General features: G+C 42.6%; 1 protein-coding gene across 1 annotated transcript; it reads left to right on the top strand.

Annotated features, from left to right (window-relative positions):
• Positions 1-47,353: 47,353 nt before the first annotated feature.
• Positions 47,354-138,380, top strand: FRMPD4 (FERM and PDZ domain containing 4). The gene is made up of 15 exons (XM_077145398.1): positions 47,354-47,523; positions 51,371-51,473; positions 93,538-93,583; positions 103,589-103,693; positions 104,676-104,783; positions 108,066-108,197; positions 112,540-112,659; positions 118,371-118,507; positions 121,197-121,323; positions 123,583-123,672; positions 124,262-124,444; positions 126,446-126,584; positions 131,852-132,916; positions 133,292-134,551; positions 136,188-138,380. The coding sequence occupies exons 1-15, from the start codon at positions 47,367-47,369 to the stop codon at positions 137,510-137,512; spliced, it is 5,097 nt and encodes a 1,698-aa protein (XP_077001513.1). The 5' UTR covers positions 47,354-47,366; the 3' UTR covers positions 137,513-138,380.
• Positions 138,381-144,179: the final 5,799 nt, after the last annotated feature.

The raw sequence follows: 144,179 nt of genomic DNA, 5'->3' as shown, positions 1-144,179 counted from the left end.
TGATAAGAGGAGAAAGAAACTCAGAATATTTTTTTCCTACTTATAAGAAAGCCAGGCAAAAGCAATATTGTTCAGGAAAAAAGCAGCAGTAATCACATGGGTTTATTCATATGAGGAAAGCAGTAAACCCACCTCCAAGAGTGAGAAAGGCAAGTTCAGGATGTGACACAATTTTACAGGTGTTATCCTGAATTTTATATGGGCAGCCACATTGAAACAGGAGGAACCAAGTATCAGCCTTTGCAATTTTGAAACTGTCAAAATGCCTACCTGTTACCTAAAATCATCATCCAGCCCAGAAAGCTTATTTGCGCTGCACACCCTGTGCCCTACCAGGTTTAGCAATACTCTAAGTCAGGTGGCAAATATTTCATGGGCTGATTGACCTAAAAACAGATCTTCTGGCAAATCAGTAGTACATTTGAGAAAACAAAAGCATGAGAGGAGGAATGGAAAGAATTGCTTCTAGAAAGGATTAGGTCAACCAGAAAGAGTTAAGGAAACCATGGGAAGTTTGAGAAAATGGCAAAAGATGGTTCCACTCAGGGCATGATTGTATGCTTCCCACGCGCTATGCTGAGATCTCGATACAGCTGGTATTTGAGAAAGAATCCACCTTCCTTAAGTAAACACTGAGTTGCAGAAAATTGTGTAGTGTGAGGAACTGTGATTTTTGCTGGGTTGAGCAATTTTATTTAATTATAAATTTAAGGAAGAGATCATTGAAGTCTTCAAATTAGATTGTGTTCTTTGAAGAATAAAAATGTCTACTCCAGTTTCAGTAGGCCTTCCCTGTTCTCAGTCCCGAAAACCCAAGGTTTCGCACAGAGAAGAAATAAGAGATAGTTTCCCTTTTGCCAATCTTTGCAATTACAAAGAGCATTCAAACAGATGATTTATTGAATTGGGGAAGTAACAGAATCTAGTTAATAATAATACACGATGCTTTTTTCAAAATCCACTCAAGAAAATATTGATTTGACTCTCATGATAAGCAATCAGGCAGTATATACACAGTTGGAAAGTGGTCCCTTTTAACTGTAAAGGTCTGATATGCCATAACTAATGTTTCCCTCATTCAGAACCCACATTCAAATACACCTCTGTTTCTCTTATCTGATGTTCATTTTTCTTCATTGTCAAAACTGCCTACAAGAGTCAAGACCCCAGAGGTGTGCAAAAATTGTCCCTGAATAGCAGGGATTGATGGAGGAGAAATGGAATTGGCAAGGGAGGAGATGCTGAACTCAAAAGGAGCCAAAACAACATGGTCCTTTGATTGCGGTGTCACTGCAAGAGACCCTGAAGCAGTGAAGCTGCTAAGCTGTGCCTAGACTCCTGATCTGTAACAGTCTAAATGTGTGTGGCATTTAAAAAGCAATGACAAAAACATGGTCACCTGATAGAACGCAAAAGATGTGTAATGACCAGACTCTACTGTCATTTGACTTCATAATGATGACTTGATTTTAAGAAAAAACTTCAAAACTTTTAAGTGCATGTTTTCTTTTAAAGTGAAAAAAACCCAACAAAACAATGGTGTACCTTTTGGAAAATATACCTAGCAAAATAGGAAAATAAGGTTAAATGGGGGAGCTAAAAAAATGAAGTTTAATCAGCTACAAATGTTTACTATTTCCAATATTATTACTGTAGCTTTTAAAAATCTAGCTTGACTTGTCTCTGGACAGTAACTGGTGTGTATATATATTTATTTTTTTTTTTTTACCAATTCCCAGCATCTGCAGGTAGAAGTTCTCCCTAGTGTTTGCACCTTCTCTCCTCTTTTTTGACAGCTCTGACACTGATTTTTCAGTCCAGTGGAAATTGTGAACATTACTCATTTATTTTTATTTCTCACAGACAATGAGGAAATCACTAACTCCAAATGTCTAAAAATCTCTTCAGATATTTAGATTTTTTCAATCAGTTCAGGACTGATGAAATGCAATGTATCATTCATGTTAGGAACAAGTTGTGTGTGTGTGTATGTGTGTGTGTCTGTGTGTGTACATATTTTTCCATTAAATCTCACTCATGTCCACCTTGGCTGCATATTCCCCCTTGGTTACAAATCATAATAAATTACAAACTTCAAACATTTTGTATTTCACGGCAGAGGATTTTCTGTCTCTGTCAAATGTACTGTATACTTGAAACACACTTACCTATTTTTTAATTTTCCTGTAGGGTGCTAAATGAACAATCAAGTCACATGATTTTTTTTTTTAACGCAATCATATTGACATATTTATGAACACCTAGTCTACCATACTAGGTTCTAAAAAAGATTTCTAAAAATAACTTTTGCTCTCTAAAAGCTTAAACTCCAGTTATTATAAATATAAACTAGCATTAGAAAGTAGCGTGTGATGCATTCCAAGTACAGAAGGTAGGCAATGTGTTGGAGAGAAGTGATCATTTTAATAGTTAATATGTATCTGTCCCAGGTGCCGTATTAATTCTAGTCTCCCAACAACCCTATGGCATTGTTTTATTTAGTCTGCACTCTTCTGGTTGCAAGTGACAGAAACTCCCACTAACTGGCTTAAGCACAAAGAGGGCTTTTTTGGTTCATATTTGGGAACAGAGCTGGATCCAGAGGCTCCGACAGTGTCACCAGGACTCAGTAACTTCTGCTCTTCTTCATAGCCCTGCTTTCCTCTGGGCTGGCTTCATGCTCAGGCAGCCTCTCTTGGCCACCAAGAATCCCAGGCTTACATTGTGCAAGCTGTGGGCCGGGCAGAAAGAGCACTTCTCTTTCCCTATCGTCCTACCGAGAGTGTAGGTCTCATAGTCACTCAACTGTGTCCTATGCCCATTCCTGCACCATTCCTGGGGCTGGGTGTGGAGGAGGCAGGGCCAGCTCCAGGGCCCAGGCCCTGTGCTCAGAAGGCTCTTGTGCTTGGTTCAATGCTCTGTTGCTACTGTGTTGGAATTCTTAACGATGTTTTAACAAAGCATCCTGAATTTTCATTTTGCACAAATGTAACCAGTTCTGAAAGGTGGTGATCTTTGGCGCCAGGTTGAGAATGGTGATCCTAAAAATTTTTGAGCAACAGAGTGACTGTTTCATAAGTTGCAGAGCATTGCATCACAGCACCATCTGATAAGCCACAGAAAGTAGTACTTGAAAGATTAATTTTGGAGTGATATCCAAGAAAGACTGGAAGTAAGGGTACAACTGGAAGAGCTTGTTAAAATGGCACATTACATTTAAAAAGAAAGAGAGAGAGAGACAAGCCTGTGGCCAGCTCTTTCACTAAAAGCTCTCACAGACTCTATGATAGATGGATGGTAAGCAGCCACCAAGGCAAAGGATGAGTTGACACCCCTAATTGTAGGGGGTATAAGGGAACTGGAGCACTATCTTTCTCTTTGATACACATCAGCCGACACAAGTATGCAGGGTGCCCATACCCTACCTTCATTTCTCAGTTGTTACCTATGACCAGTTAGGTCTCTTTAACTAAGCAAAACAAATTTGTGTAAGGGTTTCTACTTTCATTAGAATTTTTTTTTTGTATGCTGTATGGCAGGGGTCACATTTCATTCTTTTTCCATGTGAATATCCCATAATTGCCATACCTTTTGTTGACTTTTTTTTTGTTTCATTGGTTTTTTGTTTGTTTATCTGCTTGTTTGTTTGTTTTTTAGGGAAGTGCATGGGCCAGTAATCAAACCCAGGTCTCCAGCATGGCAGCAAGAATTCCATCACTGAACTACCCTCACACCCCCTTTTCCTTCGAATTTAATAGGCATGATTTATGCTTCAAAACTTACCTCCCATTTAGAGAAGCTGGTGTTCATGAGAGGGTGGAGACCAGAAGGTGGTGGTCACCCCAGAGAGGCTTGAAAAAATGATCATCTTCCTATAGCCTAGGAATACTGTTTCCTTAAGGTTCTGTCTTCTTATGAGAATTTCCTCTTTCTGTTTTACAGAGAAGGGTGGGCCCCAGCTCACATGGTATAGCCAACCTTGTTTGAATATGCTCCATCGTGACGCCTAATACATTTACCCACATTGCTAGCTTTTAGTGCTGGCCATAGACAAACATCATTTCTGACCTCATTTTCCTCATTTGAAAAATTATGAAAATATGTGCAATCTAACTACCTCAGAGACTTCTTTCTGAAGATCTCTGAGGAGTGAAGTGTGAAGTAATTTTAGCTCCTTGGGAGGAAAAAACTGTGCAAAAGAAGTACGAAGTGTTATGATTAGTTCTTTCATTCCTTTTCAAATGGTGTTAGTTGAAAGAGGACACAAAATGGAACATAGGAAATTGACTTGAAAGCACACATAAATACATGCTTTGTGGACTGCCCTTGCATGCTGAGACCCAGAGTGAAACACTACTGAAAGCACAGATTTGGTAAAATCTGTTATGAGGTTTGGCTGTGCAGAAGCCAACAGCAGCCCAGGTTTCCTCGGAGCAGTGGTTCTCAATATTGGGTCCAAAACCTTGAAGGGGCTGAGGCAAGTGCCTACTTGCAAGCTAGCACCCACACAGACAGCAGACCTCTGAATCAGAAACAGATTACTTGCTCACCAAACAGCTTTTCCCCATGCCCCAGTTGCCCGTGCAGGCAATGCAGTCAAAGCCAGGGGTATCTACCTGTGCCACACAAGAGGAGATTGTGCCACAGGAGAGGAACTCCAAAACTATGAAACCTGGAGCTCTATAGAAGCTGCTAGCACATCTGTTCATCCTCCTTCTGGAAAGACAGAGGGTAACCCTTGCTCTGAAGTGTGAACAGATGCTCTCTGGGAAGAGGAGGTAAAGATCTCTACTTCACCACTCGGAAATGAAAGCACAGGGTTCCAGGGAAAGAGAAGACTTGAAATTACTCCCAAGGCCTCCATCTTCTGAGTTATGTGTTCCAGTTCCCAAAGCTGCCAGAACGCAATATACCAGAAATGGGTTGGCTTTTACAATGGGGATTTATTAACTTATATTTTACAGTTGTAAGGCAGTGAAAATGTCCCAATTAAAGCATCAGCAGAATGATACCGGACTCTGAAGACAGATTGCTGGCATCCGGGACACCTCTGTCACCCAGGAAGGCACACAGTGATGTCTGCTGGGCCTTCTCTCCCGGGTTTTATTGCTTCCAGCTTCTGGCTTTGTGGCTTCCTCTCAGCGCCTCTGGGGCTTCTCTCTGAGCTCTCTAGTCCTTTTCTGTCTTTTATCCTCTCATAAAGGACTCCAGTTCAAGGATTAGGACCCATCTTGAATGGGGCGGGTCACATCTTGATTGAAAAAACCTGACCAAAAGGTCCCACCTACCGCAGTTCTGTACCCACAGGAATGGATTAAGAGAACGTGGCCTTTTCTGGAGTACAAAACAGCTTCAAACCACCACACTATTCAGTTACGTTTTAACCCAGAACCAGGGCTGTTTTCTCAAAAAGCCCTGACCGTGTGAAAACGTGAAAATATTTATAAAGCATTATTTCTTGACATGCAACCTTAGTTGCCCAATGGAGATGCGAGGAACTTGGCTTTCTCTTAGATATTGATGTAATTGGCCTGGAATGATCTTCCAAGCAATTCTCACCCAGTTGAGCTCCAATAATTGGGTTGCAAACCACTGCTGTAAACTACATGTTTAAGTAATGTGAGACATGGGTTTGGGAACTGAGTTGGCGAACACGGCATCTTCAAGTGAATTGTCGGGTGGCACACATGTTGTCTGAGCATCATACTTGGTCTACATGGGCTTTATGTTGCAGATTGGAATAGGTGTGTTGTTTATAGCTGAGATTAATTTGATGATGGTTTCCTAAATCTGAATTTTTCAGAGTTCTAATTTATCGTGAAATAATGACAAATAATGGAACATGGGCTGGTAGAATTCATTCCATCTTGCAAAAAGGAGTTCTTCAGCTGTGTGTTATTGCATGAAGAAACTCTGGTTCTAAGGACTGATGCTACCTAAGTACACATTTCCCCCCAGATGACTCTAGTCTCAGAACCTGCAGTTTCACAACTTAATATTTAATTCCACTAAGCAGGTACTTACAGAATATAATAAGTGAGCTTTATCCTCAAGAAGTCATTATAATTGAAATCAGTAAGTGGGATCAATTTTCACGTTAAGGCACATGATACCTGCTAAAGTTTCTGCTAAATTGAAGGAGTTTTACCATTCTCCAATAAAAGGAACAAGTGCTCCTTGAAGAAATGGATGACTCTGGGGTTGGAACAGGAAAAATACAAGATGAGATCGAAACATCTTGTAATACCAAAAAGTAAAGAAGTTCTCAAAACCAAAAAAGTGGAAAAGATGGGGGCATGTCAAAGGGACACAAGCACAAACCTGAGAAAGCTCCTCCCCAGGGCCAAACTTGGGAAATTTGAGCAGCAAGGTAATAACGGAGCCCAATGGAGAAAATAAATATGCCTACGTCCATACTGATATTAATGATTTAATAAGTAAATAAGTGGGAGAAAAGAGATAAATCTTTCTTACAGAAGAATTCCAAACAATTATTTAGGTGGTCTTCCTGTCCAGGTGAAGCTTCATCTTCCCCACCCCTCCCACCCCAGTCCCGAGTGTAGGCTGCTCTTCGTGACCTGTTTCCCAAGAGTATGGTCTAGACAGGGGGAGAAACTTTACCCTGGAGAAACCTGACAAATACTACCTTGACCAGGGGACCAAAGTCAACGTCACCGGTGATAGGTCATGGCCCTACCATGTCCCATTGACATGAGGTGATGAGAAAGGCACTTCACCTCTATGGTATTCTTTCCAAATCCCTATAACCTCACGTAGTCATGAAGAAAACATCAGACAAATCCAATTTGGGGGCTACTCTATTAAATACCTGCCCAGTACTTCTCAAAACTGTCAAGGTCATGAAAAACTGTCACAGACCAGAGGAGACTAAGGAGATATGACAACTAAATGTAGTGTGGCACCCTAGAATAAAACCTGGGCAGAAAAAGGACATTAATGGACAAAATGGTGAAATCCAAATGGAATCTGGGGTTTGGTTAATATACCAATGTTGGTTTCCTAGCTGTGATAAATATGTCATGGTGGTATAAGACCTTACTTAGTAACAGGGGAAATTGGCGGAGGGGTAAATGGAAACTGCCTGTGCTATCTGTGCCATTAATTCTGAAACAAAATTTTCTTCATCATGGGGTCTTCATCATGACTCCAGAGGTGTGGGGCACTGAGTAGTTGAAGGCAATGAGGATTGTTGTATGAATTGCGGGAAGCTCAAACAGTTCCAAATGTAAAGGGTACCAAAAGAGCAAAAACTCCTGAACCCCTAAAAGTTTGGGACTGAAAGCTGTGTCTCCTATTCAAGGAGGAGCCCTTGAGAAATGGAGGAAATGGAACAGGCGAAAACAGAGAAGGAATTGAGAAAAAATGTAACAAGCTTTGGGGTCCTCCACAAGACTGCTCAGCTTTGAGACTTCACTCATCCTCTACCAACCCCTACCTCCTGGCAAACCCTAGCGAAGACTCGAACAATTTTTAAATTCTTGACATACTGTTTTCTGTATATTATTTTTAATCTCACCACCACAAGTGCCTTCTGAAACAGTCGATGTTAATATACTTAAATTTTTCTTACAAAAATATATTATTTCATAATATTGCAAGCAACACAATTTCATAATATAAATATATGGATTTTCCATTGTGTGATTATTTCCATAAAGCCAGCAGAAGTGAAGTGATGGAAGAAGAAACATTTTCCCCATGGAATAGAAAGGAAAAAAAGGAGCACTATAATAAACCATCTTAGATTTTTAAAGTTGGAGGAGATTAAAATGACTAAGAAAGTTTCACCCTTCTCTTGAGTAAGGGAAGAGAGTTCTTTTCCGCAGCAAATTGTATTAATGACTGCCCTTTGTTCTTTGGATGTAGGCACTATGACTCTTTGGGAAACCTTTCTGTTTGAGGAATATTTGAGGATCATTTAGAAAGTACTGAAAAAGATTGGTTTTCCCAAGATCACACACCAAACTAGCCCTCACAACTCAATTCTTAATAGAGAGAAAACCACCGTTATTTTCTCACTTGCAAAATAAAAGTACTTTAATCTTGGGTATAATAACTAAAATAGAAGTTAATGTTGATTTCCTCTATTCCATTTAAATATATTTTTCCACAAAGATGGTGAGCCATTGCACATTTTCCTCTTTGGACTGTTTTGAGAGGGATTTTCCGCCACTTAATTCTTCTCCCTCAGCTTATTATGCTGAAGTGCTGGTGATTTTCAGTGTTTAAGTGTGTATAGTGAAGAACTGTATTCCAGCTGTTCTGGGGTCCCGAGGAAGGTGAGCCTCTGCTTCTCAGGCTTCCAGGGCAATGGATTTGTGCAAGTCATGACCCAGGGGCCCCAGCCCGCCCCCACCCCATACCGCTGGCTGTCCTAGGGCCATTTGGATTTCAGAAAAGATTTTAATTTGAAGCAAAACTATCTGTGTCCCTTTATCATGGTTTGGCTGCATAGAATTGTTTCTTTTCTAAGAAAAAAATCCTAGCTCTTACTGACATTCATTCATTCATTCCTTAAACGCTCAGGGGCTACTCTGTGCAGGTGGCAGGATTAAAAAAAAATAAACCAATGGTGTCTGCTCTGAAGAGGCTCCTGTCTCCTGGAGACTGCCAATGTACAAGAAGGTAGTGGCCGTACAAGGTGCTCAGTGCTGACCTGGAGAAATGAGCAGAGGTGAAGTTTGAGTCACCGAGTGGCATTCGCATGGCAGTCAAGAGTTGGCTTTCTGGAGCTTAACCAAGGGCTTTAGGGGAAGAGGGGACAGCATGGAGGTCCAGGGCCCTGAGATGCCAGTGGTGGGCCAGGGGCCCCGGCCCGCAGCGAGGGGTGTGGGAGATGAAGGTGAGGAGGACGGTTTGGGGCAGCTGAGGAGCCTCTGATGCTACAGCGTGAATTCCTAGGCCATCTGAATTGTGCATCAACCGAGGTTTTAGCCAGGAACGTTACGTGGGCAGGCTCGGTTTATAATAATGTCTACGTTCTTGTGAGTGTTTCAAGAATAACCCAATTATGTATATTTAATCATTATCAATATTTCTAGAAATGCTGATTGTCTAAAAAAATCTTCTAGTAACAGCAGCCACAAAATGGGGAGACTTTGGTGCTGCCTGCCCAGAGGCAGCTAGGGCTCAGGTTTCAGGGCTTTAGAAAAACTCGCCTGGATTCTGCGCATACACACACACACACACACACACACACACACACAGAGAGACACAGACACAGACACACACATATGCCACGTTTTGTTTTATCAAGAAAATATATTAGCAGGTGGAAAAATCTTAAGATAACCACATCAATGTATAACAAGAGGAATGACAGATCTAGAAAGGTGCTCTGTGCAAGCGGTAATCCCTTTTAACTTTGAGTTCTATACTTGGAATAGCTTTCCCACAGCCCCTGGTGCTTTATAACCCTTCAGCGGGCAATAACTATTGCTATTAACAACGAGGATTTCACAAGTTAAATAGATTAAGGTTCCAATACCATAAATAAATTTAAGAGGCCCACTGGGAAAATATTTGCAGTACATGTGACTGACAAAGGTTAAATTCCTTGCTTTACTCAGTTGATAAATCTTGACACATATCAACACATTTAGAGCACACAGGGATACTCCCCCCCCTCCCTCTCTCTCTCATTCTTTTTAAAGGCTCCAAGCTTTACATTATATGATTTTTCACAATAGATGATAACTAGATACGAACTGTATAAATCATTAAAACACTCTTTCAAGGATACACTAGATTAGGGAAGTGGGGCCAGTTCCTTAGTATTCATTGTATAGTTTGATGTACTGTTGAAATTTTCACCTAAGGCATGCTTTCCACCTATCATTTAAAAACCTGGTCTAGGTTTGAAATTAGCACAGAAAAACCTGCAATTACTTGATTCCTATGCTGTGGCTCAAACTGTTCAAGATAGTTTGTCTACAAGGAAGATAGAGCCTTCGGAGATACAGGGTGTGCCAAATCATGTCTGATTTTCAGATATCTAATAGTGACCGAACAGTGAAATTTCAGAATATTTCAAGTGAAAATTTAAACTATGAAACTGAGGTAAAGAGAACAAGTTATAATAATGTACTGCTGTAATTAATATTAAAATGCTTTTAAACTGGATGTCGAGAGACCCAGAGTTTAAAATTTTCTCTTGATTCTCAGGCTTTAAAATAGTTTCTTCTCTGGGCTCAGTATATCAGTCAGTAAAATGGGAGTGTTTTATTCACCTCCATCAATGGAAGGGGAATATTTTTATCCACCATTCCAAGTCTGTAATACATTTAGCTGGAAATTTGTGGGGCAGGAGGGAGCACTCCTAATGTTTTCTTTGCTATTAGTAGTAGTTATTCAGAGTTCGCGAATGCAGAGCAACATTTAATCCAGGTGTTTATTTCTCCTGGTCTAGTGACGACATAGGAATTTAGTTTACAAGCAAATGTGGTATCAGTGGAAAGAACAGAGGACTAGTGAGTGTGCTTAAAACAGAGAAATTTCAGGAATGACTTCAGATAGTTCACCCTGGAGGAAAATGCCTTTGATTCAGGAATTAACAGGTGTATGTATCTATAGCAGTACCTACTACTGCATTAGACACAAAAGTAGGCAATTAAAAATAGCTGTTAAAAGACAATCTTCCCAAAAAGGTGAAATCATGACTCTCCTACAGATAACAAGTGAGCACGTGTTAGAGCTTATTTACTTCATTAGTGAGGAAACTGGTAAAAGTTAGAACCAGCCCAAAGAATGGACACATTTATAGATCAGGAACATTGAAAGGAATGTGCAAATGCGGGCAAAACCAGCTTGCTCCAGGCCAGGGAAGGGAAGGCCACTGCGCCTCTAGGGGAGGATTTGCACGTGTATGCACAAGAGGCACTTGGCACCGCCCTCGGTTATCCCCGATGTACAGAGTTGTACAACAGCTCCCAAACAGGCAGCATCAGATGAGCCCTGAGGGCATGCTCTAGGCAAGGCAGAGCAGTTTTTGACATCCCTACCTAGTTTTGATTGATCCAGACGTGTTGGGGAACGTCCCTCCCACGTGGCATCCACGACCTCTTCTAGAAAATGCGGTGCTTTTTCCAGCCAAAAACCCAGAAAAAAACCATCAACATGGCAGCGACATTCACACTCAAGCCAGTGGCACAGATGACCGGCCTGTCCTCTCGGAGCCCCGGGTCCGGCCATCACCACAGGACTTGGTTTCTGGCCTTGAGTGGGCTGAGCAGCTGAGGCCCCTTCCGTGAACACTGCGGATGGCGAGGGAGATGTTTTCTGAACTCCACCCGGGCGCCAAGCACCTCTTGGCATCTCACAGCCCCGGGCTCACCTCCCAGTGATCTAGTTGAGAAGACAAAGACCTAGCCTATTCAAGCACCGTGCCTGACACTTCCCACTAGAACCACCCGAAGCCCAGTGGGGTGCCAACAAGCCTGAGCCCCAGACCCTGCTCTTGCCCTGGTAGGAAGCTTGTCATTAATTTACATGAGTTTACACTAACTGAATCCTCATCACAACCGTGGGACGTAGGTATTTTATCCTCCAGTTTAAAGGTGAGAAACAGAAGTGCAGAACTTCACACACCGGTCCATCCAGGGTTGTTGATTTCAAAGCCAAAGTCCTGCTTTTCCTGCCCAATCAACCTCCCAGCCCAGCCCTGGACACTTCCCAAATAAATAGCCCAGTGCTCTCAAAGCAGCCTGCAAGCAGCGCTTCTCAGTCATTGCACCCTCAGTGCTCGGGCCCCTTCCCTTCCTCCCACCTCTGGCTTGCAGCCCCTCCACCTTGCCAGGCCTCCCGCTGCAATGGCCTGCAGGGCCCATTAGACCCTTTTGCTGTCACCCAGCTATTAGTCCGCAGCTCTCCTCTTCTTGTCGCTGGAGCCCCGTCCCGCCCCAAGTCGCTCTTCCTTGCCTCCCTTCACTGGGAGGTACGGAGGTTGCAGCGCCTCTGCTCTAGAGAGAAGCAAATTCAGTCTGAGAGATCCCTGGGGGAGAGAAGGGGCTCTCCATTACCTCCAGGGTTTGCATTTAAAAGGATTCCTCCTGCTGAGTAGAAGAAAACATCTCCCCCTTCCCCATTCCCTCTCCTAATTGAAACCCAGTGATTTTGTAACTCTGCAGTCTTCCTACCCGCTCCCAGCTGCCTGAGGTGAATATCTGAAGGTTAGTTCTTTTTAAAAAGAGCCCTTGTGTGGAACCCAAAATGGACCGAGTAAATTTTAAATTGTACTTCCTTTACCCTTGCTTGAGTGTTTTTCTTGTACTCTTAATTCACATTCATGTTCTGTATAACTTTTAAAAATTGGACAACTGGACAGTAGTTTGTAGTTCTCAAAGTTTTCTCATTTGTGACCAGTAAATTTCCCAACAGTTGCCAGAAGCTGCAGCCACTTGCCCAAGGCCAGGCTAGAATTTTCGCATCTCCTTGTAAATCCGCAGTCCTTTCTTGTGCACCAGCAGCACCGAGGGACCACCCTGGAAAGAGAGAACTCAGCTCTCTCTGAGCCTTAACATATTGAGCAGGCATATTTTTTTTTCCAGCACCCCCGAACAAAACACAGAAGTTCCATTATCTCAGTAAAATTTTTTTTAATATTCTATTAAATGTCTAAGTAATCTGCATCAAATCTGAACTTTGGAGGTCAAGATTCTCTATACAGTCCTTACGTCAGATCTTGATTTATTGATTTACTGAGCTATTGGGCTCTCTTCTCCCACAATGAATAATTCCTCTTCAGCCAGGCATGCCTGTGAAATAATTACGTGAAAGCTATGCAAATGAGCGCAAGAAAAACCTTAGTTACTTGCATATAAAACATATTTATGTCTTTCGCAGATGACTGTTGCTATAGCAGGTTTTTTTAAAAAAATATTAAACGTTTGGCACTTTAAACAAAGTGTGGACAGCGTGTAACTTTTGTAACTGTCCATTTGCCTGCCCTGCACGGGACAGCGGCTTTCACGGGAACTCAGCAAGGCGGGGCGGGCTCCCTCCCCTCCTTCCCTGCCGGTTACCCCTCCTTTGTACAAGCCATGTCAGGCTTTCCATCTTGATTAACTGTGTGCTAGTAATTGGAGATTACAGCTCAGAACAGTAATTCTGTCTCATAATTGTAGATGATAAATTTTAATTCGACGCTGTAATTGGCAATAATCAGGCCATGTTCTGGCTTTTCTGGGGTTAAAGGCCTGCAGCCTCCTCTTCCTTACCCTTCCAGGGAAGCATCTCTTCTTGACTTAGCGCCATCTGAGAGACTATGTCTGTGGCTGCGTGATATGACAAATATTCCAAGACTCAGAGGACTTACAAAGGGATTTCCTAATTACTAGTGTTGATGTGACTGAAAATCTCCAAGTTCTGAAGTTAGGGTCTGTTAATCATCCGGTCATGGAAGCTTTCATTTGCTTCAAGAAAGGTGACTTTTGTTTGGACAGCAGGGAACACTGGCACAAAATAACAGTGATTTTGTTTCTATTTCTTTTAAACAAAGAGAAGTATTTCTAAATTAAAGAAAACAGCAAGAAAAAAATGAAAAAGTTTGGTTGAGTTTTCACTTAACATATAAAAATTCTGAAGGGGCTTTCTTTAAAAGACAGAATTTGCCACATGTGTTCCACAGAACACTCCCACCCGAGAACAGGGTCCCTGTTCCTCAACGCCATGCGTCATGTGCTCCTTTGGGAGAGTTACAGTAGTTCTAGACTTTTAAAGGTACAACCACAAAAACCTGTCTCTTTTACTTTTAAGTTTAGATTAACCCATTTTTCCCCAGCTAACTCTCAGACTTGTTTTCAAGTGACATATGCTAAGCTGTGCTCATAATTCAACTCCACCTGTTTTTAAATCCAGCATGTATACTGTATAAATTTATTCAAGTAATCATGTTAGGGTCTGAGAATTTCCTTAAAAGACATGATTGAAGGAGAGGTAAAGTACCTGTTTCAGAAAGCACATTAAATGCTGCCTTCAGAAAAAGAGCCGCCAACATTCTGAGATGAACTCGAAGGGCAACGTAATTCTTTCTAGCAGTTTCTCACCATTTGGGGCCAGGCGATTGTTTGCTGGGGGTGAGGAGGGCTGCCCAGTGCGTTGCCGGATGTTTAGCAGCATCCTTAGCCTTTTCCCAGTAGATGCCAGTAGCAACCCAGCCTCCAGCTGTGACAACTAAAAATGTTTCCAGATATTGCCAAATATGCAAGGGTGGGAGGTGCGGGGGATATAAAATTGCCCCTATTTGGAACCTAACCATGGGTGGCTTATAATTCATTTTCTACAAGAAAATACTAAATATTGTTCAAAAATTGAATCACTTCCAGCAGTATCTAATGTTCAGTTTGGAAGAAAATAAAACATTTAAAGCTAGTTGCTTAATATAATTGGAAGGCAAGTCCAGGAAAATTTTGCAGGGAATGTTGTTCAAGTGCTTTGGCTTTTTACCTTTAAAGCATAATAATGCTCCACCAGCTTGACTTATTGAAAAGGACTTAAAAAGGAAATTTGCCCTTTCTTCCTAGTTCACTGGTTAATTGCTGGGAAAAACACTTTCAGTTTGTAAATTCTCAGAACAAAATGTAGGGTCAAAAACTAGACCAGACCTATGTAGAAGGAATCTTAGAGAAAGGGGACTTATAAGTAGGTATACCAGCCAGCCAGAGATTGCCGAGAGGCTGGGGCCTCCAAATTGCCTCTTACAGTTCTAACAACTAAATTTATATGCAGTGGTAATATGGAATAGTAGAATAAAACCTTTACTTTTTTAAGATAGTATTTCTCTGAGTTCAGCCCCAGCACATATTCTCTGGAGTCTATACATTTATTAGCAATACTAAAATGTCATTTGCCCCTTTCCCTTTCATTCTGTCACAAGCATACGGTGGCATTTTCTAGATCTCACAAGAGATGGAATGGAGACGCAGATGAGAGAATCCATATATGTTACAGTGTAATGGGTTTCTTACCGGTATCCTAATGAATTAATAGATAGTCTCTAAATGTCCCAGTTTTAATTCCAACAGGTAAATGACAATAGATATAATCCACATAAATTAAAGCTCTTTGAGGACCTCATTAATTCTTAAGCTTGTAAAGAATTTCTGAGACCAAGAGTTTGAGAAGTGCCGTGCTAGAGAATGGGAATATTTTTGGGTGGGTCCATGTGGAAAGGGGCGTATCAGATAAAACCTGACAGAGTGTTTAGCACCAAGGACCACTTTAAATATACACTGAGAGATAGATATAAGTCTCAGAGCTAGGATTCATTAATATCTTCAACCCAATAAATGCGACATTAAAAATTAGGCATCTTTTCTTGACACCCTTTTATCTCCTGGGGGCTCAGTAAATGGGAATATCCATGAAGAAAAGTCTCCCTTCCTGACAGGTTTTGTATCAGCCTTCACCTTCTATTAACTCCAGCTTTCATGAGAGGCACTGCAGGTCTGTCAGCTTTGTCTGACTGTCCTCCCCCATGAGTTCCACCATTTCCTGCTGGAAATGACAGATTGAGGAGGTCCCTCAAGTGATGCCACTGAGAGAACCTAGCTGATGTACGTGATGGCGTGCTGAAAAGAATGGAAGGGCTGCAGGAGGCGGGGAACGGTCTCAGCAGGGGGAAGGGGACAGGATGGCTGCTCAGAGGGAGCTTCCTGGCGGCCCTGCCCTGACCCCATGATCGCCTGCCACCCCAGGTAGCTCACCAAGCCGAGGGCTGTTGCAGAGGACCCAAAAAGAAATCAAGATCTTCTTCGTGTGGAGTACTCATCCTTTCACAGCCCCTTCTGCCTGGAGTAAGGAAAGGACACTCACTGGGAGGCCGGTTGAGGAACAGTGCCTGGCAGAGGTTTTCCAGTGACCTGGGATGCCTGGATCCGGGCCAGCGGCCGCTTTCTGCCTCTGAGTCTCGGCAAAGGGCAGAGACATCTACTGACCTCTAACCCTTGGGGGAAAGACTCGCATGGCCTTCACCCTTAGAGTCCCAGGGAAGTGAAAGCCTCCTGCTTCGTGGGTGCTCAGCAAATGTTTATGGGATTTGGGGGAGGGAGAACATTTGAGTTTCAACCCACAGCTGTTTGTTCATTGTGTTAGGGCGATCTGGGTTTCTAAAATAAATCACCACCAAACAGTCTTCTCTCCTAGGGAGGGCTACACGCTAGTGGAAGAGAGAAGACCCTTATGCAGACAACTCTTAATCTGAGGCAAAATGAGTGCCAGGGGGAAGTTGCAACAAAGAGAGGGGGGCGTGGGGAGTGAGGCTTAGAAAAGCTTTGGGGAAGAGGCTGTGGTTTGGAGCTGGGTGTTGGTAAACTGAAGGATTTTTTCAGGTCACAATGGCGGAAGAGGTATTCCCCAAGAAGAAGGCAGTGGGGACAGATAAAGAGATGAGAGGGTATGGGGAGCTCAAAGCTGTCAGAGTTGGCCAAAGCGGAAGTGCTGGGCTGGGTGAAGAAGAGTGGGTTGTTAGTTGTTTAAACCCAGTGCAAGATAGGAAAGCCGGTGGGCTAGGAGGGGGCACCAGGAGCAGGGCCCACGGGCTGAGGAGGGATGGAGGGAAGAAGCCCAAGGATGCAGGGCTGGGGAGCTGGGAGACCCCAAAGAAATGTGCCTGGAGATCACTTAGACCACCTGAAGGCAGCTGGCAAGCTGTGAGCAAAGGCAAGTGTTCCAGGGCGGATGAAAAGAAGGTTCCAGATCCACCCGCCCCTGGAGGCTGCATATGACACTCACATGCACACATGCTGGGATAGTACTGGGCCAGAGCGTTGTGTCTGGGAGCTGTCAACTCTGGCTGCAGCAGAGCGATGAGTAGGCGTGCCCTCCCATTGGAGTTGCTGGGGACAGGAATTGGCATCGGCACCTTCCCAGGATGCTCCTTAGTGGTGGGTTGTGTGTGGATTTCCATCCGTTGTTTGCAGTGGGTGATTTATGTGAACTAAGTTGTGACATAGCTTTTTGGAGTGACCGTGAGATTGAACTGACAGATTCACACAAAACCCCAAAAGGATATAAAGATAGAGCTAGATATAAAATCTATCTAATGTCTTTCATCTGTCTAATGGTATAATTGTAAATATATGTCTGTATCTAATTTGTATTCTGATAGGTATGTGTGTGTTTGTCTATCTGTTTCTCAACCATTTTTTTCCATTATCCCCCTGCCTAGGAGCCTTTTAGACATTTTATTCCTAATTTTCCTGCCATGAAATTTTAATACCATAAATATACTGTATACCTGTTTATGTGCAATGTGTATACCTGTGCTTTTTTTGGGGGGAGGGAGTGCATGGTCTGGGAATCAAACCCGGGTCTCACACATGGAAGGTGGGCTTTCTAACCAGTGAACTACCTGTGCACCCTATACCTGTGCTTTATACATTAAAAATGTACAGTTTTTTTTGCCCCCGAGAACCAATTTTCACACCCTTGGGAGTGATATCACCTCTGTTGAAAATCCATGAGTATCTGTATATGTATGGATATGCATATATATATATACACACATACACATATGCCTGTGTAACCTTATTGCACCAAAGTATTAGGATGCCAAATCAGATGTTATTTATTCACTTATAGTAGAAAATGTAACTTTCCAGATGAATTAATATTTCTGTTTCCTAACCAGGTACTGAAGTGGTAGACAGAAAAACAAAAAATCTGCTTAAAGAGCATTCAGTTAAAAGAAAACAAATTGGATAGTCATGGGGAGTATTTCTTCCAAGGAATAAAAATGTCTGATGAACTATCCCCACCCCAACACATAAAACTTTCCTTTAGTAAAAGAATATATCTCATTCGATAAAAGCTAAAATATTGCTGTCTTTCTGACAATGCTGAATAAAGTCTCAACATTTCTGATTTTTCAGTTCTGCTTTTTCTAGACACCTTTCAGATCACCCTTCCGATTTTAGGATAATGCAGCATTTGTCTCAGATATATTACAATGCAATTCGAGTAGTTTATTATAACCCTCAAGAACCGTCTTAGTTTTCTTAATTGGATTCGACTTCAGAATCTAGTCTCATCGGGGACACATTTCAAGGCCATCTACTAAGGAGAGTTATCTCAGCAGATCCATTATGTGTTGTTTTAAGTCTTCAGCTTCAGGGGTGACCTCTTTCTAACCTTGTCTCCAAGTCCTTCTGGTCCCTCAGTGGAGCCCACATGCAGTGGGTGTCAGTGGTGGACTGGATTGGGCATGTTGTGTTGAGCCTAGCGGCTCATGTTGAGCTCCAGATTTCCGTTGTTATATAATAATGCTTTTGACACTTTTTTAAGAATCCATGGATTTTATAGACAAAAATCAGTTTTTGATCCTTCAGGAGCTGATTATTGAGTTAGTGCCCTCTCTAAACATTTATTAGATGAGAGAAGTTGAATCCAGTTTCCTTCATGAATGTTTCATTACAGTACAAAGATATTCCCAATAAACAAAGGGAAAGAAAACTCAAAACGCTTTCTTGTTACAGCTTCAGAAAAAGATTAGATTGAAAGAACAGAAGATGTTGAAACTAGGAGATAAATGTCTTTGGAAAATAAAACTTCATTTCCCTGGAAGGAAAGCTATTGGAATAGGTTAAAAAGTTCAAATTAAAGATTTGTTTAAAAAGCAAAATGGGTTTCCATTTCCAGTTAGCTGAAAACCTCTTTTTTCTTGAATATAAGACCTATAAATTCAGTATAAAATTTAAAAATAGGTAAATTAAAAAAAAAGCACCCGTTGCAAGGCACAAGTTAATTGACTGCTAACCTAAAAACTCAATATCTTTCAGAGTAACATAACAGAACCCAGAGTCTCCATGACATATCATTCACAATATCCAGGATATAATCCAAAGTCACTTGACATATGAAGAAGCAGGAAAATGTGAACCATTCTCAAGAGAAAACACAATTGAGATCAACATGGATACCAATGACACAGATGAGCATAACCATGCTCGATGACATAAAAGAAAATATGACTAATAAACAAAAAGGCTATCTCAGCAGAGAACTAGAAACTATTAAAAATGGGAGTTCAAGAACTGAAAATGCAATGTCTAAAGAATAAGTACAGCATGATTAACACTCATGTGAAAATATACTTGTGCATCTGGTAAATTGGCAAGAATCCTTGCTTTAAGTATCACCCAAAATCATTAGTGATCTTGTTAGTAATTTTAAGCAAATGAATTCCACCAAAGTAGTATGTAAAGGTTTAAGAAAGGATAAAATGATCACATGCAATCTTTTTTAATTATTAACTTGTTTGTTAAATCTTTTTTTTTCCATAGAAATTTACAATCATAAATTGAGTCTCCCCCACATCCAAGTTATTACAATTTCTAATCGGGATAAAAATTGGTATGCTATAACTGTATCTATGAATTATCTTTTCCTACAATGGATTATTTTCTTATCTTCTGTTAATATGGAAACCAGGACTTAATGTTTTTAGTCAATAACCACATGGCATTGAAGAGGACAATAGTAATTCTCTTCTGCCTTTAGAGATGAGACACTTGAAAGAATTTTGGTGATTGACTTCAGATACCTGGACCTCGTTTTCTTGGGAGGAGAATATTTTTTTCCAGTTTTGGTTGCCTGCAGAGGCTAATTCACCCAACTCATCTTTTTGTGCTGGGTCATATCCTAGATCCATGAGTCAGCCCATGGATTGGCTCCCCTTGGGTCAGATGTCCACTCCTGTCCAATTAGATATGGATGGCCCAGAGCTGGGCAAGGGCTCACACGATGTGAAGAATGTAGGAAGAGTGGTTTATCTTAGAAAGAGCTATGGGTGGGGCAGACATCAAGACTAAATCCTTATCCTCGCCCAAATGTAAACTAAATTCCTATTTCCTATAAGGCAGTGATCTAGCAAATAATTGTGGGCTTACTTGCAAGGTTGGGATCTGAGTACAGAACCCAAAATGAAAAGGAGAGGTGATAACAGATGCTCTTCTTAAATCTGAGTTTGTCAACTAAGTGGACATAGAGAGTATTCTTCTGGCATTTATTTGTTTATTCCAGAATTTTTTACTGAATACCATGTGCTAGGGACTGCAACAAATGCCACAGCTATGGCAAATAGATCTGCAGCCTCTGCCCTCAAGCATCTCAAAGTCTCAAGGCGGGACAATGACAATTGAACAAACAGGCCAATATAATGTGATACATATTTCATAGGAAGTAACCTAGGATATAATAGGAGCCCAAGAGGAAGGTGGTGGCCTAATTTGGCCTAGGGGGCTACAGGTATCGAAGAAGGCTTCTTAATGAAGGTGATGCCTGAACTGAGAGCTGAAAGAAAAGGACAAGTTTTCCAAGAGGATAAGGGAAAGGAAAGGGATTCAGGAGTGATAGAGGGAGGCATGAAAATGGGTGCTTGCTGGCACTGGAGGTCTTGGGCAGGCAAGAGCATGCCCAGAGCCAAACATGGTGCTTGCACACAGTGAGTACTTAGTGAATATTTGAGTAAATGAAGCTCCTTGCCAGGCCCTGCGTGCCCTGCCTGCTGCCAACCTCTCTGATCTCATCTCCCAGTACCCTCCCAACCAGCCCACTGTCTGCTTGGGATTTTGAATGTCCTGTGGCCTAAGGCCTTTGCATTCACAGTTCCCTCTGCCTGGAATGCCCTGCCCTCCTCAAATAGACACATGGCTCTCTCCTTCTCCTCTTTCTGCTCCTCCTCCTGCTCCTTCTTCAGATGCCATCGTCTCAGGGAAGGCTTTCCTGCCCTCGCCTCCCACCCTGCCTCGCAACACTTCTGTATCCATTTCCTGTGTTCTTCTTTGCCATACCACTTTTTTGCCATGACCTTATGTATATTTATGTGCAGTTCCATTGTCAGTCTCACTAGAATGTAAGCTCTCAGGAGTGAGGGGACATGTGTAGGCATGTTCTCTGCTGCCTTCCCAGTGCCTAGAACAATGCCTGGCACATAGCAGGTTATCAAAAATATTTGTTCAATATAATACTGCATGAATGGGTGAATGAATGAAATTATATCTCATTGTGCAATAATGATCATCATAAATGAATTGCCATACCTTCACTGTATGCCTCTCATTCACACCCAGAAACATTAAAGTCTATCCCTATAGAGAGTATTGATTTCTCTCTGCTTATGATCGTTGAAAGGAAAAAGAAAAAAAAACAAACTTTTTCTGTTGCTGTCTTTGAGTCAGGAAGGACAAGTGTTTGAATTAGATCAGTCGTCCTGAACAGTTCATAATAACTGCCTGATGAAAATAGTTTCCCACTTGTTTTCAGTCCATCCATGCCACCAGCTGATTCATGTTTCCGGGGCTCAAAAATGTTCATGACCTCCTTTATTAAACTAAGAATGCACCCCCCATCCTAGGGTTGCAGACACCAAGATACGGCCCTTGTGTCAGTATGGATCCTCAGAGACAAAAGCTGAGATGAGGATTTTGGGTGAGAGTGATTTACTGGGAAGTGTCCCAGGAAAGCTCCTTGTGGGAGTGGGCAACCAGGACAGGGAGGAGAAGGAGACCAAACTAGGATGCAAGAAGGTCCCACGGAGGGGAACTTCTGCTCAGCCCTGCAGGGGAGCTCCAAGGACAGTCTCCCTGTGGCCATACCTCAGAAGTGTCCCCTTCTCCGGGGACAAAGAACTGGAGCCATTCTGCCCAGTTGCACAGCCACAAGCTCTTCTCCCATTCTGTAAATGTGTTTCTGGTTCTGTGTACACAGGCAATCAGGTGCTGGCAGCCCAGTGTTGGCAGCCAGCCAAGAGACACAAGAAAGGGGTGCTGACTGTCAGGAGGGATGGCACCCCAAAAGGCAGTATGTACAGAAATGGTAAAGGGATTCTAGGAACACTTGAAGATGCTTGGAGCACTAACAGTATCTGCTACCTTTTTAGCCTATTTTACCACCCTCTGGTTAACAGGGTCTCTGCTCACTCTTCCTCTGCATTTGCCTGCACTTGGCCTGCTTTGCCCCTCTCCACTATCTCTACACACCCTTTAAGACTGATTTCCTATACTCCCTCTTTTTTTTTCATCATCACAATCAACCTGTTTTTCTTTTTTATGAAAAATAGCATATATACAAAAAAGCAATAAATTTCAAAGCACAACAATTAGTCGTAGAACAGATTTCAGAGTTTGGCATGGGTTACAATTCCACAATTATAGGTTTTTACTTCTAGCTGCTCTAAGATACTGGAGACTAAAAGAAATCCTATACTTCCCTCCAAAGCCAGATATTAAAGAGCTAAAAACCCTTGTGGAAGCTGTGCCCAGTCACACAGGACTGCCACTAACCAAGAAACTCAACTTTTGGCCTCAGCCACTCCTAAAGCTTGTTCTTTGCACTCATCAAACATGTGAAATGTGGATCCAGTGCCAAGGTAATCGTACCCTGTGGTTCTTCCAAAAAAAAGTGACAGCTTTAGCAGCCATTGTTATCATCTTGGCCTTTCCAAGCATGCTGCAATTTATTGCAGAGTTTAACACTCATCAGTGTTGGTCTTCATTGCAAGCTTTGATCTGGAGCAGTGGCCTAATCTTTTTTAATTTAACTATTGAAGTTATGAAGCAGACCATGCACAAGCAAGCTTCAGCTGTCACTCGTGCGCTCATTGATACACAGAAATATGGGGACTAAAGCTAATTCTGCAGCAAGGAGTCACCTGCTCAGAATCACAAACCCAATTTATCACACCAAAAACCTGCCTGAAACATTATCGCAGAGCCTTCCCCTGGCAGCTGGGATCAGCTGTACCTTCCACTCTTAGCTACCCTTCCTCCCCCTTCCTCTCCCCTGCCTTGGACAAGAACACAGGAATCATGATTCAGCCAATTAAACACTTGTACTTTGCTAGGGCGCGCTCATTTCTTTACGATTATCGTTACTCTAAGGCAGTGCCCCACTGGAGCACAGGAGTGAGGGAGGGGGGTTTGGAGAGAAAAATTAGCCCCTCAAAGGAAATATTTTAATGCATTTTTAAAAACCACTCTGGCCTGGTCTGTCAAATTCTCGTGGTTTTAATTTGATTTCACTGGTAGCTATCAGACCGTAATTAAGAGACTCGTTAACTGAAATGAGGAAGGAATCTTCTGGAAGTGCAAAATGCTGGGATCTCCTCCCTTTGGGTATAAAGTAAGAATCTGGAAGTACCACATAACCCCCCTCCCCTCCCCTCCCCTCCCCGGACTGTTAATGAGCAGGCATGGTTATGTCCCCTACACAAATCAGTAGGCGATCGTAAAGGTGACACCACTGACAAGGAGCTGGAGACCGGGATGCATAAAATATTTTGGAGCATTTTTCAACAATATCGTAAATTCAAGCTTAACAGCTGAAATCCTGAGTCATCCCAACAATATTTTACCTTTCTATATGATTCATCTCCCACCTAAAAATAATCCAGATAATTCTGCATAATACAGACAAGGCAATACATTCCCAATTCAGTCTACTCATTTTGTAAAGAAACCCTCCTCCCTGGAACTGATGTCAATTTGCCTAAAATATTCCATTGTTTACAAGTATGTTTCAAATGCCTGATAATTAAAAATATTCTTTCTGTAGGTTTCAACTGTTTTTTAATGTAAAATGTATTTTTTAAAAAGGTGAATCATATCACACTCTTAAAACATCCTGGCACCAGTTTTCTTGTGAATTTCCCCAGTGACCTTAGGGAAGCAGTATCTTCAGCTTTTAATGAATAAATGCCCTTCCAAGTCAATATTATCCAGATATTTGGTTGAAAACACATTGGAATAATTTGAATTATTTTCTGAGTGTTGTCAGACTGTTTTCATAATATAGACATAGGCATTTAAGTTCACTGATGTTTGATATGTTTGAATCTTATAATCTTTGAGAAAGAAATCCAACCAGTTTGTTTTAAATTAAGCTAATGGCTAACATGATTTTTTTCCTTTAGGCCAAAGCCAGGTGTTTCATTTAGAGCTTATATTGTCTAAAGATAATATTCATGAAAGTGGCAAAACAGTTATCTTCGCCCAGAGGATCAAGCCACTTCATTCTGTGGCTTCTTAATAAATTCTGAGAATTCAAGGAAAAAGCTGTGGGGAGAAAAATCCAGGCTCACAGGTGGGAACAAGCTCAGATTTTAATTTATTTGAAATTGAATACAGAAAGGGTTACAACCTGTTTATCAACAATAGTCACACACAAATGTTTGTACTTGCAGAATTTTTTTCATGTAGCCTAGGTAAGATACAATATATTAGCAATTATATTATTATTATCTAGAACCCCCCAAAATTTGATACCTGCTGAGGACACGCGCTTAAATTCTGTTCTCCCAACATCCATTTTTGTATACTTTTAACATATTAAACAATTCCTGAGACAGGCCAATGAAAAGTGAATTGTGGCCTTCCCAAGCTTAATTTGCTTCTTAATTATGCATGTTTTTTATAATGCCCATAAAATAATAGTTATAGGCATAACATTTCAAAAGCAGTGCTTTTCAGAAAACGAGAGCTAAATTTATTTCCAGATATTTCTACCGAGCCTCTTCTTTTTTCTTTCCCTTACCCTCCATTCCCATTTCATTGTGATTAACAGAGCAAAGCCCTATAGCAAAAATTCATCAGCTGAGCCCTTCCACCTACCAAATCCGCAGTTTCAGGCCTCAACTTGAGACATAATGAAAGTCAGCTTTGCAAAATTTTCAGATGAAACTATTTATAATTAAGGGCTGCCATGTGGTTATGCTCCAGTGTGTAGAGTAAGCTTTGTGTGAACTGAAACCACAAAGATTTAGTTCTCTGCTTCAACTTTCATCTGGGGTTTGTTGGGGGGTGGGGGGGGGGAGAGGTGATGCAGGGAGGATTCTAACAAGATTTCCAACAGAGTTTAAATCCCCCAAGGGATTTCTTTTTTTTAAATTTCAAGAGAGAAGATGATTTCCGTAATTGAAGAATAACTGGAGATTTTAAATGATTGCCTCTTCAAAGCTAATAGACATTGATCACAAAATTTAAAAGTGCTAATTATCAACATTAAATTCTGAGTTTGGTCTTTAAAATATTTTACAAAGCTTTTGTGATCTTTTCAAATACATAGACAAAGAGGCTTGTTATTCATCATGCAACTAAGAAGCCTGAAACGAGTCTTGGCAAAAGTTTCTAACCTTGAGCTAGAGCCTTGATTTACGACTTTTCTATTTCTCCCAATAAGAAAAAGTCAAGTTGGCTATACCAAGTGGAAAACTAAAACAGTGGTTCTAAAATGTATTAAACTGACTCACAGTGCCTCTGGGATAATTTGAAAACCCCATGTAATATTGTTAAATTAAACTTTAAATAACAGAATAGTTAAGTTTGGCTAAATTATATCTGTGTTTACCAAGTATTCTTTGCACAAACACTGTGGCAGAGACTAAAAATACAGAGATGAATATTATCTGACTTTCAAGAAGTTCAGAACCTAGTAGTATTCCTTTTAAAACTGCCAAGGGGTTGCATTTACTGATGGTTCAGGATAAATCCTGGAGTAAAGTTTAAATTTAAGTAAATTTTATTTAGTGACCTTTCCTGTCCTCAACATTGTAAAAAGACCACCACTGTTTAAGCTTAGTGGAACATTTGTGCTCTTGACATGACTTTGAGAACCAAGAGAGAAGATTCCTCCTAGAACTACATAAAGAAGGAATTTTGAGTATTAATCATTAATGTCTCCATAATGATGATTCAAAAAAGCATGCCCTATTTATTGTTTTTGTGAATGTGGCGATTTCCCATGTATATCTAGAGCTGGGTGTCAGTAAACTAAGGCCCCTGGGCCAAATCTGGCCCACTGCCTGTTTTCGTAAATAAAATTTGATTGAAACACAGCCATGTGCATTGCTTATGCATTGTCTATGACTGCTTTTGTGCTACCATGGCAGAGTTAAGTAGCTGTGACTGAAACTATGCTCTCAAAGTCTAAAGCATTTAGTATCTGGCCCTTTGCAGAAAATATTTGCCAACCCCTGATCTAAATGGCATGCTTAAGTTGGTATTTCTACATTGATCAATTTTAGAGCTTATCTACTGATTGCTTACTCTGCTAGATAAGGGTTAGGTCAGTTACACCTTTCCCCACCTCCTCACACCCCTCTCTTCCCGGTGTAGTTATATAAGTACCAGGTACCTTTGTGAATTTAAAAAGCAGATTACACCTTTCTTTTTTTTCTTCTACCATAAATAGCATATTCTGACACTAGTAAACCTACTTAGTAAAATGAAAATATAATTCAGGCGCCCTTCCCACTTACTTCTCCTTACCCTTTCCTTTCCAAACTTCATCTTCTATATTTTGACTTTAATATTACAAAGGTTGATGACATTTACAATTGTTCTGTAACCATTGTCTTTTGTGACTTCTATGTAGGTTGATTCTAAATATTAAAACTCACTGAAAGCTTTTCATTTGCATTACTAAGAAAATATCATTCACAGTATTGCTAATTATTGCTGATTATATTGCCACCGCTGAAGATGCTAGTTTTGGTTTTGGTTTAGTTTGGTTTTAGTTTTCCAGCAGTCTCTATTTTTCAGTTTTAGTCCTTGCATTTCCTGTCTTAAATGCCTTGGCTTTCTTAAGGGTAGAGTCAACTATCTGGAACCACCTTCTTTCCCAGACTCCCTCGTTCCCAGTTTCCATTCTCTATCCTGGTCTGGATGGACCCCCAGCCTCCTATAAGACTGTCATCCCAAGGCTTTGCTTCCTTCTCTTGTGTTGGATCCACTGTTTCCTTGATCCCGGGCCTTTCTCTTTCTTGGTTCTATTGGAGCACATCCTCAGATACCTTGCTCAGAAAAGATGTGTGGAAAGTAAACTTTCTCAAAAGTTGCAGGTCTGGAAATGTCTTTGCTCTGCCCTCTCATTTGCCATAGAATTCTGGGTTGAAGATTATTTTTCCACAGAAGTTTTAAGGCAAGTTGCGTTGCCTTCAGTCTTCCACTCCTGCACTCAGAGGATGATCTGCTTCTCATTCCTTTCTCCTTAACAAGTCTTTTTTTCTCCCTAACTTTTAAGATAATTTCTTAATATTTGGTATATTGACATTTCCTTGCCATGTATTTAGGTGTGATGGCTTTTTCATTGTCAGGCAAAGGATCTCAGGCCAAATTCTCCAGTCATTCAGCTCAGGGACCACTTCAGATTCGTTTATTTGATAGTTCTTTTCTCTCTATTGTTTTCTCTTTCCTCTTTTGAAGTCCCTATCAATTGTAGATTGGATCTTCCGAATTGATTATCTATAATTATTTTTCTTTTCTTCTATTATTCTAACACTTTTTCTTTGTATTCAGCTTTCTGGAAGAGTTCTTCGATTTATCCTTTGAGTTTTCTATTTAATTGAATATGAAAGTAAATATTTAATTTCTAAGAGCTCTTTCTCATTCTCCTGTTTCTTTCCTTTTTTTCACCCTTGTGAAATGCTGCAGTGAACATACTTGAGCACATAACTCTACCCATTTATCCCAGAGAAGCTTGCTAAGACCTGTAATCTATGCATTGAAACTTTGAAAATTTACACTGCCCTCAGAAACAGGTTGCACCAACTTATCTTCTACTTCTACGGAACAAAATGATAAATCCATATTTTTACTCTGCATTTATTAATGGAATGGGTATCTTTCAGACCTTTATTAGCCATTTGTATTGAGTTTTCTTTTTTAATTGTATGAGCTCTTTATATGTTGGATACATTATACATCTATTCTGTATGTTGTGAATATTTTCTTCCCATGTATTATTGGTCTCATAACTTTGTGTATGCTTTTGCTACTTTAAATTCTTTTTTTTTTCACATGGGCAGGCACCAGGAATCGAACCCAGGTCTCAGGTATGGCAGGCAAGAACTCTTCCTGCTGAGCCACTGTGGCCCACCCTCACTTGGAATTACTATGTAGTCAAACCTGTTTTCTGTTCCTTTATAACTCTTGGATTTCACGTTTTTCTTAGAAACACCCTTCCTATCCCAAGACTCTAAATTTCTTCTAGTGCTTTCAGAGTTTAAACGTTTTATATCAAATACATGTAGGAAATTGTGCATATGATATTTTTATACTTATCAACCATCCAAATAGATATTCAATTAACCCCATAGAAAATGTTTTATTCTTTTTCTGGGATTTAAACAGCTTTCATGCTTTGAATCTGGACCATTTTGCTCCATTGTGCTGTCAGTTTCTTGCAGAAAATGAATTATTCCATACCATGCTGAGTCAATGAGGATTCCTTTCGCTAGTACTTATGTCGAAAAGTCCAGTTATTTGGTGCTGTTCCCTCTGTGCTCTCATTTCTATCAATTGGTAATAAAAAGAATAGCCACATATAGGTTTGTTGTGAAAATAAATGTGGCAATACATCAAAATATTCTCAACAAAAAGTTCTCAAAAAGTACAAAAAGTTCTCAACACTGCTTGGCAAACTCAGTGAATATTAGCTTCTCCTGTTGTGTCAGTGGTTCTTCTTCAGTCGCTAGCAGAGTACCTGCACTTACAACATGCAAACTAAAGGGGAGATGAAATGAACCTCAAATATTGACAAGAATGAAAATCACTTGTGGGGAAGAGAGAACATAAAGTTTCAATGCCTTTTGTAAAAGTGGAGAGGAATTGAACCAAAATGTCTCAGTTTTATCCTGGGTCTTCGATTTGTTTCCCCCATGGCTTGTGCAATCCAGTAAATAAGTGTGATGCTAATAAAGCTAAAAGTAGTTTTCAGCCCTTAAATTGAATTAAATGAATACTATTGTGGCAAGTTAATTAGACAGCCATAAAATTGCTAAATATATGTCATTGAAAATGCCAATGTTCCATATTTTGTTAAACATCAATTATTATCATAAGAAATCTGCATCTAATAAAATGACACATGTTAATTATTCTGGAAAATAATTAAGCTCTTAAAATATTTCACTATGCTATTAAGCATGCCTGGTCTCTGAATGTTTAAGCATTTTTGAGCTTATCCAAATTAATCTAACAATATACAATGAAGTAAAATGTTCCCTGAAGTCCTCTTAGTAAAACAAAAGGCAAATGCAATTGCAATGGTAAAAGATCCATAAAATAAAGTTGGCTTTGACTCCAGGTGTTCAGGTTGGAATGTTCCCTGGTTCAAGTCTGTGTTGGAGTAACCATATCAAAATGAAGTAAAACAAGGAAGTACTAGTTCCTGTGGTCCTGAATGCTGGCATGTCAGGACTCTACACTGCAACATGAGAAAGGGTTTTGAAATACATGCCTCTAGTCTGCAGGCTTCAAGTCCTTGGCCATCATCCTGATTCAGACCGTCAGATTGCTTATGATAAGGAACAGCTAATGCCTCCCATAAACATGTCTCCCTTTGGGAACTGAGATTCTTGAGAAAGTCGCCAGAGAATTCAGGAGATAGAAGAAAGGCCAGTACCCCAGTCAGCTGTGCAATGAGGGTAGCTACAAACTACAAGATAAGATGGAGGTTGACTATTTGATGTCTTGAGCTCTTTCCCTGGATGTCTCCTGCTGAGACAAGTGCTTTTCAAAGAGTGGTCCTCGACCCCTGCTCCACAGTCACCTGGGATGCGTATTAAACAATGCAGAGTCCTGGGTAATCCTGGATTAACTAAGAGGAAAATTTAAGGGTGATCTAAATTATCAGCTAATCTGAGACTGTGAAACAAAATTTTTTTAAGCAATAGCATCAAAGTCGATATAGGGAAAATATCAGAACCTTGTTGCTCTTTTTTTTTATTTTTAACTTTCTTTATTGTATAATATAACATATATACAAAGCAAAGAAATAAAAAAGCAATAGTTTTCAAAGCACTCTTCAACAAGTGGTTACAGGACAGATCCCAGAGTTTGTCATGGGCTACCTTACAGTCCTCTCATACTTTTCCTTCTACCTGCTCCAGAATATAGGAGGCTAGAGGGCTTAAATACTTTTTTATTGTCACGATTGACTTTTTTTCCTTCTTTTTTTGTGAAAAATAACAAATATACAAAAAAGCTATAAATTTCAAAGCACAGCACCACAATTAGTTGTCAGAGTCTGACATGGGTTACAATTTCACAATTGTAGATTTTTACTTCTAGCTGCTCTAAAATACTGGAGACTGAAAGAGATAGCACTTTAATGATTCAGCATTCATACTCATTTGTTAAATCCTTTCTTCTCTGTATAACTTTACCATCACCTTTGATCTTTCCATCCCTCTCTTTAGGGGTGTTTGGGCTATGGCAATTCTAAATTTTTTATATTGGATGGGTCTGTCACTAATATGGGGTAGGAAGATGGAAGATGTTCTGGAGAGGCTGGGCTAGGTTTCAAGACTTATCTGGACCCATCTGGAGGTTGTAGGTTTCTGGAAAGTTACTCTAGTGCCTGGAACCCTTGTGGAATCTTTTATATTGCCCTAGGTGTTCTTTAGGATTGGCTGGAATGGTCCTGGTTGGGGATTAGCAGGTTATGATAGGTAGCAAGGTCTAACTGAAGCTTGCATAAGAGCAACCACCAGAGTAGCCTCTTGACTCTATTTGAACTCTTTCTGTGCACTTTTGTAAATTACTTCAAGTTTAATGTTTTTATTTTTAATTGGAGACAGGTGGTGGGAGATGCATACTCTTTCATGTTTATGGGCTTTACAGTCCTATTAAATCAGAATCTTGCAGTGTGGACTGGGCATTTGCTTTTTAGTAAGCTCTGCAAGGGATTCTTGTGCACACTGAAATCTTAGAAGTTCTGCTGGCCTTGATGGTTAGCTATGATGGTAGGGAGACTTGAGAACTTCAAACTCCTTAAAGGCAGGGATTTTTTTCTTTTCTACCCCCTTATACCCAATACTTTTCACAGTTCCTAGTATATAATCGGTACTCAGTGAATATTTTTTGATGGGTACTTTGGAACCCTGACTGTTTAAGACATACTGGAATGTGGGAAGGCCCTCAAAAATCTGTAAGTTTAAAAAAGCATCACCTTGGAAAAAGACTTCAATAATTTTCTTTGTGTCTGGTCTTCCTTGCCCATAAAGTCTCACATAGCACTCATTTTAAGAATTTGGTTTGCAGAAAAAATACTTTAGGGAGTTTATTAAAATTCTAACTCCTGAGGTACCCCATCCAGAGTGTCTGATTCGGCAGGCCTTGGGTGTGATGAGATCTTTATATATTGTGTGTGTTATATTTTTGTGTATTTGGTATGCTGCAAATATTTAATAACTTTGCTATGCCATTTTAAATTACTATATAACTGAAACTGTTTGTCTTTTCCTTTATAGATTTTGATTTCATGGTATATTTAGGAATGCCATTTTTAACTCTAAATGTATTCATTGTTATTTAATAAAAGGAATAAATAAGAAATACCACAGGTAATTGTAATGCATATAGTCTGACACATGGAGAATCACTGCCCTCTAGCCCATCTTTGCTTTCTTTATTTCTTCCTCCTTTCTTCCTTCAATTGTTTATTCATGTATTATACAAAGGCAAATAATTATTCAAGGCAAGTAAGACAGACTCTGTCCTTAGGAAACTAGTTCACTAGCTGTGCTGGTTTGAAACTATTATGTGCCCCGGAAAAGCCATGTTGTTTTTCCTAATCCAATCTTGTGGAGACAGACCTATTGTTTAGTGTGGGATCTCTTGATTCGGTGGTTTCCATGGAGATGTGTCTCCGCCCATTCAAGGTGGGGCTGCTTACTGGAGCCCTTTAAGAGGAAACCATTTTGGTAAAACCTTTAGAATCACCAGAACCAACAGAACTCACACAGCCAGAGACCTCTGGAGATGCAGAAGGAAAACTCCCCTGGGAAGCTTTATAAAATGAGAAGAGAAAGCCAGCAAATGTTGCCATGTGCCTTTCCAGGTGACAAGAGGTGTTCTGGACCCATCAGCCTTTCTTGAGTCAAGGTATCTTTCTCTGAATGCCTTAGTTTGGACATTTTTGTGGCCTTGGAACTGTAAACTTGTAACTTAATAAATCCCCTTTATAAAAGCCAACCAATTTCTGGTATATTGCATTCTGGCAGCATTAGCAAACTAAAACACTAGCCATGCCATAGACATCATTGCTCAAAATGCTTGTCACCAAAATCCTAAATAAAATATTTCTGAATCAACTCAACTATCATATTAGGAAAATAATACATCATAACCAAGTAGGGTGTGTACAGGAATGCAAGGATGGTTTAATATTAGGAATTCCATTAATATAATTTACCAAATAATGGCACACTTTCCAAGTTCAGGGAAGTTAACATTGACACAGTACTTTTATCTAATATATAGTCCATATTACAACTCAGTCAATTTATCCAGTACTGTTTCTTTTATAACATTTTTACCACTTTTTAGTACCGAATCCAGGACAGAATTACATTTTGCATTTAGTTATCACATTACTTCAGTCTCTGTTTTGGTTTGCTAAAACTGCCAGAATGCAATATACCGGAAATTGGTTGGCTTTTACAATGGGGATTTATTAACTTAAAATATACAATTCTTAGGCTGTGAAAATGACCAACTCAAGGCATCAACAGGAGGATGATACATGGGCTCTGAAGAAAGGCTAGCATTCAGGACACCACTGCTACATGGGAAGGCACATGGTCAGCGTCTGCTGGGCCTTAGCACCTGGATTTCATTGATGTCAGCTTCTGGCTTCAGTGGCTTCCTCTTTGTTCTGTGTGGGTCCTCTCTTAGCTTTTCTGGAGCTTTTCTCTGAGCGTCTTTTAATTTCATCTCTTAGATTTCTATACGTGTTTTATCCTCTCATAAAGGACTCCAGCAAGAGGATCAAGACCCACCCTGAATGAGGTGGGTCACATCTCAATTGAAATAACCTAATCAAAAGGTCCCACGCACAATAGATCGGTACCCACAGGACCAGATAAAAGAACATGGCCTTTTCTGGTTTCTGGGTTACAAAACAACTTCAAACTACCTTTAATCTGAAAAAGTTGGTCTTTCTTTGTCTTCCATGACATTGATACTTTCAAAAATTGCAGAACAGTTATTTGATAGAATGGTCCTCAATTTGGTTGATCAGCTATTTCCTCATGATCAGATTCAGGTTATCATATCTGGGGAGAATCCTGCTTACAGAAGAGATGTTGTGCCTTCCCAGTGCATTACTTCAGGAGGCATGTGATTTCTGTTTTCCCCTTCTTGATGTAGTTAGTTTTGATCACTTGGTTAAGGTGATGTCCGGTTTTGCCACTCCATAGTTACTATTTTCCCTTTTATAATTAACACATAATTTATGAGGCTATAATTTAAGACTATGTAACTGTCCTACTTATTATTTTTATTCTGGAAAAAAAAACACAGGCTTTAAAGAAAATGAGGCCTTAATCATTTAAACATTAGTGTTTAATCCTGCTTTGTTCCTAAAACTTGGGATCAGCTGCTTGGAATGAATGGAAATAAAGAGGCCTGGGAAGGAGAAAAGCAGAAATAGGAGAAAGTAGCAAAACTGGAGAACACTGAGAAGAAAACATAAATCCCATGAAAACAGAAGCCTAGTCTAAATGTTCACTCCTATAACCCCAGCACCTAGTAAGTACAGTGTCCGCACACATAAGGCACCCAATTGAAAAAAAAAGAAAATTGTTGAATGAGAGAGATGATACTGGACACCTCTGAGCCTGGGAGGAGAGACTTCAGGAGACAGATGGAGTATATATACATACCTAGCTTGTTTCAAAATCTACCCTTAGTTGGGTTGAGATCTGTGGAAGTATCAAACAACATTCATTTTGCTTTGATACTCTGGCCCTCTTTACTTGGAATAGCAAGACTTGTCTGGGCTACTCGAGAAAACTGTGTTCAACTGCAAGGAACCTACCTTGTCTGTGGCCATTTGCGGCTGCTCTGAAAACCTGGACACTCGGTGCTTTCCTTTTCCTTCCTCAACTATAGCACTCAAGACCCTCCATCTTCTATCTTTGCCCCTTGTAAATGCAAAGCCAATGTGACCAAGTCTGGTTGTGTTTAGGAGGCTTGCCTGCACCCCAGATGGGCTCTGGAGTTCATCTTATTGCCATAAGGCCATTTGTCTGGAGCAGCACCCCTGGGTACTGGGTAGGTTCTTGAAGCTGTGCTACCCCTAACCCCAGCAGTTTAACTTGACTATTTCCTAGCTTCCCTTACTACTGTGCCTTCATATTGTTTATCATAACCTAAAGTAGCATGTATTTTTTGTATTGTGATATCTCTCTCTATCTCTCTCTCACACACACATATACACACAAATGAAGTGTCATTAAATAATACTTACCTTCATTACCTGTTCCCTGCTATGTACTTTGATATTTCTGGTTTCCGGTTTTTTCCATTCCATTAAAAAAATTTACCAATTATAATCCATTCAGTTTATTTCAAGACCCCTGTGGCTTGCTACCCAAAGTTTGGAAAATCCTGATCATTCTACTCTCTCTGACCATTCTCCTCTTCCTACTAAAATCCAAGGACTTCTCTGTTTAAATGGGAGCTGAACAACTAAATCCACTGATTTCCTCCAAACTCACTTTCCTCTCTACCCGCAAGGTTGATGCTATTCACCAGCACCTCTAGCTTCTAGTGGGAGCACACCCTTGAAACCATAGTACTGCACACCAAGTATCACGGGAGACGTGATTTGAAGACTCCTGCTTCTAGGTCCTGCCCAAATGCTTAGAAGTCAGAATTGAGAGCAGAGTTTGGGCTTACACCTAGGAGTGATTGATTGGCTTTAGTACATACTGCCAAATAATTTTCTAATGCAGTTGTTCCAATTCATTCTCCAGGAACAGATTTTGATAGTGATATTTCAAGTATGCTATAGCTACCCCTAAAATTTAATTCACATTAAATTTAACTCATGCACATCAGTATCACATGGTTTATATTGATTCTTGCCAAAGAGAGTATATAAATCCGAGCATTTATTGCGTGGGTGGCTGTCTATATTACCTGTCTTATTTTTAATCACCAGTAACTTTCAATTAAAGATCAAATATTCCTTAGGAGTAATGCATATCTGGGGTTGATGGTTTGAGGTGAGGTGGAAACTACCAGCTCTGCTCGGCATCTCAATCAAGCCAAGGATGTGACTTGATTATTATTGCCTCTGACACATTAGAGTGTCATTAACACAAAAGTCATCTCTTAAACACATTGAACTGAACTCAATTAACGTAATTGATAACCACCCTAGCTGTAGGGATTTTGCAGCTTTAGGAAAACTGACAAACATCTTGCCCTTTTATATCCCACAATTAGATTCACAAGGCACAGTCAATAAGCATTTTGCAGATGCTAAATTCATCGTACTTAGCGATGACAAAAATCTCTCTGGGTGGATGACTGTTGATAAAAGATTAATTGTTGAAATGTTTTCAGTAGTGGTATTGACAAATAGAACTAACTGCTTAAAGATAAATTTGGTCATGAATTAATGGAACCTATTTCAAACGTTAATTTCACAAGCCCTAATAGATCCTTGATTTATTGCATCTAATTTTCTAAGGCTGAAAGCTTGACTGGAAGAATGTATCAGTCTTGGTTCTGTGTAAACCCTAAGATCCTTTGAACTATAACCCTCAAAATGAATAGTACTATGATTCATAAATGAAATTAATATCAACTTTTGTGCATTGAATTTAGTATTTAAGAATTTTATTAACTTTATTTTCTAAGATATTCCACTTTTTTCTCCTATAATGCAAAGAGAAAATTTCAGGATGTTAATTTCCGCCAATTCAGTCTTGGATCCTAATGAAGTGGGACAGTTTTGGAGTACTTGAGCGCTCCACCGAGGAGGTGCTCTTGCTTCCCTAAAGGGTATGGGGTTGATGTGGGCAGCCTTCTGACATGGCTTAGAGTATTCCTCTCTAACCCCATTTCTCCTGGCCTCTGCTCTCCTCCCATTGCCCAACTAGTGACATTTAGAGTTGTTTTTTTATGCTTCCATGACTTTGCTTGCTGTATCCTTGGAATTGGCATGCCCTTCCTTATCCACGCGGCAGTTACCTGTCCACTTCTCCAGACTCACATCAAGGGCACCTACTCTGCGAAGTCTCCCCTCGTTCCCCTTTCCTGCTCCTTAGGGTTGTACTGAGCACCCCGTGGGCTGCCCCCCCCCTTTTGGAAAGGGGACTTCCTTCCATCACCCGCCTCTAGCAGGGAAGATGTCACTGCAGTCACAGAACCAAGTTAATTTAATCAATCGTAGTTAAGCCAATACTCAGTAAAACTTTATTGAGGAAAGGAATGAAGGCATGAATAAAGCAGTAACCTGGAAACTGTTCTCTCAAGGCCTTCGTGTATCTGTTCCCTCTGCCTGAGAGATTGTTCCCACGGATAGCCTCTCTGCTCAGTCCCTCACTTTTTTACACCCTTGCTGAGAGGTAAACTCCTCCAAGGGCCCGCGACTCTCATTTTTTTTAAAACGGTCTGCCCCCTCCTTTATCCTTTACTCTCTGTATTTTTCTTTATAGAATTATCAACATCTGAGAATATGTGATCTGGTTTATTTGTTTTGGTTTGCTCTTTTGGCATCAGTCTTTCCACCACAAGAAGGGTCAGCAACCATTCTTCTGTAAAGGACCAGAGAGTAAATATTTTCAGTTTTGCAGGCTACAAGGTTTCTGTCTCAATGATCCAGCACTACTGGTGTAGCATGACAGCAGCCATAGTGAGTGAGTGCACCAATGGCCTGCGACAGTGTTCATTTAAAACTTTAGCTACAAACTCGGGCGCTGGGCTGGATTTGGCCTACAGGCTGGAATTTGCTGACCTCTGTACTAGAATATAAGCTTCCCAAGGGCATAGGCTTTGTCAGGCTTATTTACAGCCATACCCCAGGCACATAGAAAGCCTCTGTTAAATAGTTGAATGAATGTTGGAGAAATTGGTTTACCATAAATTATAAAAGAAATCCATTTTACTCAAGTATGAAGAGTCAATTTCTGGTTTACCATACCAATTTAAAAGAAAATGGTGGGCACAATCTTCAAATGAGCACGCCCACTCTTCTGAAACATGAAGGTGTTAGCCAAGGTCCCAACTAGCTCTTAAATTCTTGTAAATTTTACTGTATTTCTATTAAGTTTTATTTGTGGGTAATGTTGACCAAAGACAGAGGTTTAATGAGAAAACCTTGACAGAGAGACAAACAGAGAATGCCTCAGTTGAGATAAAAAGAGACGTAATTTCATTTGAATTAAGCAAACGGTAATGGGTTCCACAGTGGGCAGTGTATGAACCCAAAGTCTTTATCATATTTAAAGCTCCATAGATGGAAATTTCATTTTGTCCAGAATAAATGCATATTTAAGTGGTATTTGGGTGTTGGTTTTTGTTTGTTTTTTTTTGAGAACTGTTGGTATATATATACAAGTGGGCTGGTATGTTATAAAGATACTTTAGTTAAATAATTGATTTCATTGTTTCTCCTAATGCAGGCGTATTTATTGCCCTTGATAAAGAATCAGAAAAGAGGCTAGAATGACAACACTCATGGAAAGCCAGGATGAGGAGATACCCCCCCCCCCCCCCCCACCGCATCAGTGCTGTCCCAAGGGCAGGGTTTGCTTCATAGGAGTTACTGGACTACTCCATGGAAGAGAGAAACCTGGTACATGATGGTCCCGGGAGGAAACAGATGTGAACACATATAAGGAAACCAAGTCACACTGAGGCACCCTGGGACTAGCAGTGGCTGGGAGCTGTTAAAACCCTTAGACCTTATGGTGCAAGGAGGGGGGTCAGTGTGGAGCCAGTGAGCCTTGGAACCATGGAGGAGGGAGAGGAGGGCCCACAGAAGCAGAAATCAAAGTGGAGAGAGTCCACATCCAGAACTGCATGAAAGCCACGAGGCGACAGGAGGGGTAAATACCGTGATCTCTCTCTCCTCCCACCCTCATTCTTTCCTCCCTGTACCTCCCATTGGTCCAAGCCAACTGGAAGCCAGAGGACAAGGGGTCCACGAGATGCTATACATGACGGTCAAGCTCTCAGGGCCCAGAACAGGCAGAAAAGAAGCTGAGCATGCATCTGGAGGTCGCTGGGGCCGGCGGGGGGCAGGGGGTGTTCTACTCACATGTACCAGGTTTTAACAGGGAAACACAAGCAGATAAATAAAACCCAAAACAAAAAAGACATAAAATGGGGCAGAAATATAGTTTCAAATATAAGGAAACTGAATCTCTAGGTATGAGCTAGGAAGAATTATTGAAATGTGTAAAAGATTAAGAGATCACAAGTTCTTAATTAAAATAGAACAACTTGGCTCCAATCTTTGATTACCACTTAATCACTTTTGAAATCTCTTGGGTAAAGATTATAAAATTATGAGGTTACAAAATGTGGCTAATCAACTCCCTAATAATATCTCCTTTATAAAAATCAATTCATGTTTTCGAATACAAACTTAGACCAGGTTTTCTGTAACACACAGGCCTATAGTTTGTATTTACAAATACAATGGTGTTGTTTTCACTTTCCAACTATAACAAATTTTCAAGGAATGCGTGTAGTCAGAGGAGGGGGCCTATACTAGCCTCTCAGGTTGGGGACTGCAATAGCCTCTGTGCCTTCAACTATATAAACACACGCACTCACACACACACACACACACACACACACAATCCTGGCCTAAGATACAGTCTAATTTGATGGAGACAAATTCTTAGACCTGGAATGATTATTTTAACATGTTCGAGAAAGACTTGGCTCATTGTTATCAAGCCTTTGTTGAAAAATGTATTTTCTTGAAGGTCCAAAACAAGGGTAATCAATCAGGCAGAAAAAGCCTGCCCCCCCCCCCCCCGCGCTGTAAACAGTGGTGTAGACTGTATCCCTGAAAGGTTTGCCGTGGTTGGATTTCCCACTCCCAAAGGCCTCAGTCTATGAGAGCCCAAAGCAATAGCACATGTAAGGACCATCAATCTGTCCGTCCTTTACTCGCTCACATTTGGGGCCACTCCATTTCCTGTCACTTGCTGGGGCAGCATTAGACAAGCAGAATGGAAATGCACCATTACTCATTAGACTCAAAAATCATTTTTAGGTTTCCAAAAATGCCACTGAATCTTTCTGGGCATGAAAGCATGATTTCCCAAGAATCGTGGAGAGCTTAGAAACATTAATGATTCTGTCCATCATGTTTGAGTATGTGAAACACCTTTGGGCTTACACCATAACTCAAGACCCCTCTGGATCATACAGGACAAAAATTTCCACATTTTTTGCTTCTGTAGTCCTATTAGTAGAATAGTTGTCCACATGCACCCCCTCAGATGTTTTCATTTATTCAATATTCATATATTTACTACTGTAAAGAATATATTATGGAGAGTATAAAGCATATATGAAAGATGCTAAAGTAGAGGAAAGTGAAATATACATTTTAATAATTGCTAAACACTTTACCATCCTGCTGCATTACAATTACTTAATATTTTAAATGACAGCAAAGTAACTGAAGATGCTTCATTATTTTTTACCATTATGGTTCACCACTTAATTGGATGAAAATTTGAAGGTCCAATTGCAATACAGTATATTGACTTTAATGCTTTTTGTCATTGTCACTGTAAAAAGGAACCAAAGCAACATGCATAGAGACAACTGGGCAAAGTGTGCCACCAGCCCTGGAATATGATTCAATCAGCAACTCAGGCCTTTGTGGTGTTTGATCCACATGACCTGTTCCGGAGATACGCTGGTCCAAGCCCACGTGGCCCCCTGAAGTTCACTGGCTCTGCCACTTTGAGGGGCTTAGGGATCGTTGTTGCGCTTACAGGTCTTGGTGCCTAGCTAGACATACCCCACTAAGCTGTTTCTGCCACCTCCCAGGGGTCTTCTCTTTTTTCTCCCACAGCCAATTTGTTCAGGCCTTCGGGAAACAAAAGTCAAGAAAGAGGGTTATCTCTAGCTAACTTTCGCTTTGGGATCTGGTAAACACATTTCCCCTAAGACAAGGGAGTACAAAAGACCTGCCTACCATATTAGACATGGGAGAGGAAAAGCTTCAATTAGAACAAAGCAAACCATATTTCTAATACACTGTTTTTGGCCACACACATCATCATAATTTTGACTTTCTGGAAACCCATCATGGTGTTTAATCTACCTCATGATCTCTCTCATTTGTATCCTATCAACTTTTACAATCTATATTGTTTTCCCTTTTTCCTTCTAACTTAAATTAGTGTTCTAGAGAGCTCTGGTTTGCCAGGCTCAGCCCTGTTGGTCAGAGCTTTTCATTCAGAGCAGGGCTCATGAATTGATGACCCTTGGATTGGGAGCCACTACTCAAGTCCAATCAGGAATGTGGGAAAGTCATAAAGAAGAGACCATGGGCTTCTTGTGGCTGCCTTCTTACCCGGGATAATGGTGAGAAGGTTCCCCTGGAAGGGGCCGTGGGTGTGACTACCACTGGTATTTGTCCAGTGGACTGTATTTGGGGGAAAAGGGTGGTGAATAGAATCCTTTTGAAATGTGAATTGCAGTGTTTTAAAATAATATTGAAAGGGTGGTGCAATGGTGGGTCAGTGGCAGAATTCTTACCTGCCATGCTGGAGACCCAGGTTCGATTCCTGGAGCCTACCCATGCCAATATATATATATTTCTATATATATATAGAGAGAAAGCACTCATTACAGAATATATCAGTGAGGTTTTGCTGCATAACAAACATCTCTAAAATTCAGTGTCTTAAAATAATCATTATATATTAACTCTCATTCATCTGGCTGATCTAGGCTGGGGGCCAGGCAACTCTGCTCTACTTGGCTCCTTACTAAAGCACAGGTTCAGGTCTGTGCTGCATGGGTTGAGTCTGGAGGCCAGGTCAAAGTTGGCAGCAGCTACCTTAGTATTTTCATGGTGATGGCAGGGAAGCAGGAGTACACACCCAGCTACACAAGTTCTTTGCACTTGCCACATCTGGGCTCAGTCCTGTGACATGCTTCAGGCTGTGAGATGTTTGCATAGTCAAGGTGTGGCTAAGTATGCACTGAAAAGTAGCACGGCATCTAGTGGTGAATCATATCCTGGGGAGCCAATGAAGAACACAGTTCTACCACAGAGACCATTGCTACCAAGAGGAGAATAGAGTATGTCCATGCTTGATGCTTTCGTGTAACCACAGCAGGCCACCCCTGAAAGGTAACACAAACAATGACCTTCTCAAGCAGAACTCGGGCACCCATGTTCATCTATATTCATTTTCAATCCAATGTTAACTCCCAGAGACCCCGCCTGCCACCATCCTCCCACCATCCTCCCAGATTCTTTAAACCTCTATGCTAAAGGCAATGGCTTCTCTATTTGGTTCTTCCTTCCAGAACCTTTCCATTCAGCACCTATTCCAAGAAGGACCTTGCTGGCTGTAATGAGTGCATCAAAACCTGGAGTGATTTAGGTTTTCTTCTATGGGACTTTCTATCAGGCAGACTAATTCTTTGTGACTGATTGGATGTATCAGTCTTTTATTTCTACTGAGGAAGAAATATTACAAGCATTCAAGGAAAGCCCTTCGTGCTCGTTATGGAGAGTTTGGCAGTAGGATGGCCATCATTCCTTTTGAAATGAAATCTGTCAGAAACAGGAAAATTGCTCATTGAATCTTGATAGGCACATTTTCTCTCTCAATGACTTTTCTTTGTTACCAGGTCATAGACTATGTCCCATCTGTGTGTTGGTTGGAAAAGGTTTGTGTAACTCATCAGTTGTTTTCCTCTAGTCTTAGCATCAGAATTCGCTGAAGTGTGTTCAGCATGAAAAAAGATGTTGCTTTTTCAGCTCATTATAAAGGGACTCAAGCATCTTCATCAAAAACTATTGCAAGGGCTGGGGCAAAAAGTGCTGGCCTAAATACAGAGAGGAAAATGATGTTTCACAGGGAACATCTTCGTGTGGATCCATGCTTGCTGGAAAAGAGACAACATTTGATAATTTTTAAATAATTTATTCTGAAAACCAGCATGTTGAGCAAGGAAATGATATGCTATAGGAAGGTCAGCCTCAACGTGAAAGCAAAACAAAAAGAATTTTTAAAATCATAACAGAAAAACACTGCAACAAGCAGTGACGGCGAAATATTCGTGTGGTTGCATGCTTTCCAAACTTAGTAGGGAGACAATGATGAAGTGATACAGGCCAACTTGAGACTCTCTGTTGGCACAAGAGTTGGCCACACCAGAGGTGAAAGCGGCCCGCTCCCCTGTCTCACCCCGCAGAACATTCTTTGGTGCTTTTCATCTCCCCAACCCCGGGCCTGTGTTGACTGCAGGTAGCTGCCTAGGCCACCCAGTGGTTTGTGCAGGGCCCAGGGGTTTCCCACAGCCCAGGCTCGCTCCCCTGCCCTCGTTACTCACCCGCCCCTTAGTGGCTTGGAGACTCAGCAGTGGAAAACCTAGCAGCGATTCAGTCGCTTAGAGAAACTAGAGTTTCTTTTTCCTTCTTTTATTCTCTCATATTCTGGTCCAGCGTTGCCTTGTGTATAGCAATTTGTATTTGTGTTTACTGTGTCGTTGCCTCCGATATGATTTTTCAGATTGAAGGCCTGAGAAGCTGATCTAAAATTTGTGATTCATTTCGCTGAGTGAGCTGAGCCTCGGGTGTTTGGACTGGTATTGATTTGCTTTTCATACTTTAAGATGGAATGAGTTCATCATGTCTGATACTTATTCCTTTCCATTCATTTAACCCCAGACAATAAAAATAATAGCTAATGCTTTTTGAATGCTTACTTTGTGCCAGACGTTTCGCTAAGTGCTTTGCTTTACTGTGTTCACTCATTCAATTGGCACCATCATGTTTGCAGGTTGTTACTAGGATTGTTGCCACTTGCCAGAGGAGGCAACTGAGGCACACAGAGCGCTGCAGTGATGTGTGCAGGTCCCACTGCTAGGAAGTGGTGGGGTCAGGACTCAAATCCAGGCAGTTTGGCTCCACAGTTTCACTCCAGGCGGCAGCGGCGGTTCTCACGTTCACCCTGAGATTGTAGCAACTCGCCCTGAGTGGTTACTTGTGCAAACCAGGAAGGGTGACCTCCTTGAGTGGAAGAGAGTGTCTCATGCCACGGGGATCCATCGGGACACAGGACTTGCATCATGATGGGTCCATCCTCACCCGGAACATGGGGCGGATGCAGGAAGCAGGACCCAGAGCAGGCATATATATTCCAAACATATTTGAATTTTCATTTCTTGCCATCTCTAGCACTCCCACCTTGGTCCAAGCCATTGTGATTTAAAAAAAAGTTTTTAATTGTATTACGGTAACATATATATAACATAAGATGTCCCATTTTAACCACTTTTTAGCATCCAATTCAGCCATGTTCATTACTTCCACAGTGCTATGCTACTAGTGCCCCGTGATCTTTTGCCAGGCTTGATGCAGCACTCCTGCCTCACTCTGACTGCTTCCACCGGGGGCCTCTCCAGTCTGTTCTCCACTCTAAACCTACCGGTGTTTTCCTATTTCACTCATAGCAAAAGCCAAAGTCCTTCCAAGGGCCTGCATGGTCTGCACTCCCCTCTCCCATCACCTCTTTCCCACTGCCCTCACTGCCTCCAGCCACTCACACTGGCTCCACGCAGTTCCCGAGGCAGGCGCTCACCAGGCACACGGTGCCTCAGGACCTTTGCACGCATTTGGCATGCCCAACACCCTGACTGCTCCTCCCCAGACAGTTCTCCAAGCCTGGACATAACATGGAGCTCCCCTCACCTAGCAGCTCCCTCTCCCGGACCTTTCCTGCTTTTGTTTTCCCCTTAGTGGTCTTCATGGCCAGACATACTACATATTTTATGAATTTATTAGTTTATTCTCTGTCTCCCAATACTGGAGAGAACATTTTACTTTTTGTCTGCTTTCTTCACCACCCCAGTACTGAGGGCCCATTATCCCCAGTACTGGGCGCCCAGTGGGCAGGTGTTTTAGTTTGCTAAAGCTGCTGGAATGCAATACACCAGAAATGGGTTGGCTTTTATAAAGGGGATTTATTTAGTTAGAAATTTACAGTTCTAACTAAATAAATCCGAGGAAAGGCGGCTAGCTTTCATCTGGGTTCCTCTGTCACATGGGGAGGCACACACAATGTCTGTCTGGCCTTCTCTCCTGACTTCTGGGTTCAAACAGCTTTCCCTGGGGCGTCTCCTCTCTGCATCAACAAATATCTGGGTCTATATCAGCCCTGAACACTGAGCTGAGCTGTGTTGAGCTGCTTTGCTCTCTTCTGAGTTCTCCTTTTAAGCCTCCATCTGATCAAATTAAAACGTCACTCATTGCAGAATGCACTCCTTTTAGCTGACCACAGATGTAATCAGCCGTAGAGGAAATTCACATGCTGATGATTTAAGTCCACAGCAACAGAACAACTGGACATCATCACCTGGCCAAGTTGACACCTGAACCTATCAGATCAGTCAATAAATATTTGTTGACTAAATGATTGCATTATGGAGTGGTTTGGAGAATTAAATGTGCTAATATATGGAAAGCATTTAGAACAATACTTAGCACAGAATTAGGGTTTAATAAATGTCAGCTCTTAATAATAACATGCTATTGAATAGATGGATGATTGAATAAATTAGATACTATTACATTATCATCAGGTAATGGAAAGAAGATAGTCAAGCCAAAGATATTTTAAATATTTAAACTTAAATTTGTAGTACATGCTAGAAGATATAATTGGGGATGTCATTTGTGCTGTTTTCTCCTATTATCTAGAAGGCATACTACAACCCACCCTTGCTTGGGCAGGTGCATGGTCCCCAAACATTTTCACATTTTAGAATCACCTGGGAAGCTATTAAAAAAACAAAACAAAACTGTGACACCTGGCCCCCACTCCCAGTTACTCTGATTTAATTGGTCTGGATGAAAACTGGGTGTTAGGTTTTTGGTTTTTTTTAATGCTCCCGTGGTGATTGTGATGTGCAATAAAATTTGGGAACCACTGCTGTAAGCTTTTCGCAGAACTGGCTACAACAAGGGGAAAGCCTTCCCCTGTCCCTCTCTGGGCTTGGAATTCAGAGCGAGGCCAACCAGCATTCAAATCTCTGCTCTCCAGGCTATGGGTGTATTAGCAAGTCCATTTGCTTCCACCAGCCTAGCCTTGCTCGTTTATATCTGCAGTGTGAGCTGTGGATGCTGAGAACCCAGAGCTCAAGGCCAAGCTCCAACAATGGGGATACTCCTTCCTACCTTTCTTTCTTTCTCCCTCTCTCTCTCCCTTCCTTCTTTCCTTCCTTCCTCCCCTCCCTTTCTTCCTCCCCACCCAGGGCCCTGCCTGAGACTTGTGCCCTGAAGACAGGGGCCCATCCCACGTTGGCTTTGCTGGTTTCATCAGGGTTTTGAACTCTGTCCTACCGATGGCCTGGCCTCTCCATGGGACCGCCTGCCCACCTGAGGTCTGCCCCCCCACCCTCATCTCCAAGCATGCACCCCACTTGGTGGCTGGGTCTAACCTCTGGATCCAGACAGACACTTTCAATGTCACATAGAGCAACCCCTCCTCTTCTTCCCTGTAACGTTGCTGTTCTGAGTGTGGATATTTCTAGAATAGTGGTGGTACAGTGGATAGCCCACTACCAGCGCCCTGGACTCAGAGGGTCCCCACCCTGGGTTGAATGCTCTGCTGTCACCATCTTGAAATTCTTGGTCATTTTTGAACAGGGAAACCCACATTTTCATTTTGTACTGTGTGGGCAGACGATGTAGCTGGTCGTATTGACTAGACTCAGAATCAGAAGACCCAGGTGTGACTTGCACCTGGCTCACACCTTAGGAGGGTATGCCCTGGAGCCAGTTAAATTTGCTCTCAGCATTTGCAAAGAGGGGATGGGGGACAGGCTACATGTCAGTCCTCTGTGCACCTCTTTTCACCTAGCCTTCCAGATCCCAAGGAGCTAAATCAAAAAGACATTTCCTTTCTGCTTAAAGGGAGTTTAAACTTTGCTTTTCCTACTGAGTGATATATGCCTAAAGAACAGATCCTAGAGGAGTCTCATTGATGAGACTTGCCTCTTATTAATTACTCAGAAGGACTACAGGACTTCTCCTCCCCTGTTTTTCTTGATTACATTTGAACAATATGTTGTCCAGATGGCATACAGAGTAGCATCGTCCAATGTCCTTAAAAATGATCTTCTTTTACTTATTGAAGAAGATTAGAGAGAGAGCAAATTGAATTAGGCCCATGTCGTTGAAATAATCTTGGCTTATGTTGCTTTAAGGAGATTTCTAGCCTTCAAGCTAATAACTCTTCCCCAGAAGATAGCTGCTGGGATAAGATGCCTGGGTAAGGACTTCATTAAGAGTCACAGGAGTTGATTTTAAGCCCTTCTCTCTGGCACACCAGCCACGGGTCCTGAGTGACAGTCAACTGTTCTTTGATCTCAGCTTCCTTATTAGGAAAGTTTAAGTAATAACACCTGCTCTGCTCCCTCATTCTCAAGGTGGTTTTGTGGATCCCATGAAATATCTGTGGAAGCGTGTTGAGAATTTTTGACTACTGTCCAAATTACAAGTTTGGACTATCGGTGAGACTTCTGAAGTTGAGCTGTTAACCAAAAATTCATGTAAATCATTTGAAAAGCATTTCGTAAAATAAATGCCAAGAACCAGATTCTAAACTCCATGGGAAAAGGGTATGCATTTGATATAGGATAGCCTTTCACCACCAAAATGATCCATGACGCTCAAATTGCATTGGAGCCTGGAACCACAGATGTCACCTAGGAAACGTCCATGTCACTTTGAGACTCTTCCTCAACATATCAGTTATAATTTGATGGTTTTCCTCAGAGAAATATCTTTTTCTCTATTAATTCAGTTAGTTATTAGGCATCTACTATGGGCCAGGCACTGCTGTAAGCACTTGGAGTAAATCAGCAAATAAGAGAAATTCCTTGCTCTCATGAGTCTTACATTCTAGAGTGGAGAGAAAAACAATAAAAATAAGATTACAAAATAATTATATTCTGCAGCATGTTAGCAGGTGATCAGTGCTATTGAAGAAAAATAAAAAGAAGGAAAAGGTGCACAGGGATTGTGACTTAAAAAGAAAACTCTTTTAAGAAGATTATATTTGAGCAAAGATATAAGAGAGATGAGGGTAAGCCACACAGATATCTGCAGGACAAGCATTCCAGAGAGGGGGAACAGCTGGTGCCAAGGCTCAAAGCAGGCATGGGCCTAGAGTTTTCAAGGCACAACAGGGAGGCCACAAAGATGTTTCCCCATATCTTCTCCACTCTCTACCAAACAGAGCACAGAAGGCTCAGAAACTAGACAATTTGCGATTGTCGGGCTAATGTACAATACATGCATTGATGCCTCTTCTCTTGTGTGTGTGTTTTTTCTGCAGTCACATGACACAGGCAATCCCCTTTGATGACCCTCGGTTAGAGAGCTACCAAATCATCCCTCCAGCTCCCCGGAAGGTGGAAATGCGGAGGGACCCCGTGCTGGGGTTTGGTTTTGTGGCAGGGAGCGAAAAGCCAGTGGTCGTTCGCTCAGTAACACCAGGTAAGTACCCAACCCCACTCCTTGGTCTTCTAGAGCCATCTGCCCCAAAGATGACATAAGCAAAAGCTTGAAATGTGTTTATGCAGTTGGAATTGTTTCTTGGGCTTTGGTTATGGCCATGAGAAGTTTCCCCCTGCGAGGTAGCCGCTACCCCTTCAGCCTGAGCCCCAGGATGAGCGCATGGGGCAGCAGGTCTGCAGTCTGGAGCTAAGTGCAGCCTGACCCACAGTTTGAAGCAGAACTACCCAGCTGAGCTTGGCCAAGTCCAATCAGTCTGTCGTATTAAAGACCTGTGAGCATGAGAAGAAACGACTGTTGGGCAACCACTAAGTTTGTCAGTTTGCTGTGCAGCAAATGCAGACTGATGCACACAGGGCCAAATCTCTTAAATTCTGTAATCTGGTCAGAGAAGCAACGTACTTTGCCTTGGTCATCCTCATGACGAACAGGTATACACGTCCCACTATCATCTCACTCTAACGCAGTAGAGTTAATGCAGGTACCTGAAGTGGGCTGCCTTTGCCTTTCCCGAAACAATGCTTTTGCATTTATTTATTGTATGATTTATGTACTTGTTTTACTGTGCTTGTATTGGATTTATTTTCAGACAAAAGGAAATTTTCTTCCATGCTGATTATCTTTTGCAAATCAGTAAGAGTTCAGTAGTAAAGTACTGTAGTTAAGAGCAAATTCTTCCTCTGTGCCTTATTAGATATTTTTTAGCTTTCCTGTTATTTAAATGCCCTGCATTTCATTTTAATGTAACTTCCCTACATCATCTGAATAATGGGGATCACGGTAGTGTCTACCTTACAGGGCCATGGTGAGAACGAAATAAATTAGAAGAGTGCTCAGTACATAGTTAACACACTACAAATGTTTATCATCATCATCTTTTAACTCTAAAATATTTGGCCAGTTGAATCTATCAATTAAGGAAAATACAATCAACCATTCTAGACTTGTGCTTAGAAGAGTAAATTTCCTTTACACTCCTACCATTGTCTTACCACACACTCCTTCCTTTGCCTGCTAGAGCTCTTTATTTTATTAGATATAGATAACAGTTTAATACTCCATGTGGGATTATCAAGCCTAACATTATTGAGAGTTTTATTCTTAAACTGGTTTTGTTGCTTTTTGTGATAACGAAATAATACATGTGTTTTGTAAAAAAAAAAAATACAATGTAGACAGTATAAAGGAGAAAATTTTTTTAAAATCACCTGATTTCCTACTATCAAGAGAAAACCATGTGTAATAACTATAATTCAGTGTGTATACATACACACACAAATACACTCACATATTATATATATATATATATATATACACACACACACATATATACATATTGTCTGTATAAATATAAACATAATTTTTCCCAAATGGGATCATATTAGGCATGCTGCTTTGTAATACCGGTGTATTTTTAGATCCCTGCTTATGAGATTCCGCAAAGTATATATCCTCCCAGGAGCTGACTAGAGACTCTAGCCATGTTTTTCATTTTCTTGCATTGCCTCCCTGTTCCTTCAGCCTCTTCCCTTCCTTGGCCTTGGCCCTCTCTGAAGGTTCAAAGACACTAATACCTACTGTTAGACAATTTTGAGAAGAGTAGAAAAAGTGAAAACAGAGGTCAAAGAGAAATGTTTCCAGTCAAATTTATGAGTGAAAATGTTGGTCAAAGAAACTGTGTCTATCATAAAAGCAACTCTACCAAAGTCCCAAGTGATTTTGGTGGTGTGACCTGATTTTCTATACTAGACAACCAAGCCTTCAGAGCAAAGGGCATGAGACAATTCTCTGAAGCATGCCCCTGTTTCATATCTTGGAAAGAACTATGTGTTGCTTCCTCCAGATTTCTTGATTTAAGTTGTTTGATTAAGTAAGAATCTTTCCACTGGATTGAAAAGCATTGGTCAAATGTAAGACAGTGTCCCATTAATTTTAGAGTAGTTTTCTTATGGGAATAATAATGATCCATCAACCAAACAGTTGATTTGAAAACTATTCTGTGTTTGGGCAACATTTGATTGCTAAGCATTTGTTTGAGTGAATTTGAGTGACTGCATGCCCATAATCCAATAGTTATGATAAGTTTCCCTAGGGATTTTCCAAATCCCTGATGTGTGCAAACACTGAATTTTAGTTCCCACATCTGTGAAATGAATATTTTCTATCACTGATATGGGGCCATGTTAAAGTTTTCCCCACTCCCCTACTTCCCAAAAGGAAAACAAGTTTTTTGACAGCTTGAGGGACACATACGCCAAGTTTCTGAGTGGGTGGGAAGCAACTGAATTACTTTCAGTTCCATGTTCAGGGCATGAAGTGTTCATTTTGACTACTAAATAAAGGAACAGCAAAAATATTTGAAAGATAACATTTTAGCAGGACGTGTCATTCGGTGATAGACCTCTGGGAACAGATAGATCTTATATAGATAGAAATGTTAGGGTTATCCAGATGACCAAAGTTCCATTTAAATGCAGATGTGTGGCTCACACAGATGTGGCTTTAAGCATATGTGTCAAGAGACCTGGTGGCAACAAGTCTTTCAGTTATGGGAGCAGGGTTAAAAGAGGTGTTGGCCATTCTGAACTTGGAAGATCCAAGCTGAGATCCAGTCCTACTCCTTCAAGCCAATCTCAGCTTGCGTTAGCCTCAGTTTTCTCACTATATGGAAAGGATTATAGTGTACAGTTGGGTTTAGTAGGCAAAGCATTTAGCTCATTGCTTGGTGCATAACAAATACCCAGCAAATATTAGTTCCCTACCTTCTCCTTGGAAAAACAACTGAGAAAGAGAGAAAAGCAGTCAGGCTCCTACAGCTGGATCTTGGTTTTCTGTTGAATATGGATAATTTCACAGAGCATCAGTATCAGACAAGGCCACCCTGCAAACTACGATGGAGCAAGACAAAAACAAGACCGCTCCATGTTCACACCAGAGCATAGTCTCAAACAGCAAAATAATCAAACACCTCCCTCTCCCTGCTATTATAAGAGGCTGCTGCTGCTGTACCAATCACAGTTTTAGCCCTGCTTCCTTCTCCTGCCTTTTAGGCAAGAATTATTAAGATTAAGATGCCCATCATAGAATTGTCCCTGTTTCCTGATGGCATCTAAACCAGAGCAAAGCCATTTCATTGACCCCTTGCCCAAAACACCTAACACAAGCACAAATCCTCGAATAAATCCTTTCTAACATTCTCTTACTAAGATGCGCTACATTTCCCCATGTTGTGCGCCCCCCTCCCCATAATGAGTAGATAAATTTAACTTTCTTTAAACACAGGTGTGCCCAGATGAATGCAGGTTTGGCTGCAGGGCAGCAACATACCTGATGGGCTACCTATTGGGGGGTACCTTCCTCTAGGGGCCTCCCTACTCAAAGTATGGTCAGATAGCAGTAGTAGCATCTCCTAAGAGCGAGGGCTTGTCAGAGATGCATTATTTCAGCCCCCACCCCCACCCCCACCCCAATCTACTAAATCAGAATCCGCATTGTAACAAGATCCCTGGGTGATATGCATGCATATTAAACTGTGAGAAGCACTGCTCAACCGTGCCTAGGAAATTCTAGAAAAATGTGGATGCCCATTGGCCACTCCCAGAGATTCTGATTTCATTGGCCTGGGTGCATTCTGGCCACAGGTATGGTTAAAAAAAAAAAACCTCCCCAGTTGTTTGTCAGTTGCAGGCAGGGTTGGAAGGACTAGGTAGAGAGATCTAGTTTTGTATTTGCTGATGGCACCTTCTCATGGTGGAGCATGATCCCGAGAGGAGGCTGGCAGGGTTAACAATGGTCTTCTCACATGTGCTTCCCTCTCATTTGTCTCCAGGTGGCCCCTCGGAAGGAAAGCTGATCCCGGGAGATCAGATTGTAATGATTAACGATGAGCCAGTGAGCGCTGCGCCCAGGGAGCGGGTCATCGACCTGGTCAGGTGGGTGACTGACTGCCTCACCTGTGCACAGCCCTGAGCCCTCGGCGAACCTAGGTTGGGCTTTCTGTGGGCCAGTTTAGGGCCGAAACGCAAACTCGCACATTCACATCATCGGAGATGCCCAGGGCTGTAAAGACCTCCTCCGTAAACGTAAAAGGCCTGATTGTTCAATCCGTGTTCACATATGTTTCAGCCTGATATTTTATGGCTCCTATTTCCAATGCTAGGTCCAAAGATTGAGTTTTGAATTTGTCCCTCCAGCATTACTGATATGTTGATTTTCTGCAATCAGGGAGGTCAAAAGGCAATACCTGAATTCAACTTAAGTGATGAGTTGCTTTACATACATTGTTCCATGGATATACAAACACAACCACACGGTTCCGTCATATTTGACTGAGTGACTCATTACAGAATTTTGAGCTCAATCGAGACAACTGAGGCAGAAGGGTAATTAAGTCAAAGCTAGGACAGTTAAAAAAATGTGCTTGGTTTATCGGTTTAGTTTTATTGTGGACATAAGTGGTTTGTTATGTGATATTCTTATTGGTGACTGGTGCACCAGAAAATGCATTTTATACGATGGTAAAGTATTGAACTAGAATCCCCTTAGAAGCCCACTGCAGTTGTGCGTCCACAGTGAATTTAGGGCAGAAGTCATCTTTGGAAATTCTCCTAATGAAACTGTGCATATGGTATGAACGGGCCTACTCATGCCACAGGGGTGGGGAAGGCTAATGGCTGGGTGACATGTGTCTTTCATGAACTGATCTTTTCAAGCATGATGGATATGGAAGCTAAAGCAATCAGAACGCTGTAAACTGAAAAGGCAATCTTCTAACATTTAGGCTCTCTCATAGCAAAATGACTTTGGGAAAGGCCATAAGTGGACTACTTCTGGTGTCTTCAGGAGAAAATTTCTTTCCCAAGCCTACTTTAGCTTCGGCACCACAGAGAGGCACCCGATGGTCACACCTCCTTGGAAGTACTAGGAGAAGGGTAGGAAACAGAGAAATCAAGATAGGGGAGGCTCATTTTTCAGGTGACCAACCATTCCTATTCGCCTGGAACATTTCCCGTTTTAGCAGTGAAGAGCCTATGTCCTGGGGAAACCCACCTGTCCCAGGTAAACCAGCACAACTGGCTACCCTACTTCAGCCTGGGCCTAATACAGTTGATCCTTCGCAGCTGGCTGGGAAAGTCTGTGCCTGTCCTTCTGGGGCTTCCAGATCTCCAAAGATTGTCCCCATAAATGAGGGGGCACCCAGCCTTCTGTCCTATTCACACTGAAGCTGGAACAAGACCTAGGGATGCCTTGAATCTTCCTGTGGACCAGGAAGGCAAGAATCGGGAGAAACTCGTATTTTAGAGCCCTAACGAGGGAGCTGCAGGATTCCTTGGGAACCCCTTCTCTCTTGAGAAGCATCTGGTGTGAGGAGGGCCATACTTCATCCAGGTAGGCCCTGGCCTGGGATCGCGTTGCATCCTGGACTGCTGCGTTTGCACCTGATAGCAGAAGTCAGATGGGCATTTGGTTTGTCCCAGGCACATGCCTCTGTGGTCAGTCCTATTGATTTCTGTGCCTGAAGGGTGTGCAGAAGAAATAAAATATCTGTATTTGAGTTTGCCGTCACTGAATTGCCTGCTGTGGGAGAGAGACAGAGAAAAAGCTATCTAAAAGTGTGATCATTTCCTGGCATTTCTTCCAGGGGTATATAGAAAAGTTTTCCCCTCCCCCAGGAAAGATTATTTTCTTTCTGATTTAATGCATCATGGAAGAAAATGGCATCTGCGTGAATAAAGCACTCTGTAGAGGGCTTTATCTGTAGTGGAGGTCAATGAATATTTGTTGAATAAATGAATGTGTTAGAAGAGGAGCTGGCCAATGACAGCCCACAGTCTGAATACAGCCCACCACCTGTTTGGGTATGGTCCATGAGCTAAGAATTTTTTTACCATTTTTGAAAGGTTGAAAAAAAATAAAAGAAGACTATTTTGTGGCATGTGAAAAATGATCTGAAATTCAAATCTCGGTGTCCATCAACTTTTGGCACATAGCCACAGTGAGTTGAGACTATGTGGCCCACAAAGCATAAAATATTTACTCTCTGGCCCTTTACAGACAAAGTTTGGCAATCCCTGTTTTGGGTAACATTAAAGTAACAAATTACGTTTTCCTTGGTTAAGTCAAATCTAGACTAAACCTCCAAATATTATACACAAAGCATTTCTCTTAAAATGGGGTAACCACATGCTTGCTAAAGGGAGTGGGGTGTACTCAAATGGGTGGACATGGAAAACACGCGTGCTTTCTGCCTCTTCCTTGGTCATGCCCTGAAAGTTCTGTTTGAGATGATACGCTGTTCCTCTGTTAAGGCCTGTGTTATGGTACTGTCTGTGCTCACACACTGTTGTGATATTAAATAACATCTTCATAAGCAAAGGGAGGGGGAATAAGTGCAGGGCAGCTAGTAAGGGAAGCCCCCAGCCTAGGGCTCATGTCCCCAGCTGCTTGCAACCAGCACAGCCTTGACTTCACTTCTTTCTCTTCTTTCCTTCTTCCTGATGGCAAATAAAGTCACTGGGTAGACTGAAAGAAAACAACCCGACCTGAACTGGATAGAGAGAATGAGATAAACCTGGTGAAACTGAGGCTTACACTCTTCTAAACTAGGAAACACAAAACCAAAAGAATGAAATTAAGAGCTTCCTATCCCATATAAGTCTTTAATTGGTAGGTGTCTGAAATAGATGTATCAGATGAGTAATCTTTGGGTTTCTTCCTTTACTAGTTCTTCAACTTTGAGTTTTGAGTCTTTTTTTTCCTACTGCTTGTTTTAGATATCCAAAGTAAACAGTAGAAGATATGTACATATATATGTGTGTGTATATGTATATATATATATATCACATATATATGTGTATAGATACATTATCAATCATGAAACCATAAAACAAAGAATCCACAAGGCACAGGGGAGTCCATGTTGATCAAGACATAGTCTTCATTTTCAAGCAACTTGAAATTCCCTTTTCTCTACGTTATCACACATGTTGAACTACAACATCTCTTTGCTAGTGAAACCAAATCCAGGATGGAAATCCGAGAGCCATTTCCTCTCCCTCATTTTCCCCACCTAACCATCTATCCATCAAACCATCCATTCCTCTGTTCATCCATCCACATGCTTATTGAGCAGCCTCAACTTACTGCAAGATATTAATGTGAAATGGATCTGTTTTTTTCCTATCATTGCCTTCAAACATGAACTGTTCCATCTTTCCCATCCATTAACATCACCTCAGGCAGAACCCATAGACACCTTCCCTTATTAAAGCCCAGTTTAGAGTTCCAACCTTAGATCCAATTTAAATTCCATCTTCTTCTCTCCGTAAAATGCAATTCAGGCTCAGCTTGAGGGATGTGGAGTGGGGGTAGGATTTAAGTGTGCTAAACCCCCTTCTCCACTTCCTTTGCGAACATCATGAAATGTTTCAGGCACATAAACTCCCTTTCTTTTCTCAAGGCCCAGCCCCTCTGGGATGGAGGTTGGGAGGGGGAATAAGAGGGAAAACGGAGGTCTTCTTGCTTCACTGCCCACCGTGAGAGCCCTCTCTTAATGATTGTGGCTGCTTCTCTGACTTCCACTGACTGGCAACTCCTTCTGTATGGCCAGTACCTACATGCTGGCTCTCCTGTGAAGCGCATATGTGAAAGTTTTGGTGGTGGAAGTGGGGTGTATTAGTTTTCTAGGGGTGCCATAACAAACTACCACAAGCTGAGTGGCTTATAGCAACAGGAATTTATTCTCTCAAGGAGGTCAGAAGTCCAAAAACTAGGCATTGGTAGGGTTGGTTCCTTCTGCAGGCTCTGAGGGACAATCCGTTCTATGTCTCTCTCCCAGTGTCTGGTGGTTTCTGGCAGTCCTTGGCATTCCTTGGCTTGTGGAAGCATCACACTTCAGTCATACCACTGTCTTTACACAGCGTCCTCCTCTCTGTACTTCTGTGTCATCTCCTCTTCTTATAAGGATACCAGTCACTGCATTTAGGGCTCACCTTAATCCAGCATGATATCTTGTTTTAACTAATTATATTTTCCAAATAAATCCACCTTCTGAGGTTCCGGGTGGATGAGAATTTGGGGGGACACTATTCAACCCAGAACAGGGAGCACTCTGAGGAGCCTCCCTCCTTGCTACTGTATAGTACCATACGTGAGAGGTCTGGTTCCAGCCCTTTCACCCTTTTACTGCTAGTTTTCCTGACCAGAACCCTTGGATAAGGCACCAGCAAGAGCAGCTACTCAACAATGTGTCTACTGGACCTCCTCACAGATGGGAGGAAGTAAGTTCTCATGAGATCATAGCCCTTCTCCAAGGTTCCATCTCCCACCTTTTCCAGTGTTCTTAGATAAGAAGGGTAGCAGAGGACGGAGGATGTGGTGGCAGCATTGTGCCTCCTCTTAGAAAGCCTGGGGGATCCCACCTCTCTGCTGCTCACTTTAGAAGGTGGTCTGAGCACCCACATTGCAAGTGTCTCACTGATATATGACACTGGCACAATTTACATCAGGGACAAGTAGCTTTATGTTGTAGAATCAAGTAACCTAGAGGCTAAGTTCCATGGAGACAAGCCATTGTCTCTGTGGTTCCCCGTCATGGCCCCATGACTAGCACATTGCCTGGCTCATAGCAGGTACCAGATAAAAATTTGTTGAGAAAGTGGATTCTGAGGAGCACTCTTTGAAAACTGCAGATCTAGATGATATTCCTGTAAGTCCTCCTTCTGCTCTTCAGTTCCTCAAGTTTGAAGGTAAGCTAATGAATCAGTGCCTCCAAAAACATCTAGTGTATTCACTTATCTAACATGTTTTAGATACCCACTATAAGCAGGACACAAAGCTAGGCCCTGGATTCGCAGGGATCAGTGAGATGAAGCCCAGCCTCCAAGGAGCCTACAGTCAGCAGTCCTATGAGTAGTGACATCTATTCTAGTTGGACAACCTGAAGACAGACAAGCCTCCTACATTGAAACACCTGGGGGAACTGTCACATCTGTAGGGATTTTACTAGCAATAAAAACACAGAGGCTCCAGATGCTATTGAGATGGTAAACACATGAACCTAAGACTTGTTCCCTTTTCATCTCTGGGCTATAAATTTATCTCTGTAAAAGCAACAGGGTGCTTTATTTCAACCAGGTACACCTAAGTGCAATGGCACCGTGCAGTTCACAGAGATGAAATGCAGCTGGTTGTGGAGTTCCTTTCATAACAGATACCTGCACTCTCATTAAACCAGGATTCCCAATGTATTTCTCACTAATGAAAAAATTCATGCATTAGAAAATTTTCCCATGCCTCCCAATCAGTTTTGTCATCTGTTTGCCATAATGTATACTAACCTAAAATTTTAACTCTTGTAAAATAATGTCTTTTTTATTGGGCTTCTCAGCCAATATGTGTTTTCATGTCTATATCTTACACAAGATAAGTTCCTTTCCTGTTTAATAAAATATCCCATTTTCTTAGCCACTAAGGAAATCCAGAAACACACTCATCATTTTAATAACACTGTAAAATTCTCTCTTTAAAAATTGGCATCTATTTACTTGCCTAAGTTGTTTAGGCTTATTATTTTTTCTTTATCCCCCTTGCACATTTGCTCATGGATCATTTTTTGTTTCCCAATACATTTGTGTTTCCTTGTGGATTATTTCTCTTAGCATTTGGTTGCTTTATTATAGACACATTAGTTTTTTTCTTGAGAAAATGAAAGAGTTTCATGGAGACCAATTTACTACTAAAGTAACCACATTTGGGTTTTTCATGTATTCTCAAAAAGAGCTATAATTGCGGCACTGAAATTAGGTGTATTCTGTTTATTTCATGGCGTTCAAAGTTGTTAACTTGAACTCATCCTTTACAGTGGTCAGAGAGCAAAATCTTTGAAGAATTCGTGCCCTTTGCAAATGAACACATTTTCCTTCCCTAGGAATATTGAAGGGATAATTTCCCTTGGCTTTTCACAATTAGACAGCTTAGCATAAAACAGTTTCCAAAAGCTTATTTAAAAAAAAAATAACAAGCCCCTATGACATAAGTGCCCACAGAAACACGAGGAATCAATCATGTGCCCTTTCCACGAGAATAACCACACCAGTTAAATTCATTTGCCTTCACAAACAGTTATTGTGCTTTTACTATGTGGCGAATACTGTATCAGGTGCTAGGGATGTATAGATAAGGGAGAAGTGATGCCTGCCCTCCAGGAGGAGGTGTCCACTCATTGGCTCTGTTTTTGAGAGCGAGGCTGGGAGGGTGGATGTCTGGTAGCAGTGTCTGGCGCTGATGGTGGGAATGGGATGGAATCTGGGGATGGCAGGAGAGCATAGCCATCGACTCAAATCCCAGAAGCCTGATGGACACTCACTTTACCCCCTGCAGATACAGAAAGATCCATTAGCCAGACCACCAATAAATACCACACACTTTCCCCTGTACCCCGACACATCCCATACATACACGGTTTGGCCTGTAATACCAGAATGCTCCGTGACCCCCGAAGCCAATCCCAGTTAAGAACCCTGGCAGCGACTAAAAATGCCGGCTCCTCTCCTATCCAGTCCTTCCCACCAAAAGGGGGCGCTGAAGAGCAAGTACACGAGCAGCTCCGTGGGCCCCTTTCCATCACAGCAGAGCCAGTGGGCCCACCAGGGTCAGAGGACAGAAGCCTTCCTCCCCCTCGCATCTCCTACGGCGGGTCAGCGCTCTGGCCATCCCTCTGCCTGTCCCTCTGCCTTCCCTCATGCCTAGGGTGAATTATCCCTTCTGGTCCATTCGGCCGTGGGCATCTCTACAGAGGGTCACCCACATGTCTCAGACATATCACCCCTTCGACTAATATCCTGGGACTAGAGGGCATTTCAGGGGAGCAGTGGGGATCTCCCCATAAGAAAGAAGAATAGACGTTAAATTAGTAATCATGATTTTAATCGACACAAGATAAACTGCTAATAATAATACTACATTCCTTTACCTGAACAACTAACACATAAAAACCAACCCCAGGTCATGTGCAACTTTCATTTTAAACCTCAGGTTATTATTCTAAAAGCAAGAAGAATATTCAAAAGAGGGGCTCCCCTCTGCCTGTCATACCTCCTTCCAAATCGAAGACATGGGCCAAGTCGCCCCCACCGCTGTGGCTCATGCCATGTGCTGACCACAGGACCCGCCCCCGCAATCACAGCCAAAGCTTTGCATGTAACTTCAAAGGCGGGCTTTTTAAAGCACCTCAGCAAGCAAGGAAGAAAAGCATGGATGGCGTGCCCACTGATAAGGATGACAGGAATTAATGTGTATGGAGTCCCGTGTGTACACTAAGCTTTGGGCTGAACACTTTCGTGTCTTGGTATTAAGACCCGCGAATACGTCCATGGCACCTACTGTGAGTTAGTCCTAACCCGTTCAGTCCTCTCAACAGTGAGTGGGTACAGTGGCTACTCCCAACTTACAGATGGGGAAACTGACACACAGAGACGCTAAAGGACATGCCTAAGGTCCCACAGCCCCTGAGCAGTGGAGCCAACCCAGTCTGCCACTTGAGTGCATACTCTTAATGCTCCTGTGCCCTGCTTATGCCAGTACACAGTGGAAACTGAGGCTTACAGAGGCACAGACACCTGCTCATGGTCAGGAACAAGGAGGGAGGTGTGCGGTGGGAGGAGGAGAAAGCCAGTACAAGTTCCCAGGAGCTGGGCCAAGCCTGACTATCTGGCATCTCGAGTCCTCCTTTACTTGGAGGCTTTGGCAAATGGCAGAGCTATATTTGGAGGCCAGAACCTGGGTCTTAACTCCTACGCCCCACAGACACACTCCACTTTTGGACTATACCCAAATGTTCTGTCTCCTGTCCCAAGTCTGCCAAGCGGTTGCCTTGATTTTAATAGGGCCATCTCAGGCGCACCTGCTTGTCGTGGTCAGGAAGAGACCGGCAAGCTCCTTAAGAGCAAAATGGACCATTTAGAAGGGACCCATTCTAAAACATAGATCTCAGCACATCTGTCTTTTGAGCAGTCGCCCCTAATCAGGATTATAATGGAGAGTCAAATCAGATCATATTCCCCAGGCACTGTGTCTGCAGGAGAATACATTAAGAAGGTCACCTTCCTGTCTAATTTCAGCCAGGTTTAGGGGTGTCACATTGCTGCTTAGTAAAATAACAAAGCAGAGAACATCTACTGAGCATCTGGCCTATAAAATATGCATGGGATGGATGATATAATAAGGTCTTATTATAGGAAGAGCAGCAAGCAATTTTAGTGAAAACACAAAAAGAACAGCCCCCTGGTATGCTGACAGTACAAACTGTGGTCTTACCTAATATACACTTAACAGTGTACAAGGTTTCTGACAATTGCAAATTACAGAGTCCGGGGAGAAAGAGGTCAGTGTATTCTAGAAAATGGAAAGGGTGGGAAAACATTCTAATCAGGCCAAAGTAGGAAATGGGATTTGAGTCCACAGTTCATAAAGGTTATAATGACATGTATATGAAGAAAATTAATAGGAAAAATGGCTTCGCCCAGATTATTTTAACGTCCCTTAGATTTTGTTAATAACCATCTCCCACTCATTAAATCTCTCCATTACTGTAGATACTTTCATGCAACTCATGTATGGAAAATGAATGTTGAGAACTGAAGAACCAGAAACAGTTTTAAACTAGGGCATGTTTTCCATGATCTCATGTAGTTGACTCTGCCGAATGTCTTAACATCTTGTACTGAGAAAAAAATGGAAGGAGAAAATCATCAGCCCTCTGCCATGTCCTGTTAATCCTTTGAACCTACAGATTTATAAATGATTACCTGCCCTTTTTATATGTAGCTGAAAAGAAAATAATAATCTTGGTGAGGCTGTACATTTTCCCTGCGGCCTAGATCTTCCTTTACACAGGGCTTCAGAGGCAGTGATCTGGAGCTATCAGCGTCCTCATTCTTTGATGACCTTTCTAGCCTTCTAGAGCCCTACTTCAGGATGTAGAGCTAAGAGGAGAAAGAACAAAGGGAAAGCAGAGACTGGATAAAATACCTGCACCTGGGGCAGGAGTAGGGGAGAAACCTAGTGTGGAGAGGAAGGCTGGTCCCAGAGAAGGCATCTGGGCAGTCCAGGTGCAGCGTCGGAAGGGCTGCCGTGTCTTGGGCCTGCTTCCAGCCATGGTTACGATTTGGGTGGAAACTGAGGCTGGGCCTGCAGAGAGATGCTCCATGTGGAAAAGTGAACTTCAACTCACCTTTCGTCCCAGTAATTGCTCAAAGTGGTATTGGGGTAGCTTCTGGAACTTTGCCCAGGATGAGCAGAAAGGTGTGGAGCCGTGTCTTCGGGACAGAGGGGGATGGAGGAGGGGCAGAGGGTTTAAACCATGCCCTCCCCACAGAGGTTCCTAAGGCGAACCTGGAAATGTCCTTGGCTGCCAGAAGGAGCGCAGGTTCAGAGCATGGCCAGATGCTTGCCTAAACAGGAAGTATAAGCCCCATGCCCAAAGATGCTGAGTAGGAGGGTCTCGGGGGTTCGAAGGCTGGGATTCCTTTTTTTTTTTTTTTAACTTTTTTATTGTATAATATAACATATATACAAAGCAAAGAAAGAAAAAAGCAATAGTTTTCAAAGTACTCTTCGACAAGTAGTTTCAGGACAGATCCCAGAGTTTGTCATGGGCTACCATACCATCCTCTCAGGTTTTCCCTTCTAGCTGCTTCAGAATATAGGAGGCTAGAAGGAATAATTTTTTTTTTAATCATCACAATCAACTTTCTTTTTTCTTTTTTGTGAAAAATAATATACATACAGAAAAGCAATACATTTCAAAGCACAGCACCACAATTAGTTGTAAAACAGATTTCAGAGTTTGGTATGGGTTACAATTCCACAATTTTAGGTTTTTGTTCTAGCTGCTCTATAGGGTAGGGAGATGGAACTAGGTGATGTTCTGGAGAGGCTGGCCCCTCTAAGTTTCAGGACTTATCTGGTGCAGAGACCCATCTTTAGGTTGTAGGTTTCTGGAAAGTTAGTGCATGGAACTTTTATAGAATCTTATATATTGCCCTAGATGTTCTTTAGGATTGGCAGGAATGGTCTTGGTTGGGGTTTGGCAAGTTATGATAAGTAGCAAGGTCTAACTGAAGTTTGCATAAGAGTGACCTCCAGAGTAGCCTCTCAGCTCTATTTGAGCTCTCTTAGCCACTGAAACTTTATTAGTTGCACTTCTTTTCCCCCTTTTGGTCAGGATAGTATTGTTGATCTCATGGTGCCAGGGCTGGACTCCTCCCTGGGAGTGATCTGGGATTACTTTTACACACACCATAGTGGGGGGCTGTAGGAGGCAGGAACCTCAGGCCACACTCTGATGTGCAGGAAGGGTATCTCTATTTATCTACAGTAATTCAAATTTTATTTCCAAGTCCCACTCCAGCACTTGGACAATGGAGGGCCTCCTATTTCCCCCAGTGTGGCCCCTTATACCTAGGGGGTGTTCTTTCATGGGGAGGAGACATGGGGAGCGGTGGACAGTGTCTGCTCTTTGGGCACACCAGCCACCTCACCAGGACTGTGGAGATGCCCTTGTGCCCAGCTGATCTGTTGGCGAGCAGCGGCTTAGGTGGGTGGTCACTGCCTCCCCCCTTGCCCTCCATGGCCAACCCTTCCTCCACTGCTTCCCTGACATCTCAGATGCACTTGCCACTGCTGAGTCACATGGGACAGAGGATCACCTCTGAGACTCATTCCCTCTGAGGCCTTGTCAGCTTTGCAGGGTTGTGACTGGGAAAGGAAGGCATGGGTCGCCATGCTCTTTAATTCCTCAAGGCTAGCTGGCATTTGTGCTCCTCCCTGGAGGATCAGCTTCTGAAGGTGGGAAGGGGCCTGCCTGCCTTCCACAGGCACCCCCAAGTATGCGCCCTTCTGCTTGCCCTGTCTCCCCCATTCTTAGACTAGCACCCATTCTGGAGAGGAGTAAGCTTTACTCTGATTTATTGGATAACCTTCCTAGCTGATAGCTTTACCCTTCCTTTCCTGGAACCCGGATCTTCATCTGCTTTCTTCTGTGACAACCCTTCCCTGGGATGATAAGTGCTCTGTGGTCTGGCTGACCAAATGGAGCTGATTGCATCAGGGAACTTAAGTTAATATTTCAAAATATCCTGTCATTCAATTTAAAGACATGTGGCACTGGAATCAGACAAATCTGAATTCACATCCCACCTCTGCAGTTCACTAGCTGGGTATGACCTTGGGCAAGGAACTTTATATGATCCTCAGTCTCTTCACCAATAAAATGAAGTCCTACTTCATATAGCTATAAGAAGCAGATGAGCCACAATGAGGAAAGCTGTTAGCACAGTAAGAACACATAATTAGCTCTTAAGAGACTTGAGTTCTTATCTTCATCAAGGCTATTGGCAGCAGCATTTCTGGAGCCAAATGATCGTGAGAAGATTTCTTAAGTCTTCTCATCTATAAATATGGTGAAGAATTCTCACTTCTCAGTCTTGATCTAAGACTCAAGTGAGGCTCAAATGTGAGAGGCCTCTGTGATTTGGTGTCAGGCAGGTCCTGTGCTGGATGTTGTGAGAACCTCTGGGAAATGGAGCACGAGCCTGGACACCCAGTCCAAATCAGAGACAGGAACCCAGGGCAGAACTCTAGTCTTTTATGGCAAATATAACTTGAGGCACAGTGAGGAAGCTTTGAAACTCAGGGTTTGCCAAGGCACCCCAGATGCACCTTTGAGGTGCTGGAACCTGGAGAATGTTGGCAGTGAACTTGACATGAGGTCCACCGAGGTATACAGCAGTGTGATGAGGCAACATGGAACCTGAGTGATTTCAGTGTTCTGTCATCTGGGAAAAGGAGCATGGAAAGGTTCCGGGGCTGTTGGCGTTAGTTCTGCTGGAGTTGAGATTAGATTAGGAATGACCTAAATCAGGGGCCAGCAAGCTTTTTCTGTAAAAGACCAGAGAGTAAATATTTTGGGGAGTCACATGGTCTCTGTTGTGATGACTCAGCTCTGCTGTTGTAGAACCAAAGCAGTCATAGATAATATGTAAACAAATGGGCATGACTGCATTCCAGTAAAACTTTATTTACAGAAATGGGGTAGCGTAGATGTGGCTTGCAGTCCATAATTTGTTGGTCCCTGATCTAAATGAATAAAACTTGAAAAGACCTGATCTGGGGATAGGAGGATATAGAGGCAGAGAAATCAAACAGAGGATGCCAGACTTTTTGCTAGCAATCATAATAAAGATAAAGCAAACATTATGAACTCTCTGGGCACCTGAAATCCTCTTTGGAAATTGGAGAGAGGGAGAATAAATAATAATCAAGAAAAAAATAAATAAGCATCACAGACTTCTGTGGCACTTTCCCTGATCCTCCCTAATCCACCCCACAAAATTAATCCTTCCTAGTCTTTACCCTTGACATGCACATATACTTTTATTACAATCTATACTATGCAGTATCATCATTATTTGTGTACTTGTCTTTGTCACAAGTCTCTGTTTCCTAATGGCAAGGGCCAGTGTTACAATAACACCAGCTGCTATAGCAAACCCAAAACTCTACAATGGCACAATAGGAATTATTTGCCAAGCACCTTCAGTCCATAGTGGATGCTCCTGATTGGTGAACAACTCTCCTGCTAGTGATAATTCAGGAACCCACCCCAGGCCTTCTCTCTTGCGTGGCTTTGCCGTCATCAGCACACAGCTTCAGGTTTGCCCCTGTCAGACTGGCAGAAAGGGAAGAGTGTGGAAGGGCATGTGGAGGGTTTGCAGGTCAGACCCAGAAAGGGTGCACCACTCTTCCACTCCCCTTCCTTGGTCGAGAAGCCAGCCATGTGGATGACTGTGCCTGCAGGGGAAGCCAAGTGTGGCTGCCTGCCCAGGTGATGGAGGGAGCAAGTTGTTTAGGTGGGAGCCTGTCTTGTCACAGATCATGTTTTATTCCTTATGTAAAACCTTGCATGAAATAGGAAAGAATGCTTGTAGAAAGAACCCTAAAAGTAAATTTAATACTACCCACCATTCAAAAGATGGCATATGATTCATTGTTTTATTCTTACAGTCAACCAGACATGAGTTGTTATTGTGCAGTGCTTCTGCACGTGCGCGGACTTTTAGCCTTGACATGCCATAGGTGCCAAACATCTTCCATCACTCCCTCACTGCCACTCACTGTATTATTTCCATTTGCCTCACTTTTACTGGTTTCATTGTTCAACCTCTTTGAGTCTCCTTCAGCTCCATTCATGGGTTTGAAATGAAGCATCTGGTAAGTGGTTTGAATTGCCACTCTGAAATGAACCTGCCCCCATGCTGTCTTAATCCAGTGTCAGATCATAGTCCCAGCCTGACCAGAGCCCCATTTATGCCCACACTTAAGTAACCTTCAATTTTCATAACCTCATCGTCAGTAAATAAATGACAACCTATCTTCCCTTTTGGAAAATGCAACGTTTACTGCCCAGTGCTATGGGGATTTAAAAGGTGATATTTATGCCTTATGTGCACCGTTTATCTATGAACTTGCAAATACATCTGCTTCTCCTCCTCCTTTCCTAACTGAATCAGTGTCCATATTATGCAGTCTCCCTGAGTTCCCTTCTTGTCATTAAGATACAGAGAGTTTGTAGAGTAAAAGGGACCTGCATCTGGGAAAGAGAAGACGGCGTTCTATACCAGCTCTGTCCCAATCCACTCTGTCAACCCAAGGCAGTAACAGCTTCAGAGTCTTCAGCTCCCAAAATGTGTAGGGGGCGCCTATAGGCAATTTGGGAGAGACAGTTCTTCACTGTGCTGGTCTTTTCTTGAAGAGAAGGACATCTAGCATCCCTGATTCCATCCACTAATTCCTGATGGTGTCCTCTAGCCATTGGAACATGCCAAATTCCCCTGCCCCTGAGGGAACCCCTGGAGATGACTGTTATAGAACCATTCCAGCTTAAATGTACAATGATTAGTAGTGGAAACATCTCACGTTTTTCCTAGCAGACAGTAATTTTCAAATTCCTGAAGATTAATGTTTCCCCAGTGGCTGGGAATTTCCCAAGATGGCAGAATAACCATGAGAAGGTTGAGAAGAGAGGAGGGAGGCAATGAGGCAAGTCCTGTCCTCACTCCCAAGTTATAGAGTAAGGAGTAGGGAGATAACATTTGTCAAGACCTGCCATCTCCCTGCTGGGAATCTAGATGGCGTGGGAGCGGAGACCACCATGTTGGACAACTACATGGTGAGACAGTGGGTTTTAGCTATAAATGGGAATCTGTAAAAATGTATTGACTTAAAGTCAGTAGGATAAGGCAGAAAAGGATTCTCTGAACAAGAGGCAAAGAGGGATTTTGTACTCTCTCGCCTTCCCTTTACTAGGCTGTTTGTTCATGCGGCCAGTAGCTGCTGGAAGAAGTACTTGAACCAAATATTTTTCAAAAAAATAAAAGGAAAAGGGAAATAGCCACCATTTATTAAGCCATTCTGTGGGTCACGTACACTGAACCTCTGCACATCTCTGCAAGTGGGTGTTACTGGACTTGTTCATATTAAGGAAACAAGATTGGACAAGTGTTGACTGTGAAGGACTCTATACTGTTCTAGTGAGTTCTGTAATTTGCTCCAGGTCAGCCAAGCAGCAGTAGATGAAGCCAGGAGATCAACCCAATCTGTCTATGCTCTTTCTGTCACCCTGTGCCTCTGTGGGCGAGAGGAAATGAATAGAGGGATAACAAGGTGAATTATTTGCAAAGAAGCTAGTCATCTCCTTTCTCAAACCCAACTCAAGGAAAGAGAGGCCCTAGCTGTATTGCTGAAGGTCTGAAATGGCTTGCAGCAGCACCCATCTAGTGACCATTGGACAAGACCACTGTCTGGCGTGGATTAGCCACCAGTTCCTGAGTGGTGGGAGCTGAGTAAGAGCCCCAGGATGCTTGCAAGACTTAGGGGAGGGGGAACAGCTCCTGAGACATAACAGAATATATTTCCCACCAGCTAGGGGCTCGGAGTAGAGAAAAAGAAAGAAATGGGATATTCCTTAAAAGCAGTATTATGGAGTGAAACTTGTGTACATGCTACATAGTTTTGTTGTTGTTTGCTTAATGTTAAACCAAATGCAGAAATGAAGTAAGTGGGGACTTTCTTTGGTGCCCTCTGTCCATCTTGCTTCCACACCGAAACATGATCTCTTGCCTATCAAATCAGTCTTCATCCAGATAAGGCTTTGTATTTATTTTAACCCCTTTGCTTATCAGCATTCTGTATATTTTAAATCAGTCTTTCATAAGTGTACCAGATTACATCCCATCACATAATAGACATAAAAAAACAGTTAATAAGCCATCTAATAACTTAAAATACACTCCTTTCTTCTACGTGGTACATAAATTTAGACAGAAAGGCATAAAAAACGTTGTGGATTTTTTCATTTAGATAGAAGCAGCCATAATATATTATTATTCCAAATAAGATTTCAATTGTATTTCAACATCTTTGCTTATTTTTATTCTGAGTATCTCAAATGTAAACAACCAAGATGAAATTTGTTACTGATTCTAGGTCGAGTAATAAAAGACTCAGAAGACAAAAGACTTGTTATTCTTCCCTCGGGTAAGAACTTAATTCTGTTCAACATCCTTTTTCCCCTTTTAGCTCCTTGCTGCTATTCCATTTCTATATTTATGCACAAAACAGTCTTCAGCTCTGTATCTAATAAAAGGAATTGCTTTGTGGACTTGAGCCTTGGATTTTTACAAGCATAACAACCGAATTTTCATCACACACTCTGAAACTCTACCCTGGGGTGTTTTCATTTATATTTAATGTTAAATCAAGGTTATTAGAGATGGAACAGACTGTTCTTCACTGAACCTAATCAACAGTATCAGCCCCCTTCAAATTCCAGAAATAATATTTGGAATGTTCTTTCCGATATAGCACTTCAGGATATCCGGGTAATTCGGAAACTCGGAGCGTTGTCACTTCAAAACTGAATAACAAAACACAGTAACAAAGAAAACCTCTCTTGGGATTTATAATAAAACATCCCAGATTTGAAGAGTGCTCCTAAGAGGGTGAGGATGTTTTTAAAAAAATACATTTCTTGCCCCTCTAACTTCCTGCATGTATTATGTTTCTTAAGCACAGTGAGGCACCGGTTTCCATTATTTGACGAAGTAATAAAATACATAGGAGACCCTTAAAACTAGCCTTCTCCTGCAGTTTGATTTATTTTCTCCACGAAGTGCCTCTCCTTGGGCTCTCACATGCACAATATGTTTTAAAAGTAGCATAGCTGTGATTAGTAAGAGCATTTCAGGCAGAAGTGAAAGAAACCCAATTCAAACCGGCTTGAGCAAAACAGGGAATTTGCTGCCTGGCGGAACTCAAAAGTGGGTGGATGGATCCGGCTTCAAGCACAAGAGGAATGTGGTGTTGAGACCTGAGGGTGTTAGGAATCCTTCACCATGCGTCTCTGGGCTCGGCACACTTTCCTGTGCTGGCTTCTTCCCTCAGGAGAGCTCCCCCCAAGTGGTGTCAAGATCTAACAAGAGCTCCAGACTTGGGGGCTGCCAACTCAGCAACCGGATAAAGTGCATCCTTTCCCAGGATATCCAACCCAGCTTCCCAGGCAAGACTCTCCTTGGCCCAGTGTTGTGACTGTGTACCCCTAAACAAAGCATGCAGCTCTGAGGATAGGCTATGCTGGGGAGCCGGGTCTGGGTCATCCACCTGCCCCTGGAAAAAGGGGATGGGGTCAGCCCCATGCGGATTTCACCTAAGAATGGGGGAGGCTGGTTCTGCAAAGGAAATTGGATGACCCTTACTAAAAGAATGGACTGACTGTCAAGCAAAGGCCACAACCGCCCACTATGACTGGTCATTCACGGTGGCTGGTTGTTTTGGAAACATTTTATCATGGAAAATTTTGAATACAATCATACGTGGAGAGAACTGTATAGTAGACACCTGTTCCCTTCACCCAGCTCCAGCAGTCATCAGTTCTTGACCAATCTTGTTTCATCCATCCCCCCAGGAACTTCCCTACTCTTTGATGATATTAAAGCAAACCCCAGGATTCAGATCGTTTCATTTTTAATAACTCAGTATGTTACTCTAAAGGACAGCATTCTTTAAAACAATAAAAATGAAATCACAATTCCATTACCACACCTTTAAAAAGTAAGGTACATATGTTATGATTTATGACATACCTTTTAAGATTCTTTTAATCTATAGATTTTCCTTTCATCTCTTTTCCCTTTTCTTAAAAAAATAAGATATTTGTTGAAAATAAAGAAACATGATTTGTCACGTGAAGAGTCGCAAAGCCTGGATTTTGCTGAGTTGCATCTCTGGGTGACATTTCCCGTGACCTCTGTCCCCTGTGTCTCCCGTGAGACAGATCCGCTCCTTCCTGGACGACGCCATGTACTTGGAGCCTCTGACGGCTCATGGTACCTGGCTGTCTCTCCTTCTCTGATGAAAGCAGCTATTGGTAATTTTTGCCTGGATCTATGAATTCATTAGCACTGCAAAATGGGGATGTTCTGATTCCATCATCTCTTCATTTGTTCACTGAACAACTCTCTAAGGGGAGGCCATTTGTCACTGTGAGGCATGGTTTGCATGAAAGTCAAGACTAATACCTGATTCTGTCCCTTCTGTGCTCATCAGGTTTCAAAATACTAAGCTGGTTCCCTGGAATTCCCAAAGGAGGAAAAAACAGTCTTTTGGTTTCTGGTGTTTTGGGTGTGTGTGTGTGTGTGTGTGTGTGTGTGTGTGTGTGTGTGTGTGTGTGTGTGTGTGTGTGTGTGTGTGTGTGTGTGTGTGTGTGTGTGTGTGTGTGTGTGTGTGTGTGTGTGTGTGTGTGTGTGTGTGTGTGTGTGTGTGTGTGTGTGTGTGTGTGTGTGTGCGTGCGTGTGTGCGCGTGTGTGCGCGTGTGTGCGCGTGTGTGTGTATCATTGTTAACTGATGGATTTAAATATATTTTATAGATTTCAACCCATTGCAGTTATATTTCTTATTGAAGCTGCAATTCGCAGGTGGGAGCCATTGAAGTGGGCTGTTGAGTTCTTTCAACAGAACTCGGCTCCTCTTTATTAGCTTCCTGGCTCTCTGGTATGACAAGATGCTCAAGGTTCAGCTTGTACATTTGTTGTTCCAAGGAACCATGACTCCTTTTAGCGGGAGAAGGAATTTAGTAATCTGAGTGCTGGGGTGCTCATCGATAAGGACAGAACTGAGGAATAGGTGCACATTTTTTAAAAGATAAAATACATCATGAGCTCATACTGATATGTCTGGTTCAAATTCAGGACAAAAGCTTTTTATGTAGCCATATCTATCTCCTTTCTCTCTAACTGTAAATTCCAGTTCTCAGTGACACCATCATAATTTCTCAACTTTATCCCACACTACACACACAACAGTCTCAGAATAACCACACTATCACAAATAACAGGATTACTGAACAGTTTAAGATATTTTTGTTGCAGTTCTATTTGTCTTTCTGGTATATCTTACCAGGATATTCAAATTACTGTGTTTTAAAATCACTTGGCATAGTTCCTCTCTGTCCCTTAGCCAGCCAATTGGATTCACAGGTACAATTATTTCATTTTACTTACAGTTGTTAGGAATGAATTATTTAATTTTGTTGGAAAATGAAGTATAACCAGAACCATGCCACCATCTGGATACACAGCCTTGTTATTTCATTTTCATGCAGCTTTTAGGGATTGCTTCTTATTTAACTGTGTTTTATAACTATGTATATTTATCCAATTCCCGAGTCAGAGCTACAAAACATAGATTCCAAGAAGTATAAATTCCGTCCCTGTCCTTTCCACCCTATTTCTTCCCTTTCTCTATATGTCACACTTATTTTTTATTTTTTTTATAGTTTATTCTTCCATTGTTTAATATTTACATACTCTAATTCCCCTCCATTCTTAGAAACAGGAATATACTTGACACACTTGCATGCATTTTTCTTTGCTCACTTAACTATACACACACACGAGCTTATGCATACGTGTATAACATTCTTTTATTAAGAAGATGTATGTTTTTTTCTAGTGGTTGTCTTCAGACCCATGTCTTTATAAAACAGCCTAGCCCCTCCCACACACCCACCCTTTTTTCTGGCTACTGTCTATTGGTTTCCTACTCCGGACAATCTTGAAATTAGCTAAGTAACCTTTCCTTCACTCTGTTTGCTCTGTCCCTGAATATCTGACTTAAACTATTATCTTTCTACTCCTAATTAGTATTCATACCCATAAAGCAAGTAGCTAGCTAACGCTGTTCTTCCTAAACGTTTCCCTTTCTCCCCCTAGCTTTGGGTAGGTGTACTGCAGCCACATTGCCAGAACAGAAAGCCAGTACAGATGATACCTGTCTCCCTTGTAACATCACTGAGTCATAATTACATAATATGTGCTTGAGCATTACCATTCTGCTTTGGTGGCTCTCTCTCTGCTTACTCTGGATGCCTGCTCTTGTCCTCTGCAGCTTGTCCTCTTATAGATTCCTAGGACGGGACTCTCCCATGTCTTCTGGGAACCTATAGGCAATTTGGGTTTCTTTCTGGTCTCCCTGTCATCAGAAACCCCTTTACCTTCTCTCCATTTCCTCACACACAGGTGCTTTGGGGAGTCTGTCTGTACCACCTCCTATTTTGGCATTCCTGGGAATATCTCATCACCCAGTCATGCTGGGGATGTTGTCACCAGCTTTACTATCCTATTTGCATTCTCTCTTCGTGTGAGAGAACTCAAGGAGATTCAAAAACCATCTTGCCAACTTCCCATAATCCTCTGACGCCTGCAGATTCTATAAAAAAGTTTTGAATCTGAAAAATTACATGTCTCTATGGTCATGTCACACTTTAATTTGAGTAATTATCTAGCAGTCTTAAATAAACAAATGGCGATTCACAGAAGCTTAGGCAAAATCTTGCTGTTTTAAAAATCAAGAATAAACAATCATCCATTTTGGAAAAACAAAGCTGTTATGACAAAAACAAAACATTTTCTTTTTTTCCTTGGATGTGAAGAGTGAACCACTTTTTGTGATGCTCTTGCCACTTGCTATATATATATATATGTGACTTAGATGTCAAGAAGTTTACACTGTGGAGGTCAGTCATAGCCTAGATAAAAACGGACTTCCTGCAAAGTAATGTATTGGTTTATAAATGGACTGGGCCCAGAGAGGCTTTGAGGCCCCAAGCCTGAGCAAGAACCACACGGGAAATATCTGATCCCTTGGAGACACTGCCTCTGCCAGTACTGTTTTCCTGCTATATATTCTTTCATAATGAATATATGTAAGGGTACAGTTACTGTTCACAAAATAATAGACTGGCAGAGAAGGTCTTCATTTTATATATCAGGGTGAAGAAGCTCAAAGAGGTGAGGTGTTTTGCCTGAGTTACCCACCCAATAAACAGCAAAGCCTAAAGTAAACGCAAGTCTTCTGGTGCCCAGTGGAACAATGGATTAGGGACCATTGTTCTAAATGACGCAGGAACCCATACCGCACCATTTTCAGCACAAGAAGGAATTCAGATAGTTACGACTGAAGAAGAAAGCTTAGGCTTTTCATTTGTTTAAAGTATAGTGAGCTGGGAAGGGGGAAGGTGATGGTAGCTGAAAGGCTTATAGAGTCTAAACATTGTAATTCAATGGGTTTGAAATTTTTTTTCTTCCAAGTTTTATAAGTTTTAATTCAGAGTCACCAGGGTTGTATCTACCCACCTACAGATTGAAAAAAAAAAACATAGAATCAAGGCTATTTTCAGCATCTGTCAAGCGGTAATTACCTCTTTGCTCAGAGAAATCTTTATGTAAGACTAATGCAGATTGGCATTTCTTCAGTTTAAAAGAACATTTCTAATCATCCTTTTAAAAGGTTGGTCCTTACTAATGATGGCTATTGGGATGTGTTTTAATAGAGGGAAAATATCCCCAGTATGGTCATAACATAGGAGATTTTACTGATAAATCTGACCTGTTTCTTATTTACTTGAAGGCTGTAAATACTTCCTTGAGTTTTCTTTCTAGTTCAAAAATTGTCAAATAGCATTTCTTTTAAGCTTTCTGAGTAATTGTTGACATAGTTACCTACAATTCTATCCATACTTCCCACAAAAATTTTACTAAAATTATCACCGTTAAAAGATGGGATTAAAAGGAAAATTTATGGAGAAAATGCCTATTTTTTAGGAAGTTATCCAATCAATTAAGACTGTATCTACTCAGATGAGAACTAAACACAAGGAAAATGTCCCTGAGTCCCAGATGCTCCCATGGGGTGCTTGAATTCCTTCATTATCACATTACCCTCTAAGGCAAGTATCATTACTGATGTTTTAGAGATGAGAAAACTAAGGCTCAAAGAGATGAAATGTATTCATTCGGTAAGTATTTATTAGGCAGCCACTGTGTGTTAGGCAGGGTGGTAGGTGCTGCTTATGGAACGGACAACAAAACGGACCTGGTCCCAGCCCACATTGAGTGTATGGTCTAGCGAGGGCAATGCACAGTAAGATGCGAAAGCAGCAAATACGTGGATAATTACAAGTTATGGTAAGTGCCATGAAGGAAAAGAACAGGATTCTATAAAGGATAAGGATGGCCTAGGAGTAGGAGAATGAGGGAAATCTTGAATTGAGGAGCTGTGCCCTGGAGGATGAGAAGAGCCAACCAGGCAGAGTGAAAGGAAGGAAATTGCTTAGAGGGTTTGGAAAAGTGAAACGAACAGTGATGTTGATCCTTGGCCAGCAAAGGGGAAAGGGGTATAAAAAAGTCTTGAGAAACAGGCAAGGTCTGGGTCGTGGAGGGTCTTCTAGACCAGGGGCTACAAATTATGGCCAATGGGCCAAATCCAGACCACTGCCTGTTTCTGTAAACAGAGTTTGATTGGAACCCAGCCGCACCCATTCACTTGCATATTGTTTGCTACAACAGCAGAGTTGAGAGTTGAGTCATAGTGACAGAGCCCACATGGCCCACAAAGCCTAAACTCTTTACTAACGTGTCCTTTACTGAAAAAGTGTGCCAACCCATGGTCTAGACCATGGATAGAAGTCTGGATTTTATTCTCGCCAAGCCCTTCACACTTTCCAAGAAACCAAGTGGCCTCCCCTAGGAATCATCACATGGGTCGAACTCTCAACTGAAATAGTGTCAAAGACACCAAACTACGAACAATCAAATCTTTCGCTGATGATAGTTGGAGCACTTGTGTAATTAGGCCACCAAAAAAAATTTTGGTGAAAGTGATCTGTTTTAGTCAAGTATGCCTTTAATTGTGTAGCCTTTTTTACATTTGACAACGTTTATATATAACTTATAGTATGCATGAACATAAGCTAATCTTGAGCTCCATCATTTAAAAAAAACACTTCAGACCATTGCTTAAAATCTTTAAAATGTAAGTTAAATATATGTATCCCCACAGACTGTCCAGGGAACATCTTTGGGAACCTGCAGTATAGGGCCCACAGTTATTGTGGGGCTTTTAATGGATATCATTTCTTTAATCTCTGGCAGCTGGGGACCATCTCACCAACATCTCTCAAGTCCCAATTTGAAATCAAGAGATTCAACAACTGTTCCTAGCCATAGGCTGGGCTGGGAGAGGCTCCAAGGGCCCCAAGTCATGACAAAATCACATGCATCTGGTTCACCTTCCTGCCTGGGTAGCTGCAAGGGCAGAAAGGGGCTTCTCCTGGCAGCCCCGCTACTCTACCCAGGCTGAATGAATCTTGTGGCATCCTCCCCCCCCTGCCCCCGCTCCCCCCAAGCTTCCTTAAGTAGCAGGCGCACCCAAGTTGGAATTTGGTACAACTCCGAAGCTGAAGGATGACCCAGCTAGCCACATTTCTAACCCAAGCTCAAGAGACCACTGACGTGGAATCATTTCCTGGAGATCCATGTCCCCTTCTTTAAGCGGACAGCAGCCATGTACATGGAGAAACTGCCCATGAAAGACGGCAAAGCATGTAAAGAGTGAGTTTTTAACTATGGGAATTGACTATTTCACCTGTTTGATTCCTCTAAAAGTTTTCCCATGTTCATGCTTCCAGACATATCGAGAGGATACATTATGTGAGGTTCAAATGAGCCATTATGTTCTCATGTGCACAAAGAAAATGCGTTTTTAAGGAGCTCCTAATTTTTGTTTGTATAATCATGTCTCATGGTATTTTTATCGTGGCTACCATTTATCAGATATGAAAACTCAACCTTTACAATATTATACAAATAATTTTCACAAAGTAATAGTCTCTTCCCTATTTTTTCTTACTTGCTGATCCCTTACCACTCTTCCCCCACATATTATGACCCATTCAGACCTTGTTATATTTTGTTTCATGCTGCTATTCCATGCTTGTGCACTGGGTGATGTTAAAACCTCCCTCTCTCTAAGTCAGTTATTATATTTGCCTCTTCTTATCCACTCACCTCCCTTCCTTTTTTTATCCAGTTGAATATTGCACCCCTTTGGAGATTAATGAAACTCAAGTCAAGAAAAAATACTTAGTAGAAGAGATAAAAATATGCTCATATTTTAAACGATCGATGTACGTAATTTGCTTTTCCCTTTTTAAAATCCACTCGAGTTCTGGACATGAGGGAGGCTTCCTTTTGGTGGCGGGAGTGAAAAATATAGGACCATTAAAAATAGAAATCACAGATCTCCACTCTCTGTTATTCATATCCTTGAAAGTTGAAAGAAATAAAAGGCAGTGGCTCTACTAAAACGCCAATCTGTTATTATTTTAGGGAATATAGGGAAATAGTCTCAGCTCTGCTCCCGGGTTCTGGAGGAAGGCAGCTATTCCACGCCTTCTACTGATTTTCCTTGTTTTTCCTTTGTTTGCAACCCCAATGGGTTAGTTCCTTTTGTAAAGTAATCTTTGTCTGGTTTTTCACATAGTAATTGGATAGCTTTTGCGAGTGGAACATTTTCTTTTTTTCATACAGTCAGCATCCAATGTAGACTATAAACAAAGCAGAAAGGTCTCGGAATTCAGTCATGAGGTCATTGTGGCCCAAGTTCATTTTCAAAGCAGTATTTCCCAGCAGACAGGGAAACAAGATTTCTCTCCGCCTCACTATAGATAAATTATAGCCACTGATTAATTTATAAATAATGTTCCTAGTTTGAGGCTAAATTCAAACATGGAAGGCATACTTCAGAAATTTACTCTAAATCCCACAGCCTCTGTTCCTTAATGAAAATATTATTGTGGTTGACTGAAAATCAGTTAACTTTCAGAGAGGATTCGGGTCTTGCTAGGTTTTCTGAGATTTGCAGTTTCATTTCACAATATCTGTGTTTATTCTTCTAAAACCTGGTTTTTACCTCCTGGAAGATGTTACATTCTTTCCTGTAGCTATTTACAAACAGCTGCTACATGTGCCATCCTTGAGTTGTAGTTTCTTCAAGGACGTCATCTTTATGCTTTGCTAACATTAAAAATAATATTTCTCCATTTATATTTGTCTCTTCTCCCATAACATGCATGTAAAAAGTACCAACTGGAATAAGAGTTTAGGGACTGCGCCACTGCTTCTTGTTTAATATTCAAGTACACATTCAATCCCAGCAGAGCTCTGCATAATTCCAGGTCTGTTATATGCAGACTGGGAGGTGGTGACTTTGATTATTAATCCCTAAGAATATTTGGGACCCCTGACTTCTGACACAAGAACAAATTCTACAGAGGCTCCATTTGGCTTTCTCTGTCTGTGCCTCTCACCTTTTCAGTCTTGGATACTACTTGAAATGTGACGCCTCTGGATACTGGTCCCCTCTGATGCCTGTGTCTTTGTGACACGTGCCCCTTGCCTGTCCTTGACTTACACTTTTCCTACCACCATCCTATATTAGTTTGAGCTTCCCCGGAAGCCAACTCGAGGACAAGAATTTAACTGTATATAGTTGATTGGGGGTGGGGGAGTGATCTCAGGAGATACCCGTCAGAGAGTGGGGAAATGGGACAGGGAAGGGAAGACAACCAATAAAGAGAGAGTCACCAAGCCAGTTTCCACTGTGGGCAACTGGGACTTCATGCTGCTGGGGAACTCTGGGATCCGTGTAAAGCACATGCCTCCAAGTTACTCAACAGCAGGGTGAGGGAGCTGGGGTATTTATACAGTTGTTGACTGAGCGCTGCTTCCGCGGGTAATACCCTAGCACTCCCGGGTGATAGTGTATGGCTGGGGTGGAGTTTGGCAGCCAGAGAGACCCTCAGACAGGAGGAAGGGGGCAGGGCACTCATAATGCTCCTATACCTGCTTTCTAACCCTCTGCCCTGTACCCTTTGAAACCCTCACTTCATTATATATATAACTACCTTACCATTTAATCTCTTAACCCAGCATCTTTACCATCTTCCAAGACCTAGTCCTTCTCTTGCAACTATCTTGAAAGGAGGCGTCATCCTTCTGCCACACTGCTTAGACTGAGCAGGATGAAGCAGCTCTAGTTGCCCACAGTGGTAACGGAGTTGATAGAACTCACCCTTTACTGGTTGTCTAGGTGATGTGGCAGAGATGTGGCAAGAGTCAGTGTTGGTATTCTCATGGCTTCTCATTATTAATCTACAGACCATTATTCTTTCACCCTACCCAAAATTTGCTCCCCTTTTGCTATTTGTACTCTTCCTACAATACCACCTCTGACTCCAAATGGCATGCCATTCTCTGCATGTGCTGAAGACTTTGGTACCTTGCAGGCATCCTGCCACACTCTGGATGGATATCAGCATTCACATAGCCACACAGTTGGACTTCCCTTCTCAGTTTGTTTTCTTTATTCCATCCACCTCCTCAACCATTCTCCTCATACCACCATTGTACCTATACATGCTTCTACAGGGAAGCTTTATTGCAATTATCTGTTTGCCTGCCTAGACTATGGGCTTCTTGAGGACAGAGAACCTATTATACTCTTCATATCCCTAGGCTAGCATGCTCCCAGGTACCCAAATGTTTATTATGAGAAAAAGTGGGCGGGCCGCGGTGGCTCAGCGGGCAAGAGTGCTTGCCTGCCATGCCGGAGGACCCCGGTTCGATTCCCGGCCCCAGCCCATGTAAAAAACAAACAAACAAACAAAATATAATAAAACAAGAAAATGTTTAAAGATGTTTCCCTTCCTTCCATCCTTCCTTCCTTCTCTCTGTCTTTCCTTCCCTTCCTCCCTCTCTCTTAAAAAAAAAAAAAAAAAAAAAAAAAAAAAGTGAATGGATGAATGAGGTCCAAATTAGGCTGGTTTTGAAAACCTTTATTTTTATGTCTGGCTTCTTTCTGAAAAAGTAACGGGTTTCTTTTAAGTTCTAAAAGTGGCGACGGGCACTCTAGAGTTTTCCTTGCTGTGTGACACCCACTAAAAACACAAATCCTACAGTTATGTGACTTCACTTGGTCTCCTATATAGAAGAGTCATTTCTGCAGAATTGTCCCCACTGACAACATCCCCTTGCCACAACTCCATTACAGAAGAGTGGTTCTCACCTGGACTATTTGCATCAACAGGTTCTTTCTCAACTCCCCCACACCTCCTGTCCAGCCTTCTTCCTATCAAGAGCCATCCACCCATCTTGTGACCTAGTTATTCTTAGAAGTATACTAATGCCTAAAGGCCTCATACATTTCTGCCCATCGTCCTGTTTTCACCTTTACCACTCCTGGAAACCACTTTCCTTGGCAAGCTCTTGCCCATCCATTGAGAGCCATCTCAAGCACTGCCTTCTGTGTACTTCCTATCTTGCATGACTTGAAGTTACTCTTCTCCCATTCTGTGTTTCTGAGACCTCAGTGGTAGCTCTGCTTCACCACCAAGTCAAATCCTACTCTCCTGGGTAAAGCAGGCAAATTACTTAGCCTCTCTGAGCCTCAGTTTAATCAGCTGCCAAATGAAGAAAGGGATAGCTACCTGTCAGTGTCATTGTGGAGAAGAAAAGAAACAACATTAAGTGACCATGCTTTGGAACCCATAAAGACTACAGCATGTACCTTTACTGGCGGCTCTAATGAGTCAAGCAAGAAAGGCAAACCCTTGGCATGTGGACACTTTGAGTACTGGTAATGATTTTACTGAGGACAAAGGGAGAGAACATTGGTCCACAAGGCCTGAGCTAGACTCCCAGCTCCTCCTCCAGTGGGCTGTGTGGCCTTGGGCAAGACACTTCCTCTCTTGGAGAAAGCCTCAGTTGTCTGATGTGTAACGTGGCAGTGATGAAGCCTACCTGGTAGAGTTATTGTAAAGGGTGGAGATGACGAGGGTCAGGCAGCTGGACCCAGGCCTGCAGCACTCAGCGGTGAATAATGCATGGGTGCTGACCCAGAGCAGCTGACGAGCTGCTGCGACACAAAGGGCTGCCGACCTTTCCTTCTCAGGTCTCCCACGGATCAGTCTTGATTGGGGAGCATACCCCAGACAGGGGACAGCATTCTGTGACTTGACAAAGCGTGAGGCCCAGTGACTGTCAGACCTGTGAGTCGGAACTCCATCCCGGAGGACTGCGCGGCCAACCCTGCCTAGTGTCGAGAGCCAGCTCTCGAAAGCTGCTTTGCAAGCCGGCACGCCCCAGGGTTCTGGAAGTCACACGCGGCGGAGAGCGTCACAGCAGCTGCCGCAGGAGTCATTGTCAGGACCTCGGGCCCCGACAGAAGCTCCGAGGACTGCGCAGGACTGGGGTGGGGGCACTGGGGAGAGCAGTTCTCCACGCAGCAGGGAAATGAGCCAACTCAATGACTGGGCCAGGCCTCCTCTGTGTCTTCTGGAATGCCCTCCCTCAGGGCTCCAGAGACAGGAGTTAGTAATAATTACAATAAGAGTTTAATAACGACAACAGCAGGGGCCACTGTTCATTAAGACTTAGGTTTCAGGGCACCGTGCACTTCATTTTACATACATTATTCTACTTCATCCTAGATGAGGCTCCAGGGCTGAGCCCTATGCCCAGCTCTGCAGCAGGGGCCCTCTTGTACCTTTTCTCAGATGCTACTCACACAGGGGTGGATATGGTTAGGTAAACGAGGGGGAGGTTATTTGTTTTTGTTTTTGTTTTGGCACCCTGGCAGCTCACACAAAGTATTATAATTGCTGGAGTCCTAGTATCTTCGCCTCTACACGGGAATAGTAATACGTAATTTGGAGGAGTCTGTAAGATATATTGGGTGTGGAGTGGTTTGCATCATGCCTGGCATATGGCAGCTATGAAATAAATGATCTGTTACACCGATTGCTCCTCTAGGAATATTTGCAGCTGGTCCCACATAGATCTGACACATTCCTCGTTCCTGTCCACATCAAAACCTTGTACAGTGTCGCCTTCTGATAGAATTGGCCCAAGCTGTGGGACCCCAAGTAGCCAAGAAACTTGTTTCTCTCTTGCCCCAATTTATTCTCTCATTTCCTTGAAAAGAAGAGATTTCCTCCCACCTGCCCCTGCAGAGCTGCCCGTGGTGGCTGAAGGGTTACCATGGACATGGGTAGGTCTGGAGGCAGAAGGGATATTCTGGGAAGACTTCAAAAATTCCTGGACCCTGTTCTGAAGCAAGGGGGAGCACAGGCGGTTATTAGTTGAAGCAAAGGCAGTAGGTGGTTTTAGGTGAATGACATTCAGCTTGATCTGATGTGGGGGCCTCACCAGCAGGAAGGGGTGAGCTGCTTCGGGTCTGTAAGAGAAACCCATGCAGTTTGAAGTCTGGTCCAGTTTCTGCATTTTGTGAATGAGAGCAAAGAAGGATGGAGGGGGTAGGGGGTTGCTCCAGCCCACCCCCATGCAGGAAGGGCGTCCTCCACCCTGGCACCCCAGTCTTAGATGATACCTTAGAATGTCAGCCCCGGAGAGACAGGAATTATCTTCTGTTCCATTCACCGGGGTATTCATGGAACCTTGAATAGTCTTTGACACAAAGTAGGGGCTCATGAAATATTTGTCAAATGAACTCTGGTGGCCTTTAAAGTTGAGGTGTAGGTAAGGGTGAAGCAGAGCTACCCCTGAGGTCTTAGAAACACAGAATGGGAAAAGAGTACCTTCAAGTCATGCAAGATAGGGAGAGAAATGGTGGAGAACTACACAGAAGGCAGTGCTTGAGTTGGATCTCAATGGATGGGCAAGAGCTTGCCAAGGAAAGATTTGCTGGGGTGGGGGTAGGGGGTCCCTGGGAGATGGTGATTATGAATCTTACTTGAATCTGGGAGGCAGTTGGAAATCAGCCTAGGAGTTGGAGAAGGAAAGTGGCATGGTCTAAACCATAACTCAGTAAAATGATTGAAACTGCTTCCCAAAAGACCATAGAGAAAGGAGGCAGGAGGCACTCCACTTCTTACCCAGAAGTTATTTTCCCCAAATTTAGTTATTGGATGAATTCATTTTAAAAACAATTCACGTATCCGTTGTCATGAAAGCTGTAAGCTTCTCAGCTCAGCTCACCTGACAAGGTCGAACTTATCTAGGAAGTCCAAGATATGAATTTAACTTCTCTCACTATAAGCTGTGACAAGCAGACTGGCAGCCTAGACTTTGCAATGCACAGTTTAAAACAACAGTTGCACGTAGGGGTCTCCGCGTGCAAGCACCCTCAGAGCAGGTAATGCCTGGCCTTGGGGGGAAGCATTCTAGCTGCCCAGGTAGCTCCTTCTCTGTGTGTGATAAAAACACACAACACAATGATGGCAGGGAAGGCAGCAGCCAGGTTAATAAGATGGAGAGGTTGCTCTTAGCACAGTGGACATTTGAGCTCATTATTTCTTGGACAAGACCCAGAAGGGAACGGCAGTCACGCCTCCCCTCTGCATGGCTGGGCGGTGAGACAAACTTGACTGAAGCAAATGCGATGGCCATGAAGAACTTTAAATGAACTGTTCTATCGCTTGCTTCCTTGAATTATATTCTCTCCCTTTCCTCCCTCAATCCCTGCTCTCATCCACCCACTAGGATCTTTTATTTATTTTTGGCAGTCTGCAAGGAGAAAAAATAATGAAAAGGAAAAAAGAACTGGAATTTACATAATACCTTCCTTCCAAGATACTAAAAGCAGTTCACCCATCTATAATTTGTCCTCATAACAATCCTCTGAACAGGCTATTATCATCATTATTATTATTATTATTATTTCCATTTTGCAGTCACATGGCTTGCTGCTGGGACTTTTTGCTACCACCGCCTCATTTCTTGACAATTTCAGCCCCTCAGTGTATGTCTAAAAAAGGCTTCAACTGCCCCCCTCCCATTTGTGATCTACTACTTATTCCACTACTGTCCCTGGCTCTCTGTTTAATTTTATATTTAAAAATATATTAAAATCCTGTATTGTGAGAATACTGCAGGACTGGTGAACAGAAGGTGAAGCAGGCACTGAGGGAGCGCACAATCAAACATAAATATCTCCTGAACTAAAAGAGAAATGGAAAGCAACTGTCACAGAAAATTGACTTGAATTGCATAAGAGTGTAATTTTTTTTTTAAGAATAGACTCAGAATATGAACTATTCTTTCCAACAGCTTCAACTTTGCAGCTGACACTACCTGTCTCTTTCTAATCTCTTCCAGGCTCCAAATTTGTATTGGCTTCAAAGATTTTAACATCTCAAAAATGTTTCCAGCTCACTGAATTCCTCTAGTCATCGCACATATCCCATGACAGCTGTGCCTCCCATGGGAATGACCCTAAAATGTCATGAGCCCCTTGCAGACGGTCTCTTTTACTCACCCCAACAATTCAGTTCCTTCCTTGGGCCACTACCTAACTTATTTTTAACCCAGACACAGATTTCATTCAGTAGACCAGATGTTGACTCTTCCATCCCCCGCACCCCCACCCTTCTCTTACATTTACTGTCATTGCAAATTCTCACTCTTCTCTCAATATAATAGCTGCCCTCCTAACAGAAAGGGACTGGCTCAGTCAGCTGTGCTTCATGACAAATAAGTACGAGAACTCAGTGGCCTACAACAATACTTCTTTCTCAAGAGTCTGCAGAATGGCTGCGTTGGCTCTGCTGATCCCTCCTGGGCTTGCCTGGAAGCTGCAGATTAGGTTCAGGTTCCCTCCAAAGGCCTCTCATCCTGCACGGCGATTCAGCATGCAAGTCCTCTAAAAGGTTAGCTCAGAACCGGCGCACTTTCACTTCCTCAGCTGTCCCAATGCAAGTCACTGGCTAAAAGTCTAGCATCAAGCAAGTAGATTCCACCCTCAGTGGGAAGTTGCGCAATTACCTAAAAGTACGTGGATACAAAGTAGGATATAGAATCAGAAGTATCCTACATGCTACAAATGTGGGTTGTGGCATTAGAGGGCTCCTGCTCCACTACTTTCTGGCCATGCGACTTACTAAAAATGCTTCAACCTTTCTGAGCCTCAGATTCCTTTCAGTAATGTGGGGTTAATAGTACTGCCCATCTCATAGGATGCTGTGAGAATCGCTGAAATGCGATTGAAAAGACAGGAGCAAACAATATTATTGTCATTCTTAAAATTTAAAGAACAATAAAGCAATCAAATCCAGTAAAACTTTTTTTAATCTTTGTTTTTCATTGAGGAAAAGAAGGTTAGATTAGAAGAGGATGCTGGAAACCTTCATGGATAGTCAGAAGGGGATTTAGTATTACAGCCTAATGCCTATTGGAATTTGAAGAACCAGTAGCAATCATTTCTTGTCCATTGGTTTTCCTACCTGCTTTTAGCAGGAGAACGCTTTCATCAACAGAAAGCTAACCTAACATCCCAATGCATAAAGCAATGGAGAGGTTCTGATTGAAAAGACAAAGGGGTAGACAGGGCTCTGCCCACTGGCAGGAAGGTTTCATGGAGCACAGTTTGAAAACCATCAATTGAGCCCCATTCCTCCCCTCTTCCAGATGGAGAAACTGAAGCACAGTTGTGATATTTTTCCAATATTATGCTGTTCATTGGTGCCAGAGCAGAGAAGAGAGTAGAACCTTGCTTCCTGACTCTTCAGCCTTGCCATGCTGACTTCTAAGAACTTTCTGTGGCTTTCTTGGTTAATGAAGACCTCTCCGGTCTAATTTCACCTACCATCTCATTTCTCAGTTTTTCTTTGATTGACATGTATCACTGATAGTACTCACATTTATCACCTGTGTTATGCCCGTTTGAGGCACACATCTGTTACTGGCAAGGGAAGGGCAATGTCCATCCCCAATAGAACAAGGGTGGAATGGGGCAGGCGGTGTGGGAGGTACAAGAGTAGATCTGTATGAGAGTTTATAAATATGTATACGCACATGTGCGTGTGCATCCACATTCTCACATTTCGTTAACTGGTCTGTCAGCTACAGAAGATAAAAGAAAATGTTCTCATTAAACATAAGATAGGAGGTATGGGATAGGAGTTCTGGTTCATATTCTGCTTCTGCCGGTTCCTGACTGTGTGAGCCCAGGCTGTTAAAATGATCTCCCTGAACCTCAGTTCCTTCTTTCCAAAATGGAGGTGATGGGACCATTTTTACTGGCATGTTGATAGCTGGCATGCACCAAGCATTGTGAACACGTTAGCTATTAGCCTGGTTCTTATTTTGTGGTTGTCACCGTGGCTCAAAGTTTTCCCCAATTTTGACCGCACTCGGACACAAGAGAACACATTTGGGGAAATATTGAAACCGTAGTACTCGCAATCTGTAGAAATCATATAATTTTAGAAAAATGCAGTATTTCTTAAATTTAGGGGGAAACTATTAAGATATTTTTCAAGAGAATGGGCAACTGCAGGGATTGTGCAATGTAGTTTCTCATCCCTGAACCCCAGTCTTATCTCTTGTGTGCAATCCAGCAATCTGAGCCAGCTGGCAAAACTGCCCCTCTGTAGAATAAGATAGAGACCATGCTAGCATGTGGAGGAGAGTTGTCTTGGTGTTTCTTGGGAAAATAGCTCTAAATGAGCATTTACAGCAGCATTGTCCAACAGATCACTCTGTGATGATGGGATGTGGTAGCCTCCAGCTGCATGTGGTTTTGTGCACTTGCGAATGCAAGTGAAGGCCTGGATTTTAGTTTTATTTTATTCTATAACTTTAAATTTAACTAGCCATGGGTCTAGTGTCGTCTTTGGATATTGTGAGCCAACTAGTATGCTGTTTGAAATCTTCATCTTTAACTCAGCAAGAACATACCCCTGAAGATACAGACAGGTAAAAGGAGAATGGAAAGAAAGCTTTCCCACTGGAAGCATGCTGGAGTAGCCGGAAATGAATCAGATGATGTGAAGTACCCTCACCTCTCCCAAACACTTAATGATGAGCACAAATGAGTCCCAGCTGCCCAGAAGAACTTCACGGCTCCCAATAATTTTGATACCATTTGTGCTATTTCGTTGTAGCGAATCTAATGTGATATGCACACCTTCTCAGCATCCCTCACCTAGATGACAAAGCTTTAACTACTTCTTAAGTAACTTTAAGACATTCTTGTACAGCCACTCCTCTGTAAGACACAAATTGATCCCTTATTCCACATGATGTATTTCAGTCATAATAGCACATATCTCCATGTGCACTCAAGAGCATGTGTTCAGATGACAGCATGTACTGATGGGCTGCAACTTGTTCCAGTAGCTGGAAGAAGAGAAGCAGCTCAGTCAGACACTAAGAAGAGTAAAAGAAGGAGGGAAAGGAAAGCTTTTAGAGTTCATAGAAATGAAGAGACACACATGGCACAGGATTGGAAGGCAATGACATAGCCATACAAAACAACATCTTTGGCAGAACATGTGCATATCCTACAGCCTAGCAGTCCCACTCCTAGACAGGTACCAACTGGAAATGCATACATATCTCCAGCAAAAGACATACACAGTATAGACGTGCATACGTAGACTCATCAAAAGACTTATATAAGAATATTAATGGTGGCACTGTTTATTAACAGCACCAAACTGGAAACTACCCAAATGCCCATCGAGAGTAGATATTGGATATTCTTACCAATGCCTGAGAATAAATTATCTACACCTGCACATGATTTCCATGAATCTCACAAACAATGCTGAGAACAAAAAATAGAGTTCAAACTATGATTCCATTTACATAATGTTCCAAATAAAATCAAACTATCCTATGGTGTTAGAAATCAGAATAAAAGATAAAGTGGCTATCTCTGGGGGTTAGATCTGGAAGGGAGCAGGGGGTAGGGGGCTTCTGGGATTCCTTATCTGGAATCTGCTTATACTACTGCTACATTGCAAGTTATCCTACAACTTAGTGGCTGAAAGCAACAAAAACTTATCATCTCACAGTTTCTGTGGGTCAGGAATCTGGGTGTGACTTAGCTGGGTGCCTCTGGCTCAAAGTCTCTCAAAGTTGTAGCCAGGTGTCGGCTGGGACTGCACACTCAGCTGAAGGCCTGACGAGGGGAAACCTTTTTCCAAGCTCCCTCATGTGATTCTCTACAGGATTCAGTTTCTCACAGGCTGTTGGGCCAAGGGCCTCAGTTACCACTGGCTGGGGACCTCCCTTGGTTCCTTGCTATAAGAACCTCTTCAGTGGGCAGGTTACAATATGTCATTTGGCTTCCCTCAGGGAAAGCAAGCAAGTGTATAAGAGAGAGAGAGCTCAAAAGATGGAAGCCAAGATCTTTTTAAAACCTAACAGTGGAAGTGATATCTTATCACTTCTGCCATATTCTATTCATTAGAAGCAAGTCTTGAATTCACATTCAAGGAGAGGGGATTTCACCAGGAGGTAGGGATCACTGGGAGATGCAATGGTTAAGTTCATGTGTTCACTTGTCTAGGTTATAGTGTCCAGTTGTTTGGTCAAACAAGCTCTGGCCTAATTGTTGCTGCAGGGGTATTTCATAGATGGATTTGTATGTATAGTCAGTTGATCACATCTATGGCTGATTGCATCTACAATCAACAAAGGAGCTTGCCCTCGGCAATGAAGGGAGTCTTCTCAGCCAATCAGTTGGAACTGAAGATTTCAGAGGTCCAAAAGAAGAATTTCTATCTGTGCTTCAGCCAGCCAACTTCCCAGGGGAATTCAACATCACCTTCCATCAGAGTTTCCAACTTGCAGCTTGCCTTACAGAATCCAGACTTGCCAATCCCCTTGGTCACCTAAGCCAAGTCCTATAATAGATCTCAATATGTACATATTTTTCTGGAGAACCCAACTGATACAGGAGCCATCTTAGAGGCTGCCTCCCACACATGTGCTGTTGATAAACTACAGCAAGTTATACAATTATTTGTGTACCTTCAAGTATATCCAATGTACTTAAATCAAAAGTTTGGTTGGTTAATTAATTAACAGGACATCTGGATCTCACAAAATAAACTCTCTTAGTTTCCAAGTTCGGATTGCCTAGCCTAAATTTGCCTGCAAAGGTTAAAAAATACAATGAAATGACGGGTTTTAAATGATAGAATTTTATCACAATGTTAATTTTGGTAATCATTTTATCAATTATTACTTAACTGTAATAGCATAAAATTCTTTAGAAAGTCACAGCCTAAGTCTTAAATACAGTCAGTTAAACATGTGAATTAGATTTTGCAGCCAAAGAATTCGGTTTTGCCCAAGGTGTGTATTCAGGTCACCGATGCATTTAATCCTAAACTTAAAATCACAATGTAGGGGCGGGCCGCGGTGGCTCAGCGGGCAAAGTGCTTGCCTGCTATGCCGGAGGACCTCGGTTCGATTCCCGGCCCCAGCCCATGTAACAAAAACGGAGAAACAGAATACAATAAAAACAAGAAAATGTTTAAAAATGTTTCCCTTTCTTCCTTCCTTCCTTCCTTCTCTCTGTCTTTCCTTTAAAAAAAAAAAAAAAAATCACAATGTACTTTAACCCTTTGTCTGTAGAATCCAAGTATATATCTTATATTTTGCGGTGCCAATTATGTCTTCCAAATGGTTTTTTGTAGTGAAATTTTTCAATCTTACACCCTGACTGGGTCTTCTTCTCTCCCTTGAGTTTATTAGTTCTTTCCCTCTCCACCCCATTCTCTGAAAAGTCACTGTGCTAACCCCAGTCCCAACAGTTAGAGAGTATCAACATATATTTGTAAGACAGAATTGGTTTTGAGGGCAGGTCACAGTTACAGTGTTCTGAGAAGCCACTAGCTTGGATGCTCTCCCTTCCTCAATGAGGGAGACGTGGTCATTTTCAAAACCATATGACCTCTTTGAATGCTGCTTTTATTTAAAAAAAAAAAAAAGTCATTTTCAAATTCTTTATGAGAAGATTGTTTTCCAGGTCTCTATTGCTACCTAACAAATCACCCCATTTATCCCTTCTCATGGTTCTGTGGGTTGGCTGGGCAAGATGGTCCTCTCTGGGGCCTCCTGAGTGGCAGCTCTCGCTAACTGAAGGTTTGAGGGGGTGGGACATCCAAGATGCTTCTTCACTCAGCTGTTGTTGCCTGGACTGAGACAGCTGACCCAGCTGGGGCTGGCCAGGCATCTCTCCCTCTCGCCAAACTGCATCTCCACAGGGCAAGTTGGGGCTTACTCACAGCATGGTGGCCACAGGGTTGTGGACTTCTTACATGGCAGCTGGCTCCCCTTGGAGTGAGCCTTCCCAGACACCAGTAGAGGTTGCAAGCTTCTAGGATTCCCTTATCTGAGGCCCAGAATTCAGGCACTGTCCCTTCTGCCACATTCTATTTGTCAAAAGTGAGGCCTGGGACTAGCCCAGAATCAAGGGGAGGAGACTCTCCAGAGGTCTGAGTACCAGGAGGTGTGTCACCGGAGCCTTCAGACCACAGATGGGAAAAGACAAGCAGTACAATCATCCAGCTTCCCAGGGATGGACGCTACCATGTTACATACTACTTTCATAAGCATCTTTCCCCAAATTCTCATTTTCCCTCTGGCTGCCAAACTGGTGGTCTTTGTGTTCAGCAGTACTAACCCTCACTTAAGGGAGGAAATAGTAGTGGGAGAGCCCTCGGCGGTAGATTTGGTAGAAGCCAAGTTGAGGCTGCTGGTCAGATGGCCTCTCTGGCCTGTCTCTTCTGTGTCTCTGATGGCCCCAGCGACTTTGGGGGCTTCATTATGCTCATTTTCTTCCCCAGCATCCCATGAACATAACCGAGAAATAAGCAATCCCATTCCTCAAGTTCGTAGGTATCAGGTTAACAGCAAGGGTCAGCGGCATTGGGCAGTGCTAGCACTTCACATAATCCATGACAGATCACACTTAGCCAGAATATGTTGAACTTTTCTGAATGGCTGGTAATTTGCTCACCGTTTCCATTCTCTCCAGCTAATGGCTTCAGTAGCTGTTAGGAATTGCCACAGCAGATCATTATAACCTCCGTGCAGAGTACTGGAAAGGACAACTAGATGAAGCATTAAACCCCATTCCAAGCATGGTCGGGTGGCCATTTTTCCAAAAACGAAGGGCAACACTGCTGCCTCCAGCTTTATTGGCAATTGGCTAGGCAGTGACGTTACGGCTGGTCATTAGATCAGAAGTATCTCAGTGTTCTTTTCACATCTCCAGGTTGAGGTAGGAAGAGAAAATAGAAGACATCCCAGTGGCTTCAGAAAATACCCCAGGACTGAGGAAAGGCCCTTTGGAGCAGAGTCATTGGGAAAATGCTGTTAATCGGTTCTTATTTCTGTTAGGAGAGACTGTCTCCAGCAGAGTTGAAAGGCTGAGCTGGACGAGCTTGCAGAAAGGAATATTTTCTAATCTCTTTAAAGAATTCTGACGTTCAAGAAGGAGGAAGAATCTTATATGCGCAGTTATCAGACTTAGAAGTTAGAGTTCAAATGCCCTTTCACCATGCCTTACCACCTTCCTTTCCTAATAAAAAAATTGCACAGCTATCCTTTGGGTAGTGTTACAATGTCATTTTACAGTTTACAAAATCCTTTCACATATAGCCCTAAATTATCTCTTTATTTGCTTTTTAAAAACCTAACCTTTCAGCTGTCCTAGATCAATTACTTATTGCTACTTTTGAAGTTTAAACTATTATAGTTAGATTGTTTGGGCTTTATTTTCTTAAAAACAAGACTCTTGAATTTCAACATCAAATATCTTCCCATGTATTTTAGTTATTTTTTTTCCCAATCTCTCCAAGGAAATGTCAGTGGCCCTTCATTACTCTGTTAAATTTATATCAGTCTTTGAGTTGCTCAAGAGATCTATTTAGTTGGTCTAGAAGGGAAATATGCAATGGTACATGCCAATACGATTGCATATTACAATAATAAAATGGTGTAAATATAAAATGGTAAAGGCAATTAAAGAATGGTTCCAAACGTTGCTGCTCTAAGAAACAGGGAACACCAAGCAGCTTCAGGTTCATTGTGGAAAGGGGTTTTGACACACTCCACCAAGCTCTACCTCACTAGAATCTGGGCTTCTTCCTCACACGGCTTTGCTTCTGCAACACAGTCACACCCCATGCCATTATAAAATGGGATGTGATGCCAAGGCATGACCTGTGACCACTGGTGTCGGGCAATGCAAATGCAGGTCAAGGGACCTTCCATCAAGAAAGGATAAGAAAAGACATTTCTTAGAGACCAGAAGAGAGGAGAATGAAGGATAGATTTGACACAAGTGATTTAGGGTAAGATTAGACTGCATTTTTTTCCTGCAGCTCAACACTGTGGCTCAGGGATTAGAATGATGTTTTGAACAAACTCAGCTCATCAATGAAATAGAGATTGCCACAGCAATTTGAAGTTATTCTTCAGAAGCAGAAAATTGACTTGGATTTATTATAAAATTATACTCCTCTAAATGTGCTTCTAACTGGATTTTTTTCAAGTCTCTAAGTGTTATAGGCCTTCAAGAAAAGAAAATAAAAGTTACCTGATTATTTGATTGTATAATCATTCTTTTGCAGCTGTTTCAAAGGGGCTCAGATCTTTTTTTTTTTTTTAATTCCCACCTAGAACTGAATTAGGAATTCTACGGGAAACAAAACATTACAGAGTCAATTCTTCTTGTCTGGCAGGTTGTAATTAGATAATTATAGATGAGAGAAAACAGAAGAAAAGCGTGTTCCCAGTCCTAATGATAAATAACATATTGGAATATTTTATTTCAATTCAGATAACTTCATTTATTTATTAAATTGTAAAATTAAAGTCAACCTAGGTAATGTTTTGGCAATTTACAGAGTATTAGTATAGTCATAAAAATGTTAAATGTCATAAATACAATAGAGACATTTTGAAAAATGGTTCCTATTTTCAAACAAGTTATGCTGAGCAATTCTTGATAGGAAAAAGAACAGGAAAAAATCCTGAAGTTCTTGATAGGAAAAAAATGCTGTGATCAGGTAAATCTGTGGGTGGAAACTGCTTTTGAGATACTTATGGATTGTGAAGTTACAGAGCTCTCTTTGCTAGTATGGCAAGCAGAATCTCAAATGGCACCCAGTGATCTCTGTCTGTGCCTCCGCCTCCTGGCATTCAGAGCTTTGTGCCATCCCCTCTCCTTTAGTATGGGTGGGACCTATGACTTGCTTCTAACCAATGGAATATGGCAAAAATGAGGGGCACCACTTCCACAATTATGTTACATAAAATTGTACCCTCCATCTCACCAGCAGACTCTCTCTTTTACTGGCTTTAAGGAAAAAACTTGCCATGCTGGGGAGGCCCCTAAGGCAAGGAACTAGGGTAGCCTGCAGCCAGTAGCCATCAAGGAACCGAGTCCTGCCGAAAACCATGGAAGTGAGCTTGGAAATACATCCTTCCCACCCGAGCTTTCAGATGAAACCCCTGCCCTGGACAACACTTTGCTCAAAGCGTCATGAAAGAACTTGAAGCAGAGGACCCAGCTAAGCCATGCCCATATTTCTGACCTAAAGAAACTATGAGATAATAAACATGTGTTGTTTTAAGCCACTAAGTTTGTGGTAATTTGTAACACAACAATAGATAACTGATAAAGTTAGTATCTGTGGGAGACAAAATAATGCCACCGCCCCACCACCACCACCAAGATCCTAATTCCCTTGAACTGTGACATAGCAAAAGAGACTTTGCAGGTGTGAGGAATTGAAGGATCTTGAGTCAGGGAGATTATCCCAGATTCCACAGCTTTTCCCAGTATAATCACAAGGGTCCTTATAAGTGAAAAAGGGAGACAGGAGTGTTGGGAAGAGATGTGATCCCACACTGCTGGCTTCAGAGATGGAGAAAGGAAAGCAGGCAGATACTACAAGCTGGAAAGGCAAGGAACCAGGTCTCCCCCTATAGCCTTGAGAATGAACACAGCCTTGCTGGCACCTTGATTTTAGCCCAGAGAAAACTATTTCAGACTTCTGACCTCCAAAACTGTAAGACAATAAATGTATGTTGCTATAAGCCACTAAGTTTGTGGTAATTTGTTACAGCAGCAGTAGGAAGTGAATATACCATCGAGGCATATTTTCCCAGAATTTAAGATGAAGAGCAAGAGTCCTCACCCAGGAGCTTGTCTGTTCCACCTCCCCAGGCTCACCCAGCCTCGGCCCAAGACGTGGACACTCAACACCCACCCCTCTGCAGGGAGCATCTTCATCGATGTTTCCTTAGAGGCTAGCAGCAAAATTCCTCTGCCAGGGGGGTAGTGCTGGGACATAGTGTTTGCAACACCAAAGCTGACCTGGTGGAAGCAGATGGCTCCCCAGAACAGTGACGTGTGTCTACACACTCACCAGCAATGCGTGATCCTTCATCTTATGCACGGAAATCTCATTTGATGACCCTGGTGCTGTATTACTCCATCTAAACAAGATACTGGCTGTCGACTCCAGCTATTGGGGATTCTCTGCCAACCCTTGGGAACTGAAAACTCATGAGAGCAGATGGGCCACTGTCAGCTGTGTGCTGCCCCCACCCCCACCCCCTCACCATCATCCTCAGCACCCTGGCTTTTCCATGAGTTGCAATTCTAGTTCTCCTTCCTCTGCTCCATTGACTCCTCTCTTCTCCCACTCCACTTGCTACCGTGTGGCCCACACTTGCTGCTGTGGCAAGTCAGGCCAACATGGTCCAACACAACCAGAAGTGAGTGGGCCAAGCCACAGAGGAGTTAGTGCTAGAAATACAACTTTCAGTGGCTTCCTCCAGGTAACAGCCTGTGTCCCCTTACTCATTTGGGCCATAAATCACAAACACAGGTAATTAATGACAACCAAGAGTAGGAAAAGTCAGCTCCTCCTTAACAAAGTGGCAACTGACCTTTCTCCGATACCTGATACAAGAGGAGCAAAAGAAGGAAGGAAGGAAGAAAAATGGCTATAAACCATTACATGATTTTTCCTTCCCCCAAGAGTCTGAGTTATTTGAAAGGTTTGGGCTATTTGGAGGAAATGAAATAAACCGTTACATTACGATGTTCTGCTTTTAGCTACAAAGTACTCCCTATCGCAAAAGTATTTCCCAACTGGTGCCTGCCTGAAATATTTATCAGGTGGGGTCTTAGCTACCTTACCCCGTTTATTTAGTAAACCACATGGTACCCAAGGTGATATTTGCTGGGGTGCTGCTTTGACTTAAGAAACCCACAGTTATATTTTTCCTTCATGACTCTGATCCTGAAAGAGAGAATCATGTTCAACAAATTGACAGAATTACTAAAAATCTCTCCTCCTTACTGAAAAATACAGAAAAATTTTTAAACCACAAAGAAAAGTAGGCTACAGGAGAATCAATTTTGAAAGCAGTGAAAGTGTAAAGAGACGGACTGAGCTGATGCTTCTAAAACCGTTCCATCCCTCAGCAGAGTTTTATTTTAGGGCCCTGCTGTTAGCCCAGATAATACTGCCCGTCGTAAGCCTCAGAGGAAGCTCTCAATCGGGCTGTTTGTTACTCTTGGGAAACACTTGATTTTTGTTTCCTCTGTTGTCTGAGAGCCCACTTCTGAGCTTTTCCATCCACTCTGCCCTGGGAGCCCAAGGAACTTTCACCAACACATCACATGCTCCGTATCAAAAGAAAACAGTGGCTGCTAGAATTCAGGCTCTGTGCATTTCATAAATATGTTTGTTTTTCTGTCTTACAGAAGCTGCAAAGAATCGATACTCCTCACTGTCATTCAGCCTTACCCCGTAAGTGTTCTGTGAGTAAAAGGGCCGCGGCATGGTCTCGGGCTCCTAGCCCCTCTCCCCCACCTTCTGTACCTGCTCCAGGGAAAAAACCGTGGTGACGAGCAACATCAGGGCAAAACAGCACATCCTCATAATACGGCTTTAGAAATCTTGATTATTTGTACTTTCATTGGAGGAAAAAAGAACAGAATGCACTTTCTGAATATCCTGAAAGACAATAAGCTGTTGGGTCCTATGCTGCTCTCACATCTTGGATTTGACACAAAACTCAAGACGTTCCTGTGGCTTCCAGTTTAAGAATCACGAGTGTAGTGGGAATATCTGATTGCAGGAGATTGAAGCATAATTGTTTCTCGTGTCCCCAACCAAATCATTTGGTAGAGAGCCGACCATCCCATGGAGGCCTGTTTTTAAGGTGGTCATTAGAGGAAATATGGTCATGAGAATATGATTTCAGCAGCTGTGGTCGGGATGGTGCAGAGTGATTAAAATCGTATTGCGCTGAATCTTCCAGTTCCCATGATATATTTTTAACTTTATGGAGGTATCATTTGCATACCATAAAATTCACTCATTTCAAGTGTGCAATTCAGTTACCTTTATCACATTTCCCAAGGGGCACAGCCACCACCATGATCCAGTTTTAGAACATGGCCATCACCCAGGGAGACTCCTGGTGTCCAGTTACGGTTAATCCCCTGTTCCCACCCTCACTCCCAGGCAGCCCCCGGTGAACTTTCCGTTTCTATGGATGTGCCTTTGTGCGTGAAGTTCAGACGCTTCAGTTGAACTAAAATATACTGAGGCAAATTCTCCTTTGGATTTTTCCCCAAACATTCACGGTCAGTCCCTTAGCTGGCCTTCGAACCAGCGTAGCAGATTCCCACCTGCTTCAGCTTCTCCTTTCCCTCCCACAGAGTTGGGGTATTTCTCCATTTATCAAAGGACTTCAACATTTGTCAGTCGTCATCTTCTGACCAATCTTGTCATCCCTCTTTGTCATATTTTCCTCCTAGGCTCTGTAGGCTAGGTATTTCAGGCTGAAACATATAGATATATTTAGGATTCTGATAATACCACAAATCGAACTAAGCAAGACAACAAACACATCACACCATCCAGGATACAACTTTGTATAGTAAAAGCTCAGTTTTCTGTTGACTGTGACTTTTAGTCCCAGCTCTTTGACACAACTATACACACATGTGAATTTGACAACTGAGGAGGCAGCGGGATGTAATGGAACCAAGATTTGAGCTCTCATGCTCATAGCCAGACTGACTCTTGTACCTGTTCTGAACCCCCCCGTTTTCCTCACCAGAATGAGGAGGGGGTCAGGTGGCACTCCTCCAAGGGTCTTCCCACTTGACCTTTCCCTGATTCTGCAGTTCCTTCAGTGTGCTTCCATATAAATTACAGCTGGGTGGCTTTTCGATTATTTCAAGTAACCAAACTGTCATTCACACTTGCTACAGATCTTCAAATCTATGCACGCTGCATTTGTTTGCAGTGGGCAGATGTATTTTGGTGAAGCCAGTGCAAATGCTGATGAGAAGCAAGTGATTGAGCAACTATCAATTCCTATTGGAACTTCAAGTTGACACTGTCTTTCCTGAATTCTCTCTCCCTACCTCATAGCCTATTAGAAATGCAAGCTCAGGACCATTTTACTTCAAACCAGGCTATTTTTTGTAAAATAATGTTTCACCCTGTGCCATAAACTTAAAGGGGAGAGGAGTTATGCATTTAAGTTCAGTGTTGCGTCTTGTGGCTCTGCTTGCTCTTTCTGGCCATTTGAGTCTATGTGACTTGTTTGTTATTCATATGAATACCCATTACTGTCCGTGAATCACGGACTTCCCTTTTAACAGAAAACCTGGAGTTTTCCAAATCCAAGTGGTCCTTGCTGTGATCCTATATTGAAAGTTGGCCTTTGGCCCCAAGATTTAGGAGCAAGTGCTGCAGGTACTTATTGTCACCGCTCTGCCCCTCTGAGTCACTCTCTCCTCCTGGTGTATTGCCAATGAAGTCTCATCTTTGACTTTCCTCTGGCCAGCTCTCCTTTCTGGAATGTCTCCCTACTATACACCCTCTGCTCCTACCACCTCCTCGGCCTAGGCTAATCCTGCTCACACTTCTATCTCAGCACAAGTTCTAAATGCTCCCTCAAGATTTCTCATCCTGGGAGCTAGTGACATCTTGGGCCAGGTCACTCTCCATGGAGGAGGCTGTCCTGTGCCCTGTAGGATGGTGAGCAGTGTCCCTGGTCTCTACAAGCTCCATGCCAACAGGTGTGACAACCAAAAATGGCTCCAGGTATGTCCTCTGGGGGCAAAATTGCCCTGATTGAGAACCACCGTCCCACCTGAAGTCTTCCCTTCCCGTTCCAACCCAAAGTGGCTTTTCCTTCCTCTGAACTGTAGCAGTTAAAAGAAAGGAGTTGCAACTTCAAAGTTATATAAATAGATACATTTAGCTGGTTTGCATTACAGACAGATAAAGTAATACCCCATTTAATACCCTAAATCATTTCTGGACCTGATGTTGAGTTTCATTTATTTGCTAAACATCCTCTCAGAAAGCAGGCTTGATGCGGAAACAGATGACCTAGCAGACTGAAAGTCCATAAAGTCTACTTTTATTACCAACAATAAAATTAGCATTTTCATTTCTTTTGCAACTTGCTGGTCAGCATTTTTTATGTTGCATTTCTTCTGCATAATAAGGGCCAGTAAAGACAGAGACCTGATATTTACCCTCTCCTGCCACACTCCACATGTGCCAGGGCACCCAGCCACAGAAATCAATCCCCAAAGAGGCCCAGGCCAGGGGGGCCTGGGAAGAGAGGCTTGGGAATCCCTGAAATCCTTTATAAGAAGTAATTCTTACAGGTTGCTACCTAATTTGTCTTTAAGTATTATGGAGGGACCCTTGCATTTTTTACTTTTTTTCTTAGCAAAAAAAAAAAAAAAATGTGAAAAAGACAAAAAGAAGCTAGAGAAGCAGAAAAATATCCATTGGCAAATCTTTCTTCCAGAGACAACAAGTGTAAATATTTTGTCCTATTTCCTTCCCATCTTTTTTCCTATCCCTTTGTCAGCAATTGAGCTCATATTGTACATACAATTTTATTCTGCTTGTTTCACTTAATATATCAGATGCATTGTCCCACGTCATCAGTAATTCTTTATAAGCAACATTTAAATGACTACAAAACTTTATCTTGAACCAAGCTTTATTTAGCCAATCCCCTATGATTAGGCCCTTTACACTGTTTTTAATGTTTTTCTATTATAAGTAAGTCTGCAAAGAATATCTTTGGGTATAAATCTTTATCCATATTTAGTAGTATTTGTCCATGATGGAATTTTATAAGGGAATTTCCAAGTTACTTGTGGATTTTTTTTGTTTTGTTCTGATACACCATCTTCCTTCCTTATACTACTTTCATCTTTTAATTACAGGTATTTTCCTGGGCAGCTCCTTCCTTCTTTTCTTTGACTCTGCCTCCCATAGTTCCCAAGCTGAGAATTTCCAGAACTTCCCAGTCCAATCTTAACTAGGCTAGAAAGTATTTAGAGTCTCTATAGCCTCCCCACACAGCCCCCCACCCCACCCCCTCACCTGGGTCTGCCTGGGCTGACTCTCTCTCTCAGTTCCCGCGTCCCTGGGCTCCCAAACTTCATATACCCTCAGGTTTCTTCTAAGCCAAAGAGCAGAAAGCCCTACTACTTGCCTGCCTCCCACTTGCTGGCCACCCTCCGCTGTGTTCCCCATGCCTGCGGGAGGCTACATACCTCTTCGCACACACCCAGATAGCAAATGTATCGGAGCCCCCACCATGCTGTCTTGGCTTGTACCATGCCAAGCACAGCAGCCCAGCTTCCAAGTGAGCGCGCCTGTGGGATTTCTCTGGCCATAGGAGCCTGCTCATGGGGAGGCCAGAAGTGACAAGGAATTAATTAACAAGCCCCAGGAGCAGCCATGCCATCGGTGATTGACAGGAGGGGATAGCTAAATACCCCAGCTCCTTCACTCCGTGGACAGCATGTCTCTAAGGCATGTGGTCTGCCTGGTTCTCGTTGGCGAGCCTTTCCCTCAGAGACAACCACTGAAAACATTTTGTCCTATTTTCTTCCAGCCTCTTTTTTATCTATGCCTTGTCAGTGGTTGAGGTCATATAGTATGTGCAATTTTATTCTGCTTGTTTCTCTTAAAACAATAGCACAAGCTTTCTCCCATATATCATCAAGAATTCTTTATAAGCATCATTTAATTGGCTGCAAAGCATTACATTGAACCAAGATTTATTTAACCCACCCCCAGTGGTCACTAGTAGGTTTAAGCTCCAGTTGCCTGTGGTGGTGATTTACTTAAAAGGAATGCTTAATTAGCTTACTTCCCTTCTTTGTCTCCCTTCTCCCATCACCTACCATTGTCCCCAGGAGTCTCAGCCCCTGCTTTTGGGGGACTCCAAACTAATTCACTATAGACTCAAACTCACTCTCTTCTGTACCTGACCCGCCTGGCTGCGCCGCAGTGGTCGGTGCTCCTCCGAATCTGTATTGCTGCCCCCCCACCCTACCTTTCCTGTCCTCAGGGTCCCGCAGATCTCAGACCACCCCAGCAGGTTCCCCAAGGGACCTTCTTTATCTCCAGTCTCCCACCCTCCAAGCACATCTTCTCATGCCCTACAGAGTGATCTTTCTAAAAGGCAAATCAGTCCAAGCCAACTTGCTGCTAGCAATTCTAGGAAATCATTAAAATTTCGTGGCTGAGCCTGCCACGTGCCTAGTCTCATCTCACGCGTGGCCTGTGCATCCCAGCCAATGGCTGTACTTGCTCTTCCCCGAACACACAAGTTCTTAGGTTATTTCACGTCTTCTTGTTTTTGCATGTGCTGTTCCACACTGTCTATCTAGTCAACTAGGGCTGGCCTTTGAAGTCTCACCCAGACTTACCTGGCCTAGCTACATGTTATTGTGCAACAGACATGCATAGCAGGCTTGAAGAGCAGATGTGGCCAGTGTTCACCCTTTGGATCCCTTTGGATCCCGATCTCTTTACCATTCCCATGCACGTGGGGTCCTGGGAGGCTCTCCCACCCCCCAGCCAGCACCTCGGTCCCTTTGTGGGCAGGCTGCCCTTGGGCTGCTGGCACCTGCTCTGATGGCCCAAGGAGAGCCTAATGTCCCTGGGGATATACAACCTTCCTGGGGATGGCCCTTATTCAGTGACCAATGTGAAAGGGGTATAGGCACTCCAGCTCTCTTATCCCTGAACAGGACGATTCTGATGCGTGGTCTAAACCAGGGCTCAACAAATTACAGCCCATGGGCTAAATCCAATCTGCTACCTAGTTTTATAAATAAAGCTCGTTGCAATACAGCCATGTTCATTCATTTGCAGATTGTCTGTGACTACTTTCACGCTCCAAAGGCAGAGCGGAGTAGCTGTGCCAGACACCGTATGGCCTGTAAAGCCAAAGATATTTACTGTCAGACCCTTTACAGACAAAGCTTGCCAACCCTAGACCAATGCTATCTGTAGTGCTTTCCTCCATGGGAATGTACTCGATTTTTGTACCTTTACTTGGCCTATTTCCCAACTCTTTCCCAGTTTTCCCTGGGCACACTTCCTAAGAAATCTGTTTCACCCTAATCCTTGCTTCAAGCTCTTTGCCTCAAGCTCTTTGTCTAGGGAACCCAAAACTAAGGCGACTCGGTAAATAAAATGTGAATGAAAAACCCCATCCCATCTGCCTTTTGTTGCCTTAAGGAACCACCATGCCTACCCTTGCATGCTGACCAGTGGCTTGGGTATCTAACCAAATATTTACTCCATGCCTATCATCTAAGTAGCACTGTAGAGCTGCAGGGATTGCAACTTTGAGACCTCACACTTCAGTTTCAGAAAATAACCTTATTTATGTAGGGCTTTTTTCAAAATATGTTCTTGTGACTTCTAAGAGCATCCGAAAGCATCAGGAGCATGCCACACATCTATCATGGCCACCTTAGCAACAGGGAGTTTGGAAAGAGGAGCAGGGGTTGATTAGTGTCCTTTAATTTAAAATTAATTAACAGCAGGAGAATCTAATTATTCTAAATGGTAATTACTTGTCATTTCCACCACGGGATATGAAGCGCTTATGATCAGCACCTCCAGGTTTGGAGGTTGCTCAGAATTAAGTTGCCAGGTTTTATGGGTGCTGCGCATTCTATGTTTTTGCAAAGAGAAATCCAAGTTAAAACTGCGGCAATGCCTGGTTGACACGATGCCATGTACCACCGGTGACTGCAGCCAACGAAAGAAGCCATTACTTTGTTGATCCTCATGAAGTAGGCTGCAGACTTGGAGAGTTTAGGTTTTCATGATCAAAAAGTAATTTAAAAAAATGTCAATGATATGAAACACAGTCACTAACCCAGAAATAAATAAGAAAAATGTACCTGTTGGGAATTTGTAGTTAGAACTTTATCCCAGGTCTACAGACTTTGCATTGTGTGTAAAATAATATTGACCTAACAGCCTTGGTTATTTGGTTTCCTTTCTGGTCTTCCTGGTCAATAAATATGGGGATAGGTCTACATGAGGTGGCATGCTATACCAACAGAGAGAAAAAAGGGGTGTCCCCAGCTTCTCAAGTTCTGCTATCTGGGATCATTTAGTTTGGGGGTAAATAACTCTATGGACTTCCATGACTCCCGAGAACATGGCTATGTTCTAAGATTATACAGTCAATGCTATGCATCCCTAAACTAAGTTCTATTAAAAATACTTTGCTGTCAAGGCAAGGAATTATGCAAAACATTTGCAGTAAAATGTTGAATTTAAAAATTGGGATGCAGAGAGAATTCAGCCTCAGTACTTGGCACACTGACGGGTGAAATCCATCATTCTCCAACAGTGCTGGGGAAGCGGGTGTTACCGAGTTAGGGTGTCGTGTCTAATTTGTCACTGCTGTACTTAGGGCCGTTTTGCGGGCGTTAAACTCATTGTGCCAAAATAAGTATTGCCAGCTTAAAATCATTAAGGGAAAATAATGTTTCCCTGTCAGGTAAAAAATGGCCTCTCAAAAGCAAATGAATTCCTGAGTTAAACTTACGGGGTTTGCCATTGAAGGTTTCTCTCAGCATTCACTAAACCTTTTAATCACCTGACAGCCTCTGTCCCTCCCAGGAGTGCCACATAGCTGCCTTGTAGAAATGAAAACCTGAGCACTGTGACGATGTGGCTTTCTTCCTGAAGTGAAGCCAGAACTCAGGATGGGACTAGCCAGGGGGACCCTCAGGCTCCACGGGCCACCAGGCCCGACCTGTTTCTAGTACCTTCTCTGCTGCCCTAACCAATCTATTAAAATGCCTCTGTGAGGAAGCAGGTGTCCATGAGCAGGAGGTTATAAGTACCCCCATTGTAACCATATCCCACTAATAATGGAGCGCCACACAGTGGGGTTCAGCATACTGAACTTCTGAGGAGAACAAAGTAGCCTCGTTTGACAAGGCAATACCACTTTCTTAAATTCTTCCCTGGTAATATCTTTAGGTCATGTTATATGCCCCTTGACTAGTTACTAGATAGTATAGGGTGGTCAGAGAAGAATTTGGATTGGAAAGTTCAGGAGGTGTGGAAGTACGACTGAGTAAGCAGTTTTCTTCTCTCTGTCACAGGAATAAGACAAACAGCAGTCAGGGTTAGGGGCACTGTGTTTCTGGGAAGGTGGGGCTGCCTCGTGAAAGCAGGAATGGTATGCAGTGCCTCACGCCTCTGGGCTCTGAAAGCTCCCAGGTTGCCTACTGGGGTGTGGCAGGGGAAACCCTGGACTTGGAATCAAACGGCCTGGGCTTCCACCAGGAATCCAGCATTCTGGCTGGGGAGCTTCGGGGAAACCAGTTTTTTCTAAAAAACAGGAAATGAACTCGCCCCTGTATGATTTACTGGTTAATCATGGCTAAACTTGGCCCATGGTTATAAAAACCCCCATGAGGACACCTCGGCTCATCGCATGGGCTCTGTGGTAGATAAAAGGCACGTGGAGCATGTGCACAGCTCTTCGTTGAGGAGTAACAGTTCAGGGTTTTGTTTGGTTTGGTTTTTAAGAAGGCAGCTGTTCTCTCAAATTGTCTCACATGAATGGAAGGTGTGATGGTCTCGAGGCCAACCGCTCACCCACCCCATCCTTGGAGATGTTGCTCTTAGAAAAGGGTGGGGTGGGGTGCAGGAGAACTTCCAGGAATAACAGGATTCGTCTCGTACTAAGGCAAAAATTCCACCCAGGGACCCGCCACACACACCCACCCACCCACCCACCTACTCACCCACCATGGCTTTTTTTAATTATGGTCAAATACATATAAGATAAAATTTGCCATTTTAACCATTTTAAAGAAAACAGCGCCTTCACGATGTTGAGCACCCATCACCAGCAGCTCTTTCATTACCCCCAAAGGCAGCCCTGTGCCCACTGTCCCCTCAGCACCCGACCCCCGGCAACCACGAATGAATTTACCTATTCTGGCTATTTTATATAAATTGAGCCATATAATTGAATGTGATTTTTCATGTCTGGCTTCTTTTACTCACCATGTCTCCAAGGTTCATCCACATTGCAGCCCGAATCAGCACTCCATTCCTTTCTATGGCTGAATAATATTCCATTGTATGGCTGTGCCACGTTTTGCTTATCTGTTCTATCACGTTGTTTTTCCTTTGGTCTCAAATCTACTTATATCTGTCAGATGTGGGACTTTTTATTGTTTTTTATTTTAGTTGAAATCCAAACTACAGGTCACACTGATTGGCTTTTGTGCCTTGAGATTAACACAATACACAGTTGGTTGAGCCTCTGTGTGGATTCTAGTGTCAATTCCTAGAATTCTTTAAGCCACAGCCTTAGTGTCTTAGGACTTTATAGTATGATAAACATTAGGTTGAACCATATTCAGTTGCCAATATTTGACCATTTTAATCTATAAAATGGCAATCGTATGATTCAAACTAAAGATTTACTTTATATATTAGGTTCAATAGAGAATGGTGTTCTTTTTTAAAAAAATAATTCAGTGGTGCCTGAAATATAGTACACATCTGCTAGATGACTTCTCCCTTAGGCTTCATTATAATTCCACTCCAAGGATGAGTCTCAGATGGAGTGGCTTTACCAAGCTCAAGGGGTGTCCCTGGATCCCAGCACCCATCTAAGCAGGTTCTCCCATTGCACGTCCAATATCCGAGGAAGAAGACCCGAGTCACTCAGCCCCTCTTCCCAATAAAAGAAGGGAAAGGATCGTGAAGTTACAAAGAGCCTATAATTTGAGGCAGAATATGAAGTCACCTCTTAATTGTAAGTCAAGGTCTCCTCTCTGCCCTGCCCAGTAAGATCACAGGTTACCCACAAGAGGCTGAAGCTAAGGTTGCAGTAACACACAGCATGGGTGCTCCAGAGAGAGAGAGAGAGAGAGAAAGGAGTGTGTGTGCATGCATATGTGTACTTCCCTGCTCACATGCCTAAATGCCCTTAATATGATAATAGTAGAATTATTGATCATTGTGTAACTATCAGTGGCTCTTCTTCACCTTATTGAAATAGATAGTTAATAAATCAACTCGCCATAAACCCAACATCAGCTCATTATAAACCAGCATTAGGTTTGACCAGCATCTCCCCTTCCTCATTACGTACAAAACCGTGTACTAAAAGCAGGGCTTCTGTACTTTCAAAGTGATCATTTAAAAAGATCCTTAGAAACTTGCTCAGTAAGAACATCGAACATGCAGTTTGCAGTCCTGGTCTGATGACTAAATCAAACTTATTAGTTTATGGGCATGACAGGGTTTTGATGGTAGCCATAATTTGCATTTCATCCTTGAATTAGGCATGCACCGAACATTTAGCTCTTTAGCAAAAATATTGCATATCTTTGAAGATTAAAAATGGAGAACAACTGTTAAGGTTTGCATTATGTTACAAGTAATCAGATAAATGTTTTCTTCTCCTTCCAGTCTCCCAAATCAGCATTTATTAGTGCTGCGAAAAAGGCAAGATTAAAGTCCAATCCAGTCAAAGTGCGCTTCTCCGAGGAGGTCATCATCAACGGCCAAGTGTCGGTGAGCCACCTATGTCTGCTGCATGATTCACAGAGTTTCCAAGGCAGGGCTGTGCCCGCAGCAAAGCTAGTGGCCCCACTGGAATGAGAATCCAGAATTGGTTGTTGACTATCACAGGGTTGTTGGATTTCAAATCTCAGGATCATAAAGAGAAATCATCAAGTCTTGCCCGAATCTTCTCTAACATAATCAGAATATGCAGTAGTCCAGTTTTTGCTTAAATGCTTCTCATATCAGAAACCTCACTATTTTGGAAAGCAGTTCACTCGATTTGGGATCACTCACCTTGCCTGATATGAATATGCCTCCTCAAAACTTCCACCTGTTTCTTCCTGTTCTGCCAGCTAAGCATTATTCCTTAGACCAGCCCTTTATGTCTTTTGAGAAAGGTATTTTGTTTCCCCTAAGTTTCTTCTTATCCAAAACAAAGGGCTCTCGTCTTTCAACTAATCAAAATGGCAAAGAACAAATGATGGAACGGTTTTGTATCTGCAGCCAGAACTAAAAAATAAATAAATAAATACTGCCCAGATCTCCATCAATAGGTCACGATAAAGATCATGATTTCTCAGGCATGTAATTGATCTTCCAAATGAGTAATGCAAGCAGCAGTAGGATGCTTCATTTGCCACTTGGGTCAAAATATAGCTCAGTGTTTGTAGTTTGTAGAACACGTCACCCAGGGCCCTGATACTTTCTGGTCCTTTGAAATGCCAGATGTTGTCTTTGTTGTTGCTTTTTAAATAAACTCACAAGGATAAAATCTCACCCTTGCTGTGCCCATTATGGCACACATAATGGGCACAGCCCAGAGGCTGATCCTGGGTCTGAATTTGAAGATACCTAATGCCAAAAGGATACCTTGGTTGGCCTTAGAGATTTCGTTTTCTATGTCCTGAGTAGAATACTAGCCCGGTGCTGCTCCTGTAAAGCACAGAATTCTAATTTCACTGACTTATCACCCGTTTTTTTTGTTAAATAGGAGACTGTTAAGGACAATTCACTTCTTTTTATGCCAAACGTTTTGAAAGTCTATCTGGAAAATGGGCAGACCAAATCATTCCGCTTTGACTGCAGCACCTCCATAAAGGTAAGACGGCTTCTCAGCCCTGGGAGCCAACACTGCCAGGGGTGCTCTGAGAGCCCCATGGTTGTACCTGGGTGGCAGGAGCTTCTTCCAGAATTCTCCTGGGTTTTTTTCCTGAGATATTACTGGTTGCTCCCACATGAGGTAGTGTGTGAATGCTTGAAAACAAACCCAAACCAAAAGCTTGAGCTATGGAGGGTATGCTCTCTCTCTCTTGCTCTCTCTCTCTTTCTCTCGCTCTCTCTCTTTATTGGTGTTGAGAAACAATATAATATGCTATCAGTGAAGAAACACCCAGGCCACTCATTTTAATGTGACTGTGGATTAATTAAAATAGCATGACTCCCAGGAAGGCTTGGCACCCTGCCCAAAGCCAGCATGAATCCTCAGCAAAGTCAGCTGCCAAGATTAAGATGTTAGCTGTTAATTGACTATCTGCCCCTCTGGTGTCCAGCCACAACAAGGGGTAGAGTCGTGTAAAGATAACACTTTTAGTTGCCATAGCCAATTGCATAGAAACAATGCATAAAAAGGCAGAAATGAAGCATGCATCTTAGGGGAAAGTGTAAAAATGAAGAGTCACAAAGCACTCCTAAGAGTTCAGAGCCACAGGTGAGTTTTATATAATGAGTATTATGGCAAAGCATATCGGTTTCTTTTTCCCCCCTATGCTTCCTCCCCAGGGGGAAAAAAATAAAGTGCACAGTCTCTTTTTTGTTGGACAAAAGTGTGTTCAGAAATGGATTGTTCCCTGGTGCTCCATCAGCCTAAAAATAGAGTTTCTTCAAGTGGCACAATAAAAAAAGATTTTTATGAGGGGGCAAAAGTAACTAGTGATGATCTGTAAAATAATCTATCAAGAGAATATTGACTCTGCACTAAAAATGTCTATGAATGGGCAACCTCCTATTCTCAGTTTTTTTTTTTTTAATTAATCGGCATAGATCCTTATGCATGGAACCATTTCTGCAAAGGCCCATTCACTGCGTATTCCTGTTGTCATGATACCAGCAAGCAGCTTGTTTCGAACTGCTTTTAACATGTAGTGATTTAGCAGGTAATAGAGCAGACTATATAAGTGAATTGATGATTGAACAGCTAAATCATCCTTAAACCATTCCGGATAAAATAGTAACTTCCCTTGCACAAGGCTACTCATTTTAAATGGTCATGACCGAAAAAGACCTTTTCTTTTTTTTCTACTCAATATCAATTTATGGTGAGATGTGGATCAATTATTGATTAACTAACCCAGGTGTCGGCAAACTTTTTCTGTAAATGGCCAGATAGTAAATATTTTAGGCAATGAGGGCCATTCAGTCTCTGTCCTTTTATCACAAAAACAGCCACAGGCTAATGCAACAACTAATGGGCATGGCCAGATTTGGCCCACGGGCCATAGTTTGCTGATCCCTGAACTAACCTATAGAGATAGGTGAATACAGCCCCCTGGGCACCTGGTTCTTTGTTACCCACTCATCCGGAAAGCTCATTATTGAACTTCCTACCCAGTTGAAGATGTAGGTGAGAACTTGGATGCATTTCTTAACAGATACAAATCTAAATTTAAAAGCAAGCCCTGTCACAAATTCCTCCGGACTCTACTATAGCGACCCATGCTAGACTCAGTTTGACTTCTCCAAGGATTATGAATGGCAGTGAGGAGCCGAGGAGCAATGCAAAGAGTTCAAATCAAGTTAAAGTTGTCTCTTCTTATATCCTAATGGCCTTACTATCACAACAGACACAGGCCAGTAGGTGGAAAATAGAAAGATTATTGTTAGGAGTGGCATGTGGTACCGTTGAATAAAAATTGCCCAAATTCTTGCGACAGCATCACAACAAGGGAAAACTATTGCTAATAATTTTCCAGGGTCCTCCCTATTGGTTCAGGGAAATGTTTAGGGCCTTGAGCAAAAATTATGAAGCAAAGAATCTTTTTTATGAAATTCTACACAGTCAAGGAATATCTTTTGTGATTTTTCTGGGGGAGGGGCGGGGATCTTTGTTTTACTGGGGCCTGGAGATATTGGGAAAGGTCCACAGAGAAGAAGCAAAACATTAGAGAAATTGGCAAAAGAAAACCCTATGGCAGAGATTCTCCACCTCCGTACCATTGACATTTGGGGCAGATAATTCTTTGCTGCAGGGGCTGTCCTGTGCATTGTGGGAGGCTTTACAGAATCTGTGGCTTCCACCCACTAGGTACTAGATGCCAGTAGCAATGCCCTTCCCCCACCCACACACACACCCACTGGACAAAATTGCTCCCGGTAGAGAAATTATCTTGAAAAAGTTTAAGGGGCCATTTACTAATTTTAAGTGCATGAAAAAAAAGAGGAAAGATTGAAGAGATTGGTTTTTCTTGGCAATAAATGTGTGTGGCTACGTGTGTATATATGGCACAGCTTTCTCAGTGATAAATGTTGCATCCTGCTGAGAACGCTTGCTCCTTCCACCTTCCCCAGAGATTTAAAATAAAGGCTAATATGCCTTGTTATGGTGCCCTAACTCTGTTCCAAACTGAGTCAATAGTAACACCATTCTGAGACAGGTATTATTATTCTCTCCAGCTTACAGATAGGGAAACTGAGATACAGGGAGATTAAATAACTTGCCCAAAGCAGCACAGCTAAGCAGCAGCAGAGCCAAGGTTAGAAACCAGGCTGTTTCCAGAGCCCACGTTCCTAACCACTATCCTACTTCTATGACAGAAGGGTAGAGCAGGGGTCCGCAAACTGTCTGTTTAGGGCCAGGTAGTAAATGTCATGGGTTTGTGGGTCATTCAATCCGTGTGGCTCCCTTGCTGCAGCACCAAAGTAGCTGGAGGCAACATGTAAATGGAGGGGCGCGTCTATAAAACAGGAAGACTGGCTGCAGGCTGGATTTGACCCCTGGCTGCAGTCTGCCAACTCTCAGAGTTGGCAAAAGTGCCATCCCATTTAGAGGAAAAGGGGATTGAACTGACTCTACTCCACAGTATATTGACAACCTTTCTCATTTGGCACTCACCTGATAGGTAAGCCCTTCCTCCAGCCATTTACCTTGTTGCTTCTCTGTTCTGAACTGCATTAAGATCTTGGGTAGTGAGGGAGGCCATGAATTCAGGACAAGAGAAGGACAATCTCCTTTCTCTACATTTCTGGAGCAGCAAGCTTCAGAATCAACCAAAGGTATAAGATTAAAAATCCGAAGCCCACATATGTGATGCTTTTCGGTGGCAATAGATGAAACACAAGGACTGCCTCAATTTTGATCACACCTTGTCGATGTTTCCTCTGCCAGGATGTCATCTTAACCCTTCAAGAGAAGCTCTCCATCAAGGGCATCGAGCACTTCTCCCTCATGCTTGAGCAGAGGACGGAAGGGGCAGCTACCAAGCTGTTCCTGCTTCATGAACAAGAGACTCTGACTCAGGTCTGTGAAATCTCACCCTCGAGTGGCGATGCTGGGGAGAGCCACGGGCACCCGATGCCGAGTTCTTCCTTCCTAGAGCCCTTAAAGTGACCTAACTGCATCCCTGGGTACCCCCCCGTCCCCCAAAGGCAGCACTGGCATTGGAAACAGATTTGATTTTACAAGGTGATGTTTCACTTTTTATCGACTATTCACAGGCTGCAAGTTGGTCTCCCAATTAGATTTGTCATTCAGAGATTCAGCAGCTCCTCCTTGAGAAATGGGCTCTGGAGAATTCTGTTTTGTTATTGTAATGACTTGTTCACCCATTTTGATCATCCAGCTCTTGAAAGTGCTAAAAAAAAATGGCTCCTGAGATTACTTAAATGAAGCTGAAATCAGACTTAGTTGTTTTAAATTCCAGCTCCATACTTCAGACGATTTTCAGAAGCCTGAAACCCTGCCCCAGTCCTGCCCACTGTAAATACGGGATCCACCAGTGTGTCCCAGTTCCTGGTTGCCAAGATGCCACCCCCATCTGTTTTCTTGGGAGACAGCAGACTGTTTAGCGGCAGAACTCATCGTGGCACCCTGACTTTTCTTGTGGTTCCACAGAGTCTTTGTTGGCTGTTTAAGGGATTTGGATCAATTCTTCGTAAATAGGAGAGTTCAGTGATGAGGGAACTTCAGGGAGGCGGGCAGGAGGGGACACCAGGGTGTGTAGCCAAGAGTCGGGACACTACCATAGGCATGAAGTAGCATGAGGTGTCATCACACTAAGGTGATTCCTGGCTGTCCCATAATTAAAGCTGGTGTCTCACACATTGGGTCCCACAGATATGCCCCACTCTCTCAATGAGGCCCAACTCAGTGTTAATGAACCAGTTAGAAAGTTGCCATTTGGGCTGATTTATACTCCTCCACCTAAACCCGACCTATTATTTCTATCAGGTCTAAATCAATATACATTAGATAGATGATAGATTTTTAAAGCAGTTAATGGGTGCTTATTCATTTAATCTGTGCCAAAACATGATTGGAAAGAGGCGGTATATTTTATACTTCATTACAGGGAAATAACCCCTGATATTCAGAAACCCAAATCTGAAAGGTCAGTGCCTGAGTTTGCATCACCCTAGAAGTGGGCCCTGAGACAAGGACTTGAATCCAAGTGGTTTATTTGGGAGGAGATCTCAGGAAAGGCCAGCAGGAGAGCAGGGAAAGGAAATGGGGAAAATTGGGAAACCAATAAAGAATGTATACTCAGACCAGTTAGCACTGTTGGCAACTGGAGCGCAGTCCAACTGGGGAATTCTGGGAAGCGATGCAGCACCTGCCTCAGTGTTCTCCCAGCCGTGGGGTGAGGCGGCCGGGACCTCTGTCCACCAACGCGCTGTCCCGAGGGCGGGTCCTGCCTGGCGATTCCACTTTGCCGGGTGCTGGCGGACGGTCGCAGGGGCCTGCAGGAACGAGCCTTCCACCTGTAGCAGTCAGTGCCCAGGGCACATGGGCACAGCACCAACAGCCAATCACTGGGAGGCTATGGAAACCCCAGCCAACACTGGGTGTAAGAGAATTTCCCAATCTTCTCTAAACTTCCATCTACGATATGGCCTTTATATGAAAGCTTCAAGCTGGTTTAATTGGGCAAAAATTCTTTAAAATTCTCTTCTGGTGCTGTGTAACCATGACTTCTTGTTCCAGCTGGATTCCCAATTTTAAAAAACGTTAGCCAGAAACAAACCATCAAAAACTCTAACAGGGATTCACCCCCTTACCCTTCTAGGAGAAGCTTTTCTAGAATCAGGACTAAAATCAAATTGCTAAAAAGTAAGTATTATCTCTAGAAAAGTAAAGTGATTTAAAAGTCCTGTAGCAAGCCAGCCCTAGGCCGTTCAAAGAAATGCATCAGAAAACCATGTCCAGTAAAATATAGGGATGATGGATGGGGGAGAAAGTATAAGAAATTATAATCTGTCCAGTAACAAAAAATCATGTAAAACATTTATTTTAATGAAAACCCCCCAAAAGAACTCCTAAGCAACTGTACCTGACTTTCTAATCACTTGATGCTAAATTTCTGTCTAGAAAATACTATTTATATAATATTTAAACTTTCCAAGAAATTGTGGGTTTTTTCCAAGACTGTTACTATTCCAATGAACTATCATTTCTAATGAGCTTAATGCACTTTTTGTATTACATTAATTTTATTTTCCCAAACTAATTTGTGTATCTTGCATGGGCCAGAGTAGGTGTCTTTGGTTTTTCACTCACTGCACTGTGACTCAGCACTGACCTTTTGTGAGGGGCCCTAGGTAGAGGTTGGTCCCGGTTTTGATTGCATTTCCTACTTTTGATGGCCTTCCTGGGAGCCGATGAGGGTGGGAGGGATGAGTGAGGGGAGATGTGAGCATGCTGCAACGCAAATGGGGTTAAGACGCCTGTCTTGAAGAAGCCTTTCTCCGAGAAGCCACTCTATGCTGGGCTACCCTGATGTTCCCATTTATGATGTGTCTCTCTGGGGTGCCCATCTCTGTGGTGACCCTCTCTCAGGTGTCCCTTTCTATGGTGGCTCTCTCTGGGATGTCCCTTTTAACGATGCCCCTCCCTGGTGCCCCCTTTTATGGTCCCTCTCTCTCTTGTTAGATGCCACTGTCTAATCTGCTTCTCTCTAATAAGCCTCTCTATGCACCTCAGCCGGGAAGAATAAAAATGCATGCATTTGGTTTGGTTTTGGGTTTTTGGTCTATGTTATATTTTTCTGCAGAAGGACTAAGAATGGGGGGCGGTAAAAATTGTTCCAGGCATAGTGCCTGGTGTTATAGGAAGGGTGCCTGGGTTGTTGATGGCATAACCCAAATAATGGAGCCTATTGACAGTAACAACAGATACAAGATGGCTTATGGAAAATTCAGGAAAGAGAGATTCTAACCATTAATTAAAGGAGCCAGGGATATTATGATGCCTGACTTGCTAACGTGAAAGCTGACCTTCTGACCAAATACCCCGTGATGTCACAGTGAAACACAGACGCAGGGCTGAGCAGCACCATAGGGCTCTTAGGTTCCCATATTTCCTCCTCCTGGTTTGCTCTATCATCCTCCAGGGCTGAGCGTCCTGTGGCCCCCAGGTCTCATGAGGCAGCCATACGATCCCGCCCACAGCCAGAGAGTAGGCTCAGCATTACTGCTGCACGGTGTGCCTGGACACCAAAGAGTAGGGTCTCCCTTCCCGTTGGAACCCTTCTAGTCAACGAAGCTGACAGTGTAAACTGTAAGAATATATTGGCCTTGGGGCTCAATAATATGATCTTTATTTTGAATTTTTAAATTGCAGCTCAGGACCATTTTTTATTTTGCCAGACTTGTCCCCTCTATAAAAGCAGTGATGTGCAACTGTGTGGCACTGCTGCACGGCTTTAATTTCATTTCGTTGACCCCTTTGAGGGAAACAAAAGAGCTTTTGTCTTCCTTCTTAGAGTCCATTGCCTTTCGTTCATTCAACCGTTTATTAAGTGCCACTATTTATTGACTGATTCCCTGCCTTATTGCAAAAGGATTTTAGAAGCTGACACACAGCTGTTGATCCATAGTGTGACAAGACAAAGGAAAACAAAGCAAAACAATCCAGGGGCCATACTCACAAAGAATCTGGTGCACTCTAAGCTCCTTTAAACATTTGAAAAGTGCCATAAAGTTTAAAAACAAACAAACAGCAGTGTTAGGCAATGACAAACTTTGGCAGACAATCTCTTGCTCCACCCTTGCACCCATTTTTTGTGCTTTCGCCCAACTTTTCACCTGGGTACTTCCAAGGACCAGCCCCTGCAGATCTCCTTGGGAGGACTGCCCTCAGGCTACCGGAGGCCACACTGTCCACAGTCTGGGAGTTCATGCCCCGCTGGGACATCCCTAAACCAATACCTAATGAGTTACTTCTTTGGCTGAAGTCTTCACAGCTGTGTGGCATAATTTACCCTCCAGAGTCCCCTGCAGGCTCAGACTGTGGCTACTCTCTACAGGGCTCACCTGGGGTCACCCCTTTGCTTAGCTGCCTTTCCTTCCCTGACCAGTTTCTCCCACTCCCTTACTGGCCTCTCCCGGGAACACTGCCAGCGTTCTACAATAAATCCCTTACATACTGACCCTCATCCCAGGGTCTGCTTTGGTGGAACCCAACCTAGGTCACAAGGCATGGGCAGTTTTCAGAGAATGAGTGTCTATGAGAAATAAAGAATTTCAACTGTTTCCTTTCCTGGTGTCCAAAAAACAAACAAGCAAACAGACAACTTGTTTCTGTGTTCCTCAGCCAATTCTCTGTGACACTGAAGGATTCTTGTGTGATTGGTCTGTTCTTCTAGGTGACACAGAGGCCCAGCTCCCATAAGATGAGGTGTCTTTTCCGAATTAGCTTTGTCCCAAAGGACCCAATTGACCTTTTAAGGAGAGATCCAGTTGCTTTTGAGTATCTCTATGTTCAGGTATGTGAAAAATTCGACGTGTTTTATCGTAACGCCATGGGGTAAATTGGCTTTGAGATTTTCTCCTGAATTCTTTGAAATCTTCTTTCTCCTTGTCACCCACCCCAAACTCAATGCATTATGAGATGATCCTGTAGTGCTCTCTTTATTTTGAAATAATTTCATGTTTATGAAAATGTTGCAAGACTTGTATGTCTACACTCTTCATCAAGACTCACTGATCGTTAATATCTCACATTTACTTTTTCTTTAGTGTGTGTACATGTTATCTCTTTCCCTCTCTCTCTCATACACACACACACAAACACACACATAAAATTTTTCTGAACCATATGAAAGGTAGTTACTGAAGTCATGCCCCTTTATCTCTAAATAGTTTGATTGTGCATTTTTAAAATTAAATGACATTTGCTTATGTAACCATTGAACAATGAACAAAATCAGGAAATTTAGCATTGATATATTACCATTATCTTATCTACAAATTTTGTCAATCATCCCCAAAATGTCCTTGATATCAATTTCTTTATAGACCCATGATGCCATTTTGCATTAATTGTCGTGTCCCTAAATTTCTTTAAATCTGGAACATTCTTCAGCCTTTCTTTCACTTGTATGACCTTGACAGTTTTGAGAAGTACTAATCAGTTATTTTGTGTAACTCTCTCAATTTGGATTTCCCTGATGTTTCCTCATAATTAGACTGTGGTTATACGTTTTGGGTAGGAGAGCGATGTAAGTGATTTTGTGTCCTCAGTGTATCCCATCAGGAGCCCTTCAATGGTGAGATTAACTTTGACCCATGGTAATTTCTCCATTCCGAAAGTACTACTTTTCCTTGTGTAATTAATAGGTATTTTGTAGAGAGTCACTTTGTGATAGATTCATTACTCTGTGCCTCCTCAAACTATCACCCACTAGCTTTAATTATTCATTGATGATTTTTGCCTGAATCTGTTCTTATTATGATGGTTGAAAAATGATGATTTTTCTAATTCCACTATTTTCTCTTCATTTATTAATTGCCATTCTACTGTAAGGAAGAATTTTCCCTTCCCTGTTATTTTCACTTATTCATTCATTCACTGGGCACTTAGATTTTTCTGAAATAGTGTGATATTTGTTACACTGGAATTATTCATTTCAAAATGGTAAGACTTTGAGAGTACCCTTTGAATACTATCTATATCTGATTCTGGGATGTACACCTCAGAAAATGATGCTTCCAGGAATGAGTATCTGGCAGAATTTTCCCAAAGGCAATTTATCCAATTGTATCTGCAGGAGATGTTCCGATAGTTTTCTAAAACTCCTTCCCATTACTTTCACTTAAATTTCCAGCATAATCCCATTCAACAGTAAGTACTCACTCAATGCTTAAACATCTAGCATTACAACCACTCAAAGATGTTACAAACTCAAATGAAACCTTCCTTCACAAAAAAGGGAGAAAATACAAAAATGAGGCAAAAAACAAAACAAGAAAACCATAACATACTCTCTTTAGCTGAGGATACCTGCAGGCAAGCCTTGCAGGAGCCATTAAGTAAAAGAGAAAAAGCAAAAGTAGGAAAAAGAAAACAAAAGGGAACATTTGTTAACTCTGGGTAATGGGTACACTGCTGTTTGTTTTACTATTCTCAGTGTTTTCTTGTATACCTGAAAACTTTTGCAATCTTTAGAAAGATGGGTGGGAAAAGGAACTAGATGGAAAACAGAATAGAGACAAGACAAAAGTCCTAGAATTAGGAATGGCGACAGAAATTAAACTGGAAATAACCCCGGAGAACAAAAATTAAGCCGAAGAAAGAAGTAGAACCTACTAGGACATTACAGCAGATGGAGGTACTCAGGGAGATGTCAGGTAAACCTGCCCCACCTCAGTGGTCTCTAGAACAGTCTGTGATATTTATAGTTCGGTGGGATGATTAATGTTCAGGAAGAAAATCCCAAGTCATCACAAAAAGACAAATCCTGAACAGGATACCCTGTTTATCAAGTCAAGAAATGTATAGTGTACATAAAAGGTTTTCCACCATGAACAGCAAAACTTCCATTATCTGAGTTCTTAAAGTGTTAAGCTCTGGTCCACTGAGCCCTTCACCTGTACAGGAGCCCTGTTCCTCACCAGGCCAGGTGACCCCGATGTGACTGCATGATAAAAATGGCCTGGTTCTCAGCTGATCTGTTACTACTACACAGTCCTCACATTCCACTGAGGACCAACCCAAGACTCTGCCAGTGCAACTCAGACCTCTTTGTGCCATGGTTCTTAGCTTGTTAGTTGCAAATAAATACTTACAGGGGCTGGACAGGGCATAGCTGTAGACAGTGAGATGCATTTGGTTATCGTTCTCGGTATTTATATACCCAGCCCTTTAAATGGATGATGCTTTGAAACCATTTGACTCTGCTTCTGTTTTAAAACATCATAAGTCCATTGTACTTATACAAGAAGAATATCTTTTGTCTTGGAGATGGGAGACTTCTAAAGTAGACAGAGTATTGCTAAGCACAGTTGTTTTTGAGATGTGCTTGCTCAGATCTACTGCAGTTTATGGAGCTGTCTCTTAGTCAAAAACACATCTTTTATACGAGGGGGCCATCCTCAGGATAGGAAACCCTGTCCAGGGATCTTGCCCAGGGACTAACAGAAGACAGGACAACGGAGGATGTTTCCACATTCCTACCATGGGTGTTGGGTGGGGGTGGGGGTGGAGTAGCCGCCCCTTCGAGGAGTAGCAGTGGGGGGAAGTGGTATGGTGAGTATGGGAGACCAAAATCAAGCCACTGTCATCTTACATAGCCTCCACTGAGAAGAAGAACTGAGAGCTTCTTTGCCTCAGACCCTCTACTCCTAAAATGCCTGCATCACAGAATGCATGGTATATCTAAAATAACACACTTGTCTGTGCCAACATATCTGCAAATGCTGCCTGTGGGCTGATTTTGCTTTTAAGAAACTAAAAAGATGCAATAAAATTAACCTTGAGAACAAATGAATAAGCAGACGCTAAATATCTATATACATATAGATATAGATCATGCTACAAAGACAAAATGTAACCTACTGGGCTCCTAAAGAGGACAACAGCCATTGACTCAATGAAGCACGGAGATGAAAAGAGAGGTTTCCATCAAGAGAATATCTACTAATCGCTGAGTTGTTAATCGGCCATGAGGTATTTCACAGATTTTAACATATATATTAAGAATGAAGCCTAAGAATCCAGACTGTTCTAACTCTTAATTATAATAGGCTGTGGTGATGTTTATGTCCTCTCACCATTAAGAAAGAGATTGTTGCAGCAATTAGTAAACAAGATAATACCTAAGAGGCAGCAAAATGTTTTCAAACACTTCGATAGTGTTTGTTTCCATCTTAACATTTAACGTGTTAATTATGAATGAACTTTTCTAGGTTTAAAATGGAACCCATTGGGGCTTCCATTTAGGAGAATAATGACCACCTTTAGTTTGTATAACTGTATTTTAAGCAGCAAACTGGAGAGTAATAAAAGCATGATTAATACCACAAAATATATATAATTCAGACTTCACACTAATTCTGCAGGATCCGTCTGAACTAATTCTATAAGGTAATTAGCCGACTAATCACCTTGCCAAAAAATTCACCCAGAAGTCTGGGTAAGTACAGGGTATAAGAGGGATGGAGAGAAAAATGGTCTCAGCCACAATTCTCAGGAGAAGTAAAAATGAAGACTCCCCTTTGTAAAGCATAGTGCATTTTCTGAGACATCCCTACAGGTATCACAGCAACCTTGAGAGACAGCCGTTGCTTGCCCATTTTGAAGAAAAGAAAAGAGATTCAAGAGGGATGAAATACCATGTTCAAGGTCACTTGATTAATATATGACAGAGCATAGGCTCAAACCAGAGATTTTGTCTCTGAATTCTATGCCGAAATCCCCAGTTTCAAATCGTTATGTACTAGCAGTCATAGAAGAAAGTGATTTTATCAAAAAACAATTGATCAAAAAAGTGATTTCTCAAGTGCCTGCTACGGGCCTGGCACTGTGACGAGTGACTTCTTCATCCCCATCCCTCAGTAGAGTAGAAGATGACCGTGTCTGGGCCACCAACCATTTGCTGCCCCATTACGGACATTCCTGGGCACTGGAAATACCTGGTAAAGTCCAGGCCAAAGAAACAAAACAGCAGCCTGGGAGTGCTTTCAGAGGCCGCCTCTGCTCAGACCGCCCTGTCTCCGACAGAACCACGTGGTTCCAACAAAGGTGCCACGCAAGCCAGAGAGGTTTAAGATGTTAAGGGGATGCCAAAATGAAAGCCCAAATTAAGGACGGGCAGGGCATAGAAAGTGACTTCACTTCTGGGAGCGAAGAGATGGGCTGAGGATGCAGAGCATGCACTGCATGGTACCAGCACTACGTGTGCAAGGATGCACAGGGCAAATAATATCTGCAGAAACCATACAGGGGTATGTGTTCCCATTTTAGTAAAAAATGATATCCCAAGTGGACATAAACATGCCCCTTTTGCATAGGAGGCGAACAAATCCTGATATGGTTTTCCACTTGAAATCTTCTTGGGTTGAAGAAAGAAGGAATGGAGAAGGGGACTACATATCATATTTTCTAGCCCAGCAGCCCATTCCCCATACCACAAGTGAGTAAACATCCACGCAGAATATGCTCAGGCAGTGCCGTGCTGCCCACTTCACTCAGTGCCCTTGGCTCCTACTGAGTGAATGAGAAGGCGACTCTAAAACCAGCCCCTTGTGTTCAGATAGGACTTTGCCCTTTGGAATGAGTCCCTCAGTCACACGTTTGACGATGCAGGCTGCAGCGGTGGCCACCGGGACAAGCCGAGAGTTTTTGTAGCTACCATTGACCCTGTGCTGCCATGCTTGGCGATAAAGGGCTTGAAGCGCATCGCATCTGAGCTGAGTACCACTCCAGCGAGGGAGGCAGTGGGGACCCTTTTGGTACAGACGAGTAAACTCAGGCTACGCACGTTAAAGTAAACCGGTCTAAGGTTATGTACACAGGTAGTGATTGGCAGGGCCAGGACTTCAAAGCCAGGATCCTTGCTAATTCTGCTTCTGGAAGCTTCTCAGGATAGTCACGAGGAGAAGGTGGAAGAGCATAACGATGCTGATGGTTAGCACAGCTAACATATATCAGTGCTTACAACTCATCTGGCAGCATTCTAAGGGTTTTTAAACAACTCATTTAATCTTCTACACATCCTGTGCACGGGTAGTGTATCAGGCCCGACTGGCAGAAATGGAAACTGAGGCACAGAACAATTAAGGAACTTACTCAAATTTCCATGTCCCTGTGAAGTGGAAGAACAGGATTGGAACCCAGGGTTCCAACTCTAGCAGCCTAATTCCACAAGCCACATCGTGCTGTCAAGAGTTCATGTGTTCAGTTGTGGCACCTGAGTTTGGAAATTTTATACCCAAATCCGAATTATTTTTACAAAAATCTAAATCTTTAAATAGCTCATGGATGACTGTTAAGTGTTTTGTGTGGTCTCCACATTTGTGTGAGCAATTAAATAGTGACTCGGTTCCAAGCAGCCCACTGGAAATGTTTGCACATTTAGCTTCCTTGCCTTTGCAGTGAAGGTTGAAACTGGGGAAATGAGTGTCACACGTTCCTCTTAAGCCCAGCTGTGCATGCCCATTCTTTGACGTGCTGCGCCCTCTGCTGGTCTCTTTGCAGAGCTGTAACGATGTGGTTCAGGAGCGATTTGGGCCGGAGCTGAAATACGACATAGCCCTGCGACTGGCCGCCTTGCAAATGTACATCGCCACCGTTACCACCAAGCAAACGCAGAAGATCTCACTCAAATACATCGAGTAAGTGTTAACTCTGGGCACCATTTCGGAGGCAGAGAAGCTGCTTCCTTCATGCCTGAGTGTATTTCTGATCTTTGTCTCGATTTCTAAGCTTGATCTTGTTTGTGGCAGAGCATTTGTTAGCCTGGGGCAAAATATATGGCTATCATGTTCAGTTTTGGGGGCTTCTGTCTTCTATTTCTTAGTTAAGCTATCCCAGAGGATTGTGGTTAAAATCTAAGTCATTTAAAATGAAGCGTACATTTTTAAATTCCGAAGGGGACTTGGTTCTAAATCAAGCATTGGGCCAAGTGCTTTTTAGGCGTTAACCTGTTTAATTTTCAGAGCACCTATATGAGATAAGTAGTATTTGAGCTCCATTTTACAGATGAGCAAACTGAGGCATAGAAACCGGTTAAGTAATTTTGCCCAAGTCACACGGCTATTAACTAGAGGGAGAAGGTTCGAACCCGGGCAGTGTGGCTCCCTTTTAAAAGGGCTACAGCATATGTGATGGGTTGAAATGCCTGTGTTTGAAAAGTTGTCCATGTGACCTGAGATTATCTTTACATGATTAGAAAGCAATCTAAAATGTAACGTGCTCATTTCAAATCTGAAAGGATAGTCTTTGGAATAAAGAACTGTGAAGTTGTGGGAAAAGCTGCTACCCTATTAGACTTTGCTTCATGGATCTCACGTCACTTGGAAGGCGTGGATGCCTCTGAGGACACCGTTTATCAGCATCTTTGGCCCCAGTAGATCCCCTCTTCTTAGATTAAAAAAAACAACAGTTTGTGTTGCCTTTGCTTTAATGCATCTATTTAAGGGTCATCCTTTAAGATAGAACAGTCTTATCACCTGGTCTCTGTGCTTTCGGTTGGCAGGTGATTCTACAGCCTAAAGCAGCCACCACTTACTTAATCCTGGCAATGCTTAATGCTAATGAAAGAAAGAAAACTCATATTTCAAAGTTCAAGGCAGGGCTGAAGCCACAACTCCGTGCAATGCTAAAAGCCTTGGGTTCCTCCCCAACTCCATGCTTCCAAAGAAGCTTCCTATGGGCTGCCTACAAAGCCTTTCTAAATTCCACAATACATGTTGACGCAGCAGGGGGCAGAATGGCTTTTTACTCAACACATGGGGGGGCGTGTTAGAGCTCCAATTTGCTGACCTCTACGCCACTGCTCTTGCAGCTCTCAGCTCAGTTGTTGATACCCAGGAGCAAATCCTTGTGTGCAGCCTGAGACCCTCAAGCCTTCAACCCCTCCCTCTCACAGTCACTTTATTTCCTCTTCCCTTGCTACACACATGCAATCCCAGTACCCTGAGAGAAAAACTCAGCTCACAAAGCCATCTCCCGCTCAAGTGGATGTATTCACACCCTCATACCCTCCCCTTTCTGAAGTTCCTGGGTCCCAGTGAAACTGGCTCCCGTTTGAAAAAGTGGCCTGTGCAATCTGAAATGATTTCCTGACATTAAAATGCATTTCTCGTCCTATTCCCTGTGTCCACCTTTTACCAGGTTGAATATTGTAGACAGAAACCTATCAAGATAACTAATTTAAGAATCTTGCAGAGACCTCGATAATGATAATGTTCTCATTAATTCAGTCACTCGCCCAACAAACGTTAATTGAGCATTTAACATGGTATTCACACTAGGATGGTAGAAAATGCGAATATGTGTAAATTATAATCCTGACCATTGAGGAACTTATTATCTGATTGTAAAGCAAGACATGCAGATATGAAAAGTAATGATGTAAAATAATGATACAAATAGAATAACAAGGTACCTCATCAGGAGTGCCAGATGAGGGGTAGAGACAATAAGGATGAGTGAGAAGGAGGAAGAAAACCTAGTGATCACAAAAAACCACCATCTTTATGAAGAGGTGCATGAATGATCAAGTGAGGAAAGAATGTCTGCCCATTCTTCTTTGCAAAGGGCATGGGGAAGGAGAAATAACCAGATTCTTCTTGAAAGTCTTTAAGACTATATGGAAGACACTGGTTGGCACATGACCAACCACGATAGATCTTCTAGAATTCCAAATATGGAACTTTCTTAGGAATAGAGTTGTAGTCATTGCTAGGGTTCTCGGAAAAATACATCAACCTGGTCACATTTGTTGGTTTGCTCCTATGACTGATGTTTCCATCTCCCCATCAGGGCCAGACATACTTCAGGTTGGTACCTCAACTTGTCTCTATGCTAGCAGCACCACTGCTCCCAAACCTTTGTTCTGGAAATGTTAATGACTGGGAGAAAAGGGGACTGTGTGTGCTGAGAGAACCGATAAGGGAACGGGAGAGGGCAGAATGAATTGGGGGCATGAAGAAGGTACTTCCATTCCCCTAGGAACAAAGGGATGGAGAGAAATGGGTGTCACAAAAACAAACTCAAATACTTGATTGAATTCTGAGATTCAGAGGTCGGTTGGACAAATAGAGTGTCTCTTCAGTTCCCATTGGTCCCCGGCGCCTTCTTAGCATTCTTTCTGGAGAACAAGGAATATGTTTCTTTTTCATTCCAACATTTGTATTAATGATCAAATGGTATCTTTTCAGGGTGCAAATTAAAAGTTCCCTAATTGGGGGCCTGCCTTACCAAGAGTTCATTTGTTCCAGCAAACATCAGAGTGCCATTTTGTCTTAGATAACCAATCATCACAAGAATGTGAAATTAAAGATATGCTCTTTATTGCAGGAAAGAATGGGGATTAGAGACGTTTCTTCCTTCTGCTGTGCTGCAAAGCATGAAGGAGAAGAACATAAAGAAAGCACTCTCGCACCTTGTCAAAGCAAATCAAAACTTGGTACCACCGGGTAAAAAGGTATCGCATTTGCATCTTAATAGAATATAGAGTTTAAAGAAAAAGACTTGTGTGCATTTTTTTAAATGTTTAAAATTAGCCCGTGGATAAAATACTTAGCACCATATTTTCTGATGCAGTAACACATATAGCTTTTTTTTTTAAACAATTGACATGTTTTTACGACTCATGAAAAATATTCTTATGGAAACCTCTTTCTGCCAAGCTACAGACTCCTTATTGTAACAGCTCTCTCTGCTCATATGTGCGTGCAGAACTTTGTATAGTCTCTAAGACCTTATGATTAGAGGATAGAATTGAAAGATAAGTCTTTGTTTCCATCAAGCTCTTGCTTACCACACAGACCAGTTTAAATGCACAGCAACCAGCAAAGGGTCCCAGCAGATTAGATGCCACATGAATTCAACTAAGGTTTCTCAGCCTCGGCACCATTGACACTTGGGACCGATCATTCCTTGTGGTGGGGGCTGTCCTGTGCATTGTAGGAGGCTTAGCAGCAGCTTCTCTGGCCTCTGCCTACTCAATGCCAGGAGCAACTCCGCCGCCCCTCCATTTAGACAATCAAAAATGTCTCCAGACAATGCCAGATGTCCTCTGGGGGGCAAAATTATCCCCGGTTGACAGCCACTGAATTAAATAATACTTTTTGGGAGAAGATAAAATTATTTCTTTCACTCACCATCATTAGTGTTAAAATCTCCTCTTTTTTATTTGTTCTTTTATTAAGTAAGAGAAACCCAAAGGACATTTTAAAATTCACTGCTGATCAGAGTAGAGAAGTATGGTTTATAGGTAATAAAAATCAAAAGGTTTCAAGAACCAGAAAGAGAAAGAGCCTTAAAATACTATCCCTATCGAATGGGATGCAGTCTGACAACCCAAGAACATTTTCCAATAGATATGCACCATAGAATGACTCTCATACAAATCGCAGTCTATGCAGGCAATTCCTTGGTCTTAGTATCAGATGTTAAGTCTTCTTTACCAGCTAAGGCACACAATGCAGTTCTCATCCCATGGATTATTTTTTAAAGTATATAGTCAAGTTCCCTACACCATCAGCAACCTTTGCATCCGCTTCCCAGATTCACGGGGCTGATGCCTCCACCACCAAGAGCCCCTGGCTTGCTTGGAGAAAGGTGGGTAGGAACTCATGGGCCAAGAATTTTTAAATTTCCCTTCTCATTTGCCCATAGGCTATTTTCTTTTAAGTGACACGATGTGATTTTGTTCATAACTGGACTGCTGGTCCTGTAATAATATGGATAACTGCTTTAAGATCTACCTGTCTACCTTCTATCACTGTCCTTCTAGAAAGGTCGATTTTTTCTAGCCAAGAGTGAATTGCTTTCAGATCGATTTGCAAACTGCTTTCATTTTTGAAAGAAGAAGGATGGATGAATGGCCCTAAATAGCAATGACATAAAGCGCAGTACATTTAGGTTCAGGTAACAAATGCGTTGGCCCTTCATGGGCGCTTGAAAACAGAGCTTTATAGTCAAGACTACACCTTGTTGGAAATTTTCACCCCAATAAGCATCCTAGCTCAGTCACTGTGGAATATGGACATTTTTTTAAATGATGTGGGGACCTACATTTGTAAGTTTTAAAGACAAATTGTATTTGGATAGAATTTCACTTGTCAGTCATTTGTGAAGTTCAATAGATTCTTAGAGTCAAATTCATAAAGCAGGGATTAATATAGCAAGTTCAAACATTTCCACAAAGGTTGGAGCTCAGAAAGTTCATTTTCCCCTGAACTCTCACAAAGACTTGAAGAAACTTAAGAGGGAAAGTGTCAGATGGTGTTAACAGGCTGCACGTGGATTGCAGATGTCAGTGTTCAAAAGCGAGCCCACAAACTCTGCATACAGGAGAGTCTCCCCTGCTCCGGAAGAATGTGTGCCAAAGCTGCCTTTGTCTCTAAGTGCAGTGGAAAAGCCCCTTGAAATCTCCCAATGAGCAAATCTTTCAATGGAACATTTTCTCTTTTGGGTTTTGGTTGTTGGGTGTCCTGGCTGAGTATATCCATACCTTTCCCCACAAAGAAATATGATTTTAATCTCACTGTCATGTTGTAGCCCTTCCTTGGGAAACCAAGTCGATAGCGGTTTACTTTTATTCCTAATGCAGGGTCCATGTCAGGGCCCACCCTGTCCACACTGAACTGATCCTCCTAGCTTGTGCTTGCTTGCAGCTGGTCTCCAGCCCCGTGGCACCCAATGGAGTTAACACCTGAGGTTTCTTTTCTCTCCTCAGCTCTCTGCACTACAAGCCAAGGTCCATTATCTCAAGTTCCTCAGTGACCTCCGACTGTACGGGGGCCGTGTGTTCAAGGCAACGTTAGTGGTAATTTCTTTCTCTTTTTCTTCTTTTTTTTTGCTTTTGCTTAGAAGCCATGGAGGCCTCTAAAAATGTCACTGCAGAGGCCATTTTGAATGAGCTGCCTCTGATGTCAAAAGCAAATCAGCTGTGAATCTTTTTAGGCCCTCATTTCTAGTCTACTTCACTCAATCAGAAAACGGCAGAAGAAATGTTAAACTAGATAATGCCCTTGCAGAATGCCCTAGAAAAAGAAATGTAAAGAACCAAGAGAATCAAAGGACTCTATCAGTGGCCTCCCTTGAACTCATGGAGCCAGAATTTACTTTCACGTTTAAAAATAATAAAAATAAAAATCTCTCCTAAAAGCCTCTTATGGCTAACCATCCTGGGCTATGATAACCTGTACTTTCTACATTAGTCATAATTTATCAGAGCCTATGCAGGCAGATTCCTGGTTCTGCAAACCCTTATCCTAATTGAATGATTTAGTATAATATAAATGAAAGATTTTGTAAAGAAAATCTAATCTTATAAAAACAGGCTCTCTGGTTCAGCTTTGCATGGTGCTTCATAGGTCTCGTGTTTTTATATCTTGTCAACGTCCCTTTCTCAGCAGGCGGAGAAGCGCTCGGAAGTGACTCTCCTGGTCGGGCCCCGGTATGGCATAAGCCACGTCATAAACACCAAAACCAATCTGGTGGCTCTTCTAGCTGACTTCAGCCATGTCAACAGGATCGAAATGTTTACCGAAGAGGAGAGCTTGGTGAGGGTGGAGCTCCACGTGCTCGATGTCAAGGTGAGTCTTCCGGGTGGGAAGCCTGACCCTGGTTTGAACAGCTAGATCCTGCCAGCGCTGCTGATGCTCAGAGGGCAGGCAAGCATCACCATGTGCCAAGTGTCCCAGGCACAACGTGGCACTGGGCAAAATCCCCCCAACTCAGGCCCGAGTGTGATTTGGGGACAAGTTGCTAGACTTGTCTGGGCTTGGTTTCTCCAACTCTACACAGGAATGTAAGCTAGATCATTTCTCAGGTCCCTCTGCCTCTAGAAGACAGGAATCTAACTTTTGGAATATAGGGATCTTATATAATACAGAGTCAGGGAGATTTTTTCCAAAACAGCTTCCTTTGGAATTCCCATTCCCTTTTGTTGAACTGGTCCTTATGTGTTTATTCTTCAGGAAAAAGCTGTGAATTGCTATTTGTGCTGTAGCAATTGGTACTGACTGAACAGCTGGCCCTTAGTGATACAAATGTCATGGGCGCTCTACTGAAAACAAGTATCTGAGATTGTCCACAAAGGTCAAAACTCTCCTCCCAAAGCAGAACTTGACTGGAGATGATCAGGTTCCCTTTTTTTCCCTACTAACAATAGATGAGTCATTGGATTTTTGCTATGTTAATGTAGGCTAATGCATCTACAGAAAAAAGGCATTGGTCAGGAGGGCTGCTCTGAGAAAAGACAGGGAGGGATCATCCCACGCCCACCACAGGGGAGTGAGAATTGTGGATGAAGATTAGCAAAAACTACTGGAATGATTTTCTAGAAAGCAAATCAGAAAGCACCAGCAGGCTCTGCAGTGGGATGAGATGATCAGGGACGAGAGAGAATGACACTCAGAAATGTTGACAGTAGTCGATAGCATTTCATGGGTTGAATCCAATGGGGCCTCCAGTTGACTTCAGAGCAAACTGACAGTGGGGGAATAGGCTTGGCGCACCTCCCCTAATTCAGGTTCAAGGTGCTTAAAGCAATAGCCCCATTGTGGGAAAAGGGCAGAAGAAAGGGTGGGTTGGATCCAGTCATTACAGCCCTGATAACAGGGATAATCTGTCCCAAACAGAAAGATGGTGAGACCTGATTGATGATTTCCTGCTGAGATGTATAGACCTTGGGGTGGCACCACCACTGTGCGTGTGGCATTGGAGAGGGTTGGCCACTGAGGAAGGAAAAGGCCGGTCGACAAGCAGTACAGGGACTTCCGATGGAAAGTCACGTTCCACCAGATGGGGGGATCAAACCTGGCCAGTGTTCTTACCCCTTGGAAAGAAAGCAAGAGGCCTGTAGTCTCATCTCGCCATGCCCCCGCACCCCTTTTTTTTTTTTCTCTTATTTCTCACATTCACTTTTTTTCAGCAACAGCACACCAGCCACTCCATCCTTCCTAATTGCTTCCAGCAAACACTTACTTCCCCATATGCCCAAGACCCATATCCAATTATATAGTGATTTCAATGCCTCCAGAAAAGTTTTAGTAAGGCCTTTTCTCAATTTCCATCTCTGTTTTACCCTCCTGTGAATTTACAACTTATTTTAGAAGCATCTTCTTCTTGGACCACTTTGACACTTTCATTTAGTCATAGCAACAATTTCCACTTGATTTTTACTTCCCTTCAACACTAATTCTCACTGTGAACCCCAAACCTCATCTTCCAGTGATTTTCAGATTGTGGAGTCACATCTGATAACTGACTCCTTACCTGTCACTTCTTTTAAATGTTAATTATTTGGGGACAAACCAATGTTTGCTTAATTCCAGTATGACTTGCAAGAGATTCAAAATGTCCAGGCTTTCAAAATTTTGGAGACTAGATGTTTGGAGACAAAATTAGGAGACTAAGTGTTTTTCCAGTAAGGTTGGCTGTGTTATGCCTGACTTTTTGCCTCCATTTGGGGCCCTCATCTGCAGTGTTTGCCCTGTAATTACTTTATATTTAATAAGCATAAATGTAGCCATTGCATTTGGGGGAAGTATTAAGGATGGATGGTTTTAACCAAAGCATCCTCTTTTGTGTAGCCCATCACGCTCCTGATGGAATCATCAGATGCCATGAACTTGGCCTGCTTGACAGCTGGATACTATAGGCTACTTGTGGACTCCAGGAGGTCAATATTTAACATGGCCAACAAGAAAAATGCAGGAACCCAGGAAACAGGTATTTTCTTCCTAAACCAATGAAACACTGACCACTCTCCCACACCCCACCTGAAAACAATAACAAAGATGCTTCTTGAAAAGTTAAAATTGCATCACAAAAATATCTAATGCCCAAATTTAACACAAAAGCTTTCAAATACTTCTCCCAATACCCTGATTTTTTTTTTTTAATGAAAATGCTGACTTGCCGTCACACTTTACATTTCGCTCTGAACATGTCTGCTTAGAGTGGTGGTGGTTATTATTGCGAAGGAAGGAAGCATCAGTCTTTATGGCTGAGTTTTTATTGCCTCCCTCTTAAAGAGGTCAGAATGCAGAGGCCTGAGGATGGAATGCCTAATAAATAGGAGCTGTGAGCATCTATTTGAGGGCTGGTCTCTCCTTATGGTGTCACAGCCTTAGACAGCTGTGAGCCTTGGAGCTCCAGCCAGCAGCAGGACTTGGCTATTACCTAGCACTCGGGATGGGACAGGAGGTTGTGGGGAGGGGGCGGTTGGTGGCAGGCTCTAGAAAGGACTGCCTCCAACCCAGCAGCCATCTTGCCTTTGCAGCAGGAGCTTCAAGAAAGACAACAGCTAATTCGCTTCAGCCACTCGACAGGACAGAACTGCCCCCAAAGAAAGGACAAAGAGGGCCATAAACATTGACTGAGAGTTGATTTGGGGAGGGGGAGGATTCTAATTGGTTTTAGTGTTTTTGTTTTGTTTCCTTTAGTGTTTGGGCATTTTCTTCTATCTGCAGTACGCACTAAGTATATGTGGCTGATGAGCAACAGAGAGGAGGGAAGTTTTATTCAACCCAAGAGCCACTGATCCATGAAAAAATTATAATTGGGGCCCCATAGATTTTTTTAAAGAAAGGGAAATTCTTAAGAACAAGTCTCATTGTCTTTGTTTCTGAGAGAAAAGGAGGGAAGGAAAAAGAAGGGAAGGAAAGTTCCTCACTTTTAAACTTAGTAGGGAACAAACCTTTATTACATAAATACATTGTAATATACACATACACACAGCTTTATTATGATGGCTGGTTAAGTGTATGTGATTACAGTCATAGGAAAAAGGGTAGTGAGTGAGAAGAGGGCTGGACAAGGCATATGAGAACTTTCAAGTCATATATATTGAAGCTTTAATCCAGTCCCTGACACTAACTATCTTTGGATCTTATGGTGTGTGATGTTTTAATTACTCTAAGCTTGGGTTTCCTCATTTGTAAAATTGGAATTAAAAACCTAGCTTGCAAAGTACGGGTTAGAAAACCATCTATGTACAGCACTCCCATTAATTATGGACAATTAATAATGAAAAAAAAACAGTGGTAGGAAGAATCAAGAATGATGGTGGTAGAAACACAGAAAGGAAAGGAAGACAGAAAGACCCCAGCGAAACAAATGACTAAAAAATCAAGAAAGGGAAGGGGAAAAGGGAGGTAGTGAGTGTGCACTAGATTTAGGGGCCAGAATTTTTATGACCCCATGTCTCTATTGAGCTCAGAGATTTCAAACAATTTAGCACTGACCTTTAAAATTCCAAAGAGCAGCTCAGCAATTTAACATAATCTTTTCTCATTGGAAAACCAGTTTTTAGCTGGTATTCAAATTATAGTGTTTATCTTGAAAATAAAATCTTCTCCCTAAAGGCTTTTAAAATTGTACAGATGTGTGAAAAAAAAATAAAGCCTGCCATTTTAAAAATGGTTATAGTAATAAGGGACCTTTGTTCTGTCCAATTGATAATAACCCACAATGTAATGTTTGATGAAACTTCAAGAGGCAAAAATTTAGTTTTAGAAAGTATTATAACCATGGGGAAAGAATGGAATTTTGACCTCTTAGTAAATTTCTCTCAGTTCTACATTGAGAATGAGGGTGAGGGCACATGTACCAAATACCTCTCTCCACTGGGGGGAGAGGGGAAGGGAGGGAGGGAGGGAGGGCAGGCAGGAGAGGGGGTAGGGGTGACAAGGGAGGGAGATGGAATGCTCCAAAAAAGAAGCTGATAGACTTAAGCTGAGCGAGATTTAGCATCTGCTATTGACTGAAAGTACTGGCCTCTCTTCAGGAACTCCCCAAAGATCTCCTGAGACCCAACAGTTATAGCAAATAAAGGCTGGTTGGGGCAGGCCATCTCTAGTCACTCTCTCTTCCCACCCTGCTCTGTGGGAGAATGGGCCCGGTTATAGATCCCAGCTCCCAGCCCACATCCTTCCATGTCTCCAAAATCATCCCAGGAAGTCAAATGAGAGAAGCATTGTATCCCTCCACTTGGATGCTAAAACTGATCATGCATTTTCTTCTTGTCTCAAATTGATCATAGCTTTAGTCAAGATCTCATAATAAGGAACAGTCAGCTTCCATTTGTTTCTATCTTGAGAATTAACCTTCAAGCACTTTCAAAACCCTGTTCTCACATATTTATGTGTCTCCAGGCTTTAGGAAGGTCTGAGTAAGTTTCCACCACTTTGCTTGTAGCCTGCTGACCTGTTCAGTTTCCTTGATCTAAAGTAGGAATGTGCAAACTGGTTTGTGGGCCAGATTCTACTTTTGTGAATAGAGTTTTTTTGGGACTCAACCAGCCTACTGTATTAGTTTCCTATGGCTGCTATAACAAATTATCAAAACTGTGTGGCAAATCAGAAATTTATTCTCTCACAGTTCTAAAGGCAGGCAGTCCAAAATCAAGGTCTCAGCAGAGCTGCCCTCTCTCCAAAAATCCTTCCTTGACTTGTCCAAGCTTTTGGTGCCTGTCAGCATTCCTTGTGGCTGAGTAACTACAATCTCTGCCTCCATCTTCACACGGCCTTCTCTTCTCTGTGTCTCAAATTCCCCTTTGTCTTCTCTTATAAGGGCATTTAATGAAGTACAGGCCCACCCAGGTAATCTAAGATGACCTCACCTCGAGATCCTTATCTTAATTACATCTCCCTTTGCAGAAAAAAAAAAAAGGCCAACCCCTAGTCTAAACCCAGAGGTCTGTCATAGATACAGCTTTGCTCAGCCACTCGCCCTACCCCAACAACCCACACTTCCAACACACTCACAAACAATATATCATAATCTAAATGTCTGTCATTGTTAAAAAAAAAAAACAATGCTGAACTCCTATTGAGTATATTTATTATAAGATGCAAATATAACCAGTGTATAACACAATGTCTTCAAAATTACATATTTTGCTTGCTGTTCATGGAAAAAGATATATTTAGTCAAAAGACTCAGAATACTGTTCAGTATTAAATCCACTGTGTAATTTGAGAGCAAGGTTTACTCTTCGCTAAAACGGATTTTTGTTGTGTGTTTTTTCGTATGTTCTTGTAACTCTGATGTCAGTATCCTCCAAACTGTGGTCAGGGGGGCATTTTGTGGGAACACATGGGAGAATGGGTGACCCTAAATGCTGCTACAGTGATTACTTTTTTCTCAAAATGCTGCCTCTGGAACCTACAAAGCAATATTGGCAGAATGACCTGAAATCTTTACAGATTTACCAGAATCTGTAAAGTAGGGTTTTGCAGTTTTCATTCACGAGGCACATCAAACAAATCTTCAGGAGTTCCTCTGATACAAACAAAACTTGAAACTAGTCAAATTATTAGCTATGCTTAGAAATAGAGAAGTACATTACCTGTGTGAATGCTCCATGTTATGATGCTTATAAATATGTACAAGCACATAACTCTATGCATGCAGGCATACATACTGATATTTATACATGAATCTATTAATATCCACCAGAATATAAGAATGCTGAGGATGGAGGTTCCCATACATCATCCCCAAATTTATTTTACTTTCCTAAAATATCTGGCTGAAGTGTGGGAACCTTGACCTTCTTTTTACGCAATGAGGAAAAAGTCCGACATCTTCTTCCACAAAGCAGACAGTGTTAGATCTTGTGGTACAAAGAAGAAGGCCTTCTATTTTATGAACTAGTAACTATTGAAATATTGCCTTTAAGAATTTTTAAAAGCATTATGTATCTATTCACATCCATAGACATAAAAGTTTTATTTTTTGTGAAATAACATCTATACGAAAAAAAACAATAAATTTCAAAGTATATTGTAACAAGTAGTTATCAAACAGATTTCAGAGTTTGGTTTGGGTTACAGTTTCACAATTTTAGGCTGTTCCTTCTAGCTGCTCCAAGACACTGGCAGCTAAAAGAAATATCAATATAATGATTCAGTAGTCATACTCATTTGTTATATCCTATCTTCCACCTTCTTGTTTAAAGCTTCTCCCAATCTTTAGGGTTATTTGTGCTATGCCCATTCTAACTTTTTCATGTTGGAAAGGGCTGTCGAGAATATGGGATGGGAGAATGGAACTAGTTGATGTCCTTAGAGAGGCTGGCCCCTCAGGTTTCAGGACTTATCTGGCCTAGGAGCCCATCTAGAGGTTGTAACTTTATGGAAAGTAATCATAGTACATGAAATTTTTGTAGAACCTCAGATAGAACCTGAGGTGTTCTTTAGGGTTGGCAGGAATGGTTTTGGTTGGAGTTTGGCAAACCATGGTAAACAGCAATATCTAGCTGAAGCTTGCCTAAGTAACCTCCAGAGTAGCCTTTTGACTCTATTTTTCTAACTCTCTCAGCCACCGATATCTTATTTTGTTACCTTTCTTTTCCCTCTTTTGGTCAGGAAGGCACTGTCCATCCCACCCTGGGATTCGTGTCTCACATTGTCAGGGAGACTTCCCCTCTGGAGGTCATGTCCCCACATAGTGGGGAAGGTAATGATTTTCCTTGCAGAGTTGGGCTTAGAGAGAGAGAGGGGCCACATCTGAGCAACAAAGAGGTTTTCTGGAAGTAACCCTTAGGCATAGGCTTAGCTTCTTCACTATAAAAATAAGCTTCACAAGAGCAAGCCTCAAGATCAAGGGCTTGGCCTATTGACTTGGGAGTCAGTATCTGGGGTTTGAGACAGTATCAGGGGTTTCCTCAGTGGTAAAGTTTAATAGTTTCATATTTTTTTCAAATGAGGTCTTTTAATAATAGAACGAAGGGTCGGATGGAATCAAGCTATAGTTCCCTACTCCCAGAAGGTATTAAATTTTATCACATGGCACTTATAAAATAGTGATTTTGCTAAGGCCAAGAAGTCCTTACACCTGAAGCCTAACCTGACTGGTACCGTATTTGGAAAGCTGAATAATCATGTTCATATGTGTGGTCCTACAAGCCACTGAACTAGGAGACAGAGATGAGGCTCCCCCAGAACCCAAACAGCACAGTAACTTGTCTTTGCATGGTTCTTTCTCTTTAGGAACAGAAAGCAAAGGAAAGCCTAACCTCCTGGGCCCAGACTGGAACTGTATCCCCCAAATGACCACCTTCATTGGCGAAGGGGAGCAAGAAGCCCAGATAACATATATAGATTCAAAACAGAAGACAGTTGAGATGACAGATGGTACCTTGTGTCCCAACGACCACCGGCACTTGTATATAGACAACAGCTATAATTCCGACGAACTTAACCAGCAGCTGACCCAGCCGGGTGAAGCCCCCTGTGAGGCAGACTACAGAAGTCTAGCTCAGCGGCCTCTGCTGACCCTCTCAGGACCAGAAACCTTAAAGAAAGCACAGGAGTCTCCACGAGGAGCTAAAGTGTCCTTCATTTTTGGAGATCTCGCCTTGGAGGACGGTATTAGTCCCCCAACTCTCGGCTACGGGAGACTGTTAAGCGAGAGTCCGGAGATGCTGGAGAAGCAGAGAAACCTGTGCATGAGCGGTGCCAACGCCATGAAGAGCCTGGAGCTCACGCCAGACCCAGACAGCATCCAGTTCGTGGCAAATTCCGTTTACGCCAACATAGGCGACGTGAAGAGCTTTGAGGCCACCCAAGGGATCGAGGAGCCCCTCCTGCATGACATCTGCTACTCGGAAAACGCTGACGATGCAGAGGACGAAGACGAGGTGAGCTGCGAGGAGGAGCTGGTGGTGGGAGAGGTGAGCCAGCCGGCCATCCTCAACCTGTCTGGGTCGAGCGATGACATCATTGACCTCACGTCCCTGCCCCCCCCAGAAGGCGATGAGAACGAGGATGACTTCCTGTTGCGTTCCTTGAACATGGCTATTGCCGCACCCCCACCTGGTTTTCGAGACAGTTCGGATGAGGAGGACTCTCCGAGCCAAGGAGCTTCCTTGCGCGAGGACCAGGAACCAGGCGGTGGCCTGCGCAGTGACGAGGTTCCCGTGTCCCTCATTGACGCTGTGCCCACTGGTGCTGAAGGCAAGCGTGAGACGGTGCGGGACGGGGCCAGCGTCCCCATGCTGGCAGCTCTAGACGCCCTCTCCGTGTCCGAAGACCAGCAGACCAGTGACAATTCAGGTTCTTTCACGATTGTTACGTTCATTCACTAACCATATCATTTCACCCTTTCAAGCCAGTTGCCCTGGGAGTCCTGTTACATCCTGTTCTCCATGTCACGCATGTCCCATTTCATAAATGTGCTGAAACTACCGTCATGGGTTTTTTTGTGTATGAGGTTTCCTTTGTTGTTATTTGTATGTGTGTGGTGTTTTATTTTTTCCCCCATGCCTGTTTCCGGAACAACTGTGCAATAAACTCAGAGTCCTTATTGAAAAGGGAACTTTTTGGTATTTTTTTTTCCATATAGATATAGTAGTAAGTCCCATTTTCTTACCTGTCTCCCAGTGCCTGGGATGCACCCATTAATCGGTTCTTGTTTTTTGCGGCATGCAGGTGTAGCCATCCTGCGGGCTTACAGTCCCGAGTCTTCGTCAGACTCGGGCAATGAAACTAACTCTTCCGAAATGACTGAGAGTTCTGAATTGGCCGCTGCCCAGAAGCAGTCGGAAAACCTCTCCCGCATGTTCTTGGCCACCCACGACGGCTACCGCTCCCTTGCCGAAGAGCACACAGAGTTCCCCACTTCCAAGAGCCCCGCTGGGGCCTTGCCTCCAAAGTCCTCCCACGGCCTGGCTGCCCGTCCAGCCGCCGACCTGCCACCCAAAGCTGTGCCTTCCAAGCAGATACTTCACTCGGACCCCATGGAGATGGAGCCCGAAACTATGGAGACCAAGTCAGTCACTGACTATTTCAGCAAACTGCACATGGGGTCGGTGGCATATTCCTGCACCAGCAAAAGGAAAAGCAAGCTGGCTGATGGGGAGGGGAAAGCACCCCCGAGTGGGAAAAAACAGCAGGGGACCAAAACAGCTGAGGCGGAGGAGGATGCCAAAGGCAAATTTGGCACTGTGTCTTCAAGGGACACGCAACACCTAAGCACTTTTAACCTGGAGAGAACTGCCTTTCGCAAAGACAGCCAAAGATGGTTTGTGGCCACCGAGGGTGGGGGGTTTGAAAAAAGTACGCTGGAAGCCACAACTGGGAAAACCTTTCCAAGAGCTTCCGGCCTTGGGCCGAGGGAGGCCGAAGGGAAGGAAGAAGGGGCTCCTGATGGGGACGCCAGTGATGTTGTAGGACTTGGCCAAGGGGATCACTGTGTATCCTCTGCCAAAGACATAAGTAACCCAGAGGACACTGACCCGTCCAACCGCCACCATCCTCCCAAGCTTCCCGAGGCTGAAGAGAATATGGCCCGGCTTTGTGACTACCATTTGGCCAAGCGGATGTCATCGTTGCAAAGTGAGGGCCATTTTTCTCTGCAGAGCTCTCAAGGCTCTTCAGTGGACGCGGGCTGCAGCACGGGCAGCAGCGGCAGTGCCTGTGCCACACCCGTGGAGTCCCCGCTCTGCCCTTCCATCGGGAAGCACCTGATGCCCGAGGCTCCTGGGAAAGGTGTGAGTTACATTACTTCAGAGGAGAGAGCCGCTGGGCTGCCCAACCACGGAGCCACTTTTAAGGAACTGCACCCACAGTCGGAAGGGCTGTGCCCACGGATGGCAGTGCCTGGTCTGCACACAGCCGTTAATGCTGAGCCCTTGGCTGGCACTTTGAGAGATGGATGTCATCGGCTCCCCAAGATTAAGGAAACCACAGGTACAGCAATGATGGATTTAGCTCTTTGATTTACATGTGAACTGAATTTACCGCAAACCTGAAAATATACAGTCTGGAAGATAAGTCCGAGTTAGAATTTAAAAAGCCATAGAACTGTGGCCAGGTTCAATGGCAATCATTGATCCCCCAGTATTGAATAAATTTGGATGTTTCTAGGTCTAGAACAATGGTGGAAACGGCGCTTGCTATTTATAATCTTGCTCTGTGCTTGCTTTCAGAATGTGATTGGGCAACTTTTGTTTTTTCTCTCAAAATTCTGAATGTAGGCTTTTAGCAGCACCCATTATGATTTTTAGGTATAAGAAAGTTTTGCTTAGAGTCACAAAACAGTGTAGTTCCCTTCTCAAGACTTCTAACTTCTCATTTTGCCATTCTGGCATTGAGAGGTAAGGAAAGATGCTGGAGCAGGTATCAAGGAGATAGGAGGGAGGGCAGGGAGGTCATTTAGCTCACTCTCCTCCTTTTAGCGATCCTTCCAGATGCCTCCCTACCTGTGCTATTTTCTAAGATGATCCTAGAGGAACATCCTAAAGTAGCTGGCATACCCCAGTGTCAGAAGGTTTGGGGGGAAGGTCATGAGCTGTTTCATTTCCTAAAAAATAAAATACAGACACAGCCACCTTCTGTGCCCACCTTTGCCATTCCACCCTGAAGTGGGCATACAGCCCTCTCACCCATCCAGCTGGCCAGCTATCAGATAGCAAAGACAGTTGCTCTTTCACGCTTTTATATTTCAAACGCAGTCATCTGTAGCATCCTTTTCCTAAAGGTCAATAGATGTTAGTGGGCTCTTACATTGGTCAATTTCCATAGGTCACCTTTTAAGATGATCTACTTTTTGAAAAACTGCTTCTGGCTTTGCCACTTAGAGACTGCCTGCTCTGGGAAGGCTGTATGTAAATGTTACTTAACACATCATCCTACTAGCATCTTTCTCCCTAACCTAGTTAAACCACACTGTTCAATCATTGTGGTTTACAAAGAGCTTTCACCTCAGTCATCCCTTGCTTCTCACAAAAATTCTGAGATGGGGATGATTTTCTCCACATGACAACTTTCCTGAGAAAAGTTGCATGACTTGCCCTGTGTCTCACTACTACCTGACTTCAAATGTTGTACCAGGCCAAGCTCGAGGTGACTTCCTAAAAAAAGGTTGGCTTATTTCATTGGTATTAATTAAATTAGGCCACATCTTTGAGGAAGGTAACTGATGCCAGAATTAACATAATCCCTTGAAATGAAAAATACGTTTGAATACTCTTTAAACAGTGTGGGTGTTTTCTAACATTTCTGTTTTGACAGGGAAATATAGGGAAAAAGGCAATTCATGATATTCCATTGTCTTCCTCCAAATGTTGGGGATTTTGAGGGTATTCCAAATGAATCAGTAGTTGCAGGAATAACAGATCCCAGTAATTCTTGACATTTCTTGAAAGGGAAATCTTCTCCAAGAGCTCAGGAGGCAGTCTCTGGAAAGTGGAGTAGCCATGACATAAGGCAGCCCTTCTAGTATACATCCCTGGGAGATGACAGCAATCACATAGAGATGTAGTGAAAGTGGCCACCCAGGAGATGCTTAACGATTCTCTCTGTTTTTCTACTACCCCTAGTGTAGCTTTAACAGAGCCTGGGAAGGAGAGACGAGGAGGCATGCCTTCAGCTTGGTCTCAATATCCTGAAGCTGACCCCATCCTGCTACCATCAAACATTCACTCGGAATCAAAGGTGCCAATTCCAAGTCAACACCCTAATGATTTCTCCCAAGCAAACCAGGCATATGGAAGGGCAGTGAACTGGCAACCACCGGATCAGAGAATGGGAAGCCTCGGGACACCCCCCAGCCAGAGGGCTCTGAGACGTAGCAGCAGTGTCCTCTTGGGATCTGTAGTTTTGGAGACCTTCCAAGAGAGGACCAAGGGTGCAGTCAGCTTAAAGTGTCCAGGTATCACAGAAGCACAGGAAGCCAGTTCAGAAAGGCGAGCAGAACTGCCCCTGGGGAAGAAGCTCACCAAAAGTTTTTCCCAAAGCTCGATGCACTTGAGCTCTGTGGGAAAGGTTCACAAGAGGTCTCCAGTGGCTCACAAAGACTCGAAGCTGTACAGGACATTACCTTTGCGGAAGCTAGAGGGCAGCAATTGGAGGTGCCGGGGACCTTTCAGCTACTGCTTCTTAAACCGAGGGCAGGATGAAGATGGTGATGAAGATGAAGAGGAGGGAGAGGCCACCCGCCACATCTCTTGCCTGTATCAACCACGGATGACTCAGGCCATGTCAGAACCAACCTGCCCATCCCTGGCTGTTGGGATTCAGAAGCAAGGAGGGGAGCTATCCAAAGGTTCAGTGCTGAAATCTTGGGCAGAAGTCCTGAGTGGCCCGGATGATTTGGACTTCAGCAACCTGGCCTTTGATGCCCGGATTGCGAGAATAAATGCCCTAAAGGAAAGCACATACGCAATGCCTGATGGGTTCTTCGCAGCCCAAAATGATGCCAATGAGCTGCTCTGCCTCGTCAGAGCAACCAAGGGGAAGAGAGAAGAGCCGCACCCTGAAGCGTATGACCTTACGCTTTCTCAGTACAAGCAACTGTTATCCATCGAGTCCAGACAGTTGGGAAGTGCCTGCAGGAAAATGGCAATGGCTGAGAAAAGCCCAGAGGAGATGCTCCTAGCTATGACTTCCAGCTTTCAAGTGCTCTGTTGCCTAACAGAAGCTTGCATGAGATTAGTCAAAGTTGTGAACTCAGAAACACAGCGGCAGGAAATTGTAGTGAAGATTGATGAAGTAGTCATAAACTACATCTGTCTCCTTAAAGCTGCCGAGGCAGCCACTGGAAAGACCAGCGGGGATCCTAACGTGGGACTCTCGACGCGACATTCAACCACCATGGCCGCTATTGTAAGCACACTAACACGTTCTCTCAAGATGCTTTTAAATAAATAAAGTATGAAAGTCACGTCATAATCGACCTTTGCAAAGCCATACATGAACTTTTATTTACTTTATGTGTACGATGAACAGATGTCTCCTTTCTTCTCTCTGTATATTTTGTTATTTTATATAAAATAGGAGATAGAAGTGACACTGATGAAATGTTGAAATGTACTAATCAGATATATTCTGTTTATATTATACATATATATATACACGCACACACACGTAAAAGAAATATACAAGAAAGTGATGACATCTGGCTATTTTTCATATAGTCAGAACTCCAGGTATATGATGTGAAATTTTAAATTCTACTGTGTTAGAGTAAAACAATGAATCCTCTCCCCTTTCTTTCCAAGCAGATACTTGGAGACCATATCATTCATATTTAGAAGTTAAAATAAATCACCCTGTATATAAAACAGTACTTATGTTTTAAAATTATGATTTTTAAGCATTGGAAATAGCAAAGACATTTAAAATTCAAGAAGGTATTATGGATTACTAGGGAATATATACAAAATAAATGAATTTTTTGCTCATAATGCTTGGTTATCTGATGCTTTCTTCCAAATAATCCCTGATTTAAACTTTGGCTTATTCCATTTGGGCTAGAAATGGGGTGGGGTGGGGAGTGGATTCCACTGTGTCAACCCAAATGTTCTTTACAGTGTTTCTAGAATTAAAATACTTCCCAAAGAGAAGAGAGGGAATAATGGGCAGGTTCCTAGGTAAGACAGAGTAAAACATACAGTAATAGATGATCTGGTAATGTGAAATGAATAGCCCTACTATTACCAGTATTAAATTATTTAATGAAAGGAGAGATCCGCTCTGATTAAACATCAAAACATGACCCAAAGGCATCATCCCCGCCTCCCCCAACTCAGTCATGAAATGTGGCATTCCCTGTACAGTGAGAGAACTTTGAAGAAAGTATTTGCAAAATCACAAAAGGAACATTCCTTTGATACCATAAGTATCAAAAGGATAGACCCAGCAGCATAAAGGAGACCACATGCCAGCACCTGCACATCACTTTTCACCACAGCTCTGAGCATCGAACTTCGTACATCACCTCTGGCAACCCACACTTCCAACCAAACAGGGACTTCCAGCCTAACTCCAGCACAAAATGTCCAATCTGGAATATTTGAGAAAGTCAGGGACAGATGGCTACTCTTATAATAGAAGCCATGATTAAGTAAATAATAAAGGATCTATTAAATGTTCTGACCTGGACTGACTGATAAATATGGATGCTGGGAGGGGGGGGAGAATCAAAAGTGGTAGATTTGACCATTTTTAGGTGAAATTGATGGAATACAAAGTTCTCAGAACTGTCATCACTCTGAAAATACACCTTTGGGTCAAAACAAAAAGGATGCAGACTCTACCATCATAAAATAAAAGTGACATGTGCCTATGTAGTTCCTGGGTCATTTAGTGCTCAAACTACACACACTTCTATCTATGTAGGTAGCTCTTGAAAACATGACAACATGCCAGATGCAAATGTTGACATTTTTGTAGCCTACCTGACAGGAGGCATAACACAACCCATTTTGGATTTCTCTCTTTTGTCAGTGGTTCCACAGGAACTCAACAACAAAAGCTGCACATGTTTCTAGAGGGCAGCAAACAAATGTGGTTTAGATGTGTTATAAATCATATTTAATCAAATAAAACATTTCATTACAATTTTAATTATGAATATTGGTGTTTTGATATTGAGAAATAGTGGTGTTTACTGTGGAAAATCTTGATAAATATTCTGTGTACTAAAATGCTAACAAATTAACAGGGTGTGTGCTCTCTGTTAGACATTGTGCTAAACACATTATCTCATTTAATCATCTCAACAATCTTATAGCTTGGGCACTATCATTAGTTCCTTCTGGGGGCCATATGGTTTAATAGTTAAGGATGTGGGTTTCAGGGTCAAAACAGCTTAATTTAAACACTGACTCTGCCATATTCTCGCCCTTTCATCTTAGAAAAATTAATTAGCTTTTTTCCTAAGTGTCGATTTCCTCATAGTAAAATGAAATCCATAACAAGAGCTATCCCACGAGTTTCATCATGAGTTTTAAGTGAAATTGCATTTGTAAACTCTTAGCACAATACCTGGCAGAGAGTAAGTACTCAATTGATGTTAGAAATTATCATCATCATCATCATCATCATGACTGTGTTAAATATATGGTCCAAGAAAATCTGTGGGGGGTGTCTGGGGTATGTGCATATATTGTACCCTGACTCTACGTGTAGAGTGCATTTACAACAACGCCCCAGTCCGTTTCAGTTCTTTGTGAGGCCTGGGTGAAATAGCTCTGGATCCCTGTAATCAATTTCCTGTTTCTTAAGCCTGCTCCAGTAAGTTTCTGTTTCTTTTAAACAAACACTTTATTTCTCAGAAAACCTCAAGCCCCCACCCCCCATTCACTAAGCCTGGTGGTTTCTAATGGGTCCTGGCCTATTAGAATGATCTTGTATTGATTTTTATGTAGCCTTTTTTTAAAAAAATGTGTTTGTGTATGTTTCATAATGGCATAATAGCACAGTGGTACATGTACTTACTTTGAAACAAACAAATAAATAAATAAATAAGCATATACCTGGTGAATGTATGTGAAACTACTATCCCTGGTAGGGGTGCAGGCACTAAAACTTTGGAGGCCACTGAACTAGAGAATAAAACTTCCTTGCAATCACAGTCCTTAACAATCATCCCCCATTCTACTTTTCCATGTTTATTGCCTACCGTTTTTATTAACCATTTGTCCTAGTTTGCTAAAGCTGCCAGAATACAATGCACCAGAGATGTATTGGCTCTTATAAAGGGGGATTTATTTAGTTAAAAACTTATAGTTCTTCAGAGGAAAGACAGCTAACTTTCATCTGAGGTTCTGTCTCACACGGGAAGGCGCAGGGCGATCTCTGCAGCCTTCTCTCCCAGCTTCTGGGTTCCCACAGCTTTCCTGGGGTGATTCCTTTCTGCATCTCCAAAGGCCTGGGCTGAGCTGCTTGGGCTGGGCTGCATCGAGCGCTCTCATTTAAGCATCCAGCCAATTAAACTAAACACTCATTGCAGGAGGCATACCCTCTAGCCGACCGCAGATGCAATCAATGACAGATGAGCTTCACATGCCAATGGCTTAAGCCCACAGCAACAGAACTAGGCACTTTCACCTGGCCAAGTTGACACCTGACCCTAACTACCACATATAGCCCCCCCTTGTAAACTTGGCAACTATACCCTTAAGTGATACTAAAATGGCAAAATTTCTCTTCTGGCTCTGGACCTATGAATCTCAAAAGTTATCTGGTGTCAAGATGCAAAGGAGGGACAGTCACAGGACACATGTTTTCATTCCCAAAGGGAGAAATTAGAAGGAACACTGGGGTCACAAGACCCAAACAGTTCTGAGAACCTGCAGGGCAAACACCGTTGGATTTCCAAGTCTGAAAGTCATTTATCCTTTGGGCTTTAAGGAAGTGACAGTCCCACCCTTTCCAAGGGCTTACGCAGTGGCCTGCCTCTCTCTGAATTCAACCTTGAGGAACACTGAGGGGACTACCTTTTTCTTGGCTCCACCCCCTCCAAGCATCGGGCCACACCTGGGCTCCCTGCCATCTCCAGGGCACATGCTCAACCCCTGCATGTGGTGGCAGCCAGGCCCTCCCCAGTCCCCAAGGAGTGTGCTGTACCTTATGCAACGCCTGAGGCAGCATGACTCTTCCACTGCAACAAGGTGGAAGGCCCATCCTCTGCCTTCAGGGCAAACTTACCCTTCCACGTATATGGGTGGGTCCACTCTCCCAGCCGAGGTTTCTTGGCTTCAAACCCAAGCTTCCACGGCTCTCACACTGCAAACTCCAATCCATCCCTGGCAGAGGTTCTGTTTATGCCAAAAGTCTCTTCAAGCACTCCAGACCTTCTCCATCAAGCTCCCCACAGTTCCTCCAGAACCCTCCTCTTATCTGTCCAAAAAATTGTTCCAACACGTCTGGTATTTGCAAACTGCAGCAGCACCCCACTTTTCAAGTACCAAATCTGTTCTAGTTTGCTAAAGCTGCCAGAATGCAACACACCAGAGGTGGATTGGCTTTTAATAAAGGGGGATTTATTTCGTTAAAAAGTTTTGGTTCTTCAGAGGAAAGGCAGCTATTTTTCATCTGAGGCGCTGCCTTACACGGGAAAGCACAGGGCGATCTCTTCTGGCCTTCTCTCTCAGCTTCTGGGTTCCCACAGCTTTCCTCAGGGTGATTCTTTTCTGCATCTCCAAAGATCTGGGCTGAGCTGCAAGTCCTGAGATGAAGTATGCTGAGCTACTTGGGCTATGCTGCATCGAGCTCTCTCATTTAAGCATCCAGCCAATTAAACTAAACATCACTCATTGCAGGAGGCACTCGCAGTAGCCGACCGCAGATGCAATCAATGACAGATGAGCTTCACATGCCAATGGCTCATGCCCATAGCAACAGAACTAGGCACCTTCACCTGGCCAAGTTGACACCTGAACCTAACTACCACACCGTTATTATAGAAATTGCAAATACACACCAAAATAGACACAATCATATAATGAATCGATATGTACTCATCACACAGCTTTAACAATCATCAAACTCATGCCCAGTATTTTCTCTATTTCTACCCACCTCCTCCCCTACTGTATGAGTTAGAAGCAAATCCCAGATACCACAGCATTTAACCCATGAATATTTCAGCAATCTATTCCTGATAGATAAGAACTTTTTAACTTAACCACAATGCCATTTTCACATTTATAATAATTCCTTATTATCACATATCCAGGCCATTTCAAATGTCCAACTGTCTCATGAGCACCATACATTTTTTACAACTGTGAAAAAAAAAATCAGGCTCCAAATAAGATCCACACACTGTAATTGGTTGATACATCTTTTAAGTCTCCATTAATCTATAGGCTTCCCATCTGGTTCTTTTTTTGCATTTGAAATTTTGTTGCTTGCTGAAGAAATAAATGGGATTGTCTGTCTTATGAAATTTCCCATAGTCTGGGTTTTGCCAATTGCATCCCCAAGGTAGAGTTTAACATTCCCTTGTTCTGTATTTCCTGTGATCTGGTGTGGATCTAGAAGCTTGATCAGATTCAAGTTCCATGATTTAGGCAAGACAACTTCATGGTGGGGGGAACTTACATTAGGAGGAACATAATATCTGGTTGTTTCTCCTTTAATGATCTTTGTAGTCACTGATGCCTGTATTAGTCAGGGTTCTCTAGAGGAAACAACCAACAGAAGAGATCTGTAAATATGAGATTTATAAAGGTATCTCATGCAACTGCAGGGGTGCAAAGGTCCAAAATCCACAAGGCAGGCTGTGAAGCAGGCAACTCTGATGAAGGGTCTCGATGAACTCCACAGTTGAGACTGGCTGGCTGAAGACAGTGAAAATTCTCTCTTCTTCCTTAAGAGTGTTCAGCCGATTGGATCAAATCCAACTGTTTGTCTCATTTACGGGAGAGGTGCCCTGAGTTGATTGTAGATATAATCAGCCACAGCTACAATCAACTGAATGATGATTTAGTACACCAGCCTTCCAGTTTATCAACCAGCCATGAAATACCCTTGTAGCAATGGTCAGACCAGTGCTTGTCTGACCAGACAACTGGGCATCATCACTTGGCCAAGTTGACACCAGAACCTAACTATCACAGTTCCCCCTGTCAACTTGGCATCTATACACATCACCTTGAAACATGCTTAATTTATAAACAGAACACAATACTCAACTATACTGCATACAGCTGGAAATGCACTACATTTCTCCAGAATAGGGTGCAAGTCCTTAGATAACATTCACTCTTAAACTTGATATCCTATAATTAAATACTGTAACATAAACAATACAACTTATGTCATATGATAAGAGGAAAAGATATTTGCTTTATGTACACATACAAAAATACTCATAACAAATCAGGGAGGAAATATTCATATCATCACAGTCCTCGTTTCTGTAAGTGGTCACATGGTTGTAGTTTATATTTATCCCTATCTTCTCCCACTACCCATTCCATGTTACCTTTACCATCAGCAACCTTCAGCTAGCCATGGTGGGGTGACCCAAACCTGCATTTCCGGGCCATTGGTAGTCCTGCCTGGATTGGGTTGTTGCAGTTTTCCATTGACTTTAATCACAGGGCATGGTAGTACTAAGAGATGCCCTAGAGGATCTCCTGTATTTCAGGAAAACTCTTTATCTCCATTGTGTAGTTGCAGTCCTATTTCCACTTGATAGTTAAGATCAATCACCCCAGACAGTACAGTAATCCCCTTCCTTGCCTGTTGATTCAGAGGCATGAAAACCCAAAGTGGCCAGGTGGCAGTCTTAACTACCAGCTCAATGGAATCATTGTTGTGTCTCCTGGCAGGAGCACTTCTTCTTTTGGATCGAAGACCTGTAGACCAGCAGAGCTTAAGGTTTCAGGGACAGAAGCAAAAGTTTTTCTAGTGGATCACTAGAGGTGATAGTGAGTGGTGCCACTCCCATTTTCACCCCTTGATTCCTGGACCCGTGGATCCTAGCTGTGGGAGAAACAGCACCATAGAGCGGATGCTGATTCAGAGCATACACAGCCTCCTGGAGAACACTGCTCCAGCCCTGCAAGGTATTGCCACTTAG

The sequence above is a fragment of the Tamandua tetradactyla genome, chromosome X (genome assembly GCF_023851605.1).
Source record: "Tamandua tetradactyla isolate mTamTet1 chromosome X, mTamTet1.pri, whole genome shotgun sequence".
In the NCBI taxonomy this organism is placed as follows: Eukaryota; Metazoa; Chordata; class Mammalia; order Pilosa; family Myrmecophagidae; genus Tamandua; species Tamandua tetradactyla.
The sequence above is the reverse complement of the archived record's forward strand: the minus strand, read 5'-3'. Positions and strand labels throughout refer to the sequence as shown.

Excerpts from the sequence above, each read along its gene's own strand:
- FRMPD4 (XM_077145398.1), top strand. The coding sequence starts at position 47,367 with ATGACACAGGCAATCCCCTTTGATGACCCTCGGTTAGAGAGCTACCAA. Across the intron at positions 93,584-103,588 it reads CTGTCATTCAGCCTTACCCC|TCTCCCAAATCAGCATTTAT; the intron begins GTAAGTGTTCTG and ends TTCTCCTTCCAG. Across the intron at positions 108,198-112,539 it reads AACAAGAGACTCTGACTCAG|GTGACACAGAGGCCCAGCTC; the intron begins GTCTGTGAAATC and ends CTGTTCTTCTAG.